The 122,346-nt window shown below is 41.0% G+C and overlaps 7 protein-coding genes across 15 annotated transcripts; 4 read left to right on the top strand and 3 right to left on the bottom strand.

Moving 5' to 3' along the window:
• The first annotated feature begins 20,738 nt into the window (after positions 1-20,738).
• Positions 20,739-53,431, top strand: tsc22d2 (TSC22 domain family 2). 2 transcript variants are annotated; one of them, XM_031758136.2, is made up of 5 exons: positions 20,739-23,024; positions 38,899-38,970; positions 40,631-40,648; positions 50,585-50,636; positions 50,963-53,431. In XM_031758136.2, the coding sequence occupies exons 1-5, from the start codon at positions 21,478-21,480 to the stop codon at positions 51,251-51,253; spliced, it is 1,980 nt and encodes a 659-aa protein (XP_031613996.1). In that variant the 5' UTR covers positions 20,739-21,477; the 3' UTR covers positions 51,254-53,431. The 2 variants fall into 2 exon arrangements, with proteins under 2 accessions (XP_031613996.1, XP_031613998.1); XM_031758138.2 differs by lacking the exons at positions 38,899-38,970; positions 40,631-40,648 and having other exon boundaries at positions 20,740-23,024.
• A 5,578-nt stretch (positions 53,432-59,009) lies between these two features.
• rubcn (rubicon autophagy regulator) lies at positions 59,010-84,697 on the top strand. 4 transcript variants are annotated; one of them, XM_031758169.2, is made up of 21 exons: positions 59,010-59,450; positions 61,303-61,456; positions 65,575-65,658; positions 67,560-67,719; positions 67,834-67,940; positions 68,154-68,379; positions 69,076-69,510; positions 71,137-71,232; positions 71,658-71,773; positions 72,013-72,208; positions 72,504-72,611; positions 73,880-73,954; positions 77,020-77,080; positions 77,775-77,907; positions 77,984-78,129; positions 78,475-78,539; positions 78,630-78,868; positions 79,160-79,221; positions 79,313-79,466; positions 79,623-79,716; positions 82,602-84,697. In XM_031758169.2, the coding sequence occupies exons 1-21, from the start codon at positions 59,413-59,415 to the stop codon at positions 82,736-82,738; spliced, it is 2,886 nt and encodes a 961-aa protein (XP_031614029.1). In that variant the 5' UTR covers positions 59,010-59,412; the 3' UTR covers positions 82,739-84,697. The 4 variants fall into 4 exon arrangements, with proteins under 4 accessions (XP_031614029.1, XP_031614028.1, XP_031614031.1 ...); XM_031758168.2 differs by having other exon boundaries at positions 77,772-77,907; XM_031758171.2 differs by lacking the exon at positions 73,880-73,954 and having other exon boundaries at positions 59,011-59,450.
• A 2,136-nt stretch (positions 84,698-86,833) lies between these two features.
• On the bottom strand, positions 86,834-89,721 carry LOC116334656 (5-hydroxytryptamine receptor 3A). Its single transcript, XM_039599306.1, has 2 exons — positions 89,503-89,721; positions 86,834-87,153 (listed from the first exon to the last, which is right to left on the bottom strand). Exons 1-2 carry the CDS (start codon positions 89,681-89,683, stop codon positions 86,834-86,836), a joined length of 501 nt encoding a protein of 166 aa, XP_039455240.1. The 5' UTR covers positions 89,684-89,721.
• A 4,369-nt stretch (positions 89,722-94,090) lies between these two features.
• Positions 94,091-95,776, top strand: LOC120432769 (clumping factor A-like). The gene is made up of 3 exons (XM_039598465.1): positions 94,091-94,368; positions 94,615-94,659; positions 94,752-95,776. The coding sequence occupies exons 1-3, from the start codon at positions 94,281-94,283 to the stop codon at positions 95,774-95,776; spliced, it is 1,158 nt and encodes a 385-aa protein (XP_039454399.1). The 5' UTR covers positions 94,091-94,280.
• A 4,038-nt stretch (positions 95,777-99,814) lies between these two features.
• LOC116334657 (5-hydroxytryptamine receptor 3A-like) lies at positions 99,815-108,096 on the bottom strand. Its single transcript, XM_039598464.1, has 10 exons — positions 108,072-108,096; positions 107,851-107,916; positions 107,114-107,274; positions 106,965-107,009; positions 106,493-106,599; positions 105,039-105,208; positions 104,719-104,879; positions 104,030-104,240; positions 103,172-103,381; positions 99,815-100,821 (listed from the first exon to the last, which is right to left on the bottom strand). Exons 1-10 carry the CDS (start codon positions 108,094-108,096, stop codon positions 100,502-100,504), a joined length of 1,476 nt encoding a protein of 491 aa, XP_039454398.1. The 3' UTR covers positions 99,815-100,501.
• Positions 108,097-110,184: 2,088 nt separating this feature from the next.
• Positions 110,185-115,842, top strand: LOC116334659. Of its 5 annotated transcripts, XR_005608450.1 has the most exons (4): positions 111,240-111,406; positions 111,655-111,699; positions 111,791-113,082; positions 115,528-115,842. XR_005608450.1 is itself a non-coding variant. In XM_031758133.2 (3 exons), exons 1-3 carry the CDS (start codon positions 111,319-111,321, stop codon positions 112,420-112,422), a joined length of 765 nt encoding a protein of 254 aa, XP_031613993.2. In that variant the 5' UTR covers positions 111,240-111,318; the 3' UTR covers positions 112,423-113,126. The 5 variants fall into 5 exon arrangements, 1 of the variants encoding a protein (XP_031613993.2); XR_005608453.1 differs by lacking the exons at positions 111,240-111,406; positions 115,528-115,842 and adding an exon at positions 110,185-110,453 and having other exon boundaries at positions 111,791-113,120; XR_005608451.1 differs by lacking the exons at positions 111,240-111,406; positions 115,528-115,842 and adding an exon at positions 110,646-111,103 and having other exon boundaries at positions 111,791-113,116.
• Positions 115,843-116,532: 690 nt separating this feature from the next.
• Positions 116,533-118,328, bottom strand: LOC120433277 (tubulin polyglutamylase TTLL7-like). Its single transcript, XM_039599309.1, has 4 exons — positions 118,136-118,328; positions 117,886-118,007; positions 117,417-117,484; positions 116,533-117,152 (listed from the first exon to the last, which is right to left on the bottom strand). The coding sequence occupies exons 1-4, from the start codon at positions 118,221-118,223 to the stop codon at positions 117,020-117,022; spliced, it is 411 nt and encodes a 136-aa protein (XP_039455243.1). The 5' UTR covers positions 118,224-118,328; the 3' UTR covers positions 116,533-117,019.
• Between the last annotated feature and the right edge of the window lie 4,018 nt (positions 118,329-122,346).

Raw genomic sequence — 122,346 nt, 5'->3', positions numbered from 1 at the left:
CTTGCTCATAGGGGGTCATATAATTGTTCTCTTTACCTTACAATATAAAACCCCTCAAGACTACTGTTGTTGTGATTTGATGCTATTCAAATAAAACTGAATTGAATTGAACTGAATATTCATCTTAATGAACCTCCTTAGTAAAAATCTTCCTTTATAAAACTCTAGCTTCACTTGCTTAAATGAATGTGAATATTCCAGCACCCATATTTTGGTCTTCTTGAAATAAAAAGGTCATAAAAAGACAAAGGAATAAATCTGATTTCATTTGTATTTATAATCCATCATTTTGGAGTGAAGCAGCCTTTCAGCACCACGCTACTATAAATGCAGCTCTGCATTCACTGGTGCTTCTGTGGTATGATGTACAGACTGGATATAAAGCACCAGTGTTCTGCTCAGATGAATAGTCATGATTCATCGTGAAGGATGATGAGAATCTGAATCTCATTGTGGAGGGTTATTTTCATCCTCTGATCATTTTTTGTTCTCTGTTAGCTTTTTATGATGATTGTAGCTCCACGTTTGTTCATTTTAGTATTGTTTTGAAGACATCTTCAGTCATATGCAGGTCGCACAGAGTGAAGCGCTTAAATAGATAAACATGCCTATGGCAGGTTTATGTGAAAATAAACTGATGTTATAGAAACTGAATTTTCCAAAGTGTAACATAAGTAAGAAATATCATTTCAAATATCGCGACTTAGACATGCTGTAGGTCTTGGGATGTACAAAGGCATGCATGATGCTCCTCGCTCTGTGTCCTTCAAGTCACACCTCTTGGCTCTTTCTGCCCCGCACTATGAAAAAGTCACCTGTTCCTTATCCAAACTTTGTGGCCCTCTCTTTGAATTTTCTCTCTGAGATTCTGTAGGTGGTGCTATTATCTCTCTGTTTTACCTTCCTACTTGCTCAGATCGGTGTTCAACATGGCCTGAATGAAAATAGGGAGATTCTTGAGGGTTTTATTCACCAGTGGCACACTTGTGTTGTTGAAGAAAGAATAGATCTTAATGTGAGGTAACTGTGAAACATTATGACTTCTTGGGGGAAACGCACAGATACCATTACCCACAGCTGTGTGCGCTGCACATCAAAACATATTATTGCCATTGTAAAAGAGGAGTGGGAAAGGAAATGATCTTCAAAGCCAATTAATGTGCAGTTTTTACGGCATCTTTGAAACAATTACAAAGACATATGTTTCTTTTTGTCAAAAAACAGAACAACAGAAGCCGGTTTAAATTGGAGCTGTTACAGTTTCTTTATTTTCTGTCAGATGTACACTGTGACGGTGGTGGATTTTGAATAATGAGCTCAGTCTGTGTGCAGGTGTGATGTAGTGTGGTTGTAAGGTCATGTGGTCAGCTCAGGCACAACATCTGTGTGCAAGGAGCAGATAATTAGAAGAAACTTGGCTTCATGAAAACCCAGTTTAAGGTAAATAAGCATCATCCTGAGATGAGCAGAAGAGGTCTATTTTGAAGTAGGGGGCTCATACACTGAGAAACTGGGTCTTAGGTTTCTAACTTCTAAAAAATTGACTGTCATTGTGTTGATGGTGGAGAAGAAGCAGGTTCAAAACACTGCGAAACTCAAGTTGAGCTCAAAAAACTCCAGTTGATGCACTTCAGAGCAGCTACTGAGTGGCTTTTTTGGAAGATAGAAACCAAAAGTTAAAATCCTGGAGAGCAAAACTGAGTCACCACTTGTGGATGTTTTGTTTGCATTATTTTCATGCTCATTTGATTAACACAGCAGTAAACATTTATGCACAAATGCCTTCGGTCAGGTGGACACACTCCTGAAAGTGTCCATTTATGACAGCTTGGCACCTGGTGAGCTGCTGGACTGACATTTATTTATTCAATTAATTATAAAGCTCTGAGTACACATTTGCAACACCTGGTTAACCCCTTGAAAACCCCACCCACTGTCGTATAAGAATACAGTTACACATATCTGCACGCTACCCACCCGCAAACCCCTACCCACCCACTCACCCACACAACTCACAGCCACAATGCAAGTCTTCTTAAAAGAGTAGCTGTCATTTGCAAGTCAAAAGAATAGTAAATGGGGTGCGCCACTGCAGCATATATTGCTTTGTGTGTGTCTCTGCATGTGAGTGAGTTTATTTGACACCAGTGATGTTTGATTTTACTTTGCTGGATCTTTTAATTGCTTTTTGATTTATGGAGCCATAATGCTGCACACTCGAGCCAAGTAATAGGATTTGACAAGACCCCTTTTTCCTTCATCATCTGTGGGTTAACCGCTAAATGTGTGAGCAGCATTCTTCTTCGTTTTTTATTTTTTTTATTTTTCTTAATCCATTAAATCATTCTTCTCTTTTAAATCTGATTTATCTCTTGTTTTATTGATATATTATTTATTTTATTATAATCTCTTAATAGCTTTTTTTAAACCCTCCCTGTTTATATATGAATAGATATTTAAATACACAAAGAGAAAGCAAGAGAGTGCTTTTACTGCTCAATGACGACACCTTGTGGTTGTAAGTGTTTATTGCAGCAGCCCAGTGGCGTCATGACGGCAGTCTGACACAGATGGTGCTGGAGAGCTGCTGGATGAGGGGAAATAAAAGACTTGGCATTGTCACAGCGAGAGGTCCTCGGGCAAGAGAGAAGCCGAGTCCGAACAGGGAAGTTTATGTAGAATTACATCATAGCACTCTTCCAAATCGATGAAAGCTGGCAAGTAAGTACAGTGGGAAAAGTTGTTGAATAAGTCAAAACTCTGTCGCTGTCCTCAGGTTTGTTTTGAGTATTAACAGATGACACAGACACACACATGCTGGCACTCGCCCGTGATTTACCTATACGCCACCTTCTCATCTAAAGGCACAGGAACAGACTTGAACTGCTCAGGTCCTACAGCTTCACGACAGGTTTTTTGCATGTAAAAGATGCGGGCTGTCTCTGTAATGATAGCCTTCTATACTGTATCACATTAAAATTTCAAAATGATTCATCTTTTGAAAATTTTGCAGGCATTTACCTGCCGTGAAGCCCGCCCTCGCTTTAATCTGACAACAAACAAATGAAATAATAGGCGTAGCTGCTGTAGGGGAAACACATTAGTTTCTGCAGGATTATTGATCTGGCGTCAGTGTTAACAAACAACAAGAAGTCACAGTTTTGTTTAAGCTGATTTATCCGATTATTTAATGTTGTTTGTCTAATTTTTTTTATTTAAAGATACATAAAAATGAAACATTGGAGCTGCAGTTTTGTCCTTCCAAGCAGCAGCGTTGTGCTGTTTCTTGTGCTCTTCTCACATCAAGACATTTTAATTTAAGAGATCATTTTTAGGAACACTGGAGCCAACTTCTGTAATTAGGAGCAATAAGATTCATGACTCAAGATGTCTGTGAAGGGTCTCAGTCATCCAGGTCATCGTAGTCTAAGGAGCTTGGAAAGAAAAGCGTCTGGACTTCTATAAGTTTCTTCAAGACATTTCACCCAGTATATAAAAGATAAATAAAAGATTTTTTCTGATGTTTTCCACAGTCATTGGTTTCACCTCTCATCCGAGAAGCATCTTCAGTTTTAAGAGCAATTTGGAGAGTCCCAGATTCAGAACTCAAGGTTTTTATCATCATTCCAGCACATGTATTCACAGTGAAATCAAATGACCTGCACTCAGGACAGTTAACACCAACAATCTAATTTTTAATCAGTCATTAATCAACAATAACAAAACATTTGTTTTTTTAATTATATCTTTATTGGGAATGGACAGGAAAAATCCATCAACATAGCAATTTTATGAATAAGATGAAAACAGAGTCCTTCCAGGTTGTTAGAGCTAAGACCAGGAGAGTAAATGATAAATGCAGTGATCGACAGGTGCATATTATCCTCTAATGGATATTACTAGGAGAGTTGCCGGATAAATAAAGTTCTGCAAGGTTCACATGTTCTCCAGAATGGGACTCATAAAGGTAGAACACATTATATGGAACTATAAACATGAACTGGGGGGTTGCCTGTGCTGCTGCCATGGAGAGAAAAAAAAAAGTAGAAAAATAAGTAAATAAAATAAATGAATTAACAATGGTCAGAAATTACATAAGTAGGTTGCAAAAGTACAAGTAACAGTGAGATCAAGTAAAGAGGGCCAATGAATAGGATCCAGTTGTTCCAAATTTGGTAGAAGTTGGCCTTTTGATTTCTTAACAGATATGTCAGTTTTTCCATCCTAAATATCTCTAAAATGATCCCAAACCAGTCATCCAGGGTAGGCTGGACTGGGCTTAACCATCTTCTTGGAATTGTTTTCTCACTTGCCACCAAGAGTAATTGCACCAACTTAATCTCCAGAAAAAGGACCAGACCCATGTATAGAACCTTAAAATCTAGAGGTATTTGAGCGTTAAAGACTGTGCTTAAGGAGGCCTGGACACCCATCCAGAAATATTTTAACCTGGGACGGTCCCAAAAGACATGAAAATGATTAGCAACAGTCGAAACATTTGTAACAAAATTAATGTTAATGTTAATGCTCCAAAGGTGGTTGAATGCTAAAGATACGCTATGCCCCAGTAGCGCACTCTGGTGCACCTGTCACAGCTGATTCATTAAGTAGGCTTCTGATAGGGTCAAACTTCAACACAGCCACATTCTGATAGAAAATGTACATAAAAATTGCCTTTGCAATGCCCTGCACAGCAGAGTGCACACTCATTCAAGGAAACATGTCATTCATCCTGGAAACCGCAGCAGATTTTCAGATTAAATATGCCCCAGTTCTTGGTGGCACAGTATTGAACTGAGTCTTCTTGCAAGACCCTCTCTGCCTCCTACATGCTAACATCCTCAGCTTTTAAAAGCCAGATTCACAAAACCAACCAGTGTTCCCCCCTTTGTTAAACAGCACAGCATCAGAACCTGCGTGGGCCTGACCAATAATCATTTTGTTTATCCAGTGCTAGCTGGATAGATCGCTGGAGACACCCACGCGCACCTCTCACCCCAGCCTAAACCCTCCTGATGGCCCTCACTGTAATCCAGATCAAGCCTGGCAATTAAGAAAACAGGTTGCTCAGGACTTGGAACACAATGAGGAGATTAAAAGATGGAAGCACGCCTGCTAGAAAAACAGTAGGGGCACATTATGGCCTGTCAGGCCAAAGGTCACAAGACAGTGAGTCCTGTAAGGCTGGTGGGAGGAAGACAGTAGGAAAGATAACACAATGAATGTTTGCAGATGTGCTGTTTGAAGAGTGCGAGGTTAAGTAGGCTTTCGGTAATCATTTAGTGTAATGCAATAAATCGTCATGCAGATCTTTGAGCACCGCAACTTTATCAAAACTGCACAATTTTTCTTTAACGCTGCAGCACAGCAATAGTCAACACTGCCCAGAAAGTTAATCTTATTTTGAAATCTAGGCTGTAAAGAAACCATATATGTCATTTGCTCAGAGCAAAACCCGTTGAGTCATAGGGGGCGGGCGATGACCCAAATACTCTGTCAAGTGTAGGCACATATATACAGTACAGTGTACTTTCCTTCTTTATACACAAACACTGTTACTACAGCTGGAGGCAAGCTCTGCTCAAAGACAGAGCACAGATTAAAACGATTACTCACAGGGAGATGACGCCACAGCTCGCTTTCACATGTAGACGAAGAGTAGCCGCAGAGCATCTGCACGTTCAGTTCCAGAATAAGTACGCGCGTGTGTGTGTGTGTGTGTGTGTGTGTGTGTGTGTGTGTGTGTGTGTGTGTGTGTGTGTGTGTGTGTGTGTGTGTGTGTGTGTGTGTGCAGAGGTGCCACACAGCATTTGAACTATGGAATAGCTACAATGAATCTGGGGTGTAAATTTACATATATTGGGAGCGGGTGGTAGAATTTGTTCCCAGCGGTCCGTTTTATGCTACCCATAATTTTCTTTCAAGGGGAAATAGGTCTGAGTTATTATGAGTTACTTACAGGTTGTATATTAAATGTTTTTTTTATTATTAAAATCTACTCATTTAGTTTTGACTTTTTGAAATATGCCATAAGTTGTTTTAGTGCACTGCTGTCCTATTTAACTCAATGTCTGACGTACGGTTCGCTCCGTAATTTGTTGGACTTTTCCTTTTTTGCCTCTGTACAGCACAACGGTCACGTGTGACCAAAGTGCAGGCTTTCAGTTTTAATTGAAGTGTTTTTTTCTTTTTCTTTTTTTGTTGTTGTTTTTTCAAAGGTTTGCAGAAGTAATTACAGCAATTTCGGAGGCTGGACAAACTAACCTCATTTTAAATATTCTATCAGCGTTCATATCATCCAGAAACACCAGTAACCCCGTCCCCCCGTAACACTGCCTCCTCCATCTTCGACAGTAATGTGGTATGCTTTAGATGACGGCTGGCTTCCTGTTTGCATGTTGTTGTAAATCCTCTGAATTTCCACGCATAAAAGTGACTTTTGATTTTAGACCTTGACAGCGACTCACCTATCTCCTCGAGAGCATTCTTGGCCTGGTTAGATATTGCGAAGTTGTTTTTCTTATCTTATTATAGACTTAAGTTGCTTTCTGTGGTCTTTCAGGTCTTTTGGACCAGACAGCTGATTAGGCCCCTCTTAAAGTTTCTGCTATCTCTCTGAGAAGTTTGTGTTTGTTTTTCTGCTCAGTGATGGCCTCCGTCACTTGAACTGACTTCTCTTTGGGCCTCATATTTGAAATTAAAGTGAAAAGCTATAAAATGTAAATTCAAACTTTGTCACTTTCTCTTGAAGTACCACAGGAACAGGCATCACCAGTCAGTCAGTTGTCCAATTAATTAGGGGCCTCTGAAGATGAGGGACTGTGACTTAAATTAAACTGAATTAAAGTTGAAGTCTGCACTTCAATCACACACTGGTTCTTTGATTTAACATCCGCTGTAGTTGTGTACAGAGGTAAAACTACAAACTTTGTGTCTTTGCCTAACAAATTATAGTCCTAACTGCATAACTTTAACTCTTTATTGTCATTGCACAGTCACAGTGCCAAACTGGAGAACTGTCCCACGTCACTGCTGCATGAAAGGCAATCAAATCACAATAAATAATTACCATATGTATCGAATATAATATAGACAATATGTGCAGAGTTAAGAAAGTATTTGTGCAACATCAGGTATTAGCACTGATCAGGGCTATAAAAGCTGTCCCTGAGTCTGTTTGTCTGTGACCTCACCATCCCAAATCTCCTGGCTATCAGAGACTCATCACTGCTTATCACTGCCGATAATCACATTAAAATAGGCCGCTTTTATTAACCTATAAAAGTCTTGGGCACAGCAGAGATAGGTGTCAGCATGTGTTCCCTCATAAACATGAAGCAATCATTTTGCAATAGAAAATCAGAGGTTTATGTATTTAAATAATTAACAATTAAGGAAAATATGCTTGGTATAAACTGAATGCATACTAATCTAGTAAATTTCATTTTGACCAGATTCTATGAAATTTAATGTTTTAAAATGTAACTAAATAACATGGATGTAATCAAATTACTTAGAGTTGGCCATTCTGGCATAAATATTTTCCTCAGTTTAGATTCGGGGTGGGGATCTCCAGTTCTCAAGAGCTTGTGTCCTGCAGGTTTTAGATCTTAGCCTGGGTCAACACACCTGAATCAAATGATTAGTTCATTACCAGGCCTCTGAGGAGGTCATTTAGCCATTTAAATCAGCTGTGTTGGATCAAGGACACATCTAAAACCTGCAGGACACTGGCCCTGGAGGCCTGGAGTTCCCCACCCCTGGTGTAGATGAAGAGTCGGCGTATGCAAGAATGCAAGCTGCAGCCCTGAGAAGTTCTTCTGCATACATAATTAATACTTCATAGATTTTAGCTTTAACGACTGCAGATGGAGGCGGCTGGATGTTTTAAACATCTCTTCTTTTGATTTTACTTGAAATAACCCACATCTCATCATGCTGACATGCACGGGGACCATCTGTAGCTTGAAATAAAAGGCTGGGATCAAAGAACATGAATGAAAGTTTGACTTTTCACCTCTAAAACGTAACTACAAAAATCTATAAACATGAAATAGTTGAGGGTTGAGGCGAGCAGCTCTCAGGCACCTTTTTTTGTTTTTTTGTTTTTTAACAAAACCTACATTTTGAAATTTGTGTACTAGTTATGTGTTATGCTAGTTATTTGTGTGCTAGAGACACAAAGACGCTTGCAATCCTCCGACTATGTAGGAGGTTTGTTTAGGAATAAAGACTCTGTTTCATCACTTAAATCATTTTCTGGGAACGAGATGTTTTTGTCAAAATGATTCAGCTGAATGATCGAGATAAACATCTGAAGGTAGAGCAGAATTTAATCACTGCAAATTTTCCACCAAAGACAGTTCTCCTTTCCCTCACAAATGCCTGTTTATGCTCGCTCTGCTTAGGCAACATGCGCCTCTGCATTACATCATACAGTAGCTTTGACAAAATAACCCAAAATCCAAAAAAAGGGGGGAAACTGTTCGAGGGGATTGGAGATTTGCTCTGTTATTGTTTTGCTGCGGTTCTGTACTTTCCACATAAGCATGAAAAACATACACGGTCGGCTCTAAGTGGGCGTGCACACTATTGTTTGCATGCTCGGCAACCTGTAGCTGGATTCATGAATCACCGAGTTTCTCTCTGTCAGACACTTGAGAGATAATCCTTTAGGCCTAGTGGTTGGATAAGAGAGATTTCTGTTGTTTTATTTGGTCGCTGCTGCGTTTTTTACACAATGAAGCCATGAAGCCGTCTCGTTCAGGATTAGAGCTCAAAAATCTGCCCTCTCAAGGAATGTTCTCTCACTTCCCCTAACAGCGTTATTCAATGTGTTGCAAGGGTTTTAAACCTCCAAGACCTTGAACTGTGTACTTGTAATTATTGGTGGCTTGGTATTTTCATAATTAGGTAAATTAAGCACTTCCGTCTCGAACTGTTATTAGAAATTTACCGGAACATGGGAACATATGCATTTCTTTTTTAAGCAAAGATCCATATTTAGTGCTGGCTTTTTGGACACATTCAGGCTACTTTAAATAGCACTTCACTACTCTGACTGAGCACTCAAAGTACTTTTTTTATCACAAGCTTCATTCACCCCATCACACATTAATTTATACACGCTTTCATTCTATCCCTGTTGAGTCTAAAACAGGAAATAACTGCCATAACACTCAAATTTTTATTCTCTTCTGCTTATGTATAATTTGATCACTGAGGGAATATGGTTGGAAAACTCCTTACACATTATATGCATTACACTCGTTTCCATGATTGTCTTCCTGTCTGCGCTCTTTTTGTTTATGTCTTTGTCCTGGTTATGTCTTGTTCAGGAGCGGGAGTTTGCAACACAGTGTAGGATTAAAACACCCCCAAAAAGGCTTGTCCTTTGTCTCTAGTGCAACGCTGAGCAGCACTTGTATGAGATTTTAGACCAGTGTGCAAAAGATCACTCTGCACCATCATCACCAGTTGGGCTCCTCAGCTGGTGAATCGGCAAGTGGGCTCCTCCAGTCTGCATGTGGAAATATCCTTGGGTAAAATACTAGATACCAGGTGGCTCCTGGTGCATTAATTTAAGTGTAAGTGTGTGTGTGTGTGTGTGTGTGTGTGTGTGTGTGTGTGTGTGTGTGTGTGTGTGTGTGTGTGTGTGTGTGTGTGTGTGTGTGTGTGTGCTCAAATAGAGTAAAAAAGCATTATAACAATAATAAAAAAGAGAGAGATGCTGCTATGGCTCATAGAAATCATGCTTGCTCTGCATCTTTCCTGCACTGTAATTTTGTGGTTTTTCTGGAGAAATTAAGGTGGTGCAACAAAAAGGTGAGTCAAAGAATATATGACTGGTGCTCCCAGCAGTGACTGCCAATTAATTTTACTGTAGTTTCTGTTAGTTTCAATAAATGAAAAAATACAGACATCACTGTAAATCTCAGCAAAACTAGAAAGCAGTTCCCTGAACTTGTGATTTGGCTCTCAGATCCAACATTAAATCTAAAATTAGCCTACATGTTCTAAGATTATGTTGAAGCTGTTGGATCAGTCTTAGTCCTCCTGACAGCTATAATTAGATTTTGATAAATTGCATTACGTGTATCATTATAGTGTATGTGAACTCATCTAAGTAATACTGACAAACCGCTCTGTTGCTCTGTACTGATATGAAGAGGACAAAAACAGGCCTTCTCACTTCTTCGCTTAAAACTCTGAAGAGATTGCACTGAAGATGATGAATGCAGTTGTGTAGGAACTCAACGCCTCTGATTCAGAGTTTGAAGGGGAAAATCTTGTCCAAATTCCCTGGTATTCTCCTGAAGCATGACATTGTACGTAACCTGCCTTTGGCTTTGAAGGAAATTAGATGGAACAAACATACGTTACACAAGCAGGTTCAGCAGAAATGATTTCGCATGCGAAGCCGACGTTGACTTCCTTGTGTGTTGATGTTGTATTAGTCAGAGTTTTCACAGTTCGTGGAAAAAGCTCCAAAAGGAAAGAACGATTATTCTGGTGTGAGTTTCGATGAGTTGGGTGACACAAGCTGCCATATGCAGTACACTCAGTGTCAAAACAAGCCACCGAACATCACATTATTTATGTATTGCAACAGTACTTGAAAGCTTGGTTCAGTGCCATGTCCATATAGGGGAAATCTTTGCATTTTATGGATTACCTCACATACTGTGTTATATAATGTCAGGATATTGTGCAACAACTCAACTAGGCTTCCAATATGCTTCCTCTGAGAGGATTTATGAGGTAAAACTATGGAATGAGAGAAAACAATGAGCAGTAGCTTCCAAAAATAAAGCAGACTTTAACTCTGAGCTGTTTCTGTGCATTGCTGGAACTCACAGCCGGCCTCATGTGGGGGGAACAGAGCTGTACCTTGAAAAGCATACTCATCATGGCATTTTGACTTTATTTAACACTTACTTTTATTAGCAGTCAGACATGGAGAAATAAATGCTCCCGGTCAAGACTAACAAGTCGAAGTGTGTTTTCTGTGGAAACAGAGCTCAGTAAACCTGAAACCATGCACAAGGTTCACGTGAATATTACTTTTTTTCACTTTCAGGCTGGTCAAGTTGCCCTGAACCAACCCCTTGTACACTTCTCTCTTGGGAATCTCTTTTTTTAGCAAGTGCTGATTGATGTTTGGTCAGGCTGTTTGTTAATCGTGTACTCTCAAAGCCCACAATGCTTTGCTAAAGGCCAGAAGTTCCTCAGGTTGGGCTGCTGAAAGTGACCGCTGGCCTGGACCCCGGGCCCCAAAATACAGGCGGCACAACGCCTGTCTTGTTCCTGTGGTGGCAAACTGAAAGTGGACCCAGCGTGCTGGACTGGGACACGCTTCGCAGCACAGCCTGGTAGTCTTCGCCCTCAGACCAGAGTAAATAAACACAACCAGCTACACAAACACTTTGGCTGGGGCTGGGAAAGCCCACGCACAGCCTGCTACTAAAGGGGAGCATCTAAGTATAGAGGGCTTGTTGCAACTGATGTTGCAACATTGTTTTTACAAGGAGTTGTTTCCAGGACCATTTAGAGAGGAACACAAAGCGATGTTCAGCTAATAAAAACATATCTAACCCAGAAACAACATACCAGAGCTGTGTGCAACAGAAAAATTACATGTTTTCACTTTAACTGTGTGGCTTTGCTGTGCTACGCAACGATTAAAAAGATTCTTTATATAGTTTTCAACACTTGTATTCTTTCTTCTGCTTTCATTATATTTGAAATAAAATGAGGTCTATTCCTTTGACATTTAGTCATGAATTCTCATGTTGTGGGCTGTTTTCCATCTTTTCTGTCTTATCTAAGAACCACATGAAATTGTTTTTGTGAAACAGACCTTGTGAGTTGCCATCCGGACATTATGTAACTGTGTAATTTAATGAGAGCGAGTTGTGTCAGGGGAATAACATAGCAATGCTATTTTCAACCTGTGCTATTCATCATCCTTAAAAAAAAGCATTAATGAAAATGCAAGGAAGATCAGAGTGGAAGTGGCTGAGCTGAGGTAGAGGTCACAGGGTTGAAATCTAGAGTCTCTGAGCCGAGTGAAGTGTTCTTGTGTTGCATTGAAACAGAATTCGTTTGACTTTTTAGCTTTACATTACACAAAATGTTTCCGATTTAGTTTTGAACACTTGTAGGAAGTGACCGAAGCAATAAAGTGCAACCTTGTCCTTCTCATACTTCGCTTGAGTATTTCTTTTACAATAAAACACTGACAGCAGCTTCCTTAACCTTTGTGTGGCATTGTGGGACTTGTTCTTATTGTTTTGTCAATTGATAAATTGTCTGATTTATTTTTATTTAAACCTATTATTCCTTGACTTTGGCTCATTTTCTGTGAAGAGCATATAAAATCACACTTTCACACTGGCTTCATTCATTTATTTATACAGTAATTAATTTCAAACTCTAGCTCTCTCTTATGTTTGATTGTGCCAGAAGTTTCTTCCTGTTAAAGCAGATTTTTTCTTTCCCACTCTCACCCAGAGCTTGCTTTACGACAGCTGTAAGTCGTCTAATTGTCGAGTCTTTACCGTATAATAGAAAATGTGTTGAGGCAACAGTTGTGATTTGGTGCTATAGATAAAATTGACCTGAAATGAAAAATGTGTTGTTTGGGTCCACTGGACACGTGAAAGTGTAGAGGCACCCAGCTGTAAATTGGGATTGGGACTCGTGAATAGCTTCACCTGTGTCGAGTTATTTATTTGATGAAGACACTTGAAGAAGATTCTCTGCTCAGGGATTTTAGACGAGAGAGAAGATTTGGAAGATGATGAAGAGGAAGTGTTTTCAGAACACGAGTCTTTTTGACTTTACTGGATAGTGTTACGGTTCCTGAGTCCAGAGTGTTGAATTTTGGGCCCTGTTGCAGCATTCAGTTATGTTTCTTTGGTTTTAAACCCAGTGATTTGGTTTCTCATCAGGTTCTGATCTTGTTTTTATTTTACATCATATCCCTTTCCTCTCTAATGTCCTCATGTCTGTTCATGTCTCTGTGTTTTGTCTTGCATTGCTTTGTCATGATTTTGTCTTTGATTTCATGTTTAGTTACTTGCTGTTTTGTCTGTCCTTTGTCTGCACTGTCTAGTTTAACTTCCCTCTCCTCAGTGTTCCTGATAATCTCCCTCTGTATCTCCCAGCGTTTATCCCTCACCTCATTATCATGTGTATAAATGTCCTACCCTGGTCCTTCGTCGCCTGCTCAGTCATTGGTGCTTGTTTCCTTGCTTCGTGTTTCCTCCATGTCAGCACGCAGGAAACGGACTCAAACCCAGAACCTTACAACAAGGACTCCAACCTTCAGTAGACAGCCCACCTGCTCAACCAGGTGCTGTAGCAACAACATCAATTCAGAGTGTTGAAAGTGAGTTTGAAGAAGCATCAGTGAACTCTGAGATGAGCCAACTTTTCACCCTAGATGCCATTTAGAAATTCAAAACAGGAGATGCTCCCTGATTTAAATCTAAATTCTGTTAGATTCAAAAAGAACAGCTGCATTGTGTGTGTGAAAGATTGGCAGGAAGACACATCATCAAGTACAAGAAGCACTTACACAACAGATATTTTTATAGGCTGGCATGAACAGACTATTCAACTGGGCTGAACTCTGAACTCTGCTTAAGATAAACATGTTTTTTTTCACCCATATCTTGATTATAACAGATTTTTCTGTTTATGACAAAAAATACAAAAAATGAATGGCAACTTTATAACTAGGGTCAATTCTGAATATTAACCAAATATGTGGTCTGTATTGTTCGGAGCTGGGATAAAGTAAACATCTGTTCCACACAAGAGTTAAGTACATTTATTTGCAACATCTGTACTACATTTGACTAAATTAAGAGAGCGTGAAGGGTGTTGACCTTAAAAATCTAATTCTGTTTCTTTGTTTTATGTGAAACCCCCCCCCCCAACAAACTTTCTTCCTTTGTGAAGTCAGATTAACATCTTTATTTCCCTCATAAAATAATAAATACAAATAATAATAATAGACTATGCAAGTCTTTAAACATATTTATCCTGACGATAAAATCATGGATTTTTTCACTTGGACCTGGATGTCACTGTGCACATATAGACGGCAGATAAGAAATTAAATAAAACTCTTTATTTTCTTACATTTTAACCTTTCACACAGGGGCGATTCTAGGATCAGAGCTTTGGGGGTGCTGAGCACCCAGAGAGCTGCCCAGCCAGGCAAAATAAACTTTACACATCACGATGAGAGTTCTTCCCTGTCTCTGTCAGTCCCTGCATCCTTAAATGTCTCCAGTTGTCCCGAGTTCTCTATGACTGTCTCCTTGGTGCATTTAAACCCCTGTTCCTCCCTGTCCTCGCTGTGTGTTGTCTTCGTCTCCGTTATCAGTCATCATAATTTTACCATCTCTGTGCAAGTCTGTAAATTTCTTTATTAAATCATAAGATTCTTAAATTCATCAAGTCTCTCTGTGCCTGGGTCCTCGTCACAAAACATGACATCACTGTTTTGTACATTTTAACACAATTTAATCCCCACATGTGTGAAAGAAAAGCAAAGCACTTTTTTAAAAGGCTGTAACAAAACCATCAAATCTGATAAAGGTTATTTAAATGCTGTAAAAGAAGAATGGATTGGAATAAAAAAATACATATCCTAACCTTAATTACTGGGGGAGAAAAATGAATGATGCTCATAGTGAGTAAAAAGTAAACTGACTGCATTTTTTGGACAGAGATTCACTTTTAATGAGTATGTATAATATAATACAGATACATAAAAAAATACTCCCAAAACAAAATAAATTATTACAAATAAATTATTACAAATAAATTATTACAAAATATTAATAAAAAACTATAAAATGGAGGCAACTTTGCCTGTGGTAGAATGTATACAATGTATGAAAAAATCTTTACTGCAGATACTAATTTGACTAATTTAATAATACTAATTTTGTGTTGTAAGATTTATGAGTTTCATACATTCATAGTGGTACTTGGGAGAGCTTGACATTTTCCCAATGGTACACACTGTAAAAAGTTTGAGAAACACTGATAAGTGTATGTGTGCTTTTGGAAAACATTTAAAGCTGCAGTACAGAATCTTTGAAACAAGCTAACTTAAAACACTTTTAGAATATAAACAGAGCACTCTGCTTCTCTTTACACTCTTTACAGCTCCTCACTCCACCGGAGCACTGTTTGGCACTTTCTGATTCAGTGCGCAAATGTGATGTATGTACTGCGGCAGTCATACAGACAACTGGGCGGTCCAAAAGTTGGCCTACCTATTACTGGCTGAGGTTTTAGTAGAGTTGTAGCTGAACCACATAAAAATATGTCATTAATTTTAATCTCCCCAATCAATGATAATGTTATGTTGGAATGTTGTTAAAGAGGGTCAAAAATGTTTCAACCCAGTTTGTTTTGCAGATTCTGTATAGCAGCTTTAATATAGGGAGAGCACAACTTCCAGATTGTATGAGTAAAATCAGGTTTTTTCTCTTTGTCAGTTTAACAGTTTCTGTTTTGCCTGTCACTATTCCCTGTCTGTTTTCTTACCTGGTTCTTCCTGGCCTTTCTCCTCATGTTCCTCTCTCCCTCTTCGGACTGACAATCATACACAAATAGATTGTATTCAATTAGATGAAAAAATTACATTAATATGAAAAAAATACTATTAAGATCACCAACAAAAAGTCCTCTCTCAGTGTACTTTCAACCAAAAGGTATATAACCAAACAACATGAACATCTAATAAAATATATAAATATTGAAACACTGATCCAACATTATCCTTTATTGACGGATCATTTGATTTTACCTGAATGTGGCTCCTTTTTTTGAAAAAATTTCCTTATATCCATTATGAATTGTCTCTCTGTACACACACACACACACACACACACACACACACACACACACACACACACACACACACACACACACACACACACACACACACACACAACAGGAGTTATAAGGTTAATGGGCATTCAGTCAGTTAGCTAGTTAGTATCCATTACAAACAGGACGGTGGTAACAACAGAAGCTACGGACAATGTTAAGTTTTAGATTTTAAATAGGCTGTATACATTTCAATGGGAACAACAGGACAGTCAAATGTCGCTGATTTTACTACAGAGCAGGACGGATTGTAGGGTAGCAAACATCGTCGGAAATGAAACATGGTCTGACTCCTACCTAACTATATAAAGAGTAACTGAAGGTTAAATGCAACTAATATGTCCTGTTTTAAGCCAGGTACACACACCTCTGCTCCGCTGCATCTCAGCCACCATCTCTGGCAGCAAGCAAACCATTTTGGAAGGGTGGGGGTAATCTATACTTTTGTTGTTGAAATGTTACGTCTCAACCAAGTACTGTATGCTTTTTATATTTTTAGTAGTGTGTCACAAAAACAGCAAATATTGTCAAAAAAGTAAGAAATCTTTGGGGGTGCTTTGATTCATTTTGGGCTAAAATCGCCCCTGCTTTCACACAATTAGAAGTGACAGGAAATGAGAGGAAAGAGATCCAACAGAGGACATTTGAAGAAATTTAACTGCAGCTTTGTTCAAACCACCATGAAGACCCCCCGCTATATAAATGAAACTGAATGTTAATGTTTTTACATTCAGTTAAATTCAGTAATGTTTTTTTTATTCTTTTTTTAAACTCCTTTTACTTGTGTTGTAACCTGTCATCACGTTTCAATTTTTCAGATCCCTTGCAAGCTTTCACAACTTACTGCTACAACCAAAAATAGCAGAAAAATGTAACCTCCGTGACAGGTCATGAAAAACAATCCTTCTTTACTGTAAACCAACTGAAGCCTCTGAGATAATCAACTTCATGACACATTTATTTTTCCTTGTGTCATGCACTGACCTTGTGACAAACTGTCCAGCAGTTGAGCACAAGCCTTTGTTTTTTCTGATGCAATAACCTCTAACCATCAGGTCATTGGAAATAAGTCAATATCAGGGAATGAGGTCATTACTAGTGTGGATAAAATCGGGAAAAATGGGTTATGGTGTTGAAAACTAGACTAGATTAGATTCAGTTTAATGTCACTGAAAAAGTATACAACTCAAATAATAAAGAGCAGTTTGCCATCTAATCCGAAGTGCAAGCGATATATGTACACATGCATATACAATATGTACACTCTGAGATAATACACAAGACAACATGCCGCCCATTTTGCCAAAGGCTTTATGAGTCCATATCATTAAATCTGTGTGATTCACATCTTGGGATTCATATCTTGTGAGTTGCAATAGAGCCACTCATGCTGTCTGAGTCACTGCGGCTGCATGAATTCAAGTTTGTATTGTGAAATCACCTGGCCAGCAAACACATTACCCAGATATGAGATGTGTCACAACCGGGCTCCGCCCTCCCGCTCCTCCTCCCCTTCTATTTTTAAGCAGGTTTTACTTCTGTCCATAATGAAAATATTTCTGTCCCCAGAGGAGTGAGCACTCAAGGCCGCATGTGTTAATGCCCTCCAGTTTATGGGCCTTTCTGTTACTATAACAAAAGCTACTTTTTAAGAATGTTTTTTTAATAGCCAGTTTATTTTATCAAACTTAGAAAATCAAAATTATAATCTGAGAAAAAATGTGAATTACACAGCAAGAATAAACTAATGGGAATGACACAAAGGGCATGTTTGGAAAGCACCGACAGAAGGAGCAGCCCCTCGTGTCCGGTCATGCCGGATGATAACCTAGACAGTTTGAGTTTGTACCAGGATTAAAAGGCTTCACCATGTGGGCAGTTTCAACAAATAAAAAGATATAAATGTTGATTTTGTTCCATTTGGACATTTGTTTGAAGTTTAGTCCCAATTAAGCAGTTGAAAGCTTGTGAAACAAGTTTCCCACAGATATACTCATATATACGATTTACAGAATAATCTCTAACTCAGAGGACAAACAGCTTAACCCTGTGTGCACTGAATTTAACAAAAAAAGAATATTGTGTGGACATATTTGCACAGAGTGAGCTCCATTTTTGCAGATATTATATGAAAACAAATAATGATTAGTTTGAAATTGTGCAAAAGCCGCTACATCCTGTGTGCAAGAATCAGAATAAAAATACCTTTTTAATCCTTAAAGAAACTCCAAGACAATAAGAACATTAACACACTGAACTACATTAAATCTGAGACCCTCAACCTGCAACAGCATAGAGGATAGAGGATGGCACTGACCACAACAGACTCATAGAAAATCCTGAGCATTGTCCAACAGATGTTAAAAGACCTCAGCCGCCTTAGAAAATAGAGACGACTCTGACCAGTCCAGTTTATTGTTTATGTGTACTCGGAGGTATTTATAATCCTCCACAATGTCCACATTGACCCGCTGGATTGAAACAGGGATCACAGGATTCCTGGCCCCCCTAAAGTCCACAATAAATGAAGTCATCTTACCGTCGGGCCGCTTAGCCGTGTGTACATTCTTCCACATGTCCACATGTTGACTATTGCAAAAAAAGAAAAAAAAAACTACAACCCTAATTATTTGTTTCTCACAAACACTCTATCATATACATTGACCTCTACTAGCAATGTGATTTCCCATTAAAGGTCAACCTGGCCATGAGCCATGTGAATCATTTCCTGTCTCATGGACAAAACTGGGAATGACAATTGGCAGTATTCCAGCAACTGTGATGTGCTGGAATGAATTGTTTTGACAAATGACATAACTGATCTGGACCCGTATCTTCTGTTAGGATGTGTGAGCTCACAGAGTTAAGTGAGGGATAAAACTTTAAGACTGAGTGTGCCGGGTAATTATCAGCTAGAAGTTCATGGTGGTAAATGAGTATTTAAAAAAAAAAAAACTACAACCACAATTCCCAAATAATTAGGACAGTGTGTAAAATGTAAAACAGAATACAGTCATTTTCAAATCTCATTAATCCAATGAAAAAGACACATCCAATGTTGAAACGGCCAAAATGTGCAACTTTAAGGAAACAATAAGGTCATTTTGAATCTGATGGCAGCAAAAAGTGAAAAGAAAGGTTGTGACGGGGCCAAGTTTATCACCGTTATCACCTTTTAACAGCAGTCCATAAGCCTAAGGACACCAGCTGCTGGACTTGGATTGGAGCATATGTTGCTGTAAAACCTGTATAAAACTTTCAGGATTGATGTAGCCTTTCCAGGTGTGTGAGTTCTCAATGCCATAGGCACTAATGCACTCCCCTACCATCAGAGACACAGACTTTTTAAATGAGTAATAATAAAATAACGAGCCAGATGGTCCCTCTTCTCTTTACTCAGGAGGATGAAACGTCCATGTTTTCTAAAAAGTATTTGAAATTTTGATTCAACAGTTTTCCTTCTTTGCATGATAGGGCTTTAACCTGCGTTTGTGGATGGCATAACAAACTGTGTTCACAGACAGTGATTCCTGGGCCCGTGCAGTGATTTCCATGACAGAATAACACCTCTTTCACATGATGCTGCCAGAGGGCTCGAAGATCATGGGCATCCCATGTTGATTTTTAGCCTTGTTCCTTGAGCACAAAAATTTCTCCATTTTCTCAGACTCTTTTGATGATATTATGTGCTTTGGTAAAAACAATCAATGTCTTTGCAATTTTACACTGTAGAAAATTATTCTGAAATTGTGCCAAAATTTGTGGATGGAGTTGTTTGCAGATTCATGAAGTTTGCATTTGTAAGATACTCTTTTTTATATTATGTTGCCAGATACTCTAACCTGCACCATGTTCCTCCAGCTGTGTCTCTTTAATTTCAGTTTCTTTTCCAGCTTCTTGTTGTATCAAATTTTCGGAGATGTTTTGCTGTCCTCGAATTCACAATGCGGTCATATTTTCTATGAAATAGTAAAATGTCTCAGTTTAAACATCATGTGGTTTCTGAGACTGGGAAAGGGTTACATTGAGTTTTTATTTACATTTTACATAGCATCTCTACTTTGTTTAGAATTGGGGCTGTGCGATAAAAGCTTCATGTCAGCGTTTTCCAGCAGCAGCAACCTAATGTGAGATCTTCTCATATTATCTATCTTAAACTTTTAAGTTGTAGTCACTTTTAGTTGCAGATATTAATACACAGCATTAAGCTGAGTTACTTAAGCAAGGTTTGTATGATTATGACAGGCGCTCTAAGATTAATTAAATGATTTATACATAAACAATTACCCGTCATGACTCACTGCCATGACTCTTTAAAATTTTCGCTATGAATCAAAAGCACGTGTCACGCGTTAATCCCGTATAGAAACCGATTCTTGTAAAAGAGGTCATCTTAAAGCCATACAGCTAAAATGTACTGTTGCTTTTTTTTTTTTTTTTTTTTTTAACTAAGACGGTTTAGAAGGGCGCTGTTAAATATGAAAAGCTGTAATACATGTCAATACACAAAAGTGGATTTAAAATCAGTTTGAAAACACTAAAGAAACCTCAAAACAATTCAATCTCGTAACGAAATACTGGCGGAATCATTCCGCTTCCACTGCGTGTGTGACGTCAACCGGAACTGACGACAGCAATGAACGGAGTCGGTTTTAATGTAAAAGGTTTTAACGTAAAATACATTTAACAATTTTTAATTTTTGGCAGCCTTAAATTGAAACATTTGATATATTAAAAAAAATGCCTTTAATTTGTGAAATTTATGTTTAAGATATCCGAAAAGTAGTTTGACCTCCATACCCAGGATGCACTTCGGCTTGCCATCTTGTCGCGTAAGGAGAGCGGTGGGCAGGAGTTAGCTGCCCGTTAGCTCACAGCCGCCGTAGTAAAGTGGTTATCTGTCAGCTAGTTGCTAGTAGCTGCTGCCAAAAGTGAGCTGTCCCCACGGCGAGAGGCAAACTTCGCCGACTTTGAGACGTTTTCTCCCCACGCTGCTGGATTATATATTATTTTTTGACAAGCCGACGAGTTGTTTACATCATGATGTCGCACATGCTGGTGCCGAGGTAGGGAAAAGTCGCTAACATCAGATAACTTGGCTAACTGCTGAGAAGTACATATATAGCCGAGAGAGGAGAGTGGTCTGAGAGACCGGGCCCGCCTCAGACTAAAGTACCGGTGGCAGCTGCTCAGCAAGAACTTTGACAAGGGCCCGTTTACAACTCCGCTGCCGGGACACAAGGAAGGCCGACCGTGTGTGTATGTGTATGAGAGAGTGTGTGAGAGGGAGAGAGAGGCCGGGAGAAGGAGAAGAGCTTCGGCCCGTCTGCTGCGACCGGACACCGCGGAAACGTTGCGGGACTCCTGTCGGGGTCTGGCCTCGGTTGTAACACATTTTTTTGCTCGGACAGGAGGGAGAAGAAAGAGGAACGGTATGGAAATGTACTGTGACGGTACGTGTCTGTGTCAAATCCTTTATCTGTGAACACTTAGCAAGAGCAGTAAGCGCAGCACTTGGTTTCATCTGGAAGCTGACAGAACTTGACGCAGTTAGTCAACATGTCGAAAATGCAGGCGAAGAAGAAAAGTTGTTTCCAGATCACGAGTGTAACGCAGGCTCAGGTGGCGGCGAGCACCATCCCTGACGACGCCGAGAGCTTGGACGATCCGGACGAATCCCGGACGGAGGACGTGTCGTCGGAAATATTTGACGGCTCTCGGGACGAACTGGGGGTGTGTGACAGGAGTTCATCCGAGGAAACCTTAAGCAATGCCGGGGAGTCTCAGGAGGGCCATCTGCCTAACACGGGTCCTGTCAATGGGGGGCTCTCTCATAATATCAGTATAGTCTCTGGGCGTGCTACCCCACATAGTGTTGGAGGAAGTGTGGGCATGCAAGCTACAGCTCAGCCCTTTGTTTCAGGCTCAGCCACCAGTGCGGTCCCTGGTTCCACTGTATCTAGCAGTGCTGCTCAGACAGCTCCCGTGAGCACCAACTTTACTTCCCGTTTCAGAGTCATCAAACTTGACCATGGTACTGGAGAGCCCTTCAGACGGGGCAGGTGGACATGCACTGAGTACTATGAGAGAGATTCAGATTCAACTATTAATCGGAGTGACAGTATAAAGTCCACTGTGACTCATGACCACAGTTTAGACCGGGACAGTGGATTAGGAGCCACTGGTAATTCTGTCTTCATTAGCAGTTCTCAGACTTTGGACACCACCACGGAGAGCGGCTACTCTGCCTCTGTTGGGAACCCCGCCCACCCACACCCTTCAGAGTCTTGGCAGCAAGGCTACAGCTTGGCTTCTCAGATAGGAAGCGGAGCAAGTGCCTTCCAACCCACGGGGTACACAACTTCATCATCACAGCAACCACACCAGGCTCAGGTTAATATGTCGCCTGTAGCTGCCCAGACCTTCCCCTCTAACAGCTTCAATGGTGTGCACCAATCTACAATGCAGCAGAATACTCCCATGCCTGCTGCCCCACAGGCCCAGCAGTTTCCTTACTCAACTCATCAGCCCCACTTTGGCTCGAGCGCTCAGAACCTTCCTGTGACTTCCATCGCTGTAGGGCCTCCAACTAGACAAGTGTCCCCGCCTGTAATGACCCCTACTGGTCCTGGATCAGTGGTGCCGGGTGGAGAAGCAGCTTCAGCACAGGGCCTGCCGCTGCAAGCTGGTGGCGCACCATCTATGGTAGCCCCCTGTCAGGCCGCCAGTCAGACTCAGCCTTCAGGAGGGTTAGGCATTGCTCCTGCACCTTCCACCACCACTACCTCTCACAGCGGTGGCCATAATGTGCCTTCCACAGTGCCCAGTATAGCCAACACTTCTCCAGGTGTGCCAAGTCCCGGACACCCAGGAGGACTTGTCCAGCTCCAGGGAGCTCACGGAGGAGCCACAGTAGGCCTTCCCCCTGTCTTCAGTAACCAGCCAGATGATAACGGACCGAATACTGATGCCCTACCTCAGCACAGTGCCGGTGTGGTGCCAGAGAAAGATGGTGTGAAGCCTCTCAGCGAGGGCCCTAACCTGGCCTCTCCTGCTGTCAACAACCTGTTTGGCATCCATATTACCATGGATATGGACGGGGACAGGTAAGAGAGTAAACAAATGCCTACAATAAATTTTTATTTATTTATTTATTTTTACTTGAAGTCTATTAGTGCTAGATTTTTACAGCTAGCAACTTTGTATCTGGAAGTGTGCCCTCATACTAAGCATTGTTTCATTCTGCAGCAGTGTGGTCATACTCAACACTGTGGAGAACACCTCTTTCTTCATCATTGCCCAAATAAAGCATGCTGTGACTAAGTGTTCGGTAGTACTCACACAAAGCAGTATTTTTATTTTTTTTTTCTGAGTTATGTTTTTGACTAAGTTTGGATTTGAGGAGTAGATGGCAAATAAAAACAGGCGTAGATGGGAGCTAGTTTCTGTCTTTGACAATAATGGAGCACTCACACTGGATCCAGTCCACACTGGATAGTTACTTGTCACTTCAGCATCTCTCAAACCCCCATTCAGCCACAGAGTGCATCTGTGCTTTTGAGGGGACGATAACGAGCTCTTGAATAAGTTGCAACACAGACAGTAGCTGTTTTGCAGCCACCTCCCCAAATGTGGCTTTTTTTTTTTTTTTTTTTTTTTAATTCTCCTTTCTGTCTAGAGATGGTTAGCATACTCACCATGGGCAGTTTTCCCAGTATTCCCAACCTTGTAAATGCAGACGCCTTACTTGCCTACACAGTGGGTGTCTAATGTACACGCAGTCTAATTTAGGGTCTGTCGAATGGCCTTTGCAGACCTTGAACTGAAATGCTGCTGCTCTTTTCGAAGCGAACAGTGCTGCTGGAGAGGTGATGTCTGAGCCAAGAATAACCTAGATGGTGTCCACACACACACACACACACACACACACACACACACACACACACACACACACACACACACACACACGTGCATACTCTGTCCTGTATTTGTGTTGGTCTGTGTTTATTAGTGTGCTTATTGTGCATGACATAGTTAGAGCAGAAGGGGGGGTGTGTGTGTGTGTTTGAGGAGATGAGTCCTGATTTTTATTGCCTTTAGTCCAGATACTGACGAAGCAAATCATATTTGCTGGAAACTTTTTGTCTTAGCAGCATTAAGCAAGGCTTAATAATGAGCGGATGGCAGCGTGCGTGTGCGTGATCATACAGTATCGATTTCTTGGCACTCGCGTGCACGTGCGTGGGGCAGAGTGAGTGATAGTGACATCAGTGATTGTGTAGATTGTGGCAACAGGACAGAACGTGTCAAGAAGAGGTGGGGAGGATAGACGGGAGACACACACCTACATCACACACACCTGTAGAAGTGATGGTAGGCACGTAAGCTGTCTGTTTGTGTGTCAGCAGTGACACAGCTGACCACATCAGCTGAACGATAGCTACCTTCTGCTCTGTCTACTTCAAGGCCTGTTCTGAGTTGTCAATGTTGAAACATCAACCTCATTCGGTGTTGACTCATTTAATCTTGACTCATGATATTCTGATATATTGTCTTTTGTGTACACTCTCTCTTCTCTGTGGCATTGTAGCAGTACTGTGTGGTGACATAGCCACTAGCCACAATCACAGCCATCAACTGTCCCAAGCAGCCCGTACACAACAAGGAATGTGTGGCGTTTGCATGTTCTCGGTGTGTTTGTGTGGCATTTTTCCAGCTTTTCTAGCTTCCTACTAAATTTCAAAGACATGCTGTTCTATTTATTGATTCTGAATTGGCTGTAGGTGTCCCAGTGATGCTCCAGCAACCTGTCAAGGATTTACTCTTCCCCCTATGACAGCTGGGCTAGACTCCAGCCGTCTGCACACTACTGTATCGGATATTCAGTTAAGAAAATGGGTGGATGATTTGGATGTTTTTGAAGAATAAGCTGTATTGCGTGTCCAAAGGCTTGCTGAGACTAAGCACCTGGATGTAACATTATTACTTTTACAAAAGTAGCTGATGCTTTACTGCTGGTATAGGCAGTTTTTTAATGTGCAACAGAGCCCACAGGTGTCTCCTGTTTCAGCCACTGTCTGTGTGCATATGTGTGCAAAGCCCCACCATCACAATTAGCATTACAGCTCTGTGGATAGTGCTACATTGATCTAACATCAAATGCCGCCCCTCTAACCCCAGGCTCTATAAGTTTGGTTAAAATACCAGTTCAAAGATTCTCAGTCCTGCAATTGACATGGGGCATATTGAATTGATGACAAACTAGTTGAGTTCATTCGGCTACATAGGCTGATGCTTTCTGATCCTTAGAAATGTTGTTTAAAAGCTTTTTTCCTCCCCCGAGGTCTGACCTGAAACTGTAAGAGATGCTGTGCCCTGTTACAAGCATACAGAGTAGATGTTGACCTTTTGGTTAAAGTTCATATGTCAGTACTTCAGTTTTTGACTTTTCCTCCTTTGTTGCTGCTTGTGGCTGTAAGTGCTTGTTGCGATTTATGAAACAAATATCAAATTTTATCTGTTTCACGTGTTCAGTTTTCACAGATCTCAAAACCTTTTGTGAGGAGAGGTTGTCGGGAAAAACGAGTCGGGCTGCCGGTGGCATCATTTTTATGCACATCTCTTAAAATGTCATGTAACCCATAACTCTTGCAAGTCTCAGATAGAAATGGATTGTAAAAAAAGAAAAGTTTTTAATGAAACACACCCCAGCTTGTTCTCTTCCCGTTGGGTGAACGACCGCTGTCTCGCTGAGGAATCTGTTCCAAGTTTCATTGTTCTGTTTTGAATTAGAGTGCATCACAAAAAGTGGAACAAAGCATTGTGGGGGTGGAGTTGTGAGATGACAATGATTTTCCTCCAGCTTGGAATGGTTAGTGTCTATGCTCGGCGCTCTTCGCCAAATAAAGTGATGAAGCTGCCCCGGGACAAATCGATTTCCATCAGTTGGAGCAGTTGGCTCTCGACTCTCCCAGGAGAGACCACCCCCTGTTGTAACGCCTCAGTTAGGAATGTTAATTAATAATGTGTAATTGATGACATTGTTTCAAGCGGCCCAGTAGTGGAGGCTTAATTATGCAACGGGATAAAAAGCAGTCTGCAGCTAATTCTGAGACTGTTTGCCATTTTGTTGTTTCATTTTCAGGAACTGAATATAAATCAGATTGATTATGCCGAGGGGGTTTTGCTCATTCGGAGTACCTGTAGGTTGTGTGATTATGCTTTAAAAATGCCTTCTGTTCTCACGTGTTATTACTAATAAATACTACTCCTGGTTTATTTATATCCCGGCACTTTGCCCCATGCCCGCCACTTCTTACTAGAGCCTTTTTCCTTACATTTGACTTTTCTCAGCTGCTCCTGCACAGCGTCCACCTTTCCCTGTCCGATAACGTTGATTGCCATTTTTCTTGAGACAGTTCAGGCAGGTCCTGTTTGTATTTTTGAAAGACTGTTTTGACTCACTTTCTGTGCTAAAATGTAGGTTTGGCTGAGATGAAGCTTCCAAATTGGTGAAAATGAAAGATTAATTACAGCTTCTGTATATTGTTGCAAGTGATTATCTTGTATGGGTGGTGATCATGTAGATTATATGGCTTTGAGACATTTACAGAAGCAGATTGGTGGCGAGAAAGCGCACGTCCGAATCAGTCTTTACCTCAACAGACCCACAGTCCATGTTTATATATATAAAAAAAAAAAAAAAAAAAAAGGGAAGAGAGGCGGTGTCATGTGTCTGACACGTTCTGTTCAGACACCTACCCTCACCAACAACATGAAAGAACGTTTCTGTAGTGAGAACCCGTCCGATCTGCAGAATCTGCCATCATGTGGTACATGACAGAGAGGGCAGTGCCTTAAACTGATTGTCATGACGCTGTCAGAGGTTTACATGTGGAAATGGCTCGTGTTTACCTTTCCTCACCTTTGTGCATATAAGCACCTTCATACTTGAGAGCTGCACACGGAGTTGTATGCGAAGAATATGAACTGCAGTAACCCAAGTGAAGGGAATTTTCCGGTCATTCTGCGTGTTTGAAACAGCTACCATATAATCACACTCTTTGGTTTATAAACTTTAGGTTTCCGCCAGATTAAAAGACTGCCGCTCTTATCTGCAAAGCAAGCTGATCTACATGTGCCAACCAAAAGAAGGCAAGACAGCTGCCAGACTTTCTCAACTTCCCCGACAGTCCACTAATGTCATCACCATAAAGTTGCGGAAACTCAAATATTACACTGTGAATTTCTCCTCATTCACATTAAATGTCACACAAAGCTTTGTGAAAGGTCAGACGCACAGTGAGTTCAGTTTTAGTGGAAACTGTGATTGGTCTACCTCCAGAGGAGTTGCACTCCTCCAGCATTTTAGGGGAAAAGTGATACTCAGTTAGTGGAGAGTCATTTTACTGGAAGGGGGGCAACATTTAATGCAGATGGCATTCTTTAAAGCAGCTGCCAACAAGAATGTGTTAACAGTGGATTGACTTAAAGCTGAGTAAGAGCTTAGCGAGTAGCTCAACGCTTAGCCTGCAATGGTTCTCAGCTGACTATTTTGTTACAAATGAGTTGTTTTGGATCTCATCTAAAGAAGAATAGTTAAGCCACCTTTTCCACAGCTTCTCTCTTCCATGCCTATCATATATTTGTAACTTTTGACCATTATTTTTCCTTAAGAAAGCATGTCTACTTTCAATTTTGGCAGTCTGAATGTGCATGTGTTGTAGTGCCTTACCCCTTTGACTTCTTCCAGTTGGAAAAGATTGAGAACAGTGTGGGATGGACAGGCAGGTTTGGGATGGTGTGTGTGTGGGTTGGTTTGGTTTCTATAGTGTTTGGAGACAAGGCAGCAGCTATTTTCCACAGATAGCTGACCTGCCTGAACTTCCAGGGGACATATTCCAGGACTGCTGAATGGCTGTGATTGTGGGATGCCCCGGGCTGGAGACTGAGCGAGCGGGTCTGCAACAGCTCTGTTTTTGGGCGAGACCGCTCAGCCTGCCCTCCTGTCTGTCTCCGTCTAACATGCCAGCTCTGTCTCCTGAAACCGAGCTGGTAACACACTGTCTGTTTCTAAACTGCTGATGCAGTTTTTTTTTGTTTGCCATAACTGCCTTTTCTGGTTTAATTAAATAACAGTGCTGTTCTTTCATCAGAAGCCTCAGGTCATACTTGGGCTTCCCTCTGCTTTAAATTTGTGGTGGAAGTTTAGGGGTTGAGCAATCACCAGCATTTTTTACATGCTTAATAACCGACCAAATCTGGCTTTTAATCGTGCCTCCTCAAACTACCCTTACAGTGCTGATTACTGGTTTCACTAGTTTTGCCAAAAATGGCCCTCTTTATTTGATGGCACAGTAAATTGATTTTAAGATTTTGTTCATAGTTTTGGTTTTTTTTAAAGACTCACAGAGGTCAGCGGTGTGAGGTAAAGTGGCTGAAAAAGTTCGCATAGCAGGACCCACCCTGTTATCTCAGCAAGATGTGGTCAGGGGATCACTTCCAATTAGGACGGGTTTGCCAAAGCAAGTAAACAACCAAGAGCCTGGCGGGCCACTGTAGCTAACTCAGTTTGTGCTGGAAGCAAAGCAATTAAATCAGCCAGAGTACGTTCCAGGAATGAGGACAATGTCTGTAAACTGATGGTGTTTTTTCAAATCTGAGTATAAAACAGGTTCGACTGAGTGGTTACAGGATGACAGTTATGCTTCAGCTCTTTTCAAAGAATGGCCTCCCAGCGTAGGGACTAGCTGTTGACAGGTCCACGTTACCAGTTTGTACTTCCTACATGTGACTGATGTGTAATGTTCCAGTCCATGTTACCGATGTCACCGGAAGCAATACTTCTGCTGTACCATTTGATACCTAAATTCTGAAAACGCAGTGTTATTTGTTTTGTTTTGTTTTATTTGGGAACTGTTGACAGTGGATGTACAGAGGCAGTGAGGGGGAGCATATGGCTACACGTGTTAAAGTCTAGCCTTATCATGCTGTAAGAAGAAGGAGCAAACCCACAAGTGAAGGAAAAACTACATGTGGAAGACGTACACTGGTGCAGCCTGATACTCACCCAAAAAAGCTGGATTGAATGTTGGCAACAATGAACTGATCCATGGTTTGATCCATTCAGTTCTGTAGTGTTGTGTGTTGACCGTGCGATAGCTGAGCTGCTAGCAGCAAAACTAAGCTTAGCGATGTGGCTGCAGGTTGGAGATATTTCACACCTGCAACACTCACACCTTCTGTTCGTGTTTTCGCTTAAGTGTTTTTCTTAGCTACAAACACTGAAAGCGAATCGACATGATCATAAAGACTTGACCACAGCGATGCTTTCTCTCGATGCTTGTTTAACCTTGGTGTATTTGGTCAGAAGAATTATATAATTATATTTGGTTTATATATTATATTTGGTTTATATATTTGGTTTAACACTTGTTGGGAAGTTTTTAGTAACATAACGAATTCTCCCCGATTTGATTAAATGACATTTTACTCCAGCTGTTTGGCAGCTCCCATGCAAAAAGCCTATGAGAAGGAAAAGTAAATAAATTAGATTAATTGCTTCTGTTCATTTTAAAACAATTTTCATTTAATTCACACAATCCTCACAGTTAGGATTACGGCTTATTAATTTAAAACTGGTATCGGATTGGTATCTGTAGATGCCCACACCCAAGGTATTGGATTGGATTGGAATATGCTGGATCGTTGCATGTCTGCTTAGTAATGCGTTGGTTGGTTGGCTGACCTGTTGCTGGCTGTGAATTTACCTGTTATTACACGTGCTATTTGCACATCGATGCAGGTGGATATCATGTGGACTTTTCACCTGTCAACTTATTAGTGCAACAGCATTTGATGTGCTGATCAAACCCTGTCAGTGAAAAGCTTTTCACGTGTACAATTGTTATGTAGCAGATGATAAAATGCTTACCAGCGGTCTCTGTGATTACCAGGAAACTGTATCATGGTTTGTTTTCTTGAGGTTTCTTTATTTAAAGTCTAAATGTAGTTTTGTTTTGTTTTTTTCTCTTTGCGACTGCTAGTGCTTTCAGTTTTAGGAAGTGAATTTAGGCTAAGGGCCAAGAAAGTCATTTTTTCACTCAATGGAAACTTTCACTGACCGGTTCAGACCAAAATCGCATGCAACTCGGTGACCATTAGGGCACTTTTGCATGTTTAAAACGGTACCCTTTTTGACGACTGTGGCGCTTCAGAGTCTTCTTCCTCAGAAGTCACCTTACTTATTTCCGACTTTACCGTAACCCAACAGATGGAGATAAAGTAAGATATTCTGATACAAAATACAGGAAGTGAAAGAGAGAAAAGCTTGTCAAAGTTTATTCGTGGACTGTTTCTTTGCAAGTGTCAGATGGCACGATTTTAAGGCAACTGGGCAGAACTGGTCACACAACCAAGTTTCACTTTATCCTCCTTTTGATTACTTCTAAAAAAAAAAATGCTTAAAATGAGAAATGATAAATCAAAAGAGGGCAGAAGGAGAAGGAACTTGTAATGGGGAAGGGCAGGAAGAACGAGAACATTCAAATAATTTGGGGTTAATGCAGTGGAGAGGTGATTCAGCAGTTCTGGGATAATGTCTTTTTGTGGTTCAAGGCTTTCAAGGCTGACCGCAGATCAGAGCTGTTCACGAATAGAAGCAAGTCGGCTGCAAGTCTGTGGGATATAAAAGTCTTCTGCTCAGCAACAACCAGTTGCTTTAGAAAATGCAGAGCTGTGTGTCGAGCCATTCAGTCTTCTCAGAGAGAGAAGCAATGGTTGAACAACGAGGTTTTAGTGCCTCGGGCCCCGCAGAGCCCAAGATGTCTACATAGTGAGTAATGAGGATGTGTGGAAAGCATGGCAGGCAGCTGCATTTGAGTCATCCATCCTCTCAGAGCTCTCGCCTGCTTTCAGTGGGTTTAGTCTGGGTGGGTTTAGTGTGACTCTTCACTGTTTTCTGGTCCTCCTTCTCTGTGTGTGTTGCAGTATGGCAGCGTGGGACTGACTGAAAGAGTGAAGTTCAGACTTCAGGACGGTGCTCATGTTTGGCTGCCTCCGTGATTGTCCTCTTCAATAACCAATCACTGCCAATTTTTTTTTCCCTCTCCTTAAGTCTATCTTCTTCCCACTGAGGTATCTTGAGTGTGTAGCTATGCAGTTAGACAAATCAGTTTAAAATCTGCACCTCATTTGACCTGGACAGTTTTGGCATAGAAAATAAAAGACGTTACAGTGGCTTCCTTTATTTTTTTTTGCATTTTTTCCCCCCCCTCAAAAACGCGGTTTAATCAGGTTATGTGGGTGCAGCCCTGCACTCAGTTTTGAATAATTTAGTCACAAGTTTTCTACAAGTAAGGAAGACGAGCACAACCTGCTTGAAAGGTCAGCCGAGATCATATTTCTTTTGCAAGATGAATCTTATATCCATTTCTGTCATCAGCTGAGAAACGTGCAAATTCTGTAAGAACTTCCGTTTCCTTTCATACTTTGTTGTGCACTTTCATATTCAGTGGCCCGCTTCCTCTGCCGTCTTCCTCCTTTTCCTTTTCTCAAGTTGAGTTTGTCTCGAGTGTCTCCTCTTGTCTGCATTATGCCGCAGTTTAAGTTTGCCCCCAACACCGAAACAACTTCTCTGATGTCTTACAATGAGCAGACTTCTGATAGGAAACGGACGTGAGTCATTGTGGCTGGGTAGTCTGATAACCATACTGTCGCTCATTCAAACCAACATCTGAACAGATGGCACCTTGGCTTATCACTACATCAGGATGGATTTGTCATAAGTGCCTAAACTCGGTGTCTTCACTTAGTGAGACTGTGCAGATTTATATGATTTATATCCCGGCTTCTAACAAATAACTTCCTCTAATTATCTTCAAATATCTGCGGGTGTAACTCAATGAAATATTTATTCTTTTCATAACGCTTTGTTGAACCTGTTGCATCATCATCTTATGAATCAGACTTGATTTCTTCAGGGGGGAAAAAAATGCAGAAATTTGTAGAAGCACTAATTACGCCCATATTGTTTTTTTTTTCCCTTTTTATACTCTTGAATTGCTAGCACTAATACTTTTAGTCTTTTTTTTCTTTCTTTTTTTTTTGAAAAACAATCATTGTGAGACAAGTTGACCTCTTGGACATCACCGTGGTGAGATGGGATGACTGGTTCCTTCTGAACTTTCACACCATTGTGCCTTTCTACTTTACGTCTGAGTCAGCCTCTATGTTTAACATGTTAAAATATTTCACCCACATTCTTATCAGCTGCTGCAGAGCTGCGAAACATGAACACAGCTGACACAGTGCTGCACTTTAAGAATCCATATTTATAGTTTCTGCACTTAAGGGCTAATCATCCTTTAAAAAAGCAGTTTTCTGTGCACCACTCATCCAATTCATCACTTTGCCACCCCCCTTGCTCTAGCCTCAGAGCGAGGTCAGCCAGAAAAACTCAGTACCAAACAATGGAAAATATTCAGCTACCACTTCCCGTGTTGTCAGTAGAGTGTACCACATGAAGCAAGGCAGCAGTTAAGGCCAGGAAGGGTAGTGCGTTGGGATTTTATCGCTGAACTAGTCACTGCGAGAGACCGCGAGAAGCACTGAAGGGTAGTTGTTTGATAGATCCTGCTCTCTGCAGTCTGAAAAAGTAGCTTATAATGAGCATTGGCACAGTGGCAGGGGTGATCTGAAAGCTCTCTGTGTTGCAGTGCAGTCTGCAACAATTAAGTCGGGTTTTTTTCATCCAGCTTGCCAGGCATTGTGAATTGCAAAAGTGCATTTTAATGTAACTGACTTTTCACTAACAAACATGATAACTTTGCACTATATTTGACACCATTGCAAAGAAGTAAAATGAACCTTTGCATTGTACACTCCCTGTAGCAGATAAAGATCTATATCAGGTTGAGTTTATCTCAGGGCAGTAAGTGAAATGCCCATGAGACACACCCAGTGTGTGGTATTTTAAAGGAGTTGGCTGTGATTTGTCACAGGAATCTGCTACTGCTTCATCTGCACGAGGGTATGAATGCACAGACAGCTGGGACGGTCTTGAAGAAAAGGCCTTAAATCAAAGCAGCTGCACTTGCATTGGAAGTTGCTGTGTGTGAGTTATTTATTATTTATTTAGGGAAACAATAAAGGGAGTCAACTGCTCCCAACCCAGCTTTTATAGTCACTAAACCCCAACGCCTCCACTGTTGGGGTTTAGTGTATGATTGTGTATTACCATCTTGAATCAATTCATTTTGTAAAGCTTATCACATGTGCCCTCCCTGCAGTACATGTCCTTCATGCTTCTTGTCAGATAGCAGTGCTCCCTGAGTCGTCCTGCTTTCCTGCTTGACCTCAGAGCTACGTGTGAGTGACAGGCCACTGTTGGTACAGAACAGCTGACGAGTCGAGACAGAAACAGAGCTGACGGCCAGTGTGGCAGAGTTCAGTAGGCCAGTGTCACGCTTCAGGAACCGATTCTACACTTTATTTAACCGGCAAAGTCAGTGAACACGAACGCAGCAAAGTGAAATTGAGCAGAAATGGTGGCTTTGTAGCTCCAGGCTGAAGCTATCGGTTGCCACCCAACTGAATAAGCCACCGCAGATTGTGAATTAGACTGACTCATCGGTGCTCATGGTAACAATTATGTGTAACTCGAGCAGAAATTAACACCCAGTGCTTACGAGAATGCTCATATCAGCGTGACATATTTTCACTAGCTTTTCTCTGACTTTTACATGTTTGCTTGGCTGAGGTGTGTTGCTGCCTGTTTTAACATTGCTAAAGCCTGAGCTGTGATGTTGTTTATTGAGGTTTTTCTAAGTTGAGCCACAGATGCCCCAACAAACCTCTCTTTTATTTCTTGCCTTCTGTAGCCTCCCATAGGAGAGTGGGCGGGGTTGCGCCGTCACTGTTGGGATTTTGTCGGCTACGGCCACGGGCTTGACCCCATGCAAAGGGTTACGTCCCCGTTGGCCGATGAGGCGCTTGCGCTCACCGTGTTATGAGGAAAAATTCATCCAACTGCTCAGTCCACCGTCCAGTTTCCAGTATATTCGGCCCACCGTCAGGTCACACCCACACAAATTTAGTTTTTGGTGACCATAAACGGGAAGATGGCGCTGCAGAGTGGGCTCAAAGAAAAACAAGCAGCATTTCAAAACCCAGTTTTGAATCTCAAGTTAGGTTTATAGAGTCTAGTTTTGGCCCATAAATTTGTATTTTTTAAAAAGTTATTTGAGAAAAAAATACATTAATAAAAAAAAATTACGAGCCATTCATGTTTTCCTGTCACACCAGAGATTATGATTATGTCATTGAAGTTAGCAGAACACATAATGTATACTGTTCTCAGAATGTTATCATTACCAAAGTATCTAAGTCATAAATGGTGGTTACTGCTCCAAATGGTTCTTGCGTGTTTGATTTGGCAGGTCCTTTTTTCCACATGTGATGAATGGCTGTGACAGCGACCCTCCTTTATTGACAAAAGCACCGGCTGTTAAATCCCTTGTCAAGCATACATCATGAGACCAGGGAACAGTCTCTCAGATGTGACAGTATGGTGACTTTATGTCAGACTGCACAGCCAACAGGAGGCATATTTTTTTTTTTTTTTTTGTGTAATCTTTTTGTAGAGTATTTTCTATTTTCTTTATTGCAGTAGACCGTTGATGGTGCTATTGTTCAGTGTACCTGACAGTACAATGGGACATAAGGTGTTCCTGCTCCAAGAAGTTGAGAGAAAACCTAAAATAATGACATTTTTATTGTATTATAAAATGGATACATCATTCTTTCTTTACTGCTTGCCTAGGTTTATGTAAAATGTAAGAGGAAAGGTGAAGTATACGTTTTATTTTTCCCACCTGGCAGCAGTCAATTGGTGTTTCTGTGACCTGATTAAGTTCGTCATTTTCGTTCACTGTTTTGAGTCAGGTAAATAAATCCAGGACAACCTGTACTTTGACAGCATGGATCAGAAATTACCTCTCCTTAAATCTCAGGGACTGTGATACTCTTCGAGGAGTCATGCAAACAGTGGCTCGAGCTGGAGGCATTCTATGGCTTTTCACAACAGCTAATGCAGGAACAATGAGTAAACTGTAACTCTGATCGACAGAGAGTCAGATTAAGATCAAGTGCAGTCATGTGCACTTGTGATAAGTGACTTCTAAATTGATGCCTTAAGGCTGCGCAAGAGTCTCTTCATGTTTTCTAACCGATGTCCCCAGCAGCTGAAGGTCAAATGGGCAAGAAGCTGTTTTCAGTGCTCTTTAATATTCACCTTCAGCAGCTCAGCAGCAATGCTAGTGGCAGCAGGTGAAGTACAAAAACGTCATTAATTTTTTAATTATTCTGACAATTGCCAAAAGATAAATTGTGAACTATGTTTCGTAAAGCCAAAAGTGACTTATTCATAGAAAACTCCTTTTTGATACACCAGAGCGATTCACTATTACCTTGGTCACTCACATGACTAATAACAGCTTCAGTTCCTCACATTAACTTTCAGTTTACTTGTCAAATGCAGCTCAGCGACAGCTTCAACATGTATCCACTCTGCATGTGTGACTGTGACTTCAAGCACAAGAAGATTCTTTAAGGTTAAGAGAATAAAGCTGCAAGTAGTCTTTGTTTCTTGTGCAGCAGTGCTGTGATGTTAACAGTGAACTGCATCACTTATACCAAAAGTACCTGTTAATGTTTAGCTGGCTTCTTGGGGGCAAAATGTAGTCTTGTCTATGGTCACCGCTTTGGTTGTTTTTTTTTTGGTTGTCGCACACACAAACTGTGATGTCACCTCTGCCCCGAACCAACACCGTACTCTGTATCAGTCAGCAGCCTGCAAAAATTGAAGTGCACAACAGATTGAAAGAAAACTGAACCATTCATGATGGCGACAACGGCAAACCAAAACTAAGAGGAAACGACAAATGTAAATCTCGGTAATGATTCAATGCCTCTAACTAGGCTGGGCGATATAGCCTAAAATCCATATCGCGGTATAATTTGAAGCATGTGCAGTAACGATATATATCGTGATATATTCACGATAACTTTTTTCCAATCGCTAAAAGTTCTGGTGGTTACGGACAAATGCAGTCGCATGGCAGGATGCTGTAAACGGAGCAAAACTTCAGTCAGGAGAACAACTGAGATAATCCATCCACAATATGAGGTTAGTCATTAATATAGTGCAACAACATGGGAATCGAGCAGCTGCGAGAGAATTCAATATTAATGAATCAATGGTACGGAAGTGGAGGAAGCGCAGTTTTTGGCTTTTCCCATATAGTAAATGGTAAATGGCCTGTATTTATATAGCGCCTTTCTGGTCCCTAAGGACCCCAAAGCACTTTACATATCCAGTCATTCACCCATTCACGCACACATTCACACACTGGTGATGGCAAGCTACGTTGTAGCCACAGCCACCCTGGGGCGCACTGACAGAGGCGAGGCTGCCGGACACTGGCGCCACCGGGCCATATTCCAAAAGTGCTTCGTCTCTTCGCTAGTACTGTCGCCCAGCATAATTTGCAGATGATATTGCTTGCAGCCGCTGTGATGCTTTAAACCAAAACAGGCGCAGCTTGATGACACCATCAACATGCGCCATCATGGTTGAGCGGTATAGTCAAAATCTCTACTGTTGGCCAAATTCGTATCGTTTCTACCGTATACCGTTTATACCGCCAACCCCTACCTCTAATGTGCATGTCTAATAAATAAAATGGCAAATTCTTTATGTAAAGCAATAAAACAACATTTTACACTTTGCTGGAGGCACTGTGGCAAATTTAAAAATGGACAGCTTTATATTCTCATCCAATAATTGCACAATTTTTCAGTTTCTTAAGCTCCTAATATGCTCTGCTCCACTGTGAGGCTTCAGTCAGGGATGCAACGCGGCTTTCACAACATCTAAGTAAACATGAAATATGAAATTAAACTGAGTTTGAAAAAGTAGGAGAACAATAATTGATATTTTAGTTTTCGGCATCAGGGAGAAATCCCAGAGAAACAAATAAAATGTTTGACACAGATTGGATTAATATACCAGTATATACACATGTTGCCATTGGTGGTGTTCAGTCTTGGTGCTTCCTCTATTTTGTGATAAAGGCTCCTTTTAAACTGTCACAAACTTAAATTATGACAAACTTTTGCTTTGGTGTCTCATCTCTGAGCTAGATTACCTGTGGGTGAGGCTCCTGACTACCATATCTACCTCACCTGCGCTTCTTTGCTATTGTTCCTTTTTAGGGGGAACAGAAGTCCTATGTTCGCACACATCTCCTACCAGTTGCTGACAGTGCGGAGCCTTGTAACTGGTGTACGTTTTCTTTCACTTTTACTTGCTCTTTCTCCCACAAAGGCGAGTGCCAAGTAGTCTAAAGTAGACCTGCTTTACTGAGAGAGAGGACCTCAAACGTAGCTTGCTAGCCTTCTGCCCACTTTAAAAGAAAACAAAGTCTATTTCCTTCAAATGAAATCTAAAACACAGAGTGATTGCAAAGGCAAACAAAGTCTCTATAATCCTGTGCACTGTAATATAGTGTGTGCTATGAGAAACCAACCTTTTGCTCAGGGTAATGCTGAGAGGTGTGTGGTGACACAGTGGTTCCATATTTCCTAATAACTGCTTCTTTCCCCCTTATTTTTCCCCTCTTTCTCTACTTCCTTGATTTTTGAATGATTCCCCTTCACTCATCTTCTCTTCATACCTGGCGGCTCTCTTCTTTCATACGATGAGCTCATTTTGCATGCAAAATTTTCCCCATCCCAATAAAACCAGGTATTTTGGCTCTGTCATAGTTGATGTGACAGTTGCTGTCATGAAGTGTGTTGTTTGGGAGCTCTATAAACTGACAGTGTCTAAATACCGAAGCAGAGATGCAGAAAACTTCGGTATACTGAGCTGCTGTTGGCTGGGAGTGGCACATATAAATCTATCAAGGGTTCGCATATGAAAAGTCAGTGGTAGATCAGGCTCGACAGTCACCAGTACAGTATACAGTAGTGGATGGTTAACCCCACTCTTCTAGTTTTGGAACTGAATTCCTAAGCCACGCCTGATTTTGTTTTTAGGTCCTCCAGGGTGTTGTATATATTTAAACTGTGTAGTTTGTGATTTTGGTCGACCACCCCTGCAGACACTGTAGGAGGAGGCTCCATAGAAAGTTTATTATTGAAGATGCAGACGTGGCATAATAACCAACACGAACCTTACATTAATTTTTTTTTTCCTTCCAATTTGAAGTCTCGTCTGTCCAGGGGATTTTAATTTTTTTTTTTTTTTTTTTTATAAATAGTGCTGATTATAGTCAGACAGTTTCTCAGACATGGATTAAAGCTAGTCCTCAACTACAAAAACATTCAATGATCTCCAATGGAAACAAGTTTCAGTCTAAGACTATGCTTAATCCATGTCTGGGGAAATGAGCCACAAAGTTTGGAGTGGACATGTCAAAGCTTTAAGTTGGCTGTTCATACAAATGACATGATTCTTGTTTTTCACCTCAGTACCCTGCAGACTTACATTTAGCCTCCTTGACTCACTACTCAAACCCAAAAAGGGAAAGACCATCTCTGAATTGAGGAGGGGACCTAATCTGTCACCACCTTACAATCATGTGATTGCAGCCATTCCCCAATTCTCTGTGAATAGTACTCGTGGTCATTGATCAATGGTCATGACAATTTGCAAATTAATGATCATGAAACTGATCTCACAGCCCTTTGTTAATCAGTGGTTCTAGTTTCAGTCATTATGCAAACGTACTGTTTATAAGGTGGAGAAACTGCAGTCAGCTGAGACTGAAGAAGTCACTTGGATGACTGAAAAATGTTTCTCTCCTCAGTTTTACCTCATTGTGGTTCAGGATCTTGCTCTACTTCCTCACTATGCATATTTCTGTTTTTTCACTCATGCTTTTACTTTCTTTTTTTCCCTTCCTAATTAAAATACAGGAACCCGTCCACTGCTTTCTACCAGGCTTTCCGGCCTAGCCGATTACGAGGGTCAAAGCCCATCAACGATAGGTATGAGCTCGGGTGTTTTAACTTGTGTGTGGCCTTGACTTGGCTGGCTGGCTTAACCGGACCCTGTACCCCTTTCACCTTGTGCACCCTAAAGGAAAATGTCCATCTTCAGCAGCCTGTATTCTATTTATGGAGTCCTCAAGTAATTAATTGATTTTACTGATTTCAGTGTGAGCATCTGTCATAAATTTCTAGAAACAATCAGAGGATGATTTATGTCAGGGGTGGAGGAACGCCTGGCCTCAAGGGCCGGTGTCCTGCTGGTTTTAGATGCTTCCTTGATCCAACACAGCTGATTTAAATGGCTAAACTACCTCCTCAACATGTCTTGACGTTCTTCAAAGTCCTGGTAATCAACTAATCATTTGATCCAGGTGTCTTGACCTAGTGTGATATCTAAAACCTGCAGGATACTGGCCCTTGAGGCCTGGAGTTCCCCACCCCTGATTTATATAGTTTACAAGTGACTACAGCTGTACTTTAAATTTAGTGTAGAAAACGATAACCTGTTCTGGTTAAGATCTTATTTCCTTTTCTGATAGATGTATCTATGGATCTATTTCTAAATATACTATTATTTAAACAGCAAGTTTTCAGCCAGAATTAAACCAAAGAATAATTGGCTCCTTGTGTGTCGCACAAATTTTATCTGTGAGGGGAAAAGACCGAATCTATCGAATGATTACCAGATTATTAAAGAAGTCCAGGCTTTTCTCATTTTATTGAAATAAAAAAGCACAATTTTGGGACTCATTACTGAATTAAACGGCTGGTCAAACTGGACATTTCAGCAGGTGTGAGTGTACAGCACGCAGAAAGCATGTCAGTGGAAGAAGCACTAGAGCTGATCTGGCAGTGTTTCACGTCTCTGTGACACTCAGCGTATCTGTGGTCTGCCAGTCACGAGGATCTGGGGCTCAGGTTTCCCTTGTCCCTACGATGTGTGCAGCTAAGTGCCGAAGAGGTTTAGTACTGAGTACTGCAGATCCAAATGTAATAACATGACCGATGTTTTGGTAAGCCTGTCATCGGTATGATCAGATGAGAAGTTGGTGAGTTTACAAATGTGTTTTTAAGCTTAAGCTTAATTCTCAACTTTTAAAAGCTCATCCTTAAAAAAAAAAAAAAAGAAAAAAAAAGAGTCCATGTCAGAGCTGTGGCATTGTGCTTGTTACTAACATGCCTTGGCTTTCAGCTGATTTATATTAACCATAAAGGACGGGATTATGTGTAAATTTGAGAACTGTTTTTTTAATTTTTAAATTAAAAAAAAAAAAGTATTAAATCCACTGTTCCAGCTCCAACAAATGTGTCTTCAGGGAGAGCTCGATTTTTCTTGTTACCTTTCATAGACTACAAAGATGAGAGAAATTGCCAGAGTAATCAAAAATAACTTTGACAGGTCTAATAAAAGAAGAGACAATATCTTCAATTCAAAAACGGCTACACAAAGGTAGCTGTCCTCATGTTGGCTCAAACCAAAAAATGTAACATTTAATTATTTTAATATGTTAGAAGTTACTAGATTAGACATTTTTGTATAAATTTCTAGAGTGTGGCCACATTCATATATTTGATTCTTTTATAAAATGCGTACTACTGGCGATCATTTAATTAATTTATTTTTTTTCTTCATTATTCTCATTGTTCCACCACCAAGACAAGAGCTGAAGCACAGGTATGTGCTCTTTTTCAGAGATTACAGTAAAACTCCCAAGCTGAATTTTATGAAATTGCATAACTATGGATTTGCTTTGAGTTGCTAATGAAAAATATCAATCAACACATGCTGTTATTATCATATTGTATGTATATATCTGTATGTTTACTTTGCACGAACATTGTCACAGCGATTATTAACATCTATGTTTTTAAAAAAACCTTTTTTCCAATTCCTTGGATTTTAGGATATATACTATGTTCATTTCATCGTCTCCCTGTGAATGTGATGCTAACTTATCCGTTTCACTCGGGGCTAAATATGGGATGAAGAATTTGAAAATCTTGCTTTATTTAGAATTCAGGCTTCATTTTCTGTGTTTAATGATTTGTTTTTTAATGAGCTATTTGTTTCGTTGCATAGGTACCTGTCAATAACGCAGACAAATGAATGGCGCTTGTTTTGACTTGGGAATCCGTGGTTTGCATTTACCATAAACAGTTTCTGTTCCCATGTGCTCTCTCATGGAAGCTGCCAACAGGCACCGGCAAACAAACTTTGAAGTTGAGGTGTATTTATCGTTTAAGTCCTTAAACATGCGGTTGACTTGTTATGTCATGAAGTGATGTGCAGAAAATTCTGAGGAGTCTTGGGAATAAGCAAGAAAATAAAGATGACTTAATAATGCCATATATTAACATATTTACCCTGTGATAAATATGTGATGAAGGACTTGAGAGGTCGATTTTACAATTCTTGAACTTTGAATGATTCTTGTTTAAAAATTTAGTTCTTGGTGACATCTTGATAATATATGCAATTTTAGTCAAGGATTGATGGATTTTTAAAATTGCATCACTAGATGAGAGACAACTGTAGTTTATCAATGCTTGTGACTTTAAACCTCTGTTGCCAAGTGACAGTAAGTGGCGGAGGGATTGGCAACCAATCAGACATTGTGTGTGATATACTGCATTAAGCATGAGATCGTCCATATGACCTAAATAAGGGTCCTTGTTTACTGAACAACAGTAGCAGTTGAGCAACAGTGCGTCGTCACAGCTGGCAAAAGACTCTGCTTCTGTTTGTTCCTCATCCAGCTCCGCTTTGCCTCTGGGCTCTGAGAGTAACAGTGCAGCTTTATTCAGAACTTTTCAACTAACCGCAGGTAAACCTGAGGGAGACGCCTCATTCCACCTCCCTTTGTCCCGAGCCAGCTCTCCTGCAAGGTTGGACTTGTTGGAAATGAAGAGGGGAACTGCACACAAACAGTTTGAGGGCCCTTTAAAGCATTCCTCAAAATGAGTGGGTTTGTGAAAAATGTAAAACCTCAGTTGGGCACAGTGCCTGCTCATCTTCTCATTTTTAGACAAGTTTCTGCTTCGCTGTGGGGATCAAAACGTATCGGTGCCAAATCTTCTGCTGCTCTATCAGCAATGCGGAGCTTGTGGCATTACAACCCGAATTAGTTTTAAAACCAGAGGTTGCTGATAGCCTTTTGGAAACCTGTGGAAAAACGCTGCATTAGAAATTTTTGCTTGTGAATAAAATAAAATGCGCAAATGTTATTTTAATTTTGAAAACACGAAACTCGAAAAACACTCAAGGGCACCCATATAGCTTTTTCTTTTCTTTTTTTTTTTTTTTTTACATCAGGATACAGATTCAAATTTGGAAAGTTGTGTAAACTGAACAGAATTTCTAATATGGACCCATAAAAGCAGTGGCAGTGAATTTGTACTTATTGTATAATTGTACTACAAATGTGCATTCATGTGTAACTTTTTTCCCCATTTGACATTCAATTAAATTCAATTTTATTTATATTGCGCCATATCACAACAACAGTCGCCTCAAGGCGCTTTATATTGTAAGGTAGACCCTACAATAATAAAAACAGAGAAAAACCCAACAATCGTATGACCCCCTATGAGCAAGCACTTTGGCGACAGTGGGAAGGAAAAACTGCCTTTTAACAGGAAGAAACCTCCGGCAGAACCAGGCTCAGGGAGGGGCGGGGCCATCTGCTGCGACCGGTTGGGGTGAGAGAAGGAAGACAGAATAAAGACATGCTGTGGAAGAGAGACAGAGATTAATAACAAGTGATTCAGCAGAGAGGTCTATTAACACATGTCATCTAAGATATTCAGTCTTGGATTTCCCATGCAGTAATTTTATTTTTTCAATTTTCTAAGTGCTAATAAGAAGTATAACCACAGGATGCAGATTTGTTTCTGAACAACATTTCACAAACTCAAAGTCTCACTGGTCCATAGTTGATCCCCTACAGCTCTGCTTTAGTCTTCCCTTGTTAAAAACTCTACACACACATTTATTTTTTAACCTAACAAGATTACAACTTGAACTCTGCTTTTGTAAACATAGCAGGAAAGCGATCTATTGGTCCGTGCTGAATGGATTTATTATAAGGCTGTGATTAGTCCCACGTAACCCACAGGCAGCAACCCTTTTACAGTCCTCTGTCCACAAAGATCAACTCGATGATTATGGATAATAAAGAATAGACAGATTTATATTTGGTCAGAGAACACCTGATTGGTGGCCTCAGGCCCAGCCAATGCTCAGCCAGTGGGGAGCTATTTAAACCAGATCAGATTTGTTAGCACTGTTTATGGCTCAGAAACGAGCAGTCATTATTGGGGAGAGGAGCAAAGTTTAACTCTTGAATGCTGAAGTTTCACTTCTGATGTGCTGACTGGACAACACTGTCATGGTAAACTTCTTTATCAACTTAGCTGCAGTTGCCTTCAAAATATAACTGAGAAATATAACTTTTATAAACTGTCACGATTTATTGCACCTTTGTTATTACTTGGACTTACCTCGGATTGTAATTGCCAGAAGCTGGGGGGGGGCTTATCCTCAGAAGAGCCATCCCAATACATTTGCAGTGTCTTATCTGTTGAGGAAGTAAAGTTACCTTTAAAAAATTAAAGGTTACCCAACAGCTGTGTGGGAGCCAGGACAGGACTGTACGTGCACAGAGCGCGGATCTCAAATGTGACACCTTTTTTTAGATTCGTGGAGAATTTGATGGATGGCAGTCATATCCATGAAAGATCTTAAAGCTTGCATAACACACCACTTGTCACAAAGATTGTACTGTTTTAGTGGCGGCATTTTCATTCTGGCTACTTTATCTTTGGAAGCTGCTGACATTTGATCTGTATTTATCCAGGAAGGGTTTGCTGAGCACACACAGGCCTTTCCAACATCGTGTCTGCTAGAGCTCGGACAGTTAAAGACATTCACACTTAGGAGATACCCTGATATATAACTATAGCCACTGACTGACCATGAAATTACCAGCTGAACCACCTTGAGGTCAGACTGATATATGATTCATAGTAGGCGATGGACATTGGCAGTTATTGGTCAGAAAATGCTAAAAATGGCTGTTTTATTTTGTATCACATTTTGTCTGCAAAGTCACCAAATTAAAAGCCTGTGTCCTGTTTTTTGAGGAGGAGATTAAACAAATAATTAACACTACCAAAGATAAAAATTAAAGCACAGTGATTTAGTTGGTGTTAAGTAGTCACATTGAACTTGCCAGATTTTCTTTTGGTTGCTTTTAAAATGCAATGTTTAGAACATTAAACGTCAGCGTTTTCCAAAAGTCCCCTTAAAGTGTCACTGATAAAGGCACTGACATGTGTATTAGGGGTAATTAGACTGTACTACCTAACGACATTATTCTGACCCACACCCTTTGCTTCAGAGAGTAAACCCAAATGAGGCTGAGTCCTTGATCTTGTGATAAATGCTCTCCTGAATACAGAGGCCCGTTAACACTGAGGTGCCGGGATTTTTCCATTAAAGCCTCAGGAACAAAACTATTACGTATGCACATTCCAGCGGGGGTCTTAATCCAGATTGAGACAAACAAGTGGCGAAGCTCAAGCCTCTCAGGCGTTGAAAAAGTGTAATTTGATATTGCAGCACATTGTGTTTAGGTAATTATGGTCGGAGGACCCTTGAGCTGCATTCCCACTGTTTGCATATGGGTTTTGATGGATTTCTGTAGGAGCTGTAGAGGTCGAGCACAGTCGCCATTAACAAACAGCCCTGCTGGTGAATTTTTTTTTTAGCCTCTTTTTAAATCTTTTTAAAACTCACACTTTCTAGTGGATTTCACAGTACTCTACTGTTTTAGGACACCTGAGACGTTTGGAACTTCTGCTGGTCCGTTTGCTACTTATCGCCTGCCCCTTTTCCTGCAACAATGCAAAATGTCAACCTTCACTAGCAGTAGTTAGTTGTAGATGGGGAACAGATTGCAGATGTTGCTTTGGTGAGCTTGTTCCCTAAACCAGCAGCTTTTGTCTAGTTGAATTGTGAACGTGCTACAGTGGCCTACATGTGTACGCGACTGGTCACTTGATATGTTTTCATGCTTGTTGGTAGGTACGGATATCACGTCTAAGACTGTGCTTTGAAAAAAGAGGCCTTCTGTGGACTGCTTAAATTAACAGTGATGGACGAAGTTCATCTGCCGTCTGAAGAATTCAGATTTTATCCTGTCTTTATAAGCCCCCGAGGGACTTGACTGCTTCTCATGCTCCCCCGTCATCCTGTTTTGTTTACCAAGATGTCTGCTGGAGCTGTCCATGTGGTGGAAGGACGGGCCGGTTCCCTTCCAGTCACATCGCGTATGTTACACGAGGAGCTGCTTGTGCAGCAGTGTAGCGATATTGCGCAACAGATGAGGTTGCAGTGGGACAACTCCTCCGGCCTGTTTACGAGGAAGCGCTGTGGCAGCAGACACGCCCACTTGTGACTTTGATTTAGTGTTGGAGAAATAAAACTTCCCCGTGGTCTCTCTTATTTTGTTTAGACTCCATTGTGTCAATATGGACCACCCCTTATATAGACATGCTCCCAACAATACAGCATCCAAATATGCGCCATGTTCACAGGCTCGTATTAACATACTTGTTGCATCCTGCGATTGTCATAGTTGTTTGAAGCTTTGCAGTCCATGGAGGGCAGAAGTAGTTTGTCGAGATTGTTTTCTTTGGGGATTATTTTAGTTCAGTATGCAAATGTATGTGCTTGCAGGAAAAATAAACTGCAGTAAACCACAAGAATTCCTTGTGGGATGTGTAACCTGTTTCTCCCCTTTTTAATATTCCAGTTTCAGGTTATTTTCATGAAAAGCGTTGAGGCTGTGTTGACTCACATGTTTCACACACATTAGAATGTAAATGGTGCTCTTCCTGATAACTGATTTCAATATATAAAATTTTGACTAACGAGTTTCTAATTGCAGTTTTACTAGTGAATAAAATGTTTTATTTGCGTGACAGGAAATAATCTGAAACCGTTTCTTAGGATACAGATTAACTTCAGCTTCACATATGTGAGGATTTGATTGATTTATTTGGCTGATGCAATCAGAAACTGAAAATCTAAACAAATCTAAAAGTTTGAATAAGATAATCTGAAACGGTAATGCCTTTTCTTTATTTCACCCCAGAATCATCTGAAATATTATAGATTTATCTGTTATGAAACAAAGCCTTTAAATCTAAGGATATATGATCAAAAGAAACTAGAACCCACGTCCACGCATCAAATCCAGCTATAGAGACATATTTCTAAAAAATCTGTTCATGTCGGCAGACATTGCATTGACTGAAATCCAAGTTTCCTCTTCTTTTTGTTTTTCTTTTTTTACTCCCTGTTTCTGTGGAAAAACTGGATATGATCTGATTGATTTAAGCAGATGGGTAAACATGAGGGGCTCACAGGTCTGCTGCTGAGAACGCCCTGTTGCAAAAATACTGGTTTCTTTGTTTTCAGAGTGAGTGATCATTTAGTTGAGCAGAGTGTTGTGGAGCCTGCTTGGTTGTTTGCTGGGTCACGCAGTACTTTTGACCCTTTTCAGACAGATAAATAGAGAATTGGCCCCCTGTAGCTCTGATGGAGCAAAAACATGCTTTGTTTTGTATTTTCAAATTAATTTTACAGCTGCGTCATGATTAAACATAAACTCCAAGCTGATTTGTGCCATAATAATGAAGTCATAGCTAAACTGCTGTCTTCCTGAAGCTGCTGAACTTTTGAATCGCAGCTAATCGGGGGCCTCTGCTGACGCCAACTGGCGCAGTGGCCAAACTACACCCTCCTGTCTTTTCAAACAAGCGGCCGGCTGCAGCCAGCGTTTGCATCGGAACGAGAGCCACAGTGAGTTGTCAGCGAGCACACTCATCTGTTGTTGCAGCCCCCACCCTCCAGCTATTGTTTTGAAATATGATCGTGGAGGGGGGTTATTACTGTAAGACAAAGGTCTAATTTATTCAGCTGCCTTCCCCCACGGAGTGTGTTTATGTGCTTTGGGACGGGGATGAGTGCCGGTGCATTTGTGGCCCTAATGGAGAACACATTGGATTTCTGGTGCTGGAAAACAGTGTGTGATGATTTAGGGAGTTCGTTTTGCTCCTGCACGTGTCTGCTGTGATGTACATGGATCCAGGTAGAGGGTGGGTACACCGTGCAGTGTAAGAGGAGATGGGCTCGGTGTCAAAAGGGAGGCATGCATGGTAGAAACTTTGTAGCCAGCCCTGGTGGCTGTGACACAGATGTCTGCATTTGAATGCACTGGCCTCGGGGCCGGAGGTGGCCAGAACTGGAATGTGCTGCCTAGTGGTCCCGGAGACTTTGTTTGCGGGGTGGTGAGTACATTTGTACTCTGCTGCAGTCTGTGGGGAAGGCCCGTGTTGAGGTTAACACAGCCAGTGGTCCTTATATAAACCACCACATGTCTTCTTCCTTGAATAAAATATACAGTTTGCTTTGTTTTCCTTGAACATGGAATGACAACAACCTGTTTCTTCCTTTCTAGCTTTTTCTTTAACTCTTCAAGTACAGATTGCACAGCCAAACTTCTTTTTTTTAGTTCAACCTGCATGCCTCTTGTCTTTTGCTATTGATAAAAACACATTCCAGCCAAAGCTCGTGGACATATCTCTTTCACTGTCCCAGATGTGGAAGTGCTCAGTTCAAAGGGAAGAATGTGTTCTGTTGCTGCTGCCGTCATCTATCGACTTTAAAATCACATATCTGAATGAGATTTGTGCTGGAATGCAACTCATTTACCTCACCGTCATTACACAAGTACATCTCTGACATCCGTCCATCCCTTTGCTTCCGCTTGTCCAATTCAGGGTTACGGGCAATGGAGACCCTTGAGCCTCTCCTAGCAGTCAAAAAAAGCCGGAATGTGGGGGTACACCCAGGCTGCCATTCTTATCGCAGACATCTCTGACTAATCTTAGGCGTGTAGTTAAACCATTTTAGGTGCTCAGTAATCCACTGAGTGACTGGAAAAATAAGCGGGCAGTTTTAAGTCATCTCATGTTTTAATCTTGGTGTTTTTACTGGAAATGACAGAGAACGGGACTGCTTTGCTAATGTAATTAGCCGAAAAGGACATGATTTTATTCCTGTGATGTTTTAATGTACAGTCTTAATGTGATCAATAAAACTACCTTCTTATTTGCCTTTGTGCAAATTAAAAAATTAAACTGTTGTTTAATTCTCCTTGTTGTGTTGTATGCACATTTTAACTGTCAAACTGCCCAAAGTTTGCCTCAAGATTTCAAGGAATAAACGTGGAGAAACAGGCCTGCAGAAGCCTTGTGATGGTGCAGATGGAGTTTAAGGCACTAACACAAGACATAGGGTACATACAGAGCTGTGCCTTTCCTTGAATTAAAGCTGAGCCTTTAAATATGTTCCCGTGTGCCTCTGGAGTGGCTGTTCCGCACGTACGTTTCAGCTCTGAATAATGTAACTTGTGAAAGAGGCTTCTCGGAGTAAATGAATGGTGGGAGGAGGCGGCGAAGGCTGAACTCCGCCTCACCATGTGACCAAGCAGTGGTTTTAAGAAAGCGTGAGCCTCCACTCAAACAGGACAGTTTGTTGTGTTTGTTACTCAGTAAGAAACGTGTAGCTGCGAGAAAACTTCAGGAACCATGCGCTGCAAAATGAGCTACAGCCTGCCCTGCTCGCCGGGAACATCCCCGCCACATTCAGGACGTTTGGTGGCCTACAGAGCGCGATGCGTAAGGTAAACACCTTTAAAAGCTGTTTCTGTGTCCGCGCATGTGGGTTTATTTTACGCGTGCCCATCGAGACCGCGTGTGGAGTTTTTACGGCATCTTTGCGTTACTAACTGAAAACGTTGACATATTTTTATCCTTTATTTTTTAAATCTTACTTACGAACTACAGACATTTGGCTCCTTGTCGGTGTTTTTGTACGTAATTTGAGAGTTGCTCGGTGGCCATTTGCGCTCATTTTGTCCCCCGCATAGTTTGAGGTGTTTTGCCAGCAGCTGTTTCGTGTGTTCACCACTCTCTTCCCGAACATGTGGCATCTGTTTGATCTGTGTTTATACTACGTGTCCCCCCACGAGATGCCGACGGAGCCGTACACTACGTGCGCTCCAGCACGCAGGGTGTAAATGATGGATAGACTGGTGCCAAGCTGCTGATAGCGCAATGTGCGATTTCCACGTTTCTTTCTTTTAAAAAAAAATTTAATTATGTTTAAAAAAAGATGTAAACATAACGTAACAATTTTTTTTCTTAACTTAAGCTCCTTACAGCCCCCAACCTCAGTACACAATAATTGCGCGTCTGTATTTAATTCAAAGGAAACTGCTTCACATCTACTTTTATCTTGTGTAATTACATATTCTTATAACGTTAATTTTTTTTTCAACATCGTGGAAGCTCTAAAAATAATAATTAGAGGCAGTCTGCACATTGTGTTCCGTCTGCTGCTCCAGCTCCCAGTCAGAGCGCCGTCCAGCGGCTCCAGAACACATCGATTGCTTTTGTTTTCGCTCCACAGCGGAGCAGGGCGGTGATCGTTCAAAAACAAAAGCGCTGTTGTGGAGGAGGTTAAAAGGCAAACGGTGAAAAGTCGGCGTCGTTTGGTTTCATGAGGATTTGTAGCACGGACTCGTAAGTTAATCGTCTTGTGTTTAAATTAAACGTTTAATCTTCGCTTCCTACTGGAAAAATGGTGAGATGTAAAATAAAGGATCGAGCTCCTCTGAGGCCACATGAAGATGTTTTTATAACGATGTGAGAGGCAGAGAGGAGTTAAGTGGGTGCTTGGTATTTTATGCAGATATAATTTAGAAAAGAGAGCGTGTACTGATGATGTAAACTGATTACCGATGGCAGGACCAGTACTAGGCGGAACACGTTTTGGAAGACTGACCAGACTCCCTGTCTGCCATGCATAGATGCTATCTGACCTGGATATATGTGCAGATAGTTGCGTTTTGCTTTAGCTGTTATAACAAGTGGATTTTTGTCTTGGTTTCTCTTGGTTGCTGCTGTGCTCTGATTCACTGGTGGCACATTTGAATGTGGAGTCGGACAGCTGTTTATACTGAACAGAGACTGTGAGCCATGAAAGCCAACATACAGCAGTATGGAAAGTTTCTGGAAAGGTTCACTTAATGCAGGCATGTAGAGCAACGGCTTCAAGTCTGGGTTATAAAGCTGTTGCTGAAACAGAGTTTGGTGTGTATAACAAGACATGTCTTCACCTTCCACCCCAATCTTTCCCGTGCTTCTGATCTCTGAAAACAGCATCACGTTTGTAGCATGCCGTCTTGCATTTTTGCCTTTCCAAACATGGGCCCTCTGCCAGTTTGTGCTAAACACAATGGAAAATTCACTAAAAATAGTACGGGTTTTGTTTTTGCTTTGTTTTTTTCCTGGTCTAATCTCATTCTCTAGAAGCTAATCTGCATGAGTGAAAACGCTCGAGGGTTTGTTTTGATTCACCTGAGCGATGCAAGTGAAATCTCAAGTTGTGGGGGAGCCACTTTTGGCACTTGGTGAATGTGAAATGTCCGATGGGCATAAGCAAGATTGATATCTAAACTTCCTCCTCTTCTCTCCACAGTGCATCGGGAGCCAGCGTCGTTGCCATCGATAACAAGATTGAGCAGGCAATGGTGAGTTTTTCCGCATATTTAGTGTCATATCAGATTGGATCCTGTGATATGGATTCCTTGCCAGTCTGTACAATGACATGTTTCACAATAACTTTTACTCTGCTGATGTTAACATAAGTGGCTGAAAGAGGATGAACGTGAAACATCTTGTAGAAGGAAACGGAGAGGAAAAATGAGCCTCAGACCAGCCCAAGTATTTAGCGTCTGTGCTGCTGGTCCCTTTTGATTGACAGGGGATTTGTTAAAAAGCAGCTGCAGCAGTGACGCCTTGGTACAAAGACCACTGTCATTTTTGTGTGCTAATTATAGTTTGTCCTCACTTTCAGGATCTGGTGAAGAGTCACCTGATGTATGCTGTTCGTGAGGAGGTGGAGGTGCTGAAGGAGCAGATCAAGGAGCTGTACGAGAGAAACTCTATGCTGGAGCGCGAGAACGCCGTGCTGAAGTCGCTGGCCAACTCGGAGCAGCTCAGCCATCTGACCAATCAGCTCACCCATGGCAGCAGATCGCCGCCGCTGCAGCAGCAACACCCGCTCGTCACAAACAGCACCCCCTCTCTGGTTCACCACGAGGGGAGCCAGAGCGTCCCTCATCAGCCCAACATCACCTCAGCGTGATTCCCTCTTTATAAACTGTCAGAAACACACGTCCCACGGACAGGAGTCTGTTAGCAAAGGCAACAACTAACTACTACCGTCCCCTTAACCCCATACAGCAAATGGACTCGGCTCTGTGTTCAAAGTGCTCCACTTGAGGACAAATCAACAAAGCAACATCTGTGTTTGTCACTGAGAGCCGTGTTTCAGCGTGTGCTGATGTCATCAGGCCTTCACGTTATTTAAGACATTTACCATCCTGTGCAAAGTCTTATTCAGGCCTTGTGTTTGGCTGCAACAGAGCTGAAAAAGGAGGAGATGAGGGGCAAATGGGTGGGGGGTGAGCAGGGCAGCCATTGTGCATTTAAAAAAAAAAGAGAAAAGAAACAAAAACCAACAACTGCATGTTGATGTTGTGTAGGGGATGGCGGGGGTCAGAGGGCACAGAGAGCTGGATTTGTTGGGGCAACAAATGGGGGAAGACAGCAGCGTGTCCCTGCCAGGGTCCAGAGGGGTGACGAGGATCCTTGGAAACATCCAACAGAGACTGACCTCCCAGTGTCTGCACCCAACGTCACTGCAGGGCTGGAAGAGGCCAAGAGTGCAGAGAGGGTGATGGAGAGGTGGTTTGGAGGATATGTCCTCCCTGAGCGCAAGAGGACGCCACCGGCAGGCGGCTCAGCTCGAGCGGATTGAGCCGACAGCCTCGGCTTGTTATATGCTGCATCGAAAAAGCTTGTGTTGTTCTCAGAGCCACCATACGTTTGACATGAATCATAATAAATTTTCATTAGTTCAGTTTTAGTATTTGCGTTTATTTATTTCAGGGCTGCTATTTTCATAATGTAAATGAACAATGTCATGGAGATGCTTATTAAAAAACAAAAAAGAAACCTTTTTTTTTCTTTTTGGTCTTTTGGTATTTAGAATCTGTCGGGTATTAAATTTGATAGATTCTTGCAACTTGTAGTTCTCAACAGGTAGGCAATAAGTTTCCAAAAAAATAGACTTCTTTTTTTTTTGCCTCTTCATGAAATAGTGCTAACACTAAAGCTGCGCTTACATTAGATGAAATCCAGGTTGAATGTATATTTTGTAAAGTGTAAAGTATTAAGAGCATGGGCAGTTTGTACGGGAGAACACCTGTTGTTTAAGATAAGTAATATGTGATGGGATGTTTTGATAAAGAAAACTGTTGATTAACTTTTTTCTAGACTTTCTTCGTCAAAACGAAATGAATTTGCTGGGTTTGGCTTTGGGGGGGATGAAAAGCTGTGAAAATTGTTTGACCTACTTTATAACCAAAGACACAAAGCTGTGTAAGTCTTTCTTTTCCTTTCCAATCCTTTTTTTTTTTTTTTTTAAGAAAACGCGCACTTATATATTTTTTTTTTCTACTCTCTCCTTCCTTGTGCTTCTTTGTTGCCATTTTGCATATTCTGCGTGATCTGTAATCAAACCACTTTGGTACCTCATAGTTTTTATCCAGAACTCTTGTTTTTCTGTTGAATGAAAATCTGAAGGTTTCTGAGAGAGAAAATGGATAGGAGGTTGGAGTAAGTAGCTGATGGTGTGAGTTAGAAGAAGAATGGAAGGAAAAGTCTGGTGCATGAGGCGGGAAAAGGAGCAGTCTTTGTTTTCATCCAAATGCTGTTAAATTTCATATGCATTGCGAAGGGTTTGTTACATTGCAGAGTTTGATGAATGCACCATTTAATTGTAATGCACAACAGTTTGCTTACAGTGGAAAAAACACAAAAACTAAACAGCAATACTTGCAGCAAAATGAAACAATCCAAACTATTAAACATTTCTCACTTTCAAGCTGGAACTCAATCAGCTGTGTATGAGCATATTATGGGATATCCTGTCTGTAATCGCGTCTTTTGTGCCTCCTCTGCTGACGCTTGCTGTCAGCAGGCCATCGGCGTCTTTCTCTGTGGCTTAGAACCAAATTGCTTGGTAATTGTACAATCAGTCATTTTTCTTTTCTTTTTTGGCAAATGGGCTTCTCTTTTTTTTCTGTTCTTTCATTTGAAGGAGATACCGTGTACATGCCAAATGTACTGTATGAAAGTGATCACTGAGCCTTGGAGAAAATATCTTAACGATGCCCTTGTAATGTGCTGTTCAGACAATTTTAGTTTTCGGTCAACGACAACAACAAAAAAAAAATAATAAATTACTGTTTTATTATGAGAATGTCTTCATGTGTGTTCATTCTTCCTTGACATATCCCCGTGTGTTACGAAAGTGTCACGCTTCCAGCATTACTAAGAGGCTTTTTTTTTTAAATGTAAGCAACAAAATTACAAAATAAAATTAGTCACGTCCTGTAATTTCACCTTAAATCATAAACTTACTTTTTTTGCCTTTTGCCCAAATCTTTTTTCCTCCCAGAGTGTCAAACAGACAAAATTACAAAAGGAAAAATTTGCTGCAGGTTACACGGGTCCTGCAAGGGAACAAATACAGAAGTGAATTCGATGATGGCAGAAAAGCTGGGTCAACCTGAGAGTTGGCTCATTAACGTTTAGTAATTGTGTGTACGGTGGTTGTGTTTGAACAGGCGCAGAAAACATTTGTCACTTCAATTTTCCTGTGAAACTAATATAAACATGGCAAACTAAACTTCATTAGGTACACCTGTTCACAATAAACCTTATATGGGTGAAAAGTTACAAAAATAAAAAAAAAGGATGTGGAGAGTCAGATATGCACACAAAGCGCTACTACTGACAAGTACTTGCATGCTAACCTGGCACCGCGCTGTAGTTATATAACACTTACCACACACACTGGAATGCCACATCCCTTCATCCCCCCGAGGTTTGCCTCCTAGGAGACTTATCAACAATACAATTACAAACCTCTACTGCTAGAATTCTCTGCACTACTGTGTGTATGTATAAAAGCTGTCATTGTTGGATGTTCTATATCTATGTGTTAGTAATGAATTAATAATAGTGTATTATAATGATACTGATTAATGGAATATCTTATTTACCCTCCACCCCGTTCACAGTAGCTGGAGCTTGAGTTCAATGATTTGGTCAACTTGAAGAGTGGGCTGCTTGGGAGGGGCTCCAGCTCACTTTCATCATCAATCCTGTGAGCAGCACAGAATTCAGTGTAACATGATTGACAGCCCGCTTATTATGGGCTCATTTGGGTCTCGGGACTGTTAACGGGGGTGTGTTCAGGGTTGACTCTCTCCCGTCAGGTCTGGGGTCAACTCTGCTCTGTAGCAGCGAACTTGTCTCCAAACTGACGTGTCCCATAGAAAGACAGTAATACAGAGGAGAATTTACACTCCATGAAAAAACCAGTATTGCTGTTGACCTGGGTAACCTCTTCCAGCGAAGCTAACCTCTGGGTATAGTCTCCGAGTTGGCTCTCCGTCATTCCAGTGCTGCTGACTTGGGGACTGTTAGTTATTCCATATATTCTTCTGCAATATCTTTCTTAATTTTACTATTCTTTTTCTTCCTAATTCACTATTGTTATTATAAATATTATTATTTTATCTTCCCCTCCCTTTTCCCCAGACTGATACGAGGAGCCTCACGCTCACCACTTAGCATCGCTGCCAAATTCGTCAGCAGTGTCTTATCATGTTGGTGTCTAATCATGAGGACATGGTCGAGAGGACTTGCTTAAGCTCTAACTGAGCACCAGAATGAGGAAGAAAGGTGATTGAAAAGACTTTGAATGTGGCACGGTTGCTGGGAACAGACAGGTTAGTTTGAATGCGTCAGAGGCTACTCATCTGCTGGGTTTTCCCACACAACCATCTCTGAAGAACTGTCAAAAAAAATGAAAATAAGTAAACAGCAGCTCTCTGGGTGAGAATGAGTTGCTGATACCTGGGGTCAGGGGAGAATGACCAGACTGCTTCAAGCTGATAGGAAGGCAGCGGTAACTGAGATAACCACTTGTTGGAACAAAGGTACTCAGAGGAGCATCTTAGAAGACACATCTTTGACGCAGATGGGCCATAGCAGCAGAAGACCACACCGGGTGGCCCTCCAGTCAGCTATGGACAGGAAAGCCAGACTATAGTTTGCATGGACTCCTCCAACAGTGGATTGAAAATAGTTGGCAAGTGACAAGTCACGATTTCTGCAGCAACATTTGGATGGTATGGCCAGAATTTGGCATCAGTCACAATGAAAGCATGGATCCATCCCACCTCGTACCACTAGCTCAGGCTTGTGTAATGGATATGTGCTTGGCATTTTTTGCTTCCACCACCTTTGAATCTAGACCATGAAGAATTAAGTCCATCTCGGGCAAAAGGGAGTCTAGCAAGGTCTAGCAAAGTGGCTGATGAATGATTGGAATTAAAATAATTCACAATGAAAACAAAGCTCTGACCAAAAATAGCTGTTTACATGTGTAACGAAGCATGCAGCCTACTATGACCTCATTATATCTCCGTAACAATCATCTGTCCTCTTCCAAAATTCCTCACAGACTGATAGTGCTCTGAGGAAAAACATATCTCATTCTGAGGAATTCATTTTTCCAAGGAGGAAGTAACTCTGTCTGCTTGCCCCAACTTCTCCTGAAGGAGGATGGAAACTGACACCAGCACAGATTAAGGCATCACTCATCGCCTGCCTGACATCTCAGGCATAAATTTGAACAAAGGTAGTTATTTTCAAACGAACACAGCTACAACATCGGAAAAAATCTTTATTCAGCTTTATTCGGAATACCGTGCTTTTCTTTTCCTAGTATTCCTCTGGCCGGAATCTCTCAGTTAGCTGAGTTTGCGGTCACATGTAAACCAATTTAACTCTAAGTTGTTTTTCTGGGACACTCTTATGTAATAAATCCTTTTCATTTATTAAAACGGACCCTCGGCTGTCATGACCTCTTCGGTACAGCTCAATTTGATTTTTGGCAACGACCGAACAGCCAATAAACCGAATGCCCTTCCCTGCTTTTAAGGATCGGCAAAATGTGTGATTTACGACATCTCTGGAAATATATACTACATGCAAATATCTGTCAGTGTGATTATCTGAGGATAAAGTGAGGAAACTGCTCTGTACGAAACTGAATAAGCATGAAATCATGTTTGCACTTTAGTTAACATTTACTTGTGAAAAGTGGGAAATTTTCTAAATCCACGTGAGCTTCTTCACAGCCACCTTTTGCCTCTTTGAACTGCAAAAGATCAGTCGACACATACAGCTAATGCTGTTTGCACTGGCCTGTAAAAGAGTCTTTCTTAAGCTTCCCTCTTTCTCTTGAAAACTGTGGATGCTTTCAACATTTATACCTAAAATCTGGAATAACATGTATCAGGAGTTGGCCTTGGCTGAGTCAAACAGCAGGTTGATGCCCTTACTTGCACTTTTCTGCAGAAAACACAGACTTCCTTGGAACGCCGTTCTCTGTGTTCACAGGTGGCGTCATGTGAATCCAGTTTCCTTGTCAGAGTTTTACAAAGTTGCATCTAATCTCATCAAGGTTAATTCAAGTCAAAGAGAATGAAGATTTCACCCTGTTTTATTTACCCCTTAACTTTTAGACGGCTTTATTTGAAGTTTTTGGTTTTTATTTCATTGCATTCATAATTTCTTTTCATTGCTCTGCCAGGAATAATGAAACATGGTCTGCATTTTGCACAAAATGACAAAATTCATCCTTTAGTTTTCTCAGCTTTTCTTCTATCTGCTGACATTTAAAGGGTGTGCATTTGTGGCTACACTACAACACAAAGGATGCAAACTGCACGTTGCTGCAAAACTAAAGAACTGGATGGACCAGGTTTTTGTGTCAGCGTGACAGGTCTTCCCAACCACATACTTTCCACACATTATTACATGCGGTCATGCGGCAGCATGTTCACCCCGTATTTGCTCACAACTGGGAGTGTTTCAAACGTCACTGTGAGCAAATACAATTCAGCAAATGCAACACTATGAATGAAGGAAGAACGCTAAAATCAACATTTCCGCTCCCTGATTTGACTGCGATCTTGTGACCTGACATGTTCTGACTCATGACAGGTGGTAAAATGTGTGTCAAAGGTCGAGATGGGTCATATCAAACACGTTGAGTGCAACTTAATGGTTTATTAAGGTGGTGGAAGGCTGCTGGTACAAGGTTACATCACTTCATTTTCCTGCTTCACTAAATTTCAGATGGAAATATTGAATTAAAAAAAACAAAACAAACTATGACCATATAAATCAGATTAGCTCTGATGAGCCGAGCAGAACATCTTAATCTTTAAAGAACATTTGATTACACAAAAATATCACATGAAAGCATTTACCCCATCTAATACCAAAATTAAACTGTTATTTCGAGTTGGTTAAAGTAAATCCAATAAATAAATTATGAAATTACATTTTGGAATAATCAACATTTTTGTTTTTGGTTACGGTTTGTTGACAGTGGTGCTGTACGTCTTCTGGAGGCACATACTACTTTGAAACTGAACATTGTTCATATTTCCAGAGAGTACGGAAATAAGGTCAGATGTCTCTGTTACGGTCAAAGTATTCCTTACCTCTGACTCAGCTAAGAATGTCTAATGTTGTATAACACAGACACGCACTGTCAAATAGCACACAGGAAGGAAGTCTTATTCAATCGCAGGGGTGATTTGTACATGGCGAGGGACTGTCCACGTTATACATGTCCATGTGCGTTATGCAAGGGCAATTACTCACCATTCAGTCATTTGTAACCACGCCTGGGAGTTACTGAGGATGAAAGTTTGCTGTTACAGGACAACACTCTGCACTGCGGTGACTCTCCACTGCCACCAGGCGTCACAGCAGAGTCGTACGGCTTCGCGCAGACAGACAGTGTAAGACTGTGGTGCCATCATGTGGGGATCGCAGGAAGGTAGCTTCGCCGACCACTTTATTAGGTACACCTGCACAACTGCTCATCAACACTCATGTTTAACTCAGTTAACCGCTGGCTGTAACCAAGGTCTGTGCCATGAAGAATGCATTTCTGAAGGGGAAATGGGGGTTCAAGCCGGTACTAGTACCTAATAAAGTGGTCAGAAAGTGAAAACGTGTTATTTCTGCACTATACTCCTTTCGACTGTTTATATCTTTTCTGTTTGCTATTTATTCTTTGTATTCTATTCTTGTCTCGTTGTAAACACATTTTAACATTTTTACCTAAAGTAAAAATGTCTTTCTACGGGACAGAATTGAATTTTATTTTATTTATTTTTTTCATTTATTTTTGCATGTGTGTTGTTGCTGCCTGTGTTTAATTGAGTAATTTCTGTAACTGTGAGACACTTGCTGCTGCCTATCTTGGCCAGGTCTCCCTTGAAAAAGAGGTTTTTAATCTCTCAATGAGATCTTCCTGGTTAAATAAAGGTTAATTGAAAATTAAACCGGAAGAGATTCTCCTATTCTTATTATTGTACATACTGGTCAAGTGGGGCGACTGTCACAGCCATAAATAATAATAATTATTATTATTATTTGTATTTTTCACGTTGTTTAAAGACTCGTATATATGCCTTTAAAAAATATATAATTATGTGTAGTGTCAATTAATTTCTTCATTTATTAGATGTTGAATTAGGCTGTCACTTGTAAACCATAATAATTTATTCTTTTAGTAAATGTTTCAGTCTACTGCATTGTAAAATTATAATGGTCAGTGGTAATTTCCTTGCTGTCGCTATGTGGTTTAATCTTTGCTAATATTTTAAAGTTTCAGTTTGAAAATAGAGACCTGCAGTACTACTCTGTAACAACAGGTGGCGACATGGACCGGGTTTCTATCTTGTCTTCTAGAAAGCTCTTTCCTCACCAGCCGCCTGAAAGCTTTAACTCTTTATAAACTTGTTTATAAAACACGACCGAGCCTATTATTTTAAAATTATTTGCAAATTAAATGAGGGCGGTATCATCTGGTGTTATTTTAAAGTAAGCACTGTTACGTTAAATAGTGGGCAGAGCTGCGCTGAACACCACCGCCCACTGATGATGGTAGCAGGTCATGCGGCCTCCACTGTTTTGATCCACGGCTCTGACAGACAGGGTAGAGATGGCGGAAGACTTTAAGTCCGGGTGACTCTTTCAAACAACCCTGCTACTGTGATACATCTCCATTGTACCTAACAGGACGGGATATTCTCCGGGAAGCTGGCGGCTTTGTACGGCACTCGGTTCCTCCCGGAGGACATGGAGATCATGGCAGAGGGAGAAGCGGAGGAGCGCAGGTGAGTGACAGGTTGGGCAGCGTTGGTATACGGCTAACACCCATGGTTTCATAAACAACGCAACTAGAGTTATGTCACTTGTTACCTGTGAGCTTCGTTTAAAAGGGTGACCAGCAGGGAACACATTTAAGCTAAGCTAACTGCAAAAAATGCCAGGCTAAGTAGGTAGGTTTGAACACTAGTGAAGTACTTGTACCAATAATAGCCGTTAAGCTAGGCTAGGCTAACCTGACATGCCAAGGTTTGACAGGCTGGAGCTAATGACTCTAGCCCAAAGGTCTTCTGGTTTATTATTTACAGTATTGTAAAAATATGGCGTTGTTAGAATCGTTGTTTGAAAGACGAGAGAAAGGCTTTTATTCGTCAGCGGTAGAGCTGTTAGCTGTCACACAGTGAGATTGTGCTAACAGCTAAACTGACCACATAAAGTAACTGTTGTCTAATACGATTAAAATATGCGTGAAATCAGCAAGCTAAACAGGTGGTTTTTATATGCAGGTTTACTGAAGATCAGTAAAATTACTGACCGTGTAAGTACTGGAAGACTTTTGGGAAGTTCAAGGATTGTTTTCCCTAGCAGATTAGAAGGATGCATGTTTGCAGATCCTCTTTGCACAGCCCACTGTTTCTCGTGCATGAACACGCACAAATAAAAGAGTGGAAGGTAATCCCTAAACCTCAATAATCTCTCCGAGTCTAGAGGAATTTTACCCCTGGATGTGGAGGTGCTAATTACATAACTTCACCCCTCTCACAGATGCACCACGCTCCGCAGTATGTGCAGAATGCTCGCTAACCTCCGGCCTCGTCCCCCCCCTCCACTCCTGTGTTACACATGTTATGTGATTTGATTAGTTGGCTCTGTGTCTTAACTCGTGATGCTGCTGCTGCTGCTCAGAAATTCTGCTGATGCCTAAGAAAAGACCTTGTGTTCACTGTTGTGCTTCTTTCAGGTTTTATTGACTTTTCTAGCTGGCCATTCTACTTTCACACACGGTCTCTGCCTGAGATACTGTTTTTGATCTATTAGGAACAAAAATTGTTGTGATTGTCTTTGGCCATATCATCCTAGATCAAAGAACTCTTAAGTCTGGTTTCACAGCCTTACAACACATAATCTGCTGTATTTTGTTGCAGTTGTGTTTTTATATTATCTACTGGATTTACTTAACACCATGGAGCACATGTCCAGTTAAGTTCTCCTATAATCAAGGAGTTCATCCTCAGTTGTAACACGAAGGTTTCTTTGTTTAATTTTTTCATTTTTGCACGGCTGGTAAAGTTTGACTTGCTGAGCTGAGGTGGAATGAGGAAGTCCTGTGAGCCAGCAGTTTATGGCTTTCGGGGAGTGTCTGTTATGTAGTATCTGACTTTTTTTTTTTTTTTTTTTTTTTTTTGAGAAACAACCTTCCACTGCTGACTGTATCCTAAAGATAAGGGTTGACTCAGTGCTCAGGGTGTACATGTCAATGAATGAATTTGTTTTGCAGTATACTTCATGAAGGTACTATCACTAGGTTCAAGACCTGTCTTTTATTTACATTTGTACGCAAAATATAGAATGTCATGTATCATAACATCAATAATGGGTTCAAAAGTACTGAATTTTCCTGATAGACAGACTCTTGTCTATCAGGAAAAGTCCATGTGTTCATGTTGGGATGTAATGACACTGCTCACACATTAAGTAATGCTCAGCATTTCCAATAAGTCATTGAATTTCTGATTATTTCTGAGAAAAGAATTTTGGTTTAGATGATTAATGAATTAATCAGCTACATTGCCAACACCAAAACCTCTGTACCTCCTTCCTCTTTGTTAAACTTCTTCTTGCTTCCCTGTTGCCTTCCAGAAAGGAGCACTGGAAGCTGCTGTCCAGCCTGAAGACCACAGTGGAGGGCCTCTTGTCCACCAACAACCCCAACGTGTGGTCGCGGTATGGTGGCTTGCAGCGGCTGCACAAGGACATGAACAACATCCTCAGCCATGGACTTAGGAATGAGCAGGTCAGCACACAAAGCCCATATCGGTCACAACAACAAACCTTATCTACCAGCTGTTTAAGAAAAAACAAAAAAAAAACAGAAAAAGGATGGCATTTGCTAAAATAACATCAGCATATTCGCATGCTTGGGGGAAAATAAAGAATGCTGATTTTGCTAGATACGTCCTGTGTGTTTTGTATCGTATTACCCGTGCTGTGTCTGTGCCATCTGATTCTGTAAGGGGACAAAAACACTGTGTTGCACTGAAGGTGAATGTAACTGTAACTTATAGAGACAAGTCTGAGAAGCTACATTTTTCTTACTTACTGCTTGTTTATATAATCTGACTATATATAGTTTTAGGTTATTATAAACTAAATCAACCTGATCAACTGTATCAAAACAGCCTGCCTGATGAGGTTTTGGTGCATGCGTTTATTGAGACTTTGGATGTTTTATGTGAGTGATGTTGACTGAAGTGTTTGTATTGACAGATACTCTACATATCAGGGGCCCGTTCTTCGTACCTCGCTTACTACATCCAAGATCAAATGACACATCCAAGATCAAATCATCGCGCTAACTTTGAGCTCGCTAATCCGGTTCTCCGAACACACCTGTTGTTGACGATTAGTATAGCTGGATGAAGTAATCTGAGATCACTGGGTGGCTTAAAAGGGGCTACGCATCGATAGTAGAAACATTGATCGGCAACCCTGTGATTGGTTGGCGAAGATGTCGAAGGAGCGCGCACAGTATTTCACGGCAGCAGACCAAGAACTCTTGATTGAGGGATATCAGGAGTTTCAGAATTTAATTAAAACGCAGGGGAACACTGCAAAGGCTGCAAAAGCAAGGAGAGAGGGCTGGCAGAAAGTTGCTGACAAATTAAACTCGTAAGTGATCCATGATATTACATTATATCATGTGATATTATATTATACCACATTATATTATATTACATCATATCCTCTTTCACATTAGAGACACAACAGGACCCACTAGAACATGGGAACAAGTAAAAGTGAAATATAAGAATATTCCACAGAATGGTAATATTTATCACTTATATTGCTTTTAGTCTATGACAAGAAACCCTGGAATAATCTGTTTGTTTGTTTATAACAGCAACCAAGAAAAGGGCAGAGCAAATAAAGACAGGTGGTGGTCCTGCACACCCCTTTTTGTACTGTGACATTTATTGACATTGTGGGGTTTTTTGTGTGTAGTTTGACATAACACTCCATCACTTTTACCTGTTCCCATGCAAGGGGTGACTGAAGCATGCACAGTAAGTCGGGAGTATGCTCAGTGAATACCTCAGGCAGCAGAAACCCAAGAAAGAGGAGGAAGGCGAGGAACCATCATGGAAGGACAGGCCCCTGCACGGTATGTACCACCGGCAGATAGAGGAGGTGGCTGATATCCAGAAATCCTACCAGTGGCTGGACAAAGCTGGACTGAAAGACAGCACAGAGGCACTAATCATGGCAGCACAAGAACAAGCTCTGAGTACAAGATCCATAGAGGCTGGGGTCTATCACACCAGGCAAGACCCCAGGTGCAGGCTGTGTAAAGATGCCCCAGAGACAATCCAGCACATAACAGCAGGGTGCAAGATGCTAGCAGGCAAGGCATACATGGAGCGCCATAACCAAGTGGCCGGCATAGTGTACAGGAACATCTGTGCCGAGTATAACCTGGAAGTCCCGAGGTCAAAATGGGAGATGCCCCCAAGGGTGGTGGAGAATGACCGAGCTAAGATCCTGTGGGACTTCCAGATGCAGACGGACAAAATGGTGGTGGCTAACCAACCGGACATAGTGGTGGTAGACAAACAGAAGAAGACGGCTGTAGTGATCGATGTAGCGGTTCCGAATGACAGCAATATCAGGAAGAAGGAACACGAGAAGCTGGAGAAATACCAAGGGCTCAGAGAAGAGCACGAGAGGATGTGGAGGGTGAAGGTGACGGTGGTCCCCGTGGTAATCGGAGCACTAGGTGCGGTGACTCCCAAGCTAGGCGAGTGGCTCCAGCAGATCCCGGGAACAACATCGGAGATCTCTGTCCAGAAGAGCGCAGTCCTGGGAACAGCTAAGATACTGCGCAGGACCCTCAAGCTCCCAGGCCTCTGGTAGAGGACCCGAGCTTGAAGGATAAACCGCCCGCAGGGGCGTGCTCGGTGTTTTTTTTTTTTTTTTTTTTGTTATATAGAGAGAGAGAGGAAGAAAGTAAATAATACCCTCACGGGAGAATCGATATCTCTCTATGAGCACACTGTCGCGCTGAGCTAAAGGATCCTGTCTATCCCACAATATACGCTAAATTCTGTAAACTCTCCTTATCAATCTTGCACCTTCCTTGCTCGCGCGTACAAGCGGACAGGACATGGCTGCGACAGACTTCCCAAATCCACCTTCGCTTTTATAGTCGTGGTCTCTCATCTTGATTGCACGTAGTAATTTACTATTACTACCCTAAAATATGAATTACATCTGACATGATCTACTACATGTAATAGAATGATTAATAGTACATTTCCTTTTTTTGGAAAATGACCTGTATGTATCTGTATGGAATCAATAAAAGAATCAAATGCTGCATTATCTTTAGTTACATTGATAATATTTATTTATGGTAAAACAGTGGCGAAATATCGCTCTTGCTTTCATATAACTGCAGCGGACATACCTGAGTGGCCGCGATCTAATCCTGTTTACATAAAGTAAACCTGCTCCCGAGCAGGTTTATGCTTACGGATCTGTTGCTATGACAGCAAGTCCCAGATGAGCTTCGGAGAACCGAACGATCCAAGATCACGCGAAATCGTCAACATTCAAATCCGGCTAACTTACTTAGCGAGGTACGAAGAACGGGCCCCAGGCTAATGGGAAAACTTGCTTTGGAAACCACCTGCCCCCAAACTAAATTGAAAACAAAAGTGAAACACAAATGTGAACTAATCAGAAAATAATAAAACCCTAATAAATCTGGCCGGGATGGAAGCGCGTGATTTGTTTTTTGTTGTTGTTTTTTTTTATCAGGTGGTTTACAGTCATGTGGGGGGGAAAAAAAGACGTTTTCACAGGACTGTGCAGTCTTGTGATATATCTAAATACACCCCTGCGTCCATGAATTAGGAGGATAAGATGCAGCAAGGTCCAAATGTAATTTGATTATTTGATTAACAGATCATCAGGAAGTGTGAGGACCTCTGTACAAGCAAATGTTTTGGTGGTCTGATCGTCAGTTAGCATGTTAAATGCTAAATGATGGTATAATGATGGGGGGGGACAGAACAGGTTTGGCTTGTTTGACAGCGTTACCAGGGGAAGACTCTTCTCTCTAAAGTGAACATGTCAATAAGGCTTAGGCTTGCAAAACCACATCTGAACAAATCATACGACTTCTGGAACAATGTCCTTTGGACAGATGAGAGCACTTCGGAGAATTTTGTCATCATGTCTGGTAAAAATCGAACACAGTATACCAGTGCAAACACCTCATACCAGCTGTCAAGAACTGTGAGGATTTGGGCTTATTTTGCAGCCACAGAATTAGGAACACCTTGTAGTTGTTAAACTCTCATACCAATGAATTTTTGAGTCAAATGTGAAGCCGTTGGTCCAACGATAAAGCCTGGCCAAAATTATGTAATGCAGCACGAAAATAATCCCAAGCACAGCAGCAAATGTACAACAGACTGGCTGAAAATGAAAAGAATCAAAGTAGTGCAGCCGCCCAGTCAAAGTCCAGATCTTAGCCTGATTGAAATGCTGTGGTGGAGCCGTGAGAGCTGTCTATAAACAAATGCCTGCAAATGTCAATGAACTTAAGTAGTGTTATAGAGAAGCTGCTCCAGACCAATGTGAGAGACTAATAAAGTTAAACAGAAAATCACAACTTCAAGTTATTGTTACTAAGGTGTTTCTGCAAACTACTGCAAACTGATTTATCAAAACTTTCTTTTTACATAACTGGATAAATATTTTCTCCTTTTTTTTTTCAGTTGCACTTCTAAAATTTAAGGAAAATACTCTATTGGAACACAACTCTCCTTCTTCATAATGACTTACTATGTTGGTTAAAGCTGGTACTTTTGAAACTGGGTCATACAAGCCTCTGGCCTTGTGTTGCAGGTGTACTACAAGCAGAGAAACTATTGGCCGTTTGTTTGGTGTGTTCGCTACATCAGCCCACAGCTCGCCTCCCACGTTGAACAGGTATGCTCAGCCATGTTAAAGCTGGGATGTAACTTTTTTCTTTTAAACTTTCCTGACACATAAATATTTCTACTAGACTTTCTTTGCATGATACAATTTCTTTCTTATCCCAAACTGTGATACAGACTCTTATTTCATCCTCTGGCTGAAACAAGCTCTTTAGCGCTAACACCCTTTAAGCCAGCTTTCTTCTGATTGGCTAGCCTGTACAAACAGAGATTTTGAACATCAGGTGGGCGGGGCTTTTGTGCTCACAGTCAGAGCTGTGTGCTAGAGTTGACCATAATAAAATATCCTCTCTGTGCCCCCCCCCCCCCCCCAAAAAAAATAAAAAAAAAAAAAAATTTGATTTTAGCATCTTAAAGTCTACTGCTAACAAAAAAACTTACCAGTTTTTTGTTTTTATGTTGTGATTTAATTTTTTTTTCCCTAAATATTGTGACAGAATGTATATTTTGAAAATACGGTACACACTCTTGGCTCAGGTTCTCCTTAACTAAATAATTGATAGCTGCTGTTTAGCAGTCTTTATGAGCAACATATGCTACTCTGATTTAATGCTAAGTGTGATGTGTAGTTTATTTACTTTACATTGGTTGCTAATGTGGTTTTCATTTCTAGATCAGTTTCTCCCCCAGTGGGGTCGCCTCGTTTCCTACTTCTGAGTCATCTTGTTCGAAAGCTTTAAACAGTGTCGGATGTTTTTTGATTAGTTTACTGTAAATGTGGAACCTGTAAAAAGAGCTAATGTTTCAGTTCTCCAATCCTTGTTCACAGCTACCAGAGATGCACACGTTTGTTTATATCTTTTCTGTTGTTGCTGTTGCTGTGTGTTTGTTTTGAAAATATGGCAAGTTTCCTGAGAGCGCTGCAAAAGCAAAGAGTGAGCAATTACATAATGTAGGCTCAGAAGAAGCATTTGTTTACTACAAACCCAACACATCTTTAGTGTTAAGGTTGGATTTGGAGGATTTATCTGTTCTGGAGGAAAAATTATAGTTTACTTTGTTTTACCCTGTAATGTGTGCTTGTCCCATCAAGCCTGAAGGGCTAGATTTGTGGAACTGCCTCCCTTTTGTGGAAAATCCCCATAAAGTGATGTTAGAATGTGTTTGAGAAAAATAACACGGGCCTTATAATACATTTCTTGAAAAATCCCCCCAAAACTCACATGATCTGATGCCCTGAGTAGAGCCACTAGACTTGCTTGATTGCTGACTTTTTGTTTCCTAGTGTGTTGTGGAAAACGGTCCCCCTTTAACCCCAGTTCTGTCTGTCAGGGGGTAATGGAGTTGTATAACAGCAAATGGACTTGGAGTAATCTAGTTATCCTCATTATTCCCCTGGTGTTACAGACCAGCAGGGCTCACTCAGGCATAATGCAATCACCATGTGATGATTGTTTGTTGTTCATAGCTGCTGTCCTCTAGTTTTGTGCTGCTTTTTATCACCTGACATTCCACTTGTGTTTCTCTCTTTTCAAGCCTGGTGTCTGCTTCTGTCTCTTCTTCCTAAACCCTTCTCGAAGTTTTAGACCAACAGGTGGGAAACGCTTATGGGGAAAGATTGCAGGAAAACTCATAAAAGGAGCAGTTAGGTTGACTCGGTGTTGGCTTCATGTTTCTTTTACCAATAGAAATTAGTTTGAAATAAATAGAAGAAGATCTGGGTAGGTGTAGAAAAAATTAACCGCCAAGGATGAACTCCAAAGCCAGCACCACTTGCTGATTGTCACAAAAACAAAATCCAGTTAAGGAAATGTTTATGGCCTCATCAGCCGAAATTTTGATGGTTTACAAGTTTCATCACATAATTAGAGATGGAAATGTGCTTTTACAGACATATAAAAGTGTTAGCCTGTGCCAGCGCTTTCCCATCTGCTGTTCTCTTTCCATCCTCAGTTCAGGCACCTGGAGCCGGTACTGAGCAGTGGGATAAAGAGTGCTGGTGAAAGCTACAAGGCTGAGCGTTGGCTGCTTCACAGCTTACAGGTTCACATGCTGTCAGCGCAGCTCCGACCTTTGCTCAAGCATCTGGGGCACATGCGTAAATACTACAATGGTGAGCCATGTTAATAATAGCCCAGGTTGATATACTTGTATTAGAAATTGCTGTGGTGTATAAATTGTATTAACTTCTTTTTCCCCCCTCTCTCGTGCTGTATCCATCTTTCAGATGATGCTTTTCTGTTGAGCGAGCCTCATGTGACCGCCATGTTCCAGTGTCTGGAAGCTGTGGAGCAGAATAATCCCAAACTGCTCGCCCAAGTAGACACTGTCGGGGTGGGTTTTCCGACATCTTTGCACATATCACCTGTTTATTCATGAAAAGGTCACTTGTGCAAAGGTTTTTCATCGCTGTTTCACACTGCAAACACATCATTCAGTTTTTAACCATCACCCATCTTTGATGAGTGGTGTTAAAGTGATTTAACTTTTCAAAGAAAAGAAATTCCTTTGACTTTTAATAAAAATCTCTTTCTTTCCACCGCCCAGCTGTCCCCTCTGAAGGCCCCACCATGCCTAGGGCTACTGAAGAGCCAGAGTCTGTGTGTCTTGCCTGGATCTGGTGGAGCCTGGAGGAACGCCGACAAGGCTCCCAGCAGAGAATCTCTAAGTCGCAGACTCACCACCTCCAACTGCTCTCTGCGAGAAGCAGTCGCCACCAGCCAAAACTCTGCGAGCACTACAGCAGCTGAATCCCCAAACAGCAGCAGCACAAGTGAGAAAAGAGGCTGGGTTGTCGTTTTATTTTTTCTGATACTTAAAGTGGCATACCTGGCATATTCACTGTTCTTTGACTTTGTTATTATCATGGATATATTGAAAATAGCTTGGAGATCATTGCTTAATCATCGTTTCTGCAGTATTTTGCAGCACTTCGCTCAGAAGCAGAAAAAATAATTTTCACAGACTTTATGTTTTTGTCTGTTTTACTGAAGAATTTTGAGGTTGTACGCAGAGAGCAGTTGGTGACTATTTTGTCATCTGTGCGTGCATGTATACTCGGGTGGATTTGTGGTAAGGCGCTATGAATACACTACAGTTTGTATGTGAATAGGCAGGCTGAGTTAACCGTACAGAGGCCTGATTGTTTGTGGGCAAAGCCAGTTGGTGAAGAATGTGTTAATGCGGCCTGCGAAGTCAGTGTCCTGAGCTGAATGTGCTCACTAAAATGGACAAGGGTGGTTAAAAAATGGCTTAAGTGGATTTAAAACCTCTGCAGCGTGTCACCATTTTTAGACTCTCAGTGTGTATGAACAAAAACAGACATGCTTGTGTACATACGCAAGCCCACGTGGGGCAGAAAATTCTGGGAGAAAAATTTAAATATGTGAAATTAGTAGTAAAAAAAAAAACCAAAAACCCATGAGCAAAACACGAGTACAAATCTTAATCTTTCTCATTTGTCTTGCAGACACTACCTCTCAAACCAGCAGCCTGGAATCTCAATGGGTGGTTGTCACCAGGCCGGGGGAGAACGCACGAGGTGCGTCGCCCCCACCTGGCTCAGCGTCCATCCCTTCCATCTCGTTAACGGACACCAACTCCACATCCTCCTTCCTTCAGTCCGAGGCCGACGAGTACGGTGGCGGCGGTGACTCTGACGATGGTCCAGAGTATTTGGCCATCGGTAACCTCGGGCAACGCAACGGTCGACGTAATTCCCAAAGCTCCACCCACAGCAGCGAGCGGGGGGAGAACACGGACCAATCCCTGCAGCGGAGTTCCACTACACAGGCCCCGCAGAGGCGTTCATCTTTTTCAGAGGGCCAGAAGGGGCCGGGGAGGGGGCTCAAAGGACACACTCGATCATTCTCTGACACAGGGGTCAATCAGAAACTCAGGAATGGTGAGTAAGAGATTTTAAGAGTTTCACTTTGGAAGGGATTGTTTTATTTATTTAAATTACAGTGTATAGCAATTTTCTGTTTAATTAAGGAACGTCTCTTTCCTATGAGAAACATTCAAAAGATAAACTTTTACTCCAAAACTGATTGTAATACTTCCTAAAGTGGTGAAGTTCAGCTTCAGCTGGTAGCCACTTCACTTCTTGCTTAGTCACTTTGTTTTGCATGTTCATAGATCACAACATGGTCTGTAGTACTTGTGGTATTTACTTGTAATTGTCTGGTGTGTTTCTCTGGAGCGAGTTTGTAAATTTCTGAAGAGTTTAAGTCATTTTCAGAATTAAACTAACCGTAATTTTACTGTAAGTAGCAGACTAATGTACCTGACTAATGCAGTTAAGGGTGAGGTTAAGCTGTTGTTCTACCTGCATAGTATTTGTGTTTTTCACAGCTTTCTGATATGCGGTTAGGCGGTGTTCTTGCACGCTTCCTGTCTGAGGTTTTAAAGCTTTCACCCAGTTAATATCAGCTCTGTTTGCTCAGACTGTTTCCCCATTCTTGGCTTGAATTAATCATCTCTTCTTCTGCTCTGTCCTTCTCTTATCTCTCCCTTCTACTGTTTGCATAAAGGAGGGGGCCACAGAAAAATCACCATAATAATAGAGGACCCGGTAGCAGGTTGGCGGTGCAGTTTCACTGTACTCCATCACATGAATTCTCATTTCCCCTCCCTTTTTTTAAAAAGAAAAAGAAATGTTGTTTGTGTGCATGGCGAAGAACTCCATCCCTCTTATTTTCCACTCTTGTCTTCAGCCCATCATTTGTTTTTGATTTTAAGGACTGTTTTCTTCTTATTTGTTTATTTAAACCAAATCAGACTGGTGTGAAAAAGTCCCACTTTATCACATTGTTTTCTTTTGTTCTTGGACTCTATTACAATTCACACCTTGGCTCATGTGACCCTAACGACTCGCATGATAGTGAGGTGGGTCAACAACTCGCATGATAGTGAGGTGGGTCAATGACTCTCAGAATAGTCAATGTCACAGCCCCATTAGAGGTTAAATACCTGGGAGTGTCCCGTCTATTTGAGAACCCAAAAAGCAAAATTGCCTTCAACTGAAGTGTGATGGGGGTAACCGGCGACCATAAAGGTTCCCTAAGACCACGTGTCAGTATTTTATTCAAAGAATCATGCAGTCTTGTCTTTTCTTCTGATGTTTTGAAGTTTTAATATAAATTCTGAAGCTCAGACAGAGGAAGATTCCCAACGCAAAACATAACTTTAATGCAGTATTGTTTACACTTGCAAAGCAATAAAAGTGTAAATAATGTAAGTTTGTAGCCTTTAAGTAAAAGTGGGTCACTGAGTGATACAGACTACTTCTGTTTCACTCTGCAGTTAGGCTGGTTAGCACTCAAAGCCACATTTTTGTTTCAGTGTAGCCATACACTACACAATAGCCTTAGATGTCATTGTCCAACACAAAGCATTTAACCAGCTGCTTTTCCTGCACTCAAGCATGTTTGCATCCATTTCTTTTAAAAGAATACCGTAATGAGGTGAATGACTCTTGATGATAAAAAGGTATTAACACACATACTTTTTTTTTTTGTGTGTGTCTTAGAATCAGCAGGCGAGGACTGCTGCATGAAAGACTACAGCCCGTTCTCACCTCAGCACAGCGATACCAGCACATCCAGTTCTCTTTACATGGAGTCTCGTGAGTTTTCTGTGTGAATACTGACACGCATATGTCAGCTGCCATCTCCCATTCATTCAGGTTTCTGTTTCTTGAAACAAGGTTTGCTTAAACATTTTTACATAAAATGGGAGACCTAAAAACATCCATTAGAAAAAGCAAATAAGTTAAATGGCCTTTGTAGTCAGGAACCCTCGGCTTTTGTTTTTTTTTATTAGTTTTATTTATTCAAAATGCAGTTAGCTCGTTAAATTGTCCAAGATTATGTAAAATTGATAAAAGTAAATCTGTCTTGACCAACACATTAATTAAAAAATGTTTCTTTTGGCAGCCAAAAATCAGAACCTTTTGATTTGTAAGCAGCATTATGACACTTAAACTCCAGTGCAGTGTGTAAATGTCTTTTATGGCTTTGTGTTTAACTGTGTATGCTTTGTTTACTTCAGATGGGTCCCAGTACAGCAGTACCTCAGAGGGGATGTTCAGGAGGCCGTCAGAGGGGCAGAGCCTCATCAGCTACCTGTCAGAGCAGGACTTTGGCAGCTGTGCAGACCTTGAGAAGGTCAGAGCTTAATTCATTGCAAATGTAAATTGTATCTCAGTGCAAACATAATGCACACATTGAAATGGAGAAAAATGTAGAAATTATGGGTCAAGATATGATGATAATTACAACCAAATTTCCCACTTAAAAGATTATTCTATTCTATTCTATTCTATTCTATTCTATTCTATTCTATTCTATTCTTCTATTCTAGTTTCTGCCTCTGAATGTTTTTTAATTACCTCTGTGTGCTGCAGGAAAATGCCCATTTCAGCATCTCCGAGTCGCTTATTGCAGCCATTGAGCTGATGAAATGCAACATGCGGCGTCAGGAGGAGGGCGAGGAGGAAGGAGACAGTGACAGCGAGATTCAGCAGCTGAAGCAGAAGATTCGCCTGCGGAGGCAGCAGATCAGACGCAGCCGTCTGCCGCCATCCGCAAACTCCCAACACGGTGTGCAAACATCAGTTACATGAAATCCTTTTGTCATCTGTACATAGACACCGTACTTCCTTGGTGTGATTCTAGGTCTCTCAGTAGAGCGAGAGCTTTTTAGTTGTCAATCTTCCTAAACAATGTGTCTGTTTAATTAAAAGTAGCTTTCACTGATGCACAGATCTTTAAATAAGTACCAGCTTTTAATAGATCCTTACATATACAGATGGACCACAAAAATACTAGAGAAACCATCTATGAAATAGTTTTAATTGTACACGTTGTTTATTTTTGTTTCCTTTCTTTTGTGCAGCTTTTCACTCCACTGACAGTGGAGGCTCCAGGAGGAGCTCTCAGGACTCCTCCCAGGGCCTGTCTGACTCGGGCTCAGCAGAGGAGGTGGAGGAGTGTGAACTGCGAGGTAGAGAGAGAATGACAGAACAGTGTGGGGGGGGCTAAATAAGCAAATATATATATTTTGGAATAATTATTAGTTTTATTTCTAGATTTTATAATTCATCATTGAATCCATTAATTCACTTTCTGGTCATAATTCATAACCTCTTCATCAGCCTGTCTGCTCACCAAGCATGCCACATTTCACCAAAGACCCTAAATATGAATGTCTGAGCGTAGAGGCCACACTTGCTATTTCTGCTGTTGCCATTTATATATAGCTGTTAAAGTCATGTGATCACACACACTAAGGATTTTTATAGTCATACTCATTTTGAAAGGCGTAGCTATTCTAGGAAGTCTGTCATATTTCTCATACAACAAACAACAGTAGTCTATGAATTGCTTTGATTCTGCTAATAAGGGTTGCGGTTTTTCTTGTGTCTTGGTGGGTTTTATGTATGAATGTATTTACATGTATTTAACTGTACTTGGAAATTAACATCTTTGGGATTTCTGCTAACAGTAGGGCTGTCCTCTAACATTGAACTAAATGTTAGCAGAGAAGAATTGGTTAGGTTGGTTGGTGGGGGGGAAAAGAAACGTTGACCCCAAAGTGCTCAGGAAGTTACAATCATGGACAGATGCTATGAAGCCGATATTTAGTTATTCATCTGTCGACCTGATATCATTTCCAACTCAGCTTTACTTTAGTCTCTTAGTATTGGTGCTTGTTACAGACTCTCTTTGCTGGTTGTTGCAATACATTTGCATGTATTCCTGCTTTTGCAATAATGAAGCAGCAGTTTTGTTTGTTTGTTTTTTGTGTAATATTACTAATAACGTTATCTTACCTAGAACTAAAATATTTGCTGTTTCCTCAGAATATAAACTCACCAGCCATTTTAATTCAATATACCTGTTAAACTACTTATAATGAAAATATTAAGCTGGTTAGCTGTAATTCTGTGAGGTTGAAACTGAGCATTAGAAGAGGGAAGAAAGGTATTTAGGAGAAACTGCTAACTTGTTGCAATCTTACTGAAACTTTTCTAAAAAAGGAGAAAATATTCAGTGCGTGGCATTTCTCTGAGTTAAGAAGCCTTGTTGATGTCAGAGGAGAAGATTGGAGTAAAATCATTTCATGTGTTTTTGCCCTGTGTACCTGCATGACTTCCACATGTACATGCTCCTCTGGATGCGGCAGTGCAGTGTAATGTTTGCGTGTGGCACTGATACACACTCTGTGGAGTGTGAAAATGTAAGCATGTGGTGACAGTTTGTGTCTCTCAGATGGCTGTGAGGGTCAGTCCCTGTTGGCGATGTCTCAGAACGGCCTCTCCCTGTCACTCGCCTCCCTCTTCTCAGGTATCTGCGGGCTGGAGCGGTGGGCGTGGCTCCACAGCTACTTACAGGCAGTTTTCTGTGGCTGTGCTCCTCTGAGAGGAAGCTGGTGGTTCTGCTCCAAACTGAGAAACCTTCTTTCATTAATCGCTGTAACTGTGCTGGATGTGGGTCATGCATAATTGCCGCGCTACTTACTGTTTTAGTTTCATATTAATGCTTTTTTTTTTTTTTTTTTTTTTTTTTTTTACTTCCATTTCACCCATCTTCAACCACTAATTTTTATACTATTGTGCATGTAAGGTTTTGCAGTAATATCTTATCTTTACCTGCTTTTATAGTTTTTAAGTATTTAATTGAGAGCTATGCAAGCTGTGCAGCAAAGCCATTAAAAAAATTGACGATATATTTCTGGGTTTAATTTACAACCAAATTCCAAAAAAGTTGGGATCTGTGTAAAATGTAAATAAAGAGAACATACAGATTTGTAAGTCTTATTTACAAAAAAACTTGGACAACATATCAAGTGTTTAAACTGAGATTATGTAACATTTTTAAGACCATTTTTAATTTTACTGGCGCATAGCATCCCTTCATCATTTCACAATAGCTGCTCTCCAGTCCTCAGTTGTCTTTGTTGTACTTGTATTTATTTTTTTGTTTGTTTCATTACGCTCCAAGATCTGGACTGCAGACAGGCCAGTTCAGAACATGGAGTCTGCAACATCCATCCATCCATCCATCCATTCGCTTCCGCTTATCCTTTTCAGGGTCGCGGGGGGCGCTGGAGCCTATCCCAGCTGTCATAGGGCGAGAGGCGGGGTACACCCTGGACAGGTCGCCAGTCTGTCGCAGGGCCAACACACAGGGACAGACAACCATTCACACTCACATTCACACCTAGTGGCAATTTGGATTATCCAATTAACCTATCCCCACAAGCTGCATGTCTTTGGACGGTGGGAGGAAGCCGGAGTACCCGGAGGGAACCCACGCAAACAGGGGAGAACATGCAAACTCCACACAGAAAGACCCTGGCCTGATGTTGGAATTGAACTCAGGACCTTCTTGCTGTGCGGCAACAGTGCTAACCACCGTGCCACCGTGCTGCCGTGGAGTCTGCAACATCTAGCTGAAATATTCAAGGTGTTCTCTGAAAAACATGTCATCCTGATGGGAGCATATGTTGCTCTAAAACCTGTGTATACCTTTCAGGTCTGATGGCTGATATACAAGCTGCTAATTCCATAGGCACTAATGCACTCGCATACCATTGTTTGAAATGAGTGCTGACAACAAGCTGGGTGGTCTCCATCTCGTATTTGGTCAAGTGGACAAAATAGGTTAGAAACACTTAGGCTTCAGCCTTTTGTTTCCTGTGTCCAAACTTTTTTGAGATGTTGCTGCCATCAAATCAAAACGAGTTAATATTTATGTATATAATATGTCTCAGTTTAAGCACTTGGTGTGTTTTGTTCTATTAAGAATAAAATACAAGTTTATAAAATTTGCAAATCATTGCATATGATAGAGTGCTGGATAACCACTCTAAGCAGTAGCAACATGCAGTTTCCTTCCATAACTAAAAACCAAACACAGTTGTGATGCTAACGGATCAATCTCATACTCACTCATATTTCCAGTTATTTTATTTTATCTAATCTCTTTACAAGAACTTGTCAGTTTGGAGATGAGCCACCTGCCTCCTCACCTCAGTGAAACTGTGCTCTTGGCTTTTTGTGTTAGTGCTTGTTGCTCAATGCTCCGGGGTTTTGGTGGTGCAGGAAGACGAATGTGCCTGTACCTGTCGGGGTTTAAAGAGGCTCTCGGAAGGAGACAAGGGAGTTAACCAGTTGCATCCTGTGGCCGTACATTTGAGGTTATCACTTATTCATCCATCTATCCATCCATCCATTCATCCCAGTCATTATTCATTACTTCCAACATGTGTCCAGTGACAACCAGGTGTTATCACACATGCGTCCTCTCACCATGTGTTCATATTTAAAGAAGTTGGCTCAGTAACCAGACTGGTACTAGGATTATTCCTTATAAGGTACACTTCAGGAGGAGTGACAAAGAAGTGGTTATCTCTTAGGGGAATTTCATTTAGACATCGCAGCCTTAATTTTCTCATAGCATTTTCCTGAAAATGCACAGTTTAAAGAGAAGGCAACGAAATTGGCTAACACCACTGATTAAAATATCCCCACAAATCTAATCAGCTTTCTAACTGTGCTGTAATTGCAACTCACTCCTCTGAACACAGACTGATCAAAAAGATCAGTTGTCAGAGCTTCTATGCTCACATGACTTACGTTGTGTGCCACTAATTGAAAATTCCACATTCACACAATGATTTTTAATCGCATCGATCAATCAGAACAAATGCAACCAGTCAGACCTTTGTATCTGTAGGTCTTGTGTTTGCTTAGTAGGAGCTATTATAAAACACATAATCAAAAGATTTTTTTTAAAATCAATCTTATCTGTTCTGCACCAACTTTAATTGCCTGCAATCCTGAAATTTTGGCTGTAACCTGGGCTCATATGAGCAAACAGGAATGTTGATCCTGAAAGAAACTGGTAAATCCATGCAGGCGGTCTCCTGTTCTGCCAAACCTGTGCTGCTTTTGTCTTTGCCCCCTAGTTTCTTTTCTTTTTTTAAGAACACATGTTTTAGTGATATTATTGAAACTGTTTAGCTTTCACTGCATGTTTTCTGCTTAATTGAATTTAAAATTAGCTTGAATGAGAAGAAAAGAGATGATATTTTGGTCAAATTTATCTTCCTCAATTTGTTTCACTTTTTAATCTTCAACCTTTTTGATTAATTTCTTCACACATTGTTCAACTCTGCTTTGCTGTAGCAAATAGTGGCAACAAACCAAAGAAACGCCATCCACTCGCCAGCTGCTTGCAAGCCTTTGGAAGCCCTCTCTAGACAAATTTATGTATCATCTGACACAAAAAAATCACCCTTTTAAAAAGTTGTTTTTGCTGTCTGTGGCTGCTGGATTAAAATGAGTCCTGCTACTTTTTGTTTTCAGTTGGTCAAATCTCCTTTACCTTTTCGCTGTATCTTCTAGATGCGGACATAAAGCCCAGTGTAAGCTCCAGCGGCAGATCTTTTCTCAGCTCAGATTCATTGTAAGTACATGTTTCTCATTTCTCTTTACATCATAATTTTGTCAGTTTTCTTCAAAAACTGGCTCACTACCACATCGTCTATCTAGACGGACCAATCACAACAAGGACACAGGGTTTCCCGACCCCCTTTATAATAGCCACTGGCCCAACCACAGCAATTTTCAAATAGCCCTTTTCCTCTAGTACTTACTGGGGTCGGCTCGACTCGACTCGGTTTTCAGGGTTTTCTATTAGGTGGTAGTACCTGCTACCTTTTTATTACCTGCTGAGCCGAGCTTCCAAACAATCTAAAACGATCGGAAAATGTGGCATCAACAGACTGCCACTGGACTTTCAGCTGGATTGCTGTAACGATCTCACGTACATTGGGCGGTACGCAGATCATTTTCCATTACAACAAGTCAAGTTGAGCCAAGTAGGTACTAAGTGAAAAAGGTTAAAAGTATTTCCTCTACTTGCCTGTGCAAGTAGGGCATTGCCTATTTGGAGTTGAAGACCAGAGTTGAAGTCACTTAAAAAAAACAGAAAAAAAACCCAAATACAAGGCATGCTTTGGTTTCCCACACCCCATTGACTTAATTTAGTTAGTTTAATCAATCAAGTGAATTCCAAATTTGATTATTAAAATGAATCAGATTGTGGATTTTACTGTCCTGTTTTTTAAAAAAATGTCTTGCTTTCCTGTGTGTAGCAGCACCCCCTCCTTCCTCCAGTCTAACTCAGCTGAGTCAGTAGCCATGGGTTTACTCAGGCAGTTTGAGGGCATGCAGCTTCCTGCAGCTTCTGAGCTCGACTGGCTGGTCCCAGAACAGGATGCCCCTCAGAAGGTACATATCCCTGCCGCTTACAGTTTTCCAGACATGACATTGAACATTGTACTCAACTGATCATGCCGTTTCCCAGTTGTTGCCCATCCCAGACTCTCTGCCAATCTCTCCCGATGACGGCGAGCACGCAGACATCTACAAGTTAAGGATTCGGGTGAGAGGTAACCTCGAGTGGGCACCGCCGCGACCACAGATAATCTTCAACATTCATCCTGCACCCAAGTGAGTCCACATCATGTTATCTGCCCTCAGTATCTGCTTCATCTTTGTGAAAACACACACAGACATATAAAATATTAATAAGAAGGGTAAAATTATAGGGGTAAGCTTACTGCAGGGATTAAAGTGGATACAGTAGGTGGAGGAGAAGAGTCTAAATTAGGGTTCTGTGAGCACCAGTCAACTTAATTTGTATTTTTCAGGAATAATGGTGATGAGTGTGGGCTCTTTCACAGAAAATTTAAAGATATGCTTATATTTATTAATCATTTCAGACATGCAGTAATCAAGTAACAGACACAACTGTTTGCAGTTTGCATTTTTTTTTAACTAATTCTTGTCTTTCAGGAGGAAGATAATTGTGGCTAAACAGAACTACCGCTGTGCTGGCTGTGGCACCCGCATTGACCCAGGTATAACCAGCAACAACATAAAAGCTAAAGGACTTGTTCTGCTTGCACATCCTTACCTCCCTGTGTTTTTGTTACCTGTCCTCACCTCAGACTACATTAAGCGGCTACGTTACTGTGAATACCTCGGCCGGTACTTCTGCCAGTGCTGTCATGAAAACGCTCAGGCAGTCGTTCCCGGCCGGGTGCTGAGGAAGTGGGACTTCAGCAAATACTATGTCAGCAACTTTGCCCGAGACCTGCTGAACAAGATTTCTGGAGATCCGCTTTTCAACCTCAATGATATCAACAGCGGGCTGTACAAGAAAAACAAATCTCTGGAGACTGTTCGGGTGAGTTCAGAGGCAGCAGTGACATTAATCACGTTCAGACTAACATCACCACCATGCAATATCATTAAGAAAGAGTGTTCGCAATAATTCACACTCTGTCTTTATCTTATATCCTGTATTTGCATATATTTTTGCATGTGTTTCAATAAATTACTGCACATACTTCTGATTTTCCTGGAAAATATAAAGCGATGAGGGGTGGTTTGAGACTTTTGCACCAAACATGACTTGTAAGACTGTATTTTTCTCATGCACAGTGAAGTAAACATCATTTTCTAATGTGCTATAAAGGTTTTGAGGATGCAGCTCTTTCACATGAAAAATCTCTTCAAGACATGTCGCCTTGCTAAAGAGTAAGAGATCTCTGCTTTCTTGTAGTTTACGATCATTTCATAAAACCTGGTAACAAACTTATTTTGAGGTTCTGTACGTCTCTCTCCTCAGCTTGTTGGACCAGTTCGACAGCCTGCCGGGTCACCTGACAGAGGACTTTCACCTCTTCTCCCTCAACGACCTCACTGCTGTGCGCAACGGGGAGCTGGGTTCCCGAATGAAAGAGCTGCTGAAACTTGGTACCATGCATGTAGCCAACTGTGTGGTAAGATGAGCAACAGGTTCCTCTATAAAACGCATATTTTTTTTTTAAAAGTTAAATTGGTCTTTTGGGCAATAACATCAACAAACACTCTGCTTTTTATTTTTTTCATGTTAATCTAAAATTTTCTTATTTCCTTTTCCCTCATCTTATCCCCAGCTGTGCCAAGCAAAAGGCTTTGTTTGCGAGTTCTGCGGGAACGACAAAGACATCATCTTCCCTTTCCACCTGAGCAAGTGCCAGCGTTGCGAAGGTGAGCCCTCTCTGCTGGTGGCAGGCCTGGGTGGTGCACGGCCTTCCTCCCGCTTCTCCATTCAGTTTACCTGGCCAGACTGGAAGATCCCCAAGCCTCGTAGCCTGGCAAAAGCCCTTGCGATGGGCATGAAAGAGGGGGTGGGTGGGGAGGAAGATTTAGGGATGAGAGTAGATGAGGTGAAGAGCGGAGAGCAAAAGGAGCAGAAGGAAGTGAGACAAGCATCAAGAGACACAGCACAAGTGAGACATGAGAAAGGGGGGCTATTTCAAGGTTTTACTGCTGGAAAACTGGTTAAAGCTTTTTCCCGGAATAAGCTTAATGAGGAGGAGCAGGAGATGACAAGAGGCGGGGAGTCGGAGAGGGAGGAACAGATGGAGCAAGATGACAAGGGAAGCGTTGGTCAGCACGGTGGGGTGGAGAGTAGTGAGGGGGAGCGGAGCAAGGAAAAGGAGGACAGAGATACAAGAAGGGAAAAAATCAACTTCTTGAAGGTTCTTCAGATAGACAGATTAAAGAAAAGCATCTCAAAAGGAGACAAAGGGGACAGCGATAGAGAAATGGGCAGCAGCATGGAAAGTTTAAATGAAATTGGAAAAGAGGGGAAGCGAGGTGGCAAGGCATCAGTGATGGGAAGTCGAGTCAAAGGTTCTTCAAAAACAGACGTGGAGGATGAGCAGAAACCAGAAGTGAAAGAGGAAGATAGAAATGAAGAGTTTAAAAAAAGATCCTCAGAGGAAGCACGGGGAGCGGCAGAGGAAAAGAAAACTGGGACACAAGCTGAAAGAACGGGGAAAACTGAATCTGTGGCTGACAAACTTCCTGTTATGAGACTGTTAGAATCTCATCAGCTGACAACTGGTTTCTCCAGAGGGAGAAGCAAAGAGAAGGAGCAGAGTAGTGGAAGTGGGGAAAGTGATGGAGGAAGAGGGAGAAACCCTGAGGAGGAAAGCCAAGAAGAATCAGGATTTGTGAAGCAGATTAACTGGAGAAATCATAAAACTCGCAAAGGCAGGAAGTTAACCAGAGGCAGGAAGATAAGGGAAGGCAGGGAGAAAAATAAGACAAGAGGGGAGAACACAAAGACAAGCGACATAGATGATGACACAGGGGGAGGTGGAGGACATGAAAAAGGAGGGCTGCGTCCTGGGATCACGAAGGATTAGGAAACCTGGGTAAAACTGGAATCGGCTCACAGCAAAGACAAAGTTTAACTTGATACATTTGCTGGATTAAAACTAGCTCCTGTTTGTCCAGAACAAGCGATGGATTTCTGATTACAGTTAACCAAAGGCCTAATGGTTATTTATCCTTTGAATAAGACTATCAAGCAGTTATTTTACAGTGATTTAATTTTGTCCACCCTTGAGTTACATGTTTTTTACAGTGTTCAGTCTTGATATTACAAATGTTACTACCCCAAACGCACATTTTTGGCAGTTAACACTTGTGTAGCTGTGCATTAATGTTTACCAAAACCAGCAAGTCTTATAGAAACCAAGTTGGGCAATCCTTATTGCCAAGAGTTTAATGATGATATTGATACCACTCTTATATTTGCCCGTTAAAGGTAAAATAACGGCCTATAATAAAGGCCTATAAACTTCTCTAAACTTTGCAGATGCACGAGTTGGGTCTCGTGTGTTTACGTCCAGTGTTAAATATGTAGTTTCAATATTACTTTGCAGACATAAGAGTGGTGTTCTCTAACTGCACAGGAAATGCTGAACTGTCCCTTTAGGTGTTGTAATATATCTTGTGTGTTAAATTATTATTAGATGTTGTAGTCGTACCTTCATATTTCGGCCGTCTTTTTCACCTGAGGCACTTCACAGTTGTACTGTTGTTATTTGTCACTGAGGTGTTGGTGTGTTTCCGTTATTACGGTGCTGGTGGAGGGTAGATGCTTTTGGGAGTTTTTTTGGTGGTGGATCTCTTTTTGGCTGAGGTTGTGGAGGTGCTGGCGCTCTACGTTCCCATCTTTCTCTCTGAGCTCTGAGCTGCTTCTGTGTTGCTGCTGTGTGTCACTGAGACAGGGACGCTGCTCCTAGTAGTTGCTGCTTTTATTCTTCTTAAGATCTTTCCTGGGAACGTGGCGACTGAACTACAGTGGTGCATCGCTCTGAAACGTTTACATTTCTGCATGCTTCGTTTCGGTCGGTGTTTGTGTTTGTCAGAGTCGTCTTCTCGCACGTGTTCCACCTGAGCTGGTGATTTCATTCCCTTTGTTCATGTGTGAAGTCGGCTGAAGAAGAGTCACGTAAATCTGGACTCTCTGCTGCAGTTGTTGCTACGCTGCCTCGCCTGTCTGTGTTTTTAAACCCTTTTATTTTATTATTTAGACTTTTGTCAAAGGAACTACTTTAACGTGCGGAGGTGAATCCGATTGAATGTGTAATTTATGCTTTTTAGTTGCTTCTGCTTCTGATTGCTATAATTTAAGCTTGATTTTATTTTATGTCATCATAAAATAAACATTGTTTTTGAACTTGAGTTGCCTGTTTTTTCATGAGTCCATCATCAACAGAAAAAAAGACACCTCTGTTAGAGCATCTTATGGGAATGAGGCTGAGTTATGAAACAGGACGTGTCTGGACAGGTTTCCTTGAGCTGAGCTTATCCCGGGATATGACTTGCCTCACATACCTGCTCCCTGTGGCTTTCTGCCTTTTTCTTCTGTGGCTTTTATACCTTCCCCGCTCCACCCATCCTGCCTCAGCTCTGATTGTGATTGGCTGCTGTTTGTGCAGTCCAAAGATGAAACTAGTTAAACTGGTTTACAATGCGCAGGTGTTGCTTTCCTGTTAAGATGACACATGAGCTCTGTTAAACTGGCTTTCTTTATAAAAAAAAAAAAAAAATGTTTTCTCTCCCCTTTTTTTCAGACTGCCACGCGTGTTACCACCGCACCTGCTTCCGCACAGGTAAAGGCTGTCCTCGCTGCCAGCGGCTGGCAGACCGGAGAGAGAGGATGGCACGCAAAAACATGGAGGAGCAGGAAGATGAGGGAGGTGGGGCTTAAAGCTTGCAACAGGGGAGCCTCAGAGAAAGAGGAGAAGGAGGAGGAGAAGCACAACACGACCATGATTGTAGTGGCTGACCATCTCTCGTTCCGCTCCAGCCTTTGTAACTCGGGGAGACGGCGCCTTCGCAATGCAGGTTTTACTACATCAGGGCAGCCGCATCACTCAGAAAGAGGACCAAGGCTGGTGTTGATTTTTCCGGTGAATCTCTTTTAGACATGCACTTTACTCTAAGAATGCGTCCTGCTAGAATGGTAGTGATTTTTAGAAATCATCTCCCTGATTTGGCAATTGGATTAGATTTGTCTGTCCTTTGCTGATGACTTTATTTAAATTTCCTTGTAAATACGAACTAAAAATTCTTGCCAGCGTCTCCGTATGGTAGTGCTTCTGTTGCTCCAAAGTGAGTTTTAAAAGAGGGCGCCTTTCTTGTTTCAGCTGTGCTGAATCATTCCTGAATTAATAAAATCGCTGTGTGTGAATAAGAAAACGTGCTGCCTTACACAGATGTTTGATGCTCTCATGTTGTAGTTTCATGTGTGAAAAGAGCCAAAGATTCTCGACCTGTCAGAAAGTCCCCATTTTTCTTTTTTAAATATTTAAACTGGGATTGCAAAACGTTAATTTTTTTTCTTGAAGAACTGATCAGTTTCCCAGTTAAGACACTGTATTTAAATAACCCATGAATGCTCTCTCTTCCTCGCTCCTTACTGTCCCGATTTTAGCCGTTTTACACACATTTGTGTGCCTCTTGGACAAAGCTGCATTTAAAACACTTCAGAGGAGGTGTTTCAAATCAGCATTGAGAGTATTTTAAATAATTTTTTTGTGCTGCTGCTGCTGCTTTGTGTGCATTTGGTTACTGGAGAGAGGTGTGTCGTGAGTGTGGGTGCTTGTGTTTATTTGTGCACATGTCTACCTGCTGTGCGTGTAGCCCAACTGGCACGCGGCTGCTCGTTGTAGAATTTGGAATATTGGAGAAGGTTTGGTTAATTGCACTGATCCCATGTTTTTGTTGGAGGGGGTGAGGGTGGGACATCACTCTTTGGGTGAATTAGATTAGATGTGTGTCAGGAACATGAACCCTGATCTTGAACAGTCTTAAAAGTTCCTGCCAGCTGAGTTTCTCAACAAATAAGATCCACGAGGTAGAAGAGACATACCATTATCACTTCTTGGGCTAAATTTGTATTTTTTTCTTCCAGCAGTTTGAAAGTAAACACGACGGTTCACTGTTTTAACACAGAGTTGTGTGCGAGTGCAATTCCTTCCAATGGGACTGCTAGCTTGGAGTCTCCTTTAACTGTTTAAACTGACTGTAACAGGCTGTAGGTTCTGACCTTGTATGAGAGTGCCGTGATCATCGGTAGCAGATGAGGAATTTCAGTAGTTGAACCAAAAATATCTTTATAACTCTGATCGTTTCATTTTGATGACTTTTTTGCAAACCGAGCATCGCACAGAGGAATAGAAATGTCTGATTAGTGGCTCTGTTGTAAGCTGAATTGATCGCATTTGTAGTCCTCAAGTCCTTCGATAGACTAGATAAAAATCCAGAGTTTATGTATCCCATCTGTAGATTTGAAGAAGTTGAGGTTTTGGGCACATAAGGATGAAATATTTATGTCCTCAAAAACTGCCAGAAAGACTGATTTTTGAATTTCGAGATGCTTTTTAGAAGAAACACTGAACCAAGTGACTGCTCAGCTCTACGGACAAACCTCCATTTAGATGACGATTGTTGTGTTTTTTGCCTTTAACATGGAGGAACGAAGGAGCCTTACAGTGCACTACAGATCCAAATGTATGTTATTAAAAAAGTTGATTATTATGATTGTGTGTTCATTTGCTTTGGTTCTGTAATCATGTTGATAATAAATGACTGGCTAGACTGTTCATCAAGTGAAGAATGACACTTTTTATTTACCAAGAAAAATTAATAAACAGAAGTCTTAGAAGTTTATCTGCTGTGTATGTTCATAATCAGTAATATTTAATACATCAGAGTCACAGCTGCCAAGACCCAGAGGTTGTGGTTTGTTTTTGTTTGTGTTTTTTTTTTTTTTTTTTTGTTTTGGGGGTTTTTGTGTGTGATTGCAAAACTATAGGTTGGCGCCCCCTGGTGGGTCGTAAAGGTACTTCAGATCGACTACAGGAGATCATTAACAATAACACATTTTGAACGTTAATTTAAATCCTTCATATATGTAATTTACATGCAGTTTAAATAAATAGGAATGTGTAATTTTAAATGCACTTCTGAGACTTTAATAAGCCATAATCCTATTTCTAGGGTGACTCAAATGATTATCTTTTTGGTTTGATTCCTATAAGAGTCTATAGGAAAACATGTGGCTCCAAAATCTGATAGATTTTTCTGTTTGAAAACTCTGATTATGATTATTTTGGAATCCTGAAGAAATTTATGACTTGGGTTTTGTAATTTGATTTAAAATTGCCATGAAAAAAAAACTGAACGAACATAATAAAGCAAAGTAATTTTGAAAATGAATAAATAATCAGAAAAAATTAATTGCTATTCTTCATTTTTTTTGAGCCTACTTTCATTTTTGATCTACTTTAATCTATTGTCTATTGATCTAATTAAAAAAAAAAAAATCTTAATTTGCAAAAGTGAAGCTGTTAATGAAGAATCAAGTCATCAGAACATCAAAATGAATGAAAACCCAGCAGAAAGACATTTTCTGCTGGTGTGGTGATAGGAAATGATTGCCTTAGGTGATATCTAACTATATTCAGTCACAGTGATGGATGCATTTGGAGCGAATTTGGGATTCATTACTGAAGTGGTTTGCAAATCAAAGCTGATTGGTGGACAGCCTGCTCTAGCTTACATTACCTGGTGGTCCCATACAGGTACTAATCAGGCCCAACCCTGCATAGCTTCCAAGATCAGGAGTGCTCGGGGCGGCGGTATAACCTCAAACTGAAGCAGCTTTAATTATCGTAAAACATCATTTTTGGTTACTCAGTTTTAGATGCCAGGCTGGTTAACCTCCTAAGACCCGAACTCTTCCACGGCATACATTTTTAATTTCTCTTTGATATTTGGTCATATTGGGGCCCGATGAATGTAAAAACAAAGAATTACCAGATTTTTTTTTTCCCCCTTATTTTTGTTTTTAAGAAAATTAAGAGCCACATATGAAGATATTCGTTTAAAATTTTGATAGAACAGTAGCAGTATAATGTCCTCGTAAGTGGATATCAGGCCCTTGTAAAAAAAAAAAAAAAAAAAAAAAAAAAATTTCAGTATTTTGGTCTAAATAACCCAAAATGTGATGTCCACATATGTGGACACCAGGTCCTAGGAGGTTAAGTAGTAGAGCTGAGACCATCACTTACATTGCGTTGTCACAGAAGCTGATTTCTCACCTATTTATTGTCTTTGTCACAAATTGCTGCAGACCAAATCACCTACTGTTATAATTTGATTATGCAGGTAAACCACAACCGGTGAAATAGAAAAACAATACAATAATAGTCGTAATAGTTTTTAATTGCTAATGAATCTTAAAGACAAGTACAACTTCTATTTAATGGCATTAGAGTCTAAATGTGTTCATGGTTCTGGTTTGCAAGGAAAATGGTGGTTACTGGATGTAAGCCCAGGCCTGTGAGTTTATGAATGTGTCCCTCTTTCATATTTTTCTCTGGCTATTGATATGTTAAAAAGAAAAAGCTCCAGTAAATAGTGTTAGGATACAGTAAACCACAGTCATGTTTGTGACTGTAAAATGCAGAGTTTGCCAAGGCCAACTACCTGACAGACAAATGCTCATTAACCGATGCTGTTTGATTACAGGAATGAAATGCAGACAACAGAAGCAGGGCTATTTTCATTATACTAAATGATGCTGTTATTCCTGATCTCAGCAAATCCATCTCATGCCCTCTTTGCTCTTGGTTTGTGTATTTGTCACACTAAAATGTTTCAGGTCATCAATTCCTTTGATCTGAAACACGTACGTGTGACAAATATGCAAAAAAATAAGGAATCAGCACGGGGTCAAGTACATGCGTGAAGTGAAGATTGCCATGGCACTACTCCATGTGATGCAGTTTTGATCTAATCATGTAGCAAATGAATTATGCCATATCCAGATGCTTATTATTGTGATAAAGCTCACAAAAATGAAGATGATGTACAAGCCAAACAGCAGACGATCGATCACTGTCCCGATCATTTCCCACTCCTGCGTGGCTTTGGTCCCTTGACAGTATTTGTCCATCTGAACTCGGATAGCTGTGAGCTCTCTGCCTAACATCCTCAGTTGTTCCACAACTGGCTCTGGAGAGTCCAGAGAAGCTGGAGCTGCTTTTCCTGAAAGTGTAACATCTGAGATGCTCTGATGGTCTGAGAGGCTTGTGGCGCTTGTGTTCGCTGATGGTGCTGTGAAAAAACAAACAAAACACCCTGAGACCACAAGAAGTGGTTACTTTTTCTTAAGTCGTAGTTGGTGATTAAAATTGACTATATTACTACCGGCTTAAATAAGGATAAGCATAAAGTACTTTACAGCTGAGAGATACGTGGCATGACTGTGGAGAGTTGTGACCTAAAGTTTACATGTCCAGATTCATCAGGATCAAATTGTTTACAAGTTAAAAAAATTGGTAACTCAAACTGACTGCGAGAAAATGATTCATGCGTTCATATCGAACGGGTCAGACTGTTGTAACGCTCTGTTTGCAGGATTACCACCATCATCAGTGTCTTACATATAGGCAAATATAACCATTACCCAAGCGTTTATGTCACTTCACTGGCTCCCAGCACACACACACAGATTTGCCTTAAAAATCCTTCTATTAGTTCTTGAAGCTCTCAGTGGTTTGGCTCTCTGGTACAAGTTAATATAATTCAGTGAAGGAGAAACTTTCCTCAACTCGTTTATTCTTCTTGCATCCCTCCATCCATCCATGGTTTTCAACTTATCCGGGGCCGGGTCACGGTGGCAGCAGCCTAAGCAGAGAAGCCCAGACCTCCTCCTGCCTGGCCCCCTCCTCCAGCTTGTCCAGAGAAACAACAAAGTGTTCCCAGGCCAGCTGACAGATATAATCTCTCCAGTGTGTCCTGGATCTGCCCCAGGTCCTCCTCCCAGTGGGACATGCCCGGAACACCTCGCCCAGGAGGCATCCTTGCTTGAACCACCTCAACTGGCTCCTTTCAAAGTTGAAGAGAAGTGGTTCTACACTGAGCCCCTCCCAGATGGCCGAACTCCTCACCCTATCTCTAAGGGAGACGCCAGCCACCCTTCGGAGGAAGCTAATTTCTGCCACTTGTATCCACAATCTTGCTCTTTCGGTGGGAACGTAGACCGACGGGTAAACTGAAAGCTTCGCTTTTACGCTCAGCTCTTTCTTCAACATGATGTACAGCCTCCGCATCACTACAGTCGCAGCACCAATCTGTCTGTAGATCTCCAGCTTCCCTCTCCTCTCACTTGTGAACAAGACCACGAGATACAGTCGCGGCCAAAAGTTTTGAAAATGACACAAATAATATTTTTTACAAAGTTTGCTTCTTCAGTTTTTTTGATAGCAATTTGGGAATTACTTCAGAAGGTTATGAAGAGTGATCAGATGAATTGCCATGAAAATAAACGTCATTCCAAAAACCCGCATTTCCACCGCATTTCATCGCTGCCATAAAAGGATCTGCTGACATCATTTAAACAATCTTCTTGTTAACTCAGATGAGAATGTTGATGAGCACAAGCCTGGAGATCATTATTATTACTCATTTATTGAGTTAAAATAGCGGACTGGATTTGTTAAAAGGAGGGTCATTTTTGAAATCATTGGTTACCTGCAAAGAAACACATGCAGCCATCATTGCGTTGCATAAAAGAAATTGATTCCATCACTTTTTTTAAAACTCCAATTGCTTATTTGTACTATGCTTTCATGTTAGAGTGTACTTAAACTCCTTCATTTGGTGCAGGAACTCGTCCCTGACCCTGAGTGGGCACTCCTTTTCTGGCTGAGGACCATGGCCTCAGATTTGGAAGTGCTGATTCTGAATCCTGCCTCTTCACACTCGGCTGCAAACCACTCCAGTGCCACTTATGAAGCCAACACAACCACACCATATGCAAAAGGCAGAGATGAAATTCTGAGGCCACCCAAGTGGAAGCCTTCTGTCACTTGGCTATGCCTAAAAATAATGTCCATAAAGATTATGAACAGATTCAGTGACAAAGGGCAGAACTGTCGGCGTCCAACACCCACCAGAAACAAGTCCGACTTATTGCTGGCTATGCGGACCAAGCTCCTGCAACATTTGTATAAGGATTGAATGGCCTGTATCAACGGGGCTAGACACCCCATACGTCCGAGGCACACCTCACAAGGGACTTGGGTGAATGCCTTCTCCAAGTCCACAAAACACATGTAGACTGGTTGTGCAAACTCCCATACACCTCGAGTATCCTCCAGAGGGTAAACAGCTGGTCCAGTGTTCTGTAACCAAAACATAAACCACAATGTTCCTCCTGTATCCGAGATTCGACTAACGAACGGACTCTCTTTTCCGGCACCCTGGCATAGACTTTCCTAGGGAGGCTCAGGAATGTGATCTCTCTATAGCTGGAACACACAACCCTCAGCCATAATCCCACCATTATGTTGTTTAACCTAACACATAGTCCACTATAGTCAATACAGGCCACAGCTGTTTCTTCAACTTGGGCTTTTAACAAAATCTATTAATAACGGGACTATAAAAATAATAATGTACCTTTGTGAGATGGATTGAGGGAGACTGTGACTCGGTTGCTCCTTTCCTTTGGAGGGATACAAACAAGAACAGCTAGATAACGTAACACGAGGACACTGAGCCAGTGAGGCACTGCGCTGTACTCTCTGGGCTTGTACTGAATGTTTGTGATGAACAGCGTCTCCAACAGGCTGGCAACCATCAGCGCCAGACTAATGGAGAAGAAAACATCTGCAGGAAACAGCACCAAAGACAGGAAGAACTCAGAACAGTTTTCATTAAATCATTTTCACATGTGAGCTCATATTCTCTTTCTCAGTCTTAGTTACCATCGTGTTTAAGAAATGTCTGGATTACAGCCATAGATGCCTTATCTCAGAGAGCTGAAAAAACACACCCCCAAAATAAATGTGTCTTTAGTAGGTGGAGTCTTTTGGCAAGTTGACACAGATCGGGATCATAAGACTGAAGACAGTGTTTGGGTTTTTTCATCCTAAAGATGAGTAACATTAGAAAGTATATTAGAGTCATAAGGATTATTAGTTCCACATAGATGACATGATGTTAATATTTTGTGTATAAGCTGTGTAGACTCACCACTCCTAAAATTCCTGCCACTGTTATGCTGATGGATATGTTTATTGGCTTTGCAAAGGTTTCAACGGGACGCAGCAGTTTGTTAGAGAACAAATGTTTTGCGAGTTCATCAAACAGGGCGGCAGGAGTTGTGCTGGTGCAGTTGAAAGCTGCCACAAAGCCTGAGATCAAGAAGAGAACAAGCAAAGAAAACGTACAACTATGTTAAATGCTTGAACATGAAAACACGCAGCCTCAGTTCTTCCATTTGTATTTTTTTGCTGTAGCAGATGCTTATTTTATTACAGCTGGTAAACACGTGAGAGCCGAGTGTGTTTACTCGTTTCTTTTGTTTGTAATGAAAATGTAATTGTACTGAAAACACTAAAAAATAAAAGCAGATCCAGTGCTGCCCTTTATTGAGATGGATGTAACTGAACGACCTCCTTTGTTTGAAAATTAATGACAAAAATAATAGTGATGGGACAGTTTTTAAACATTTAACCATTTAGCTTCTCTGTTCTGTATTAATCTGCATGTATATCATGTATAAAGAAATGAAGGTAATACTTCATTTAACTTCAGTCTCTAAGTTAGGTTTGTTTTTCTTACAGGAAGTTTTAATGTTAACTTTTAATAAATCCTTCATACATTAGTAAATATGTGTAAGGTGTTACGACTGTGCAGGAAGTAAATCAACACATTGCTGTTGCTTTCTTTGTTGTGAAATGTGTTGATAAAATGTTTTCTTGCCTTACCTTGTAGCAGCATGAAACAGATGACGATCAGCTCAGCAGCTTTCACACCGGCCATTTTCTGTCTCAGCTTTATTTAGCCCTCATTAACATGACAAGTGGCTGATATTCTAAATTGCAACAGCTTGGGTGCCGTCACATAGAGATAAAGTTGTGAGGATGCGCAGGTGAAACCCGTAACCACCTTCAGAAACTAATATTGACTTTGCAGTGTGACACATGTACCTGATCCACGCGTCCATCCACACATTGTTGCAAGTGTTTGGATTTAAAGCAGGTTTTTATCACTTATCATCTTCGCTTGGATTTGTTCCGTATCAGTCAATCACATGACGATTGTTGTGACAGCTTTTTTTGCAACAGGCTCTGCTGCTTTCAGTTTCCAATAATGTGACATAGTTACACAATTATAATTTGTGGTGTGATATTAGGAGATCACGTGAGTGAAGTTGCCCCCCTTCTTCAAATCCAACAAAAGTGGTATCAAACGTTTGTGCTGGTTTGTGCTGCAAAAATTTTCGTTTGCGCTGCTATCATTTCAAAAATATTAATAAAATAATGTCTTGATGCGTGCTCAATCATCCAGGTAAGTAAATTCCAAAAGGTTGATTCTGTTCATTTGGACATTTTCAGTGGGAGAAACGTTTTGTCACTCATCCAAGTGACTTCTTCAGTCTCAGCTGACTGCAGGTTTCCCCAACCTTATAAGCAGTACATTTGCACAGCGAAGGAAACTAGCACCACTGAATGAACAATGTGCTGGGGGGTTAGTTCCATGATTGTTAGTATGCAAATTCTTATGACCATTGATCAACGACTACTAATCAAAGACACAGATTCTCGAATGGCCATGAGTACCATTCACAGAGAGTTGGGGAATGGCTGCAATCACAGCATTGAAAGATGGCGAAAGATGACTGCACACATTTTTATCAGCGTCACTGCTAACTGGAGAATATTTAACGCTAAAGTTGTTTGAACTACAGATGTCATCATCTTGGGGCCTTCAGCCTGTTTTTGCTTTCTGAACCATGACAAATGGAGCTGAATATGCATTAGAAGTTTATGTTTGCAATGCTCTCATGGTTGATGATTCTCACTTGTAGAGTAACCAGGAATGGGGAAGTGTTAAAGATCATCTTCTCGGGCATAAGTCGTATTCAAACGAATAAAAACCCCATCTGTGTATTGAAATGCCGAGTCTGGCGATCCTTACACGATCCTCCCTGCTTTGCATTCAGGCAGCTGAGGTGCAGACTCGTGCTATCTCGTGTGTGATCAGATGAGAGTTGAAAGTCGTGGCGGCCCAGGAAAGCTGCGGTGGAGCACTTCCTGCGACCATCTGTAGACCATTTGCATGACTCAGCAATAAAGAGGGTAATTCAGCAGAATTCTACCATGTCCAGTCAATACAAGTCTGCCTTGGTTTAATTACACTTTTACTTTAATTGGAGATTGACAATAACAACACTGTTTTTCTTTGAGCCAAAATTTCATTGAAGGAAATTTCACTGCAGCTTTGATGCTGGATGGAAACAGCAACGCATTTTAAAACCCTGACTTGGACTGTGGGAATCAAGTCTTTACAATACACACACACACACACACACACACACACACATATATAGTGCTACATAGGGGTATGCTGAAAATAGAGGGTGATAAACTGGGAAGGTGAAAACTAGTGAGTGAGCGACAATGAAAAGGCAGTTTTCATACTGCTGTAGCTATAATGGAGCAGACTAACAGCACTAATGTTTCTATTGTTGTCCTCTTCATATTGTGCTGAGTGAGCATGCCGTCAGCCTGCACTGACCAATAAGAGCCAAGAGTTGCAGTGATAGGCAGGCTGAACCAGCAAATAGCCAGAAACAACTGGTCAGTGCAGCGCCGCCTCAGGTACCACGTACAGATTTTAACTGGCTTCTGACTTTGTGTGGTGTGGAGTATGCTAGATTTTATATAAATATGGATGAGATCAGCTGGGGATGAACAAAATCTCCTTCAGCAACTATTAAGTAGCCAGAAGGGGCCAGACAGTCAATATATTAATTCAGCTTTGCTACAGAACAGACTGTAAAGCATTCTCAACACCAAATATCAGTACAATTATTTTAGCAGCTGATTTCTGTACTTAAAAACCCCAACAAACATTTATTACAGCTCTATTATGTAGGAAATGTAGGAGACGCGGACATAAATACACAGAGGGTTAACGAGGGAGGTGGGAGCACACGGGGAACACAGGTGACACTGATAACGAGACACGGCAGGAGTAACACAACACTGACGGGAGACTATCAAAGTAAAACAGGAAGCACACAGAGACGCAGACCAGATTGGAAGAGAACACAGACATAGGGCTGGGGAAAACATGGAATACAACACAAGGAGGAGAAACGAGGCATGGGGACTGGCAGATATACAGAGGGGGCACACAGGGGTAAAGTCACGAGGGAAATCAAATAAGCAACATCTTAACAGAACAACCTAGGGACCCTAAAACTGACATCAAACAACAACAAGAGACACAAAAACCAGGTAGAAGTCCCGGGACCATGACATGCAGGTGGTTACATATGGTTAAAATGATTCAAATGCAGTAAGTATGCACGTTTTTCATATCAATATAGTCCATAACTTGATTATTGTCTGTAGCCCACATGATTAAACACTTTAAACATGTGAGTTTAGATTTTATCTACTGTATAGCCTGTATAATAAATTAATATGTAGCCCAATAAGTATAAAATCCAGAAAGCTACACAACATGGAGCGGTTCATTTACAAACACAGGTCTAACTTGAGTTTCACACAGTTTTTATTAGAAAACAATCAAATTGTTAAATGCTTAAAGTACACAAAATGTCAGAAATCTGCACCGTCATGAACAGAAATTTAAACCTAATTTTTCGTGATTTGTTGATTAACCCTCCGAGGTCTGAATCCCAGGTTGTGCACATCAACATCACAGATTTGTACAAATAAAGTTTATAACAAAGACATGTTAAATATTAAGCACTGGAAACAGCTTGGTTGTTGTTGTTTGGAACATGTTGTTTTGTTGCCATAGCGATGCCTCCAGGGACCATAAAATGACATCACAGCATTTAAACATGTTTTGAATGAAAACATCAGCATATGAACACAAAACTGAAGAGACACTGCAACCGCATGAAAGCAGACCACTATTTAGTGACATTTCGACGTTTCCCTGAGGATTAACTGCTCCGTAATTTACCAAGAACTAAAGTAAGCTCAAATTTCAGTTTATAAACTTAAGATCATTTACTTAAATATATAAATGTAATATTTGACAAATTATACATAAATTTGAAAATGTTCTTAATCATATCTTAGAGTGACAGAAGCTCTTTTTAACACGATTATTTCTGAGATTATTTTGTTCATTTAGGAAAATAGAGAAGACTTAAGTTTTGTTCTCAAACAAACTGAGGCTGCGTCCACATGTACACGGCTATTTTTGAAAGCGCAGCTTTGTCTCTGCATTCGGGCCTTTCGTCCACACCTAAACAGCAGATTGAGTCACTGAAAGGTGAGATTTTTTTAAAACTCCTGCCAGGGTGGAGATTTTTGAAAACGACGTTTTTGTGTTTAGGTGTGGATGAGGAAAACGGACATATGGACTGGATTTTTTTTTTTAAATGAAAAAGGAAAACGTCCGTTTTCAAACATAGCCGTGTACGTTCGGACGCAGCCTAAAGTTATCTCAAAAAAAGCAAATTGTCTGAACATTCTGAGTTGAGGTTTAGTGATCATTGTTGTTTTGTGTTCCTTGTAGTCAAAATGAGTGGAAGTGGAGATGGATTTCAAACTAACCGTAACGGTAAGCACATGCACTCAGTCTTGAAATTGATCAAAAACAGATTTTCAGCAGATAGTTATGGATGCTAATTAAAAGATTAAATGATCTTGCAGGCCAACAGGTTAACCCACAATCAATTGCAAGTGGAGATCAGGAACCTGCTCATCAACCAGCTAACCGAAGAGCTAACCGAAGAGCTAACCGGCGAGCTAACCGACGAGCTAACCGACCAGCTAACCGACCAGCTAACGAAGATATCGGTGGACTCCGGGGCTTCGCGAACGATCTTTATCTTGCTCTTCGTGATATTTATTTGTTTCTGGATAGGCTAATAGCTTCAGTACTGGAACAATATGACAATTACCTTTACAATGACACTGACACTGACGATGACACTGACGATGACGATGACAATGACAACAATGTCAATGTTCAAAATATTAATGTAAGGGAATTTAATGCTAATGCTGACAACAATGAACAGCATGAGGATCATAATGCTGTGGTTGTTGTTGGCATTGAAAATGAGGATTCGGATGAGGCATTTGAAGACTGTGTGGATGTTGACCAGCACATCCCAGAAGAGGACCCTCAGCCAGGTGTATCCAGGAGGAGGTCTAGAGAGATGGATGAAGAAGAAGATGTGGAACCAAACAAAAGAATCAGATGGAGCGAGGAGTTTTCTGATGATGACTCTGACTTCTTCTCTGCTTGTGACACTGATAGCGAGAGCTGTCCTCGTGTAGGTAATATTGCCGATGAGGACATCAGTCAGCAGTCAACAGAAGAAGAACCGCAGCCTGGTGGATCCACGAAAAGGTCCAGAGAGGAAGATGTTGATGAAGAAGAGCGTGATAGCAAAAAATCCAGGCTTGCACACTCTGATTCGGGGACCAGCTCAGCTGTGTGTACGACCACTCTGAGAGCAGCAGTGATGAACTTTTTGAAGATGCACACGAAGAGCTTGGCAACCATGAAGGTGGAGGCTCGAGGAAGTGTTCCCGAGAGGATTTTGAGGAAGAAGAGGAATACTTGCCTGTATGCAAATTTCGGAGGTGTTCAACTGAGTCCAGCAGCAGCAGTGATGAAGACTAACACCATTTCGACGGGTTTCTTCAGTATCCTTTTAGTAGGCTGATGGCCTACTCAGGTGACCCTGAATCCTCCATGCTGCAATAAGCTGGGCATACACTGTGCTGCAATTTTTTCAGTCGCGTTATTCAGCTCCTGGTCAAACTGTACGATTGACTCACAGGGATGAGAAGTTTGTGCCTCCATCGCTCGTGTCCAGATCACACGCCGCACCGCCGTTCTGCTCCGTCTTTTCACACTCATTTCTGCGTTTGCGCGTGCGCAGTGTAAGACGCTATGTTCACAGGAAAATGCCACCAATACACAATGGCGATATGACATACACAGCACAAATAAAAGCATAATAGGAAAATTAATAGAATAAATCTATACAAACATGGCCAGCATTAACCGGTAGAAAAGGCAAGATTAAACAAATACGTTTTAAGCCGTGATTTAAAAGATTGGATAGAATCAGATGCCCGGATGCCAATCGGAAGGTTGTGCGCGTGCGCAGTGTAAGATGCTGTGGTGACGCCCTCAGGACGGCCGACAGGATTTCAAACAGGTTTGATTTTCTTACGAGCAAACGATTGATGATCGGGAGCTGGTCGAGAAGTGTTAATCGCTTCTCGTTACCCCATGTAGACGATGCACGACACACGATCCTCCAAACGGTCGCACGACTGAAAAATCGGCTCAAGATGGGCTAAAAATCGCACAGTGTATGCCCAGCATTAGGCTGCCGGGGGATTCCCATGATGCACTGGGTGTTTCTTCTTCACCCACTATGTTTAATAGACCTCTCTGCACTGAATCGTACTTGTTATTAACCTCTGTCTCTCTTCCACAGCATCTCTTTATCCTGTTTTCCTTGCCCCTCCCCAACCGGTCGCAGCAGATGGCCGCCCCTCCCTGAGCCTGGTTCTGCTGGAGGTTTCTTCCTGTTAAAAGGGAGTTTTTCCTTCCCACTGTCGCCAAAGTGCTTGCTCATAGGGGGTCATATGATTGTTGGGGTTTTCTTTGTAAGTATACCTTACAACATCAAGTGCCTTGAGGTGACTGTTGCTGTCATTTGGTGCTCTATAAATAAAATTGAATTGAAAATTGAATAGATGTCACTGTGATGATTTCTTCCCTCCATAGAAGGCTTAGACCCAAATGCAGATTCAATGCACATGGTTAAACTATTTATGAGACTTTGTTTAAAGAGAGGGAATGGAGAAGGTGGCTCGAGCTACGAGTGTCAGCAGAGAGCAGGAACCAGAGGAAAAGCTATCGAGAGACTGAACACCTGGCTCCTGATGGGAACAATCCAACGGGAATTCTGCAACAGAGGGAGAAGAAGTTGCTGGACGGGTAAGGGAATTTGAGAGTAGGATGAGTACGTTGGCAGAGGAGACCTAAACACAGGGAACGAGCAAGCCAGAACTGGAGCAGAGGTGAAGCCTAGTTACCACTGGAGATGGCGGAACAAACGGGCGAGGAGTAGCAGGCAGCGCTGGTTTAAGAAGCCCTCCTGATGATTGTTTGCAGATGAGGCCGAGGTGAGATGCTGGAAACTCCACCTCTGAAGTATGGACACAATTATGTAATTAGAAGCAAAAGATTTTTGTTTTGTTTTGTTTTTTTAAATCAAATCACCTCAAAAAATTACTGTACTTACTTTCTAATTGATTCTTTACCTCTAAAAGGGGGTGGCTGTGGCTCAGGAGGTGGAGCAGGTCATCTACTAATCAGATGGTTTTTGGGTCGATCCCTGGCTGCTCCAGACTGCATGCTAACTGCCCTTGGGCAAGACATTAACCCCAAGTCACTCTCTGATGCATTCATCAGAGTATGAATGTGTGTGAATGTTAGATAGAAAGCACAGAAAAAGAGCTTCTATGAACAGGTGTGAATGAGGCAACCTGTATAGAGCGCTTTGAATGTTCAGGTAGAAAAGCACTGTAAAAAATTTCTGTGTTGATTTCTTTTGGACCTCAAACATTACTCACCTTGTTGCAGGTTTCTTTATTAATGCTGAAAACCCAGAATGGAAACTGACCTTACTGCTTCCTTTAAGCATCTAGAAGCTGCTTGACATCTTTACAGATCTATCGATATCTTTCAAAACTGTCTATAATATTTCTTTACAAACTCACATATTGTAATTTTGCTGTTAATCCATCTTTCCATCTGATAGAAGAATCCCTCCCTATTATGATTTCAATTTCATCACTGGGCGAAGCTTCAAAAATTGTCACTCATGCCAGCAGCATTCTCTATATCCAAACTATTGCGGCTCCTCCAACCAACGGCCGCGGCAGGCTAAACACATGAGATACACTTCTGTACTATTTGCTACTTTTATTCCACATACAACTGTCCACTATACAAATCGGCACACAGGCTCAAACCATTAAACAAATGCACAGACTGTACAAATAACTGCACCATTTACTATGCCAAATTACAACATTGGCCTATTGCATAACTCAGTGCATAAGTATACATAAACCATCAAGTTACAGTCAAAAAATGCATCAAAATGATTCAAGCTGCGGTCAACAGAAGGTTTCGCCTCAGGCTCACCCTACCTTTCTGCTCATCAACATCAGGTGCCGTGAACAGGTGAGTGCAACCACATTTATCACCTAACACACCCATGAGTCATGCCCCACACCCGTCTACCAATACAGTGAGTGCATTTAAACCAACCCACTTAATCAAAAACGGAACAGCTCATATGACTCCTACACAAACTACTGGCTAACACATAGATTAAGCTCATCAAACATCTTTCTCATCAGTTCTTTGGCAACAACAGAATGACTTCAAGGCGTTGCCGTGCATTTGTGTAGTATGTTGGGTTGCATGGTAGCAGGGGCGATTCTAGGATCAGAGCTTTGGGGGTGCTGAGCACACAGAGCTGCTCAGCCAGGCAAAATCAACTTTACTCATCACGATGAGACGTCTTCCCTGTCTCTGTCAGTCCCTGCATTCCTACATGTCTCCAGTTGTCCCGAGTTGTCTCTGTCTGTCTCCTCGGTGCATTTAAACCCCTGTACCACCCTGTCCTCATCGTCTGTTGTCCTCGTCTCTGTTATCAGTCATCATAATTTTACCATCTCTGTGCAAGTCTGCAAATTTCTTTATGAAATCATAAGATTCTTAAATTCATCAAGTCTCTGTGTGCCTGGGTCCTCGTCACGATACATGACATCACTGTTTTGCAACTTTGCCTATGGTACAATGTATGAAAAGATCTTTACTGCAGATACTACTATGGCTCTGTAGATTTTTTTAATTTATTTTAACCTATGTCGCCTCACCTTGACTGGCAAATCTGTCTATCACCTTTTGGTAGTCAACTCTCTCAAGCAGTTAAACGGTTTCTGTTTTGCCTGTCACTGTTCCTTGTCTGTTTTCTTACCTGGCTCTTCCTGACCTTGTACTTTCTCCTCACGTTCCCCTCTTTCCTCTCTCCCTCTTTGGACTGACAATCATACACAAATAGATTATATTCAATTAGATGAACAAATTACATTAATATGAAAAAAAATTATGGTTAAGATCACTAATAAAAAGTCCTCTCTCAGTGTCTCTCATTTTTTATCCACTATTGTCTATTGATGTAATTAAAAAAAAATCCTGATTTGCAAAAGTGAAGCTGTAATGAAGAATCAAGTCATCAGAACATCAAAATGAATGAAAACCCAGCTGAAAGTCTTCATTTTCTGCTGGTGTGGTGATTGGAAATGATTGCCTTAGGTGATATCCAGTCACATTGATGGATGCATTTGGAGCAAATTTGGGGTTCAGTACTGAAGTGGTTTGCAAATGAAACCTGATTGGTGGACAGCCTTCTCTACATCTTGAACTAGAGCTGCCCAAGCTTACATTACCCAGTGGTCTCCCATACAGGTACTAATCAGGCCCAACCCTGCATAACTTCCAAGATCAGCAACATCTGGAGTGCTCGGGGTGGCGGTATAACCTCAAATTGAAGCAGCTTTAATTGTTATAAAACGTCATTTTTGGTTACTCAGTTTAGATGCTAGGCTGGTTACGTAGCAGAGCTGAGACCATCGCTTACATTTCATTGTCACACTTATTTATTTTCTTTGTCACAAATTGCTGCAGACCAAATCACCCACTGTTATAATTTGATTATGCAGGTAAACCACAACCGGTGAAATGGAAAAACAATACAATAATAGTCGTAATAGTTTTTAATTGCTAATGAATCTTAAAGACAAGTACAACTTCTATTTAATGGCATTAGAGTCTAAATGTGTTCATGGTTCTGGTTTGCAAGGAAAATGGTGGTTACTGGATGTAAGCCCAGGCCTGTGAGTTTATGAATGTGTCCCTCTTTCATATTTTTCTCTGGCTATTGATATGTTAAAAAGAAAAAGCTCCAGTAAATAGTGTTAGGATACAGTAAACCACAGTCATGTTTGTGACTGTAAAATGCAGAGTTTGCCAAGGCCAACTACCTGACAGACAAATGCTCATTAACCGATGCTGTTTGATTACAGGAATGAAATGCAGACAACAGAAGCAGGGCTATTTTCATTATACTAAATGATGCTGTTATTCCTGATCTCAGCAAATCCATCTCATGCCCTCTTTGCTCTTGGTTTGTGTATTTGTCACACTAAAATGTTTCAGGTCATCAATTCCTTTGATCTGAAACACGTACGTGTGACAAATATGCAAAAAAATAAGGAATCAGCACGGGGTCAAGTACATGCGTGAAGTGAAGATTGCCATGGCACTACTCCATGTGATGCAGTTTTTGATCTAATCATGTAGCAAATGAATTATGCCATATCCAGATGCTTATTATTGTGATAAAGCTCACAAAAATGAAGATGATGTACAAGCCAAACAGCAGACGATCGATCACTGTCCCGATCATTTCCCACTCCTGCGTGGCTTTGGTCCCTTGACAGTATTTGTCCATCTGAACTCGGATAGCTGTGAGCTCTCTGCCTAACATCCTCAGTTGTTCCACAACTGGCTCTGGAGAGTCCAGAGAAGCTGGAGCTGCTTTTCCTGAAAGTGTAACATCTGAGATGCTCTGATGGTCTGAGAGGCTTGTGGCGCTTGTGTTCGCTGATGGTGCTGTGAAAAACAAACAAAACACCCTGAGACCACAAGAAGTGGTTACTTTTTCTTAAGTCGTAGTTGGTGATTAAAATTGACTATATTACTACCGGCTTAAATAAGGATAAGCATAAAGTACTTTACAGCTGAGAGATACGTGGCATGACTGTGGAGAGTTGTGACCTAAAGTTTACATGTCCAGATTCATCAGGATCAAATTGTTTACAAGTTAAAAAAAATTGGTAACTCAAACTGACTGCGAGAAAATGATTCATGCGTTCATATCGAACGGGTCAGACTGTTGTAACGCTCTGTTTGCAGGATTACCACCATCATCAGTGTCTTACATATAGGCAAATATAACCATTACCCAAGCGTTTATGTCACTTCACTGGCTCCCAGCACACACACACAGATTTGCCTTAAAAATCCTTCTATTAGTTCTTGAAGCTCTCAGTGGTTTGGCTCTCTGGTACAAGTTAATATAATTCAGTGAAGGAGAAACTTTCCTCAACTCGTTTATTCTTCTTGCATCCCTCCATCCATCCATGGTTTTCAACTTATCCGGGGCCGGGTCACGGTGGCAGCAGCCTAAGCAGAGAAGCCCAGACCTCCTCCTGCCTGGCCCCCTCCTCCAGCTTGTCCAGAGAAACAACAAAGTGTTCCCAGGCCAGCTGACAGATATAATCTCTCCAGCGTGTCTTGGATCTGCCCCAGGTCCTCCTCCCAGTGGGACATGCCCAGAACACCTCACCCAGGAGGCATCCTTGCTTGAACCACCTAAACTGGCTCCTTTCAAAGTTGAAGAGAAGTGGTTCTACACTGAGCCCCTCCCGGATGGCCGAACTCCTCACCCTATCTCTAAGGGAGACGCCAGCCACCCTTCGGAGGAAGCTAATTTCTGCCACTTGTATCCACAATCTTGCTCTTTCGGTGGGAATGTAGACCGACGGGCAAACTGAAAGCTTCGCTTTTACGCTCAGCTCTTTCTTCAACATGATGTACAGCCTCCGCATCACTACAGTCGCAGCACCAATCTGTCTGTAGATCTCCAGCTTCCCTCTCCTCTCACTTGTGAACAAGACCACGAGATACAGTCGCGGCCAAAAGTTTTGAAAATGACACAAATAATATTTTTTACAAAGTTTGCTTCTTCAGTTTTTTGATAGCAATTTGGGAATTACTTCAGAAGGTTATGAAGAGTGATCAGATGAATTGCCATGAAAATAAACGTCATTCCAAAACCCGCATTTCCACCGCATTTCATCGCTGCCATAAAAGGATCTGCTGACATCATTTAAACAATCTTCTTGTTAACTCAGATGAGAATGTTGATGAGCACAAGCCTGGAGATCATTATTATTACTCATTTATTGAGTTAAAATAGCGGACTGGATTTGTTAAAAGGAGGGTCATTTTTGAAATCATTGGTTACCTGCAAAGAAACACATGCAGCCATCATTGCGTTGCATAAAAGAAATTGATTCCATCACTTTTTTAAAACTCCAATTGCTTATTTGTACTATGCTTTCATGTTAGAGTGTACTTAAACTCCTTCATTTGGTGCAGGAACTCGTCCCTGACCCTGAGTGGGCACTCCTTTTCTGGCTGAGGACCATGGCCTCAGATTTGGAAGTGCTGATTCTGAATCCTGCCTCTTCACACTCGGCTGCAAACCACTCCAGTGCCACTTATGAAGCCAACACAACCACATCATCTGCAAAAGGCAGAGATGAAATTCTGAGGCCACCCAAGTGGAAGCCTTCTGTCACTTGGCTATGCCTAAAAATAATGTCCATAAAGATTATGAACAGATTCAGTGACAAAGGGCAGAACTGTCGGCGTCCAACACCCACCAGAAACAAGTCCGACTTATTGCTGGCTGGCTATGCGGACCAAGCTCCTGCAACATTTGTATAAGGATTGAATGGCCTGTATCAACGGGGCTAGACACCCCATACGTCCGAGGCACACCTCACAAGGGACTTGGGTGAATGCCTTCTCCAAGTCCACAAAACACATGTGGACTGGTTGTGCAAACTCCCATACACCTCGAGTATCCTCCAGAGGGTAAACAGCTGGTCCAGTGTTCTGTAACCAAAACATAAACCACAATGTTCCTCCTGTATCCGAGATTCGACTAACGAACGGACTCTCTTTTCCGGCACCCTGGCATAGACTTTCCTAGGGGGGCTCAGGAATGTGATCTCTCTATAGCTGGAACACACAACCCTCAGCCATAATCCCACCATTATGTTGTTTAACCTAACACATAGTCCACTATAGTCAATACAGGCCACAGCTGTTTCTTCAACTTGGGCTTTTAACAAAATCTATTAATAACGGGACTATAAAAATAATAACGTACCTTTGTGAGATGGATTGAGGGAGACTGTGACTCGGTTGCTCCTTTCCTTTGGAGGGATACAAACAAGAACAGCTAGATAACGTAACACAAGGACACTGAGCCAGTGAGGCACTGCGCTGTACTCTCTGGGCTTGTACTGAATGTTTGTGATGAACAGCGTCTCCAACAGGCTGGCAACCATCAGCGCCAGACTAATGGAGAAGAAAACATCTGCAGGAAACAGCACCAAAGACAGGAAGAACTCAGAACAGTTTTCATTAAATCATTTTCACATGTGAGCTCATATTCTGTGTGTGCTACCATTGTATATAGTGTATTATCTTACTTTTTTCATTGATTGTACTTATTTGTATTTTTTTTTGTATTTCTTTCTGATACCTGTACCTGAGCTGAGGTGACGCAAAAATTTCCCCGTCGTGGGATCAATAAAGTCTTATCTTATCTTATCTTATCTTATATTCTCTTTCTCAGTCTTAGTTACCATCGTGTTTAAGAAATTTCTGGATTACAGCCATAGATGCCTTATCTCAGAGAGCTGAAAAAACACACCCCCAAAATAAATGTGTCTTTAGTAGGTGGAGTCTTTTGGCAAGTTGACACAGATCGGGATCATCCAGTTTTGCAAAATGTACTTCGGTGAAGAGTTTCACAGTTTAGAAAACTTGTTTTTTTGGGAACTGACAGTTTTGGTGAAATTTGTACAGATTTTAAGACGTCTGTTCCACAGATGTTTGAATTCAACCCTTCATAATCCAAAGGACACTGTATTGTTTTTCAGAAACACTGTCTCTAAATTCCTTAAGTGTATTTCTTCAAAAGAAGAACTATGCAGCCGACACTAAATTTATGTACACTCACTGATGAGCGGTGTTTTCTCCCCGGTAACAGGCAGCAGGTCATTCATTATGAGCAGGAAGACGGTGTAGCCCAGGATGAGTGTCATCTTGAAGGAGGATCTGTCCACGCTCTGTGGGGGCAGCACAAAACTGAAGAGGTCCACTGTGATTAGGAAACAGCTGGGGACCAGGAGGTTGACCACATAGACGATTGGTCTCCGTCTTAGCACGATCTTGGGAAGAGACAAAAGTATTAAACCTGTAAGATTTTTGTTAGATTTTCCTCTACAGCGATGTGACGGACAGAAAATGATTACATCAAGTTGTTGCTGCTAAAGTCACTGAATCATGGGATGTACTTAGTTTTTACAAACTGCTTCAGAATTTTGGCTTAATAAATGAGATGTCTCATTACATCAAATAATAGAAATGAAGCTTTTAAAACGGAAACTACTTCCAAAATGGTGGACGTAATCCCTGCTGTCCTGTGCCACCACAGCACAGGTCAGTTTCTTTATGTTTCACTCATGCATCATCTGCACCTGATTTTACTTTTACTTTCATTCTCACGGCAAACATGTTCAATATGATAGCGATTGGTTCATAAAGACTTCCCACAATTAGGAACTATTAAACAATAAAGTGTGATCAGCTATAACAGTACAAAATAAATTATCAGAAGGATGAAAAAGTCAGTAAAAACACGCTTACATAGTATGTGATCTCAGAGTAGCTTCCATCGTCTAAATGCAGGCTGGAATCGGCAATATTGATATCTGCCAGCTCCCACTCCCCATTGGTTACAATCACATCTCGGGACTCTTTCAGGACCTTTTCAGCTGTGGCGCCTTGAATCATCTGAATATCTGTAGCTAGAGTGACATTCAAGAGTTTTGCTTATTTGCATATTAGCACATAGTTTTGTGTTAAAATCAGAATATGGATGGTCTATAGGGATGGTTTTAGAGTTTAAAAAATAATTTTTAAGACTCTTTGAGTTTTGTTTGTTTTTAATTTTCAGGCAGCCTTACCAAAGTGTATATATGATCCGAAGGTCAACGAGCAGTTTTGGATATCAAAGGGAAAGGTGTAGATTCCCAATTGGCAAGAAGTGACCACTGTGATGGGCTTATCATCATATACATGACCTGTATTATATAAGTAGACATAGGGAGTTTTGGTAGAGCTGGCTTCGTCCAGGCTGGAATAGAACAGAATACAATAACAAAACATTGAAGAAAATATATATGAAAAACAATATATGATGAGTGTAGGAGAACAATAATTCATTATTATCAGGATGTCCTAAAAACTCGCTGAAAAGTCTTCAGCTAATCCAAAATGCTGCAGCAAGAGTCCTGACAGGGACTAGAAAGAGAGAGCAGATTTCTCCTGTTTTGGCTTCCCTTCATTGGCTTCCTGTTAAATCCAGAATTGAATTCAAAATCCTGCTCCTCACATACAAGGTCTTAAATAATCAGGCCCCATCTTATCTTAATGACCTTGTAGTACCATATCACCCTATTAGAGCACTTCGCTCTCACACTGCAGGCCTACTTGTTGTTCCTAGAGTATTTAAAAGTAAAGTTTTCAGGCCCCTCTTCTGTGGAACCAGCTTCCAGTTTGGATTCAGGAGACAGACACTATCTCTACTTTCAAGATTAGGCTTCAAACTTTCCTTTTTGCTAAAGCATATAGTTAGGGCTGGACCAGGTGACCCTGAATCCTCCCTTAGTTATGCTGCAATAGGCGTAGGCTGCTGGTGGATTCCCATGATGCATTGAGTTTTTCCTTTTCAGTCACCTTTCTCACTCACTATGTGTTAATAGACCTCTCTGCATTGAATCATATCTGTTATTAATCTCTGTCTCTCTTCCACAGCATGTCTTTATCCTGTCTTCCTTCTCTCACCCCAACCGGTCGCAGCAGGTGGCCCCGCCCCTCCCTGAGCCTGGTTCTGCCGGAGGTTTCTTCCTGTTAAAAGGCAGTTTTTCCTTCCCACTGTCGCCAAAGTGCTTGCTCATAGGGGGTCATATGATTGTTGGGTTTTTCTCTGTTTTTATTATTGTAGGGTCTACCTTACAATATAAAGCGTGATTTGGCGCTCTATAAATAAAATTGAATTGAAAACACTGAAAATAAATGTCGCAGCCTGTCCAGTAGGTGGTGCAGAGGGTGGTCGGGGTTCCTGATTAGTTTATTTATCTCCTGCTCCCCCAGCAGACCACAGCAAAGTACACTGCACTCATCAGAAGTAAGTGATAGAAAATATTCATCATTATACCACATGTGGAAGGACGTAAGCTTCCTTAGCAAAGAAAGCCTGCTCTTCCACTTTCTGTTTACAGTGCAAGTGTTGGTCCTCCAGCTCAGCCTGATGTCGACGTCGATGTCTCTCATGACTGCTTTGTCATTTCTGATATTTTTAGTGTTTTAATTAAAAGTTAATTTCTTCGACTTGATTTACAAAATTCATTAAACTTACAGCTGTTTTATTTGAATGTCTGGGACCCAAAGGTTGTCCCGAGGAACCGAAACTCTTTTAGCTGCACATTCCTTCTCATCCCAGTTCAGTCCTTCGATATCCCACTCCTACATTAAACAGAACAACAGCAAAACTGTTCCACAGCACTACAGCTATCATGTTAACTGCTGAAACAGGGAAACACAACATCTGGTATTAAGTCATGTTAGACTATAAGAAAAAGTTCCCAACTGATAATAAATATTTGAAATTACTGTTACAGACTTAAGGAAATCTAAAATAACAAGTAATGTATTCTTTATGTATTAATTCAGTGGCCAAACATTTTGATTCATTCTTATAATCGCTCTGGATTGGTTCATTGTGCTGAAAATACAAACAGCTGCAACAGAAATAATTTACAAAATGTCAGTATAATCATATAAGAAATGTGACATTATTGTTTTAGTTCTGAGAGCTGTTCAAGACATACCAGGACCTGCCATAAGACTGAAGACAGTGTTTGGGTTTTTTCATCCTAAAGATGAGTAACATTAGAAAGTATATTAGAGTCATAAGGATTATTAGTTCCACATAGATGACATGATGTTAATATTTTGTGTATAAGCTGTGTAGACTCACCACTCCTAAAATTCCTGCCACTGTTATGCTGATGGATATGTTTATTGGCTTTGCAAAGGTTTCGACGGGACGCAGCAGTTTGTTAGAGAACAAATGTTTTGCGAGTTCATCAAACAGGGCGGCAGGAGTTGGGCTGGTGCAGTTGAAAGCTGCCACAAAGCCTGAGATCAAGAAGAGAACAAGCAAAGAAAACGTACAACTATGTTAAATGCTTGAACATGAAAACACGCAGCCTCAGTTCTTCCATTTGTATTTTTTTGCTGTAGCAGATGCTTATTTTATTACAGCTGGTAAACACGTGAGAGCCGAGTGTGTTTACTCGCTTTCTTTGTTTGTAATGAAAATGTAATTGTACTGAAAACACTAAAAAATAAAAGCAGATCCAGTGCTGCCCTTTATTGAGATGGATGTAACTGAACGACCTCCTTTGTTTGAAAATTAATGACAAAAATAATAGTGATGGGACAGTTTTTAAACATTTAACCATTTAGCTTCTCTGTTCTGTATTAATCTGCATGTATATCATGTATAAAGAAATGAAGGTAATACTTCATTTAACTTCAGTCTCTAAGTTAGGTTTGTTTTTCTTACAGGAAGTTTTAATGTTAACTTTTAATAAATCCTTCATACATTAGTAAATATGTGTAAGGTGTTACGGCTGTGCAGGAAGTAAATCAACACATTGCTGTTGCTTTCTTTGTTGTGAAATGTGTTGATAAAATGTTTTCTTGCCTTACCTTGTAGCAGCATGAAACAGATGACGATCAGCTCAGCAGCTTTCACACCGCCATTTTCTGTCTCAGCTTTATTTAGCCCTCATTAACATGACAAGTGGCTGATATTCTAAATTGCAACAGCTTGGGTGCCGTCACATAGAGATAAAGTTGTGAGGATGCGCAGGTGAAACCCGTAACCACCTTCAGAAACTAATATTGACTTTGCAGTGTGACACATGTACCTGATCCACGCGTCCATCCACACATTGTTGCAAGTGTTTGGATTTAAAGCAGGTTTTATCACTTATCATCTTCGCTTGGATTTGTTCCGTATCAGTCAATCACATGACGATTGTTGTGACAGCTTTTTTTGCAACAGGCTCTGCTGCTTTCAGTTTCCAATAATGTGACATAGTTACACAATTATAATTTGTGGTGTGATATTAGGAGATCACGTGAGTGAAGTTGCCCCCCTTCTTCAAATCCAACAAAAGTGGTATCAAACGTTTGTGCTGGTTTGTGCTGCAAAATTTTCGCTTTGCGCTGCTATCATTTCAAAAATATTAATAAAATAATGTCTTGATGCGTGCTCAATCATCCAGGTAAGTAAATTCCAAAAGGTTGATTCTGTTCATTTGGACATTTTCAGTGGGAGAAACGTTTTGTCACTCATCCAAGTGACTTCTTCAGTCTCAGCTGACTGCAGGTTTCCCCAACCTTATAAGCAGTACATTTGCACAGCGAAGGAAACTAGCACCACTGAATGAACAATGTGCTGGGGGTTAGTTCCATGATTGTTAGTATGCAAATTCTTATGACCATTGATCAACGACTACTAATCAAAGACACAGATTCTCGAATGGCCATGAGTACCATTCACAGAGAGTTGGGGGAATGGCTGCAATCACAGCATTGAAAGATGGCGAAAGATGACTGCACACATTTTTATCAGCGTCACTGCTAACTGGAGAATATTTAACGCTAAAGTTGTTTGAACTACAGATGTCATCATCTTGGGGCCTTCAGCCTGTTTTTGCTTTCTGAACCATGACAAATGGAGCTGAATATGCATTAGAAGTTTATGTTTGCAATGCTCTCATGGTTGATGATTCTCACTTGTAGAGTAACCAGGAATGGGGAAGTGTTAAAGATCATCTTCTCGGGCATAAGTCGTATTCAAACGAATAAAAACCCCATCTGTGTATTGAAATGCCGAGTCTGGCGATCCTTACACGATCCTCCTGCTTTGCATTCAGGCAGCTGAGGTGCAGACTCGTGCTATCTCGTGTGTGATCAGATGAGAGTTGAAAGTCGTGGCGGCCCAGGAAAGCTGCGGTGGAGCACTTCCTGCGACCATCTGTAGACCATTTGCATGACTCAGCAATAAAGAGGGTAATTCAGCAGAATTCTACCATGTCCAGTCAATACAAGTCTGCCTTGGTTTAATTACACTTTTACTTTAATTGGAGATTGACAATAACAACACTGTTTTTCTTTGAGCCAAAATTTCATTGAAGGAAATTTCACTGCAGCTTTGATGCTGGATGGAAACAGCAACGCATTTTAAAACCCTGACTTGGACTGTGGGAATCAAGTCTTTACAATACACACACACACACACACACACACACACACACCATATAGTGCTACATAGGGGGTATGCTGAAAATAGAGGGTGATAAACTGGGAAGGTGAAAACTAGTGAGTGAGCGACAATGAAAAGGCAGTTTTCATACTGCTGTAGCTATAATGGAGCAGACTAACAGCACTAATGTTTCTATTGTTGTCCTCTTCATATTGTGCTGAGTGAGCATGCCGTCAGCCTGCACTGACCAATAAGAGCCAAGAGTTGCAGTGATAGGCAGGCTGAACCAGCAAATAGCCAGAAACAACTGGTCAGTGCAGCGCCGCCTCAGGTACCACGTACAGATTTTAACTGGCTTCTGACTTTGTGTGGTGTGGAGTATGCTAGATTTTATATAAATATGGATGAGATCAGCTGGGGATGAACAAAATCTCCTTCAGCAACTATTAAGTAGCCAGAAGGGGCCAGACAGTCAATATATTAATTCAGCTTTGCTACAGAACAGACTGTAAAGCATTCTCAACACCAAATATCAGTACAATTATTTTAGCAGCTGATTTCTGTACTTAAAAAACCCCAACAAACATTTATTACAGCTCTATTATGTAGGAAATGTAGGAGACGCGGACATAAATACACAGAGGGTTAACGAGGGAGGTGGGAGCACACGGGGAACACAGGTGACACTGATAACGAGACACGGCAGGAGTAACACAACACTGACGGGAGACTATCAAAGTAAAACAGGAAGCACACAGAGACGCAGACCAGATTGGAAGAGAACACAGACATAGTGGGCTGGGGAAAACATGGAATACAACACAAGGAGGAGAAACGAGGCATGGGGACTGGCAGATATACAGAGGGGGCACACAGGGGGTAAAGTCACGAGGGGAAATCAAATAAGCAACATCTTAACAGAACAACCTAGGGACCCTAAAACTGACATCAAACAACAACAAGAGACACAAAAACCAGGTAGAAGTCCCGGGACCATGACATGCAGGTGGTTACATATGGTTAAAATGATTCAAATGCAGTAAGTATGCACGTTTTTCATATCAATATAGTCCATAACTTGATTATTGTCTGTAGCCCACATGATTAAACACTTTAAACATGTGAGTTTAGATTTTATCTACTGTATAGCCTGTATAATAAATTAATATGTAGCCCAATAAGTATAAAATCCAGAAAGCTACACAACATGGAGCGGTTCATTTACAAACACAGGTCTAACTTGAGTTTCACACAGTTTTTATTAGAAAACAATCAAATTGTTAAATGCTTAAAGTACACAAAATGTCAGAAATCTGCACCGTCATGAACAGAAATTTAAACCTAATTTTTCGTGATTTGTTGATTAACCCTCCGAGGTCTGAATCCCAGGTTGTGCACATCAACATCACAGATTTGTACAAATAAAGTTTATAACAAAGACATGTTAAATATTAAGCACTGGAAACAGCTTGGTTGTTGTTGTTTGGAACATGTTGTTTTGTTGCCATAGCGATGCCTCCAGGGACCATAAAATGACATCACAGCATTTAAACATGTTTTGAATGAAAACATCAGCATATGAACACAAAACTGAAGAGACACTGCAACCGCATGAAAGCAGACCACTATTTAGTGACATTTCGACGTTTCCCTGAGGATTAACTGCTCCGTAATTTACCAAGAACTAAAGTAAGCTCAAATTTCAGTTTATAAACTTAAGATCATTTACTTAAATATATAAATGTAATATTTGACAAATTATACATAAATTTGAAAATGTTCTTAATCATATCTTAGAGTGACAGAAGCTCTTTTAACACGATTATTTCTGAGATTATTTTGTTCATTTAGGAAAATAGAGAAGACTTAAGTTTTGTTCTCAAACAAACTGAGGCTGCGTCCACATGTACACGGCTATTTTTGAAAGCGCAGCTTTGTCTCTGCATTCGGGCCTTTCGTCCACACCTAAACAGCAGATTGAGTCACTGAAAGGTGAGATTTTTTTTAAAACTCCTGCCAGGGTGGAGATTTTTGAAAACGACGCGTTTTGTGTTTAGGTGTGGATGAGGAAAACGGACATATGGACTGGATTTTTTTTTTTAAATGAAAAAGGAAAACGTCCGTTTTCAAACATAGCCGTGTACGTTCGGACGCAGCCTAAAGTTATCTCAAAAAAAGCAAATTGTCTGAACATTCTGAGTTGAGGTTTAGTGATCATTGTTGTTTTGTGTTCCTTGTAGTCAAAATGAGTGGAAGTGGAGATGGATTTCAAACTAACCGTAACGGTAAGCACATGCACTCAGTCTTGAAATTGATCAAAACAGATTTTCAGCAGATAGTTATGGATGCTAATTAAAAGATTAAATGATCTTGCAGGCCAACAGGTTAACCCACAATCAATTGCAAGTGGAGATCAGGAACCTGCTCATCAACCAGCTAACCGAAGAGCTAACCGAAGAGCTAACCGACGAGCTAACCGACCAGCTAACCGACCAGCTAACCGACCAGCTAACGAAGATATCGGTGGACTCCGGGGCTTCGCGAACGATCTTTATCTTGCTCTTCGTGATATTTATTTGTTTCTGGATAGGCTAATAGCTTCAGTACTGGAACAATATGACAATTACCTTTACAATGACACTGACACTGACGATGACACTGACGATGACGATGACAATGACAACAATGTCAATGTTCAAAATATTAATGTAAGGAATTTAATGCTAATGCTGACAACAATGAACAGCATGAGGATCATAATGCTGTGGTTGTTGTTGGCATTGAAAATGAGGATTCGGATGAGGCATTTGAAGACTGTGTGGATGTTGACCAGCACATCCCAGAAGAGGACCCTCAGCCAGGTGTATCCAGGAGGAGGTCTAGAGAGATGGATGAAGAAGAAGATGTGGAACCAAACAAAAGAATCAGATGGAGCGAGGAGTTTTCTGATGATGACTCTGACTTCTTCTCTGCTTGTGACACTGATAGCGAGAGCTGTCCTCGTGTAGGTAATATTGCCGATGAGGACATCAGTCAGCAGTCAACAGAAGAAGAACCGCAGCCTGGTGGATCCACGAAAAGGTCCAGAGAGGAAGATGTTGATGAAGAAGAGCGTGATAGCAAAAAATCCAGGCTTGCACACTCTGATTCGGGGACCAGCTCAGCTGTGTACGACCACTCTGAGAGCAGCAGTGATGAACTTTTTGAAGATGCACACGAAGAGCTTGGCAACCATGAAGGTGGAGGCTCGAGGAAGTGTTCCCGAGAGGATTTTGAGGAAGAAGAGGAATACTTGCCTGTATGCAAATTTCGGAGGTGTTCAACTGAGTCCAGCAGCAGCAGTGATGAAGACTAACACCATTTCGACGGGTTTCTTCAGTATCCTTTTAGTAGGCTGATGGCCTACTCAGGTGACCCTGAATCCTCCATGCTGCAATAAGCTGGGCATACACTGTGCTGCAATTTTTTCAGTCGCGTTATTCAGCTCCTGGTCAAACTGTACGATTGACTCACAGGGATGAGAAGTTTGTGCCTCCATCGCTCGTGTCCAGATCACACGCCGCACCACCGTTCTGCTCCGTCTTTTCACACTCATTTCTGCGTTTGCGCGTGCGCAGTGTAAGACGCTGCGGTGACGCCCTCAGGACGGCCCACAGGATTTCAAACAGGTTTGATTTTCTTACGAGCAAATGATTGATGATCGGGAGCTGGTCGAGAAGTGTTAATCAACAACAACAATCTTTATTTATAGAGCACATTTAAAAACCAACGGTATGCCAAAGTGCTTAACATAAAACAGGAAATAACACAAGTATAATCAGGATCATAAAAATGTAAAATTATGTTCACAGGAAAATGTATGGGCTCAAAATGTGGTCATAAATATTTTGTACTTGTAAATCAGGATTTGTATGTGTAAAAAGAATTTGTGCGTGCGTAAAAAAGATTTGTATGTGTAAAAAAGATTTGTGTGTGCGTAAAAAAGATTTGTGTGTGTGTAAAAAAGATTTGTATGTGTAAAAAGAATTTGTGCGTGCGTAAAAAAGATTTGTATGTGTAAAAAGAATTTGTGCGTGCGTAAAAAAGATTTGTATGTGTAAAAAAGATTTGTGTGTGGACTTAGTCAAAAACCCCTGCAAGTTACAAGTACGAATTTTGACCCTATTTTTCTTCCTGTCATCTGATTGGTCAATGTCATGTCAATCACAAATGTAACAATCCAATCAGAGAACAGATGGGTTTGGCTGTTGGAGGGCACTTTTTGAACTGCAGGTCCTTGAAGGAATAAATGCCCTTTACATGCCAACCCAGCGTTTTCTTTATCACCACGAAGGAAAACAGTCTGTGGTCGTCCGAGTTTGGTGATTTTTGTGTCACAGGTCTACGTCGTTTATACAGGGACTTCCACAGCCTTTTCAACAGCGCTGCGGACCGCTGGGGGGGCAGTGTTTTGGAAATGACAGTCTTCATTACAAAGCTTTCTTCGTTATGAATTAGCATACATGTTTTTATTGAACATTTGAAGAACTAGCAAAAAAAAACAGAAACTGTTGTAGAGGACATAAAGTCAGAGATAGAAACGACAAGGAGCAGGTGCATCTAGTACAGGTAGAGCTGCTGCAAAACCCACAGAGCTCAGCAGCCAGCGCAACAAATTCTGGATCCTTTGCTTTTAGTTAGCAGTTAGCATTAGCAGCACATCCTGCGTCTGATGTGAAAGGACCTTTATGCTGCGCACTGTGACTCACAGCAATGGTCCCGGGTCAGCCCTGACTTTGTGTTAAACTAATCCTAAAGTAATAATGGTATTTCTAACCACTGACATACCACAACTTCATCCTTTCAACAGCTGCTGAAAGTAAGGGGACCTAGCTGCTATCGGATATTTATATAGAGATCCTCCAGCTTCAAACTGTATTACCCTTCAAGGACCTGCAGTTCCAAAAAAGTGCCCCTCCGACAGCCAAACCCATCTGTTCTCTGATTGGATTGTTACATTTGTGATTGACATGACATTGACCAATCAGATGACAGGAAGAAAAATAGGGTCAAAATTCGTACTTGTAACTTGCAGGGGGTTTTGGCCAAGTCCACACAAAATCTTTTTACACATACAAATCTTTTTACGCACGCACAAATTCTTTTTACACATACAAATCTTTTTTTACACACACACAAATTCTTTTTACACATACAAATCTTTTTACACACACACAAATCTTTTTTTACATACAAATCTTTTACGCACGCACAAATTCTTTTTACACATACAAATCCTGATTTACAAGTACAAAACTGATTTACAAGTACAAAATATTTATGACCACATTTTGAGCCCATAGTAAAAACTCTAAAACACGTACAAACTCCGAAGCAAGTACAAACCCCGAAGCACGTACAACACGTAAAATACGTAAAAACTCAGAAGCACGTAAAAACTCCAAAACACGTACAAAAGATAACAGAAGTGCTCCAGGATGCTAGGCGCAGTGTTGAGCTTTTGTTACCTAGTGGCTACACAAGCCAGCAAGTACCAACGACCGCATTTGGTGTGTGGTAGTAGCAGGTAAATGAACTTTTTTTTAAAATTATTTGAATATATATGAGCGCTTGTGTATAAATACACAAACAATACACACATGCTCTCAATTGTGTAATTTAAGTGATCTAGGTAGCTCTATTTTGGAAGTTCAGTTCATGCTAGAAATGTGCTTCGGAGTTTGTACGTGTTTTGTCTCTAGGGGCCACCGCATATATTTATATATAAATAAAACCACTTTTTTTAATATTAGTAATTCCTTTTGTGCATAATTTTATATTATTGTTAATAATAAATTAATTAAAGCAACAAAACAACCTGAAGATCCGGTTCTGAGCCGAAAGAGCCGGCTCTTCGGCTCACTAAAAAGAGCCGGAAATCCCATCACTACATTGAAATTTTCTACAGGATATGCATTGTCTAGTTCTATAAAATCGTGGTTTTTTTCAGGTTTAAGGCTGGCAGTTTGCTAGCACACACAATACTGAATAATAATTAAATACGTGTTTTTAAATAACACAAAATTCAAGTCCTTCTTTCATAAAAGTCTTTGTTTGTTGTTTTGCTGTGATAGAGCTCCTGACCCATGCCAAGCTGGCTCTCTAGGAAGACAAGGAAAAATTCCCAGGTGGCCAGATGATGGGAAGAAACCTCAGGAAAGTGTGCACAAATTTCACTTGACAGCACAATAAAACACAACAAAAATCTAAATGTTTTTTGATTTGGATTTTTCTTTTTTTCTTTTCATTTTTGTCAGGTTAGACATTTTGATTAATTTCAATGAAGCATACTTTTCGATAATCTAGTTCACTGGTTCAATTAGTTTGTTTCTTTGTTTGAATAAAGCATCTTCAAATGAAACTGCTAAGCCCTTGTACTTCTTTTTAAATGATTCGAGCATCTGTAACAACTGAAAATAAAATAAATAATAACAACAAAGTTTGATCAAATGGACCAATACGGCAATGCCATGATGATCCATTTGGCAAAATAAATCCATTTGGTATCCTTGTTGGTCTTCAGACAACAATTCTGACGGCTTAAGAACCAAATGGGACAGACAAAAAAAAAAAATAAATAAATAAATAAATAAATGATTCGAGCGTTGTTTGTTAGTTTTTTTGTGTTTTTATCATAGAGATTGCTGCATCTACTTTTCAGAGAAACAACTTCATCTTCAACCATAGCCTTTGTTTTCTTTTCAAAGGCCAGAGCCCTAATATTTCTCTGACATTTTTGCTTCATCTCCATTTGCTGGGCCGTTTTTTCGTTGATGATCTTCCCCATTTGATCTTTCTCGTCTGTTAACTCTTTCACAGTTTTATCCTTCACTTCATTTTGTTCCTGTAGATTTGTATTTTGTGTCAAAAGGCCCTGGATCCAAAAACTGCTAAGATTTATGTTCCTCATAAAATTTTATTTTCATCATAAAATTGCTGCTTCTGATTTTTCTCCTCTTTGTAGCATTTCACCAGTATACATATATGTGTGTGGGCAACAATTTGGGTAGTTAGTTTTAAATTCAAGATTCTCTGAGTGCCATGCTTCTCTCTTGTAATGTCTCTACATTTACACCAGCAACATTACAGGATGCTTTTACATGTGTTTTGTCCACCACAGACGACCAAGTTAATAGATCACTGTGTCACAGTTTGCCGAGGCAAACTGCGTGGAGTGTGAAGAGTGGACCCAGGTGCAGACATTCTAAAACTCAAACTTAACTGATGAGCTGTTTATTAAGGCAGACTGAACAGTACAAAATAAAAGGGCAAAAACAATGCAAACTAAGCAATAACCTAAACTGGGTAAACTAGAAAGGTAGCACGAACTATGAAAACCCTGGCAAACAGAAAAACAAACAAACTCTAAACATGGCAATGATGATGAGGATATACATATGAAAACCTGAACGCAGGACTTGGCATGGAAACAACACAGATGATCCGACAAAGACTGAATGAGAATGCACAGACTAAATACACACAGGAGGCTAATGAGAGAAGTGGGAACACACGGGGGACAGCTGACACACATGAACATAACGACGTCACAGTGGAAGAGTAAAACTAAACTATAAAGGTCTTTTGCTTGCGTTTCCTGCGTAGCTCTTTGACATATTTCTGGAACTGAGTGTACTCAGCAGGGAAGATCCAGGTTTTGGGTATAAAGTTATAGTCTTGAGGCTGGCACTTGATCATTCTGGAGAGATAAAAAAGAGAGAAGTGGAGTAACATAAAATGTGTTTTATTCTCAAAAGCAACATTTTACACTTTTATAACAATCTAGAGTCAGCCACTTGTAGTTTTTAAAGGTGCAAGTTGTGCTTTCACTGCAGTGTCTACTTATTTGTCTCCTAAGCATGCAATGCTGCAGACACCCTGTTGTACCTTGTAGCGCATGCAGGCTTTCACGCACTCGTCTTCTAATTTAGCCGGTGTTGTAAGAGAGGAACAAAAAACTTACTTGGCCATGTTTCTTGCAAGGCAGTCTTTTCGGCAGATTTCGCCCATCCCAGGGAAATGGTTAATTCTCTGCGACGGGACAAGCAGACATAATAATGTTGTTAGTTTTAATAGAAAAATCAGTTATAAGCAGCATGGTTATTACAATATCTAAATCTTGTTTTTACTGACAGTGCATTTCAATCAGAGGCATCTTTCATATTCTTCTAATTAAATTCTTGAGGAAGGTAAAATCTCACCTTTCCTACTCAAATTATAATCTTTTTCAAACGTCTTGCTCCTAAAGTTACATTTGTCTCCTTGGAATTGGCGTCCTGGTCCATATTCTTGAGCTCCAAAGATTAAGAGCCATATTTTCCTGGTCAGCAGAGGAATTGAACCCTTATCCAGAGAGCTGTCCTCTATAACCTCTAGGCTATTGAACCACTAACAAAGGTGTACTGACTTGTCATGGTAACCATGCGGTATACCTGATAATTCCTGAGCTCAGCAATTTTCTCATGCTGCACAGCTGAGTCATTCCAGATGAGGCTGGCAGTCTCATCATCATCACAAGTCTTGATGAAGTTCAATTCATTGATGACTATACGAACTGGGGGGGAAACACTCTCATTAGATTGTATTCCATTAACAGAATGAGACATGCAGTCACTTAAATAAGCTTTACATACACTTTGATTTTAGGAAAACACCCCTAGAGGATTGACTATACATACTCACGAGAGCAAAACAACTCGATGATATTGATGCAAGAAAAAACTCCATAGCACGTACAAACTCCAAAACACGTAAAAACTCCAAAACACATAAAAACTCCATAGTACGTAAAGACTCCAAAACACGTACGAACTCTGAGGCACGTACGAACCCTGAAGCACGTACAAACTCCAAAACACGTACAAACTCCGAAGCAAGTACAAACCCCGAAGCACGTACAAACTCTAAAACACGTATAAACTCCAAAACACATACAAACTCGGAAGCAAGTACAAACCCCGAAGCACGTACAACACGTAAAAACTCAGAAGCACGTAAAAACTCCAAAACACGTACAAAAGATAACAGAAGTGCTCCAGGATGCTAGGCGCAGTGTTGAGCTTTTGTTACCTAGTGGCTACACAAGCCAGCAAGTACCAACGACCGCATTTGGTGTGTGGTAGTAGCAGGTAAATGAACTTTTTTTTTAAAATTATTTGAATATATATGAGCGCTTGTGTATAAATACACAAACAATACACACATGCTCTCAATTGTGTAATTTAAGTGATCTAGGTAGCTCTATTTTGGAAGTTCAGTTCATGCTAGAAATGTGCTTCGGAGTTTGTACGTGTTTTGTCTCTAGGGGCCACCGCATATATTTATATATAAATAAAACCACTTTTTTTAATATTAGTAATTCCTTTTGTGCATAATTTTATATTATTGTTAGTAATTAATTAATTAAAGCAACAAAACAACCTGAAGAGCCGGTTCTGAGCCGAAAGAGCCGGTTCTCTAAAAAGAGCCGGAAATCCCATCACTATCGAGAGTGTGCTGGTGCACGCCATCCCTGTGTGGTACACGGGTTGCACAACAGCTGACAAGAAGAGACTACAGAGGATCATCAGAACTGCAGAGAAGGTGATCGGCTGTCAACTCCCCTCCCTGGACTCAATTGCCAGCTCAAGATGTCTCTCCAGAGCCAGGGCAATTATAAAGGACCACCTCCATCCTAACCACCACCTCTTCAACATCCTGCCTTCTGGAAAAAGGCTCAGATCCATCAGGTGCAAAACCAACAGACTAAAGAACAGCTTCTTCCCGTGGGCTGTCAGAACTATTAATGAAAACTAAGAGTGTGTAAAGACTTCCCCAACACATCCACCCTGACACTGCTGTTGATCATCTATGTGCAATATCTCAGTCTTTCCATGTTCTGTGCAATATTTTTGGCTCAAGTGCAATTATTTTGGTCCCAGTCTGTTTCAATGTTTCCTATACATACACCATGTATATAGTTCCACTCACACATGTGTATATATATATATATACACTGCTTTTTATTTTATTCTATTTATTTATTTATTTTTTTCCACCTTCGATGTATATTGGTTTCTCTTTTTTTTACTTTAGCACCTTTGTGGTCCAGCTACCCAATTTTGCTGTGCAAGAAACTGCACAATGACAATAAAAAGCTCTAAGTCTCTAAGATTAAAAATGCCCAAGGCGAAGCGGTCTAAAGTCTGGCTGTACTTCACAGCAGAAGATGCAAACTCAGCAGCCTGCAACAAGTGCTTTAAGCTGATACTGTGATACTGTCAAAGGAGGTAACACCTCAAATCCGCTAAAACACCTGCCGAGGCATAGCGTCTTTTTTAAAAGCCGAGAAATACGCCGTATTTGATAGCTTGCTGCGAGACCTCACACCGTGCACATCTACTGCGAGTGTGGTGCTTGTTATCGGACCGGAGTTAGCAACATCCCCCCAAAACCCGAAGAGGAGAGTCCTGGCCCATAGCCCTGCCAGTGTAGCAGAAATGATGAGGATGATGATGGCAGCAGCAGCCGTTCTTCTCTGCGTGAGTAGCTTAATGTTGTTCATGTGTAATTTACGTTGAGTAGGCTAACCACGTCATTAAATTAATGCATGTAAGGTGAACTAGCAAACACCGTCGTAGTTACATGCGGCTGTCTCCTTGTTTGATGGCAGATACTCCGTTCACCCTGGCCAAAAAGGCTAAAATGACCTAAGAAAAAGTGGAAAACAGTTAAACATGAGAGGTGTTTGGACCAATTTTGTGTTCTCCATTCTTTAAGCACTGGTTTGAGCACCGGCACCATTTCAAAAGTACCGGTTTGGTACTGGTATTGGATAAAACCTAAACGATACCCATCCCTATTTAGCAAACATGTGCTGGGCCTGACTGTTGTGTGTGTGATGTGATCAGTATGCTGCTGATTTGCATAAGCAAAAATGATGTAAATAGAAAACACTGCTCCTAATGAATAAAAAACAGGAAATACAAGAAACTATGTGGTCTCTGAGTAGTATACTTAACAGCCACGGTGTAGGACTGATCCTGCACAGGTCCTTCATCCCGACAGCAGTCAGGCTGTACCATACCCAGACAGGAGAAATACTGTTTAAAAATGCATGTACATTGTTATCATTCCCACTGCGCTTTATGCACATACAAAAAAGTAAAATATAGGTGTATTTTACTGTATATAGTAACCATGTGTGCATAGTACAGTATTTTGGCTATTTTGTTTACTATTTTTCTTTTTTTGTTTTTTTCTATTATGTATCTTATTTACATTTTCTTCCTGTCCCTTGTGGTGCTGTAACAAGGAAATTTCTCCAGTGTGGGATTAAATAAAGTCTATATCTATGTAAAAACACGGCAGCAGACAGCACACAGTGATGAGGTCTGTTACTTTTCTTGAAACTCATAGCTTTATTTCATTCCAGCAGTAAGTCCAAATGATGCAAGTTTGTCACACAGCTGCCATGGCAAGGTGAGAGAGGGTCTGATGTTCTCTTCTCTCAGACTGATCCAACTAATGGCAATCACACTCAGCCTGGCTATCAATCACAAAAAACAAACCTTTAGTTCCATGGCAGCCATTGTGGTGTGTTAACGCTATGCAACTTATGAAAATTCAATTAAATACAGCAACAGAAGAGTAGTGATAGCAGCTAAAATGTTTAACTCAATTAAAAGGGTCAAACAGTATTTAGTAGTGTCCGTCTATAGTCTTCTTTTTTACATTTGTTCATTGATAGAATTCAAAGCCTGACATTTAAATAAGTTTAAACTTATGCCTCTGACTTGCACACTGAAGAATTCAATGCAAAGGAAACAAAAAACCCCCCAAGTCTTTTCAACAAATCTACAAAATATAAAATTGCATCTTTCTGTGTCATTCTGGCTGTAGCCAGTCACTGCATGTTGGCATTTTGGATCATTTCAGTCAGCTTTTTTTGCTACATTTAGTGCAAGACCTTCAGTTTCTACAAACCCCATCTTGGGTTTTTTCAGAAACTGTTTAGAGCAGATTAAAAAATATAAATAAATAAAAACATAAATACATCTAATGGCTCCTAAACAAGCTGTCTGGACAGTTTCATGAGCAAACCCTCTGTGCTGGGACAACTTAATGAATAAAAACATATCTGTGATGCTTCACCTCAGAATGATTACTTTTTTACGATGTACAGGTGAGCATTTCAGAGTCTGTGATGTGTCTGTGGGCTAAACGTTCACATGTGTCATCGTGTGCCGTGTGCATGCTGCTTTCTGGATAGGCTTAAAGCCTTTTTATAATCTCACTTTGAGCCACTTCCAGCCAAAATCTTCTAAAGCTGATCACATTATGTGGAAAACATTGTGTGGTTTCATGTATAAACTTTGCAGAGAACCCTGATCAATATGTGTGTCTGTGTGTGGTCAATCAGAGTGCATGATGGCAGAAAGTGACCTGACTCGTCAGACAGATTCATAGCACTCCAGAGCTGTTTGTCATCTCACTGCTGTTAACTATAAACCTGCGACTCACCAGCAGGATGAGAAGCCCCGCAGTACAGTTGTCCCATCAGGTTACAACAAATCGAGTAAGCCAAGCCAGGCTGCTGGGTCTGAGTCCAGACTGGTCCGGGTTAAGCATCCCTTACTAGTAAGAGTTTGGAAAGGAAGTGAGGCAGGAGAAGTAAGGGGAGTTTGTAAAATGTAAACTAATTAGAGGGAAAACAAAAAGGGGCAAAAATGGCAATTAAGGTCAGATTAAAGGACGAGAGGTGGAGGAGTGATGACGGTGATAACCCAGTCAACACACATATGTGGGGCCCAAATAGGGAACAGCAGGGCTAATATTTGGGGCCCACTTGAGAAACCCAACTGGGGTAAAGCTAATTTTGTCCTCAGTTTCCATGGTGGCCCCAAATGTGTTTT

Source organism: Oreochromis aureus, linkage group 15 (assembly GCF_013358895.1).
Source record: "Oreochromis aureus strain Israel breed Guangdong linkage group 15, ZZ_aureus, whole genome shotgun sequence".
Classification (NCBI taxonomy): domain Eukaryota; kingdom Metazoa; phylum Chordata; class Actinopteri; order Cichliformes; family Cichlidae; genus Oreochromis; species Oreochromis aureus.
This window is presented reverse-complemented; position numbering and strand designations above follow the sequence as displayed.

Bases quoted from the DNA above. Each gene is read 5' to 3' on its own strand.
- rubcn (XM_031758168.2), top strand. From the start codon at position 59,413: ATGGAGATCATGGCAGAGGGAGAAGCGGAGGAGCGCAG. The intron at 59,451-61,302 runs GTGAGTGACAGG...GTTGCCTTCCAG, and splicing joins GGAGAAGCGGAGGAGCGCAG to AAAGGAGCACTGGAAGCTGC. The intron at 78,869-79,159 runs GTGAGTTCAGAG...TGTGCTATAAAG, and splicing joins AATCTCTGGAGACTGTTCGG to GTTTTGAGGATGCAGCTCTT.
- LOC120432769 (XM_039598465.1), top strand. From the start codon at position 94,281: ATGTACACGGCTATTTTTGAAAGCGCAGCTTTGTCTCTGCATTCGGGC. The intron at 94,369-94,614 runs GTGAGATTTTTT...TGTTCCTTGTAG, and splicing joins GCAGATTGAGTCACTGAAAG to TCAAAATGAGTGGAAGTGGA. The intron at 94,660-94,751 runs GTAAGCACATGC...ATGATCTTGCAG, and splicing joins ATTTCAAACTAACCGTAACG to GCCAACAGGTTAACCCACAA.
- LOC116334657 (XM_039598464.1), bottom strand. From the start codon at position 108,096: ATGTGTGGATGGACGCGTGGATCAG. The intron at 107,917-108,071 runs GTACATGTGTCA...GGCTAAATAAAG, and splicing joins TGGATGGACGCGTGGATCAG to CTGAGACAGAAAATGGCGGT. The intron at 104,241-104,718 runs GTAAGCGTGTTT...TCTCTTCCCAAG, and splicing joins ACTCTGAGATCACATACTAT to ATCGTGCTAAGACGGAGACC.
- LOC116334659 (XM_031758133.2), top strand. From the start codon at position 111,319: ATGTACACGGCTATTTTTGAAAGCGCAGCTTTGTCTCTGCATTCGGGC. The intron at 111,407-111,654 runs GTGAGATTTTTT...TGTTCCTTGTAG, and splicing joins GCAGATTGAGTCACTGAAAG to TCAAAATGAGTGGAAGTGGA. The intron at 111,700-111,790 runs GTAAGCACATGC...ATGATCTTGCAG, and splicing joins ATTTCAAACTAACCGTAACG to GCCAACAGGTTAACCCACAA.
- LOC116334656 (XM_039599306.1), bottom strand. From the start codon at position 89,683: ATGGTTGCCAGCCTGTTGGAGACGCTGTTCATCACAAACATTCAGTAC. The intron at 87,154-89,502 runs GTACATTATTAT...GTTTTTTCACAG, and splicing joins CCTCAATCCATCTCACAAAG to CACCATCAGCGAACACAAGC.
- tsc22d2 (XM_031758136.2), top strand. From the start codon at position 21,478: ATGTCGAAAATGCAGGCGAAGAAGAAAAGTTGTTTCCAGATCACGAGT. The intron at 23,025-38,898 runs GTAAGAGAGTAA...ATTAAAATACAG, and splicing joins ATGGATATGGACGGGGACAG to GAACCCGTCCACTGCTTTCT. The intron at 50,637-50,962 runs GTGAGTTTTTCC...CCTCACTTTCAG, and splicing joins ACAAGATTGAGCAGGCAATG to GATCTGGTGAAGAGTCACCT.
- LOC120433277 (XM_039599309.1), bottom strand. From the start codon at position 118,223: ATGTGTTTTGGAGTTTTTACGTGTTTTGGAGTTTGTACGTGCTATGGA. The intron at 118,008-118,135 runs GTGAGTATGTAT...TTTCCCCCCCAG, and splicing joins CATCGAGTTGTTTTGCTCTC to TTCGTATAGTCATCAATGAA. The intron at 117,485-117,885 runs GTATACCGCATG...GTCCCGTCGCAG, and splicing joins CTGAGCTCAGGAATTATCAG to AGAATTAACCATTTCCCTGG.